General features: G+C 39.6%; 4 protein-coding genes across 4 annotated transcripts; 2 read left to right on the top strand and 2 right to left on the bottom strand.

Moving 5' to 3' along the window:
• Positions 1-21,729: 21,729 nt before the first annotated feature.
• On the top strand, positions 21,730-23,183 carry LOC139722661 (uncharacterized). Its single transcript, XM_071633954.1, has 2 exons — positions 21,730-22,098; positions 22,535-23,183. The coding sequence occupies exons 1-2, from the start codon at positions 21,785-21,787 to the stop codon at positions 23,181-23,183; spliced, it is 963 nt and encodes a 320-aa protein (XP_071490055.1). The 5' UTR covers positions 21,730-21,784.
• Positions 23,184-32,299: 9,116 nt separating this feature from the next.
• On the top strand, positions 32,300-34,147 carry LOC139722650 (protein O-linked-mannose beta-1,4-N-acetylglucosaminyltransferase 2-like). Its single transcript, XM_071633943.1, has one exon. It carries the CDS (start codon positions 32,300-32,302, stop codon positions 34,145-34,147), a length of 1,848 nt encoding a protein of 615 aa, XP_071490044.1.
• Positions 34,148-39,872: 5,725 nt separating this feature from the next.
• LOC139722660 (retinoblastoma-like protein 1) lies at positions 39,873-66,762 on the bottom strand. The gene is made up of 20 exons (XM_071633953.1): positions 66,499-66,762; positions 61,592-61,725; positions 59,938-60,131; positions 58,576-58,644; positions 54,785-54,910; positions 53,499-53,659; positions 52,535-52,599; positions 51,723-51,885; positions 50,997-51,245; positions 50,387-50,518; positions 48,974-49,056; positions 48,154-48,274; positions 47,193-47,436; positions 45,624-45,947; positions 45,162-45,352; positions 44,443-44,619; positions 43,706-43,871; positions 42,902-43,047; positions 41,392-41,622; positions 39,873-40,810 (listed from the first exon to the last, which is right to left on the bottom strand). The coding sequence occupies exons 1-20, from the start codon at positions 66,682-66,684 to the stop codon at positions 40,631-40,633; spliced, it is 3,342 nt and encodes a 1,113-aa protein (XP_071490054.1). The 5' UTR covers positions 66,685-66,762; the 3' UTR covers positions 39,873-40,630.
• Positions 66,763-72,646: 5,884 nt separating this feature from the next.
• On the bottom strand, positions 72,647-116,385 carry LOC139722649 (uncharacterized). The gene is made up of 41 exons (XM_071633942.1): positions 114,269-116,385; positions 113,811-113,932; positions 112,962-113,111; positions 111,983-112,155; positions 111,231-111,369; positions 110,510-110,767; positions 109,238-109,368; positions 108,556-108,673; positions 107,761-107,988; positions 104,580-104,707; positions 104,068-104,311; positions 103,210-103,386; positions 102,387-102,548; positions 101,695-101,775; positions 101,182-101,341; positions 98,967-99,204; positions 98,188-98,264; positions 97,692-97,810; positions 96,881-97,054; positions 96,157-96,336; positions 95,387-95,491; positions 94,789-95,033; positions 94,170-94,257; positions 93,549-93,660; positions 92,902-93,061; positions 92,254-92,343; positions 91,673-91,773; positions 90,683-90,806; positions 89,130-89,292; positions 88,058-88,145; positions 86,638-86,762; positions 86,065-86,141; positions 83,952-84,166; positions 82,516-82,732; positions 80,867-81,914; positions 80,143-80,343; positions 78,248-78,311; positions 76,913-77,241; positions 75,428-75,544; positions 73,896-74,168; positions 72,647-73,393 (listed from the first exon to the last, which is right to left on the bottom strand). Exons 1-41 carry the CDS (start codon positions 116,289-116,291, stop codon positions 72,647-72,649), a joined length of 9,771 nt encoding a protein of 3,256 aa, XP_071490043.1. The 5' UTR covers positions 116,292-116,385.
• Positions 116,386-139,465: the final 23,080 nt, after the last annotated feature.

The raw sequence follows: 139,465 nt of genomic DNA, 5'->3' as shown, positions 1-139,465 counted from the left end.
CGCGAATCTAAATACGATGGTTGTGGACGGTCTCAGCCCATCCGCATTAATTCTCTCTCTTTTTTAGATTCTTATTTTCTAGCATCAGAAGTATAATCAAAGCAGTTATGTTTGTACGAAAGTTATAAGATTCTGTGTTTCTTATGTTCACATGTAATTAAGACTATCAAAACTAATACAATCATGTATACTTTCATCATGTTACGGGTTTTCCCCGTCTGCACAAGATGGCTGAATAGTCCATATTCAGCTGTACTATACTCCGGTCGATCATCCATGGAGAGTCCAGTTTTATGTAGGCATACTTGGGACGGACCACGTCACCGGGTTAGCACCCTGCTCTTTACGATGAATGAATGAAGCGGGATCTTTTACGTGCATGAGATGTGACTCTCTCGCACACGGGACCTCCATTTAAAGGGACATTCCAGACGATTTTTCATAATTTCACATCATGTAGTACATAAATCGATAACTCCCTGTATAGATTTGTGGAACTTATTGTGGTTCTTGAGCAGAGAAACAATACTTTGAAAACCCTTAAACAAATTACACTGAACAAGGATGATGACATAGAAGGTTCATATATTTCAGAAATGATAGCAGTGTAATTCCATTACAATACCGCTTGCTTGCGAGTTCACCTGTCTATATAATCTATGCATGCCTTATTCTTTTGTTCTGCTTCCTTGAGCCCCAACTCATGCATTCTTATGGTGACTCTGCCATGTCATCATCCTTGTTCATTGCTATTTGTTCTATTTTTTGAAAATATTCTTATTCTTCATCCCAATTATTACAAATTCTGAAACTCTGTCCTCAGTATAACTAATTCATAGTTGTACAAATGTAAAAATCTGAGAATCACCCGGAGGTCTCCTTTAAGTTATGTCCTATCCGAGAGGCTTGAGTTTTCTTTCAATCATATCGCCTTCCAGGAAAATTTGTAAGTTACATATCATGAGAAGTGAATATCATGCATGCAGGCCTCACGGTTATTGTGCATTTATATTACAATGTATATATTTCTGTATTTATTATGTGATATTATGAATGTCACTTTTTGGAACGATATTTTTTCTAAACGTTACATGTTCATTATTGTTGAAAATGAAAATGAATAAATGAAATGGAATGAAGTAGTCATAACTTACTCCTCATTATCATGACTTTTCCTTCCAGGTATCATAAATTTCTGAACAGGATATTTTCAATAAATTCTGGTATCTCCCAATCATGACGTACATTATGTTGATTGTGTACATTAAGATTCTTCTTTGCAAGAAAAACAGGAATGCTTGTACCACGAGCTTCACATGCTGCCGGATTTCTGGATGTGTGCATTAGAGGTAGTCACTTGTAAGCCTTCGAGTCGTATTCCCGAGTATGAGAAAAAAAAATACACATCGCGAGGAAGCAATAAAAAGCATGTTCCCTGCTTGAATTGAAAAAGCAAGTATTTTACCACGTATAATAGTGTGCTTTGTTTCCGAGTCATATCAAAACGAAATAGCGCGTTTCAGTTTGGACTTTTTTTTTTGTCAAGAGATCCTAAGATCAGAAGATTAAACAATGAACCACACCATTAAAAAGAAGAAGAAGAAAAGGTATCGATAAAAAAAAATCGTATTCTGAGAATATTGTTGCATAGGCACAATGTGACAGACGCAATCCTTTTTGTTAGCGATTGCTGTAACATTATTATATCTTCATTTCCATCTCTGATATTCAAATGTACATCTGCTCAGCAAATTCATTGACTTTTCTCTCCCTGTCTCTCTCTTTCTCACCGACAGAATCTATAACGACTGTGTCAGCTTTTCTAATCTCACTCCCTCTCTCTTTCTGCTTTTGCCTTTCAATGTCTATTAGCTCAATCAAGAGAACACTGTATCTCGCTGTCGCTTTCTCTTTATCCGCCTTGCGTCGTTGTTCGGCGAGCAGCGGGGACGCGCGCACCCAAGTTGAACCGCGCGCAACAATGGGCCGGCGCGTGCCACACCTCGGAGTAACAATCCAACACTACCACCGACTCCCGCTCCGATTGATTCCTCCTCCTCTTCCTCCTCTTACTCCCAGCCAAGATTTCCACTGCGAATCACACAGCGATGGTATCCCCCAACATCATCAGTCTCTCTCCTCGCCTCTCTCACCGACGCCGTCGCATTCTTCCACACTCTTTTGTTCGCTCTGCCCGCAGTCATTTTGCCCGCTACAGGTGACAAGGCCGCCATGAGGACCTTTGGGCTCTCTCTGGCGCGTAATCATTCTTTCTTAGTTTTTTTTTTTTTAAACCTTTTTCCCCTATTTTACGGTGTCCCATTCATGACCACACTCTCCTCTCTTTTCCTCCTCCCATGTCAACGAAGACAACGAAACCCAGAAAATCTGTCAGAATACGGTTAGCTGGAGCCACGTGCCACGAACAATACGACCCAAATCGTGGCCCATTGACTCGGGGGTCAGTATGTTCCCCCGGCAGGTGGACGTGGTTTTTTTAATTATATATTTGATTCACAAGCTTTAGAATAACGAAACAAAACAAAACACAACAAACCCCCCCCCCCTTTTTTTTTTTACATCCCTGTCCCTTTTCGGGGGTTTTTCGTTAACCTCCCCCCCCCCCATTTCTTCTATTTTTTTTTTCTTTAGGAATGTAAAACTGCGCTAAGAAGTTTGTGGCGGCATTATCTGTCGGAGTGAAGAGCGGCGGGCGGGTGAGTGGCGAGAGCCTGAAGACATGCTCACGCCCTGAACAGAGGCAGCAGCATTCCTTCGGTCTGCGATGCGATGGATGCTGGCACGGGACGCCGGAGAGAGAAAGAGAGGGGGCAGGGAAGGACAGGGCGAGAGCAACCCCGTGCACCTGCTCGCCTCGCCCGCTTGCCAGTTCGGCGTGTTGACGGGGGTTGTTTGTTCGCGGCTTTTGTGCCTCCGTCCGCCCAATAGACACAATTCGTCCGACAACAATGGGCCACGGTTTCCTCGCCGCTGAGACGCAGTCTGCTGCATTGCCATACACTCCACGATGAATGGGACATCTATTATTCCATCATCGGGGCTTCGTTGTGTTGTCAAATTTGGCAGTTCGCGCGCAAGACAGCCATATAGTAGATTTCTTGATTTCGTGTTTTACCCCTTTTTTCTGAATGAGTCTCATTGAGATTCCCTGAGGCAGGTGCAGGAATCACACCGCTGGTTCCTCCCTCCAAGGTAATCTTCCATATGAGCTTAGTACAGTAATGTGGCTTACTTAGCGCAAAACAATGCATCAATTTTGTTCTGCAGCTACCCCCCCCCCCACACACACACACACGCACGCGTACAAATTCTATAAAAAAAGAGAAATGTATAATTTGCGCGAGCTTGAACAAGACACACTTTTTGTCCTCTCGTGCCCTTTCTTTGCCCATTCAAATTTGGCGGGAACCTTACAGGTGCTAGTTGTTTTTGTCATTGTGCCGATTTTTAATGACCAGTGGACCTTTTTTTTTTATTCGGCCGGGGTGGGGGAGGTTGGGGTTTTTATTCAATCAAAAGTTCAATACTGGAAAAAAAGCATGTTGTGCGGTGACCCATTCACAAATATCAGGGTTTTACTCTCCCTTGTTCGTTCCTCTCCCCCTGTTATGCGACTTTCGCGGTAAGCTCACAAAAAGTTAAAAGGGCGGGAAAGTGGCGGCTTTTGTTTCATGGGGAAACATGTTATGTCACAAAGAAACGATTTTTTATAGTCTGCGTTGGTTGTCATGATCATAGATTATCATGGGAGATGAATAATTTCATGTTGGGGTGTATCTTTCATGAGATTTCAGTCCTTGACGTTCATTTTCTGGTGCATCCCATCTTTGTTCTCGTACTACACGTTTAGAGAACCAAGCACTCCGCAAATATTAATACCAGAGCATGCGGGTTTAATATAATGAAAGAGAAATACATGTATGCAGTAAGGAAGGCATCTAGCAGCCAGTAAAACAAAATATCCATCGCGCTGGTCTGTTGCTCTTTGAATAGACTTAAAAGCTATAGCTTTACATGCATTTGTGCTGCATGGCTTGTTCTGTTGATTTACACGCAGCAAGGTTATTGAATTTTGATATGATGTACATTGTATATGTATGGTGATAATGCATGTTAGATAATTATGTAGTGTGACAGACTAGCATGTTTATGTAATTGTTACAGGTAATAATTTGAGAGTAAAGGATACGGGGTTGGATGTTCGCAGGTGGCTGATATTCACATATAATATATAAAGAAAGATTAATTAATCTATTTTTATTGGGGTTTTTTTCAGTTACAGGGGATAAAATATGAATGTGTATGTTTGAACATTTTCAATATTTATGTTAATTGAACCCCATGGTAAAAAAAAAAAAAAAAACTTTTTTGTCGGATTAACGAACCTTTCGAATAACGAGTCCTATTTAATTTTTGGTTAAACGAACCTTCGGAATAACGAACATCACCCCTGACAACCTACCTGCAGTATATGCTAAATGCAGTGAAGCCTGTTCTGAAGCCACAAATATCCAAAATGTCCAGACGTTGCTCTGGGAGATTTGGGCTTCCAAAATTTTCGACTCCATCTAGCGAAGTAGATCACTCAAGAATCCCTAAGCAGTGATGGTCTGCCCCACACGTGTTCAGAAATACGACATTCATTCAACCTGCTCCTCGGCAACTCTATTTCAACTAGGTCCTAAATAATGGAAATCGGGAACGGTGGTAAGGTGGGGAGAGGATTACGCCGTAACTTTTACGTATTTACATAAAGCTGACTAAGTTTGCTGTTAGCAGCAGATGGACTGCATTCCCATCTTTAACAGTAACATATATAAGAATAGATAACCAGCGATAGAGGGACACCAGATATCATAAGAAGCCATTGTGAGAAAACTCTAATTCATATAGTATACGGGTCCTTCTTGACTACAAGCCAGAATAAGCAGAAGGCGAATTCTTGACCTACTTACTAGTACACGACCCTCTAAAAAAGGGTGTTTCTGGCTTGAGAAACCATATCGCACTCGAGCATCCTCATCCCCTGCCAGTAAGATTGTTAGTCACCAGGGTGAAGAGAAGACCCACAATTTTACTCAATTTTCATGAAAAAACGAAAATAGCAGGCACAGTCAGACTGGCTGTTTGTTGTTTTAAAGAAAGAAGAGAAAGAAGAAAAATTGACTGACTAAAGATCGGCAGTGATCGGAAGTTTAAGATCGGCGATCTTAAACTTCTCGATCTTCTGCCAGTCTGACCGCGCCTAAATGACTCTCTATGTCTGAAGACTGCTATTCTTTGTGTTATCGTTATCCAGCAAATTTCAGGAACTCCATGTAGAATGGACAGCCTATAAAGTCATTGTGTACAAAATAAAAAATCCCTCATTGGCTTCTTTGAACCAAAAAAAAAAATGTAAACCATATTTGATTAATTCCTTATATATTATCTGCGTGTGCTGGATGTGTATGTAATTTTTGTATATGTATAACATCTTGCCAGTGTTACCTTTTAAGCAGTTGTTTCAAAATGTATAGGACTAGTGCCGATGGTAGGCCCACAAGCCTTTGTAGACCCCTACATCAATTACAATTCATATACCTTGTTGAAATAATGCTTTAGTTTATACAACGTCTATGTGTCATATCGGTTGTTATATATTGTACTTTATATGCAGTATTGAACGATTTGTGTTACTTAGATACACTCTTTATGAGTATGAATGAAATGGATATGAAATCTGAACTTGTGTGAATTGAAGGCTAGAAGAATAAGCATGAACAGAAGTCCGATCATTACTTCCATTCTATATAGTCATTTACTCTACTCTTTCTTAGCTCCAGTTGCCCGATTTGATGTGTGTACCGCGTTGTCATGCATGGTTCAGGGACGTATAACTCCTATGTTATTTATGATAACAAACAACTGATGCAGAATCAAACTTTTTGCGGTTATACGTTGACATCTGAAAGAAAACATTTACGCTTTTACAAATTTTAAGAGTTATGCCATTTTCACTACTTTTCCCAATGGAGTCGTAGTTTTTATTTGTTATTGTATGTATTATGATAATGGCGTGTGTAAGTCCACCGTGTGTGCTCAAATTACAGCATGTTGTTGTTGTTGTTGTTGTTCATTTTCCATCTGTGAAGATGGCTGGATAGCCCATATTCAGCTACACTAAGCTGGTCTTCCATGGGGTCCAGTTGGATGTGGGGTGGGACCACTGTCTTCACCGGGTTAGACACCCTGCTCTTTGCGATGAATGAATGAAGCGGGATCTTTTACGTGCATGAGCTGTGACTCTCTCATACACGGGACCTCCATTTTATGTCCTATCCGAGGGACAGAGTGTTTTGCCTCTTGCTAGAGGGGACGGTATGTTTACACACAACATTGCTCAGTCCAGACTCGGGTTCGAACCCGGGCCGCGTGATCGTGAGGCAGACGCGCTACCGACTGAGCCAACTCACCGCCCAGCATGAAAATAATGTTTCGAAGTTTCAAATATATTTCATATTTTATTTTGTTGGTTGCTATTGTTGGAACCACCAAAAAAAAAACCAACAACAACAAACAATTCAGGCCAATGAACATCGGTCTCAGAATAAATGATGTTCCACTCAGTAGACATGAATTTTCGAGAAACTTAGCAAAAAAGTGACTGGAGTTATAATATTCGGTATTTAAGAAATATCATATATCTTTCTGATCATTTTTATGTATATACTTTGTAAAATTATTACGTAAAGTTTTCTTTGATTCAAACGCTTTCTTATGATTTATATATTTATCTTAAATTACCGTTAAATGAGTTCCTAATTTTGAAAGATTTCAACAAATAACCCCGCTTCATAACTTATCTTTTTTTTAAAGAGTTTCGCTTTGTAAGCTGAATATATTTCTAGACATATCGTCTTCGCAGTTTTCGTATTTTTTTTTTCGTTTACAAAGAATATGCCCTGTTTCAGCTCGCCATTTTAGTCATTAACACTTTCTTTATCTTAATCTCTCGACCAGACCAGCATTCCATGCAATAAAGTACCAAACAAATTGAAAAAAAAAAGAGAAAAAAAAACACTTTGGAAGCGCCGTTTTGATAATGGAACAAAGTTAACATAAACTAATTCACAAGATTTGGAGACTGCATGTAATAATTCATAATCATACGTTGTGATCTTAAAATAGTATTCATGCCAATCAAAACAATGGATTTTCAAGGGTATGTTTTCGTGTTTGTATCATGAGTGTGTGTGTGAGAGAGGCGAAAGATTGAGAAATTAGAAAAGGAAATTGATGATTCGGAAAAACAATTATCAGTAGTTTCAACCCCAAATATATTTGATGATATTGAAAATACAGAGTTATATTAAGAAAGATGTATGATTATTTGAAACAAGGGCTGAGGGTTCGTTCGAGAGCAGAATGGGTGGAAGAAGGGGGAATATTACACAATATTTTGAGCAACTTCTCAAGTTTGATAAGAAGGAAAGTGTTATTAGAGAATTATACAATTGAGAGAGAGAGAGAGAGAGACAGATAGAGAGAGGGAGGAGACGAAGGGACAGACAAGAGGAAGGGAGGGAGAGAGTTTGTGTCTCAAACTTATGTTCAGATTATGCGTAAATACTTATAATTATTTGGTATGTTGTGTTATTGTATTATTATGTTATTTTCATTATCATGTTATTGTCATCAAATTATATGGTCATTTGGTGATTCTGTTGACTGACCTTAAAGTAAGTTATCCTACACCAGCGCCTCAGATGAGTGATTGTTTTAAGAACGTCGAGCATGCCAACTTCATAACCAAAGTGATTTTTTTTTCGGTGCTATTTTCACATTTGCTTCAAGGTCAAAATGGCTGTAAAAGAATTCTAAAATAATGTCCCTTCACTGATGGGCAGTGTCGCCTCCGTGCATTTTCCACGTTCCAAGAATACCCTCTCCTTGGCTGAAATATGCTCTCTATAATATAAGAACACCGAAACAACTATATTTGAACATGTGTTCTTTCCTCGACTAGTCCAGTTTGTATCTAGCAGTGGTTCAGGTTCGACTACAAAATGGATGATCTCAGTTCTCGTGGAAGAGCAATATTGTTGTAACGCTTTTGTTAGAGTGGAACCAACATTGATCAAGAGATTTCCTTTTAAGAAGTGGTCTCACTGTCATTATACTCTTTTTATGTAAACATAATTATGAAATGAATGTAAAATAAAGAAATGAAAATATACAAATAACTTCCGTGTAAACATACATCTTCAAGGAGTATAGATGGATTCACTTTAGTACAACAAGTAAACTATATTACTTAGTCTTGCATAGATTTACCAGTGATGTTGGCTTGTGGTCTCAGAAATCAAACAAGCCGTTACATAAACTTCTGTATACAATATCGTCATTTAGGGAAACAAAAATTGTACTTTGATGACCTCATCCCACGTGACAAGAACCGCAGCAGACACACAACAATATTACCAAACCCAGTCGCAAGCACTGAAAAGAAAATGGTAGACCGCTTGCTGCACATACACACACACACTCACACACACACACACACACACACACACACACACACACACACACACACACACACATAAAACTTTATCATTTAGTCATTTATTCCTTATTGCATCCACCTAAAAATCATTTAGTTGCTTTGGTCAGTATTCTGACCACCTTTGTAAAGGGATCAATAATATGGTATATGTTTGTTTTGAATAGAATTACTGAAGATACAAATAAAACGATTCTAAAAAGTAAAATGAGCACGTAGGAATGTTTAAGTATCAGACACACACGCACACACACACACACACACACACACACACACGAACACATCCATTTTACGAGAAAACTATTTTGAATATTAGCTTGACAAACATTTCCAGCGAGATTGATATATAGAGTATTACAAAGTGCCAGGTCCTGAATAATAGCAGATCAACTCAATGAGTATATGCCTACTCCTCAAAACGTCTGAAAGAAAGAAGCATAGTGAGTTAAAGATAAAGAACAATAACAACTTTAAGAAGGGAGGAAAATAGAGAAAAGCAGGCAGGTAGGAGAGAGAGAGAGAGAGAGATAAGAAAGACCGAAATATGACAGGATGAGTGATAAGAGGATAGGTGAAAAAGCAGACTTTGGCAAAGAACCCTTTAAAGGGGAAATCCAGTCCAAATATTAGTTAATTTGATAAGAAAGAGCAAAATATTAAGAGTTCAACAGTATACATTTTATCAAAATTGCACGAAAAATAATCAAAGTTTCCCTATATTGGGGGGAAACCGTTCTTGAACAGTCAATATGAATATGCAAATGGCAAAGTGAGCATGCCATTCCCGCACAACTTACCATATAGGCTGTACATAAAATTGTGAAATTTCTTGTTTTTCATTCAAACGCAATTATGCCCGAGGCTCAAATCCTCATCTAACTGATCCTTATTCTGAAGTTATTCAACCAGGAATAGCATCATGTTTCAGACTTCAACGAAAGAAACATTGAATTATTGTCATTTTTTTTTACACGATCAATGGAAAATTGTGCAGGTATGACATGGTTACCTCACTCAATTTCATATTCATACCAACTGTCCAGAACTGTTTTGGAGAAATTATCAAAACTTCAAAATTTCAAAACTTCCTTATTTCTCCTTCGATTTCAGTCAAATTTGTACCGTTGAACTCGTAAAATTTTACTCTTTATCAGACTAACTTATATTTGGACGGATTTCCTCTTTAGGGCTTGGTTGTGACTTACGTTTTACCGAAACAACACTATCACAAGGCAACGAGTCACCATCGCCCATCATCAAAATTTTAACATTAATGCGAGGTGCAGGTGGCATTCTTTGTTCAAATATCAAAATTTCCTTCCACTAGAATTTTGGTTTGGTTTGGTTTATTTCTGCAGTCAATCAAATACAAGTTCAACCTAAATTTTAAAGACGCAAAGCATAACAAAGGCAATGATCAAAATAATATCAAAACATATTACACAAATAGATACGCATAAGCAATAGCATTGTGCAATAGATATACAGTCATGTGCAAAACATGTTGATAAGATAAACATAACTATAGTAGGTATTTTTCAAGTTCAAGTTCAAGTATATTTCCATTTTTTTCAGTAAATATGACAGGTAAGTAAATGCAGGAGACAAAGTGGTACATTCTCACGACAGTGCTGTGCAAATACAGATTTGCATGAAGTTCTAAAAGATTTAGAAACAGAAAGCATTACAAAGGAAGCGCGCTCTACTTACATCGATATCCTTGGGAAACAGAAACAGCATGAAACGAACGAACCTATATATATATATATATATATATATATATATATATATATACATATATATATATATATATATGTATACATATATATATATATACATATATATATGTATACATATATATATATATATATATATATATATATATATATATATATATATACACATATATACCGTATATAATCACAACGTGCCTGAGTTGTTTGATTAGAAACCAACCACAACTGGCATACAAATACACAAAGGGATCTATGATTTTATTGTGTCCACTATACTAGGCCTATATATTCCTGGGAGATATTCTTGAACATTATTATATGCAGAACTCATTACATCAAAACTGATTGTATCAATAAATACAATATAATGGCCATGGTGATAATTACGATGATAATGATGCTTCAACGAAAATTGTGTAATACTACTTAAACTATTACATTAATTCATATCGACACGCTTAGAATGAAGGATATCCCGAGAGTTATGGTTACAACCCTGGCAGCAACCATCGTGATGATTGAGCCTAGCGTTTATTTTGTTTTATTCTATTCATTTTGTGTGTAGGTGGGGGGACATGACAAAATATCAGGCTCTCCAGGGCCATAAAGCATTGCTCTTCGTTCATTTATTTCACATCATATTTGGGATTTTCACATTAAAAGTCATCAAGCAAGATATCATGATCCCACCAGACGTTGCTGTATCATAGTAATCAATCACATGAATATCATTACTTTAAATGTGAATGAATTCTAAAACATTGACCTGGAAAAAAGAAAAGTAGAGAGCATTTCTCAGAACTCATTGGTTCTTTGACATTGAGTCGGTTAATCTTCCACCGCATTGGAAGCACCTTTGTTCTGAGAACACTGTTTCGTCAATACCTATCGTGACAGCCATTCCTGTTGTGGTTTTGTAGGTATTGGCCCTAGGGGAAGTCATCAATTTGTCAATATTTATACTGAGCAATCACATGGGAGGGCGATATATAGTATGTAGACTACATAGTCACCTGTGCCAAATCAACGCTTTCCTATAGATTGAGGTGGGGGGGGGGGACGGGGAGAGAGAGAGCGAGAGAAGAGATGGGGTGGGGGAGAAGGAGTCTATAGAGAAATAGAGTAATAAAGAAAGATTGAAAAACAAATCCACACATACACGCACAGAAAAAATAGGGGGCGCTACTCTCTATCAATCCGTTCACAATTATCCAACACGGCGATCAAATGACTTCCATTTGCCATTTCTGAGAACTTTGTTGGCTCAAAACACATTCATCTACGATGGGCCAAAGTATTGGAATTCACTTCACAACAATATTACAACAGCTCAATCTCTGAACTCCTTCAAGAATAAATCAAAATCATTTTTATTGAAATCTTACAACATCCAACCGAGTTAGTTTCCCTTTATCATGTCAGTCAAGTCATCATTCTTTTTTACATAAGTCCTCCTTCTATTTATGTTCCTGTCTGTGTTCTAAATATAACGATGTGTTTATTCTCTCTTTCTCCTGCATTCTTACCAACATAATTACGTATAAAAAGTGTTTTGCATTATATTCAATCCAGCTCGTATTTCATCACTTATTTTACATTATGGAATCTAGATTGCTTGCGTCCACGATGACACGTGCTGTAGTTTCCCCCCTTTCTTCCCCTTTTTTTCTCTTTTTTTTTCTCTCTTTTATTTCCTTTGCTTTCTTTTCCCCTTCCCAATCATCTTGATGTCAGTTGACATCGGTTCGTTTTATTTTGTTTTATATTGCTGTCTTGTGTATTTTCTGAGGGTCCCATATCGTACAAGCTCTGCTTCTTACTGGGACCCTCCGCTTCCATCCTCATCCTTAGTTGACTGGTATTTATATTTATTTATAATTAACAAAGATGTATATAATTGCATCTACTTCTCATTTTCATATGTACCTCGTCAAATTACGTTCTGCAAGTATTACAAATATCCTGTGCATATGCAATGTATCTAATTTCTTTGTTAATTTGATGGAAGTGAAAATAAAGTTGAATCTTGAATCTTGAATCTTGAATCTATATCTTAAAAGTCGGTCTGTTAACTGACTTTAAATGGGACATAAAACGGACGTCCCGTGTGTGAGTTTTCGTAAAAGGTCCCGCTTCACTCATTCATCGCAAAGAGCAGGATGCATATTAACTCGGTGAACTGGTCCGCCCAAAGTACTCACAACTTAATACTAGACCCCATGGAAGACCAATAGTGTATTTGAATATTGGCTATCCAGCCATCTTGTCAGATGGAAAAATGAAAACTATAGCATAAGGTTATTCGTGTTCAAAGAGAATCTACTCATTCGAAAAGAGCTATAATAATACCGAACAGTGAAGGCATGACTTAAAAGCTCTAGACACCAAGGGGAAATTGGACAAAAACTAGATGAAATTGTGATCAGTGGTGATTGTTAAACTAGGGGGGTGTGAGTTGAAGAATGTTATCTGGGCCCTTTACTACCACCTGCAGTTCGTGCAAAGCTAATAATCATTATTTGGTAGTAATTGTTTGACGCAATTTTTACTTGCAGAAGCATTCGTGACTTTTTCCCCCTTGGGAGTCTGTCCATCGCATCACGTAATGAATGATATGGCTATAATGGACAAAAAGAGTGACAATAAATGAAACCATTATCATTTCTATTATTACTTTGCTGTATGACTTACACTCGATTTCATGAACTGGCAACTTTATTTCAATTTCAATTTCAATCATTTATTTTCATTCTTCTGTTTTCCAACAAACATAGCACGAAATAAATTAGGATTATATCATAAACATTATACATTCGACTTTGCAAAGGATAAATGGTAGGCCTACAGATAAACATTTATTATGCATCCATGCAGGCAAAAATAAAAAAGTTATGCTGCAGCTGAGAAAAAGAAGAAGAAATGACAGGTCCACTAAAAAGCAAGCTTGTATATTGTGAACCACTCAAACTTATACGAACACATAAACAATATAAATACTACAATATCGGGAAAGAGAGGTATTTTTTTTTTTTAAACTTAGAGATTTTTTTGAAAGAAAAGTCTCTTTTTATTTTGTATTTTGCACTGGTTTTACCATACATTACACACTGCAATCCAGTGTGGGCATATTCTCCTGCTTTCTGTCATTGCAATGTCAGGAAATACACAATTCCCAAATCAATACATTTAAATCTCCCTTTTCTTTATTTTTCTTTTTGCTAAATTTTGGTTATTGTAACGACATAACATATTTTGAATGAGTAATCAATCATTATTTAGTTAATTTACAATAATTATTGTTATTTTCACAATTTCCTTCTGAATTTCTTTGTGATGTTTTATACGTCTTATAAACCGAATACTGTTATGTTCATAATGTATGTATTTTGGCTTAATTTTTAAGACAGTATGCTAAGCTTATACATGTAATGTTATTTTCAAAATGTATGTTCTCATGTAATGTGTGGTTGAAAAAATGGCAGAAATAAAACCAAGCAAACAAACAAACTTTCCTATCACTTTTTCTACAAGAGACTGACGCGTATAGGCAAAATGAGTGATACGGCATAGGAAAACTCATGGAATCTCAGGTTTTATGTGTTTTCACCAAGGCAGTGATATAAGTCGCAATCATTTATGCAAATTAGATAGAAGGGTGACGTCAAGGCCCCAAAAGGCTAACACTGATCGACTCTCATGTCTTACCTGACTTTCCACTTTTGATATAAAATCGAGTAGAAAACAAAACTATTCTTTGCCTAAAATATTCGATGAGCTGTTTGAGCAATTATGACTTCTATATAGGGAGAAAAGGTAAATATCATTTTATTCTATTTATCAACTTTTTTTTCATGACTATAATGTTGTTATACAAGTGAACAAGGGAACTTAATATACTTTGCACATTGTATGGTTACGACCAATATAACGATCTAATATCTGATATGAAAACAAATGACATTTCCAACGTCTCATGTTCGATTTTAATGGAATAATTTACAACCTTGAACTGATGTAGAATTTTATTTCGAAAGCCGCCAAAAAAATATCATGCTTTCATTCATTCATGATTGGTGTTCGTTGTTGAGTCCTCTGAACATGCATGATGTATATTGACTGTTTCATTAATATCACACATCATTTCCCCAACTTGCGACGTACGTTAGAAAAATAAAAAGAAAGAGTCATTTGCTCATTTGCTATACATGCATTCAGGAATAGGAGCGTATTGGTTTAAGTTTATAAGTAATAGCTACAGGAAATTACCCGGTAATGAAGAAATGAATAATTTAGTGACTTAGCTTATATTTTCCATCCATTGCGATGAAATTTGGCAGTGAAATCATCCTGGTACCGACCTAATGAGTGCCTCGGATTAAAGAAAAACAGGTGGCCGCGTGTTTTCTCAAAATTGTTATGTCGAGTACACCGTACTTGTCATGCGACATCTCTTTGACCATCAAGGCGATAGGTAAAAAATAATGTAAATGTCAAACCAAGAGCGTGATCTATTCTCCATGTAGATGGCGCTATTTTGCTTTTGCTAGTGGCACAAGTCTGTGGAGGAATCAGAACCGCGGGTCTGGTAGTGCCGTTCATTTACGCGCACAGTATGGTAAGACTTTTTGAGTTCTCATGAACGCTTTACAATTCATCCCATTGTTTGGAAGGGCCAGAACTTTCTGTATGGAGGTTACAATTAGGTTATAATTGGAAATAATTAGTCTCCTACTGACAGTACATTGTATTTTGTTGAGTAACCTTCACGAAAACGTTAAAGGTTCTGTTTACCTTTGGGAGCAGTAATTAAAAAAAATGTTCAAGATATCACATCAATTTGATGCATATATTGTGTAGGTCAGTAGTTGTATCACAAAACATCCTATCATATAAGAATTTTGCAATGAAACCTAATATATAAGGAGATATCACTATTTGTTTTCAAGAAACCGTAACTGTAGACGGTTTAGTCTGGAAACATTTCTATTATATTTGATTCCATGTACCTGTTTCTGTCTATGTATAATATACCCCAGTTTTTAAGCCTTTATCTGTAACCATTTATATTCATGTTTATTTAGTCATATGCGTTTACACTCAGTCAGTCAATATCAAGTCAATTGACTAAGTGCTCTTTTGTGTCATGATCTTATGTGACAGGTTTGCATGATAAACACTGCGATTGTATAATGCCGAGAAACTGCTGCTAACTCAGAGTTATTGCGCTAATGATTTTTATAAAATGGGTTCAAGAATGTAGCCAATAGGAAGCGCTGAAATGAGTCACCTGTGCTTTCGTTACTCAGTCCCATTCGAGTTCTGTGGTCCCATTGCACTGCGTGTTAAATCCTATTGCCGATCGTCTGTGCGCGCGGCGGCTCCTTTGAATTGCATGCATACGCGCTGTCAATCCTGTAAACAACTTCTAGTCCGGCCTTTCTTCCCTTGTGCATAACATGACGTGGCGTACGTATCCAACGTATCATACGTACAGTGAGTGTACGTTAGACCAAGCGTTGTGGGACCGGACGCATACATGGAGTCACTTTGAAGGGCAAATCCAACGATTTAGCAGGTTAATTCTCTCGCCGTTTTCAGAGTATGTTGTCTAGTAGGCCTATATGAGGAGTCTATATCAAGTCTTTAAGGTAAAGGGTGCATATTCTATGTAAAATAAGTTTAAAACAAGTTTTCATGCGGGAACTTAAGTGTCCGGAAACCCAATCCCCCATCATAAATACTGTAGGCCTATGTGCGGGATTTCCGAGTGCGACGTGCGTAAATGTTTGGGACGAACATCTTCGGACGTCTTGACCCACAAAGGTACGTGAAAAACGCTGAAAAATGCTGTTAGTTTTTGAATTTTCGGCCCATTTTATAAAACAAATGGGGCTATCCTGTGCATCATTTGTATATTATTGCACTCAAAGGAGATTTTGCTATTCCATAATATAGGTTTTCCCGACCAATTTCGCACTTTTGTTAGTCCATTTGATAGAAGGTTCATTCAATTTAGCAAAATCCCTCGTTATCGCACAGTCTGTCATTCACAACTTCAACATGTGCGTTCAATTTAGCATTTCGATCAACGAAATTTGCACATGTGGCTTTCGAATTCGTAAAAAGGGCATTCAAATTGGCTGGTACTCTACGTTCAGTCAAATTCGCCACCACTCGCCGAAAAGGGTATTTGAGTCATTGAAAGCAGTCAAATTCAAAACATTTTCATTCAAATTAACGTCATGTTATTTCTTTCTTGAAAAGGTGAGAACATTCAATCGTGTTACACGATTGTATTTCTAAGTGACTTTTTGTTTCAACCACACATTGTTAAGCAGTAAAAGTATCATATTTTTGAATCTATACACTGTATAACTCGAGTTTGTTGTTCTGTGAATCTATATAACTCGAGTTTGTTAGTAAATTCTGTAATGCCTCTTTTCTTTCATACATAGGCCTACATGTACCAATACTACAGATTAACTTCATCTTTTTAAAGTCACGACAGCACAAGTCAGATACAGACGTATATCTCAAGAAGACAGAGACAGAATTATAGGAACATTAATTTGATGATCATAACCTTGACTTCCTAGAACTGGCAGACACACTCGGAATAAAGCGCTCAACGGCCAGATAAGTTGTGGCCACTTGCACTATCTTCGGACTTGGAGACTCAATAAGCACATTAAAAAAAAAGAAATTGCCAAAATCTCTCAAATGAATACAAAAATATGAAATTTAATGATGCTTTCAAAACAATAACTATGTTGAAAAAAATATAAAAAAAGAACCAAAGCATAAACATGTGTGCTAAATTGACTGCAAAAGATGTTAAATTGGATTCCCAAAAATGATTTCGAATGAACGAGCGCAGCATAAACGTAATCACGTGGCTATATCATTCTAAATTGAATGAACGAAAAACGAAATAGTGCTTGTTTTACGAATTTCAATTGAAAAAGTGTTAATTAGAATTAGGTTAAAGGTAATTTGAATGCTCCAAAATGAATTTGAATGAAGAGATTATAAAATCAAAATACCGAACAAGTCATCTACGCTAAATTTTGCTTAATTGAATGCAGCAATAAGGATTTGGACTGACAATTTAAGTGCGAAATTAGCCGGGAAAACATAGTGGTTCGTGTTATGATTTAAGCACTATTCCGCTCCATGGAGGTAAGTTAAACAATAGTAAAAGAGTAAAATCAAACCAACTTGTTGATAGAAATAACATCAAAATACATTGTACAACATAAAAAGAAGAAACGTTTGGGCCATAAAGAGGCTGAGTAGGCCTAATCTTGTACCCATAGAAGAAACATTCTTTCGTTGGTATTGAATCAAACGATTTAAGAATGGCAAAAAAGAAGAAGAAGAAGAAGAAGAAGAAGATAATTCATTCATCCATATTTTACACCCTAAAGAACTCTTTTTAAAACTCCCGATTCAACCTGCCAGTTATCTATAGGTTCCTCATAATAAAGACTGACTTCATCTGACCCAAATACACAATATTCATGCGAATCCACTTACTTCCCTTGTATAAGTCTTACCAGTGGTTGTATCAGAATGCACTCATATTATTTTGGAGCTCTCTACAAGATATGAATGGTGAGGTTTCAATCAAGTCGACGCGACGCGATGCGATGCGACACGATGCTACCATTCTGTACAACCCAAGTACTTATTTAACACGACTGCTCCGAGGGTTTGTATGAATACAATACAATGTATCTCCATTTTATAGGCTCCACAGTCACGCCAGAATAAAAGTGCACCACATTTCACGCGTACTCAGATCGTGTGTACCAATTCTCTGGGCCTTGCTCATGCCTCTTATCAATATGATTCGCATGCATACATGAACTCGAATTGACTTATCACGCAAATAACATCCTCTATTCCATCGCAAAGGAACAAAAATGGGATGTTGGAATGTCAATTTTGACAAAGAGAACGTAGACACGCAAACAACGGATTCTGTTCCTCTTATACCCCTGCACCCTCTCTTAATTCAGGGAGGGAAATGTGTCGGTGGAAACTATTGTATTGACAAGTTACTGTCGGGCCTAAGGTTGCGGGTGATAATATTTTCAATTTCAATTTTCAATTTCAATTTATTTTCGTATTTCTCGATGGAAAATACATGGTATATAACAAAATATAATACAGAATGTCCAGCTTGGATATATACATGAAGAAATAGGAATACAAAAGTAATACATAACGGTCGATGTGTCATTTTCAATCAAAGTAAAAGATGCGAAGAGAAATACGATGGAACCTACTAAAAAGCAAAGCTTGTTGAGTGTAGGTCCCAACAAAAGCCTAGTAAGGGGAACAGGATGAGGAGCACGGGTACAATTAAGACCAAAAGTAATGATAAACAAAAGAGAATGACTATTACTCGGGGCTCAGAAGATTCTTCTCACATGCATTTATGTGTGTGATAAAATGAGAACAAGTAACCACATGCTGCACACTATAGCAGTTGCTCTCATAGCAATTTAGACATGGGAGTGATAATGACGTGAATACTTAAGTACTATTAGGGTTTAAACATTCCGGCTTCCATAGACACGGGGAAAGATTTAAAAAATGGAGAACATGAATCAATTGCAATTCCTATATGTGATATACCAGCCAGCTGCAATGATGCATAAAAGAAAGGAAAGAAAGAAAGGAGGGGAAACTATGCGACACGACCATGGTCTTACTAGAAGTGGAAGGAAAAACACCGATGGGAAGGAATTTGAGAGAGCATGCAACTAAAATGTATATGCATGAGTCTGTTCACATGGCAACAACCGAGTAGTATAACAGAGCAGCCATCAGCATAATAAAAAGGAATTTTAGTGCACTTGTGTGTTGTAGCTATTCAATACATGCTGTCTGAGTTTACGCTTAAAGGATGATAATGACAAGCAGCTTTTAACCTCTGTTGGGAGATCATTCCAATATTTAGGACCTGTATACATAATTGTGTTTTTAGCGAAAACTGTTCGAGTTCGTGGAAGGTGATAAGCGTCACTCTGGCGAGTTGGATAGTGGTGGACAGAATTGTTTCTTATGAACATCTGTAAAAAGACACAGGAAGATCTTTTGAGGAAAGTTTATACATGAAAATACCTAAATTATAACCAAACAAATCTATCAGTTTTAAAATCTTATTTTTCTGAAATAAGGCGTTAGTGTGAGATAAATACCCAGCATGGTTAATAATTCTGATCGCTCGCTTTTGAAGAAGAAAAAGTGAATCCAGTAAGTATTTAGTTGCGTTACCCCACGCAAGAATTCCATAATTAAGATATGGGGAAATCATGGTTGAATATACAATCTGCAAGATATGGTTGGGCAAAAAATGTTTCAGTTTGTTTAGGATTCCTGTATTTCGTGACAACATTTTGCTTAAAAAATTAAAGTGAGTTTTCCAGGAAAGGTCACTATCGATGTAAAGTCCTAAAAACTTTGTGGTGCATTATATCACTATAGTCCCTTGATAAACGGTGAAACAGCCACAGCTTGATAACGAACAAAGTCTAAATGAGTATAAAGGAAATTCAAAATCGACGCCGAGAGGCGGCCATCTTTATCTCTTGCAGAAGCAGTGAGAAAGTGACATGAGTTATATTTTGGGAATAGTACAGAGGAAAAGACATCCGATTTGTTTATTTCGATGCATTCTAAACAGAGTGGAATGACTTCTTCATGCACGTGCCTATATAACCATTTATCCTGATTAATGATTAGGTATAATCGTTCTTTCATGTAGTTTGTTTTGCACTTTGCATATAATATATCACGCAGAAATTTAGCTCTGCACACCATGGGTGCCTTGACACATCGATAAGAGCTCGATCCTTCTGCTCGATTTATTATTATTTTTTACCAGGCTGATTTATGTTTGTATGTTTGCTTGAGTGCAATGTTTGTTAAATAATTTGAGGTTTAGCACCAGCGTTGTTTCCACCCTCTATACATTGATCTTAATCTTCACCAGTGAGTTTCAAAGTAAAACTTGACCCGATGGGAGTATTTCCTTTACCTTTGTATCATACTTAACAATCAACCACCAACATCTCTTTTGTCGATGTTTTGGCTTTGTGTGTATGTGTGTGTGTGTGGGGGGGGGGGGTGTGCGTGTGTTTTCGAGTGCACAAGTTTGTTTGATTTTTTTTTTCGTGTGTATAGGTTGTTTTTGTTGGTGAATATAGCTATAGGTTTGATTCGTAATCTTTCTCTGTCTTTCTGTGCGAGTGTACTTGTGGGTATTTAGATGTGTGAGTGTGTTTATAATTATGAGTGTGTTTATTTCAAGCATCAGTCAACCACTAAGGCGCATCATTTGTGATAATAGGAAAATGGCAGATGTAGTTCCTGTCTTCAGGAAGGGAGAGAGATATAAGGCAGAAACTAAAGACCCATCTCACTGACATCCATCATAATATGTAAGATCTTGGAACACATATTGTTTGCAGCAGCATTCGTGACCATCTCGACCACCATCATAGCATCTTATGTGACGCCCAGCATAGCTTTCGTAAAAGAAGCGCTCATGCACATCTCAACTCCTACTTTCTGTGCAAGACCTTGCAAGAGGTCTTGAGGATGGTAAATAACTTGCTGTTATTCTTCTAGACCTGTTCGTTGTTATAGCCGTATACACAAGCAGCGTATAGCTGACGTGCTGAAGCACCTTCAGTGGACCAGTCTTCAGGAGAGAAGGGTCTTAGCAAAGAGTATATGCATGGTACAATCCATAATCCACCGACTGCACATCGACGGACATCCCGAACGTACACTTTGTACCAGCCACTGGACCGTCTACACGTGAGAATCCAAACAAATGTCAAATTCCGTATGCCAGAATCCACTGACATATCAGAAGATATTTTCCTGATGCATGCAATTAAACTGTGGAATTCTTTTCAACCAGGTATAATCAATAGAACCTCTCTAGAGATTTTCAAACAGGGGGTGCAACAAATTAGGCTTCGTTAAGCCTCTCCTGTCTTTTTTTTTTAAGCAACACATAGAATCTGTAGTGATCTATTTACTTTACTTTTCTTCTTGCAAGCACAAGAACGATGATACGCCATTTCAACGGTGGTCTGTACTTAACTGGAAGAAGAAGAAGAAGAAGAAGAAGAGTGTCATTGGACAAAACCATTCTATATTTCACGACAAACGTGTAGCTTATAACGGACCGCGCACACATTTCCAGAATAAACATGAGGAATATTATCCATAATCATAACACTCAGCCAATAACCGCACCGAGACAGATACAAAGTACAACCGAGAATGAAAAGATCTAAGTATGTATGATTGTACACTTTACAGAACAGTCATTGAAACATTCAACCAATCATCGCGTTTTGCCAAAACACCAACGAAATTGAGGCAGGTGCAGGTAAAGAAGGGTGACATTTGATCTGATGAATGTACGAAGTAGGGACGCTGCTCGAAGTGGCAAAGTACAATGGCGAAGAACGCTGGCGATACTGCAGGAAACAACTGCTCGTCGTCGATTGGGGAAGAAAATGGCACCCGTGTGTTCCTCTGGTGCAGCCCAAGAACGGTCTCAACCGCCTTGTCAAAGTGCCTCAGTTTCATCGAGGGCATGGAAGTCTGGTCCGAACCGTTCGTCTACTGTTTCCTCTCCTCGAAGGAGCTCCAGGCGGCGACGGGGCAAGAGATCCCGATGGAGCTAGAGGGAAACGAGGCCATCTTTGCCAAGACCACAGAGCTGATGCGGAAGATGACCAACTCCAATGTGATAACTGAGCGGATCGTGTAAGAAATCACACAGTGGTTAAAGTTTCTTCTCTTGGAATACTGCATCTATTTATTATGTTAGTTATGTTACGTTTACATTTTTCAAGATAATTACACTGCCAGAGTAAACTGGCATTGACCGTCAAAGTCCTTCTTGTGTCTCTTCAGGGGGGCATTTCATGAAGGAACTTGTCGGATAAAATGTCTGACAGGAAGTTACAAGTCAATTATATCCGACTTGTTCAGAGGAATCAGCCAATCAGAATAGAGAATTTCTCAAAACTTGTCGGATAAAAGAGACTTATCAGATATTTTTATCCGACAAGTTCCTTCATAAAATGCCCCCCAGATTACTCATTTACAATAGACATTGTAATCAAACACTTTAAATAGGCTATTTTCTATTTTGCATCAGGCTCAGTTTGTTTTCTGTTTCCTCCTTTCCTTGATCTAGATTCTCAAAACTGAAACCACGGTTAGAGTCATCAAAAAGCAAACATGTCTTCGTCAAAGACATGTGCTTCGCCTTGAACGAGAAGACGCTCCGTTACCTTCCCGACGGTTATCGGCATACGTTCCTCATCAGAACGCCTGAGAGAACCATCCAGTCCTTCCGCAAAGCATACTTCGACCACTTCATGTCTCAGGGTCTCCTGTCGGGCACGGCAGCGGACGAAAAGACCTTCGACCTCCTGGAAGACTGCAAACACATGGACTCCGGCTACTACATCAAAGACGTCTACGACTTTTGGAAGTACGTCCGCGAGGAGATCGAGCCGGACCCCATCGTGATCGACACCGACGACCTCCTGAACAACCCGCGGGAGATTCTGCAGAAGTATTGTGAGCTGGTGGGGCTGCCGTTCAGCGAGTCATTGATGCAATGGGACCCCTCGATCGACATCTGCAAGACGTGGAAACAGTGTGGCGATGACCAGATCATTCAGATGCAGCCCTTCTACGGGCGGGCCATGCGGAGTTCGTGCTTCATGCCGCCCACCAAGCAGGTGCCTCGCGACAAACTGACACCCGACGTCATCAAAGGAATCGACGAGACAATGAAATATTTCGAGGAAATGTATGAACATCGAATCACGGTGTAACATCCGATATACCTTTGTAATGTACTCCAAATTACGTGTTGTCCCCCTTTTATGATACAGCAAAGTGTTCGTGATAGAAATAAAACGTTTTTTGTTATACGAGGAAACTGAAAATAAGAAAAAAAAAATAAGATAAGAAGTGATAAATCAACACTTGCGTTTTTACTTTACTTAAAAAGACTATAGGTGTGAAGAAAAATATACACCAGCAAGGCACAACATGTTGGCCTCTACGTGTCACTATCGTCTCTGTTGTAATTTATTAGCTAAAAAGATAACCACTATAAATGATTTCGAAAGATTATATAGATTTACTCGATTAATGAAATCCCTCAAGACTGAGGTTGCTACTTTGTAACCAAAGAGGATCTGTTCGTTCTTCTCACCAACCCTTAAAGAATTCCCATTTTTGTTTGATCCATACCTAAGATTCTATTATCACTAGGTTCACGACGGGGTTATTTATAAAAAGATTAGATTCTGCCATCGTCTAAAATGGCGGCCAATTCAACCCCCCCATCAGTTGGGATGCAGCATTATGAATCAGACGGTTTTCCTCGTCTCATTCGGCTGACGTCCAAGCGTTTCTAAGGAATGATAAGATATCATTATCACTAAAGAATGATGATTTCAGCTCTTATTTTGCTATATGATACTCAGGAAACAGTTGAATGTCTACGAAAAACTGGGCAAAATGTCCACTCCATAATTCTTGCAAAGACATCTGCCATCCGTAGAAGAACACTTGGAAGTTCAGTATTTTTATGCATAAGTAGTACTCTCTCACGGTATCTATCTTTCACACAATATAAACACACTCTGAGGTCTTGTTCTCTGCCTTTTTTCTCTCTGTCTCTCCTTTTTTATACGTAAAACCCTCTATAGAATATGTAATCCTTTGTAGTATATTTTTTTCCTCAAATTTATTTCGTATCATCAACTATTCCTCTCATTTTGCGGACGCAGTACAGCGAATGACGACATCAATACTGTTAAATCTTTAAATTATTTTGATATTCTTTTTCCAACTGTTTGTCCGTTAGCACAAGGCATAGACGAATACACCCACGTACATTGTCTTTCTCGACCTTGCGGAATTCAGAAATTGTGTATCCAGATTTCTCTCTCCCTCTCTCCATCTCCTTTTCCCCCTTGTCATTCATACAGTCTCTGCTCTGAGGCATTTCATCTCCAAGGATTCAAGTCTACTTTTTTCCTCTCCTTAGAGTCCATGTTTCAGATCCACAAATCGCAATTGGTCTGTCGAGTCCATAAGTGTTTTTTTTTCGATATTTCTTTTTTTGCGGGTAACACAATGCGTTGCAGCAGGAGGAAGTGAATATGGAAACCCGAATAACTGAGGCTCAATTCCATCGATTCGTGTGCGTGCTACAGTGGGAGTAAGAAAGAGTGTTAAAATTGTATTCCGTTCCCCCCTTTTTTCTCTCTCTCTCTATTTTTCTATCGGCATGAATTAGCAACTTCTTTTGAATCTCAAAGTTGATGTCGAAGTCTTTTATAGTTTGTATAGGGTGGCGATAGTATACTGCAATGTGCGGCACGATTATGAAGTAGACAGTTAGCCTGGAGTCTGGTACGAAGCGGAATTCTCAGGGACCTGTTGGCAATGGTGCTGGACCTTTATGAATGTTCACGTTATCAAATTCCAAATTTTCATGTAGAATACTTCAAGCGAAAAAAAGAACGCAAGGACAAAATAAAACCAAACACTGTACAATTTGACTTCCAGGCACCCCCAAGCGGGCAAGAACAGCATATTAAATCTGCACTCACATTCCTTGCTTGAACTCTGCCACTGAAGGGTAAGGCATAAGATGTCGATAAGAATTTAAGTTAGTCATTATAGTGGGGGTCTGAAATTCGTGATTCCTGTCTCATTTTATATAATCGATATATCCTACACGCGACCCCCAACTTGATCGAGTTGAATGTCAAACAGGTGCATGACATGGGTTATAGTTCATGTTGTTTGGTTGCATCCACCGACTGCCGAACTCTCGTGACCGATTCGCGCCGTGTCGGCCGCACTTGGCAACCCCTCCGCACCCCGGCTGCGTTCACCTGTTTAGTGAGAGTGAGTCTGTATGAAGAGAGGGAAAGAGGTGGGTGAGAGGGTGGGAGGGAAAACAGCCTGTTTTCCCTCCCACCCTCTAACCCACCTCTCTCCCTCTCTTCATACAGACTCACTCTCACATCAGACATACGCATTCACACTCAGACACAGTATCATACACTCCAATATTGTGAAATTATACTCAGCACCAATCACAAGGTGTGCTTGCAACGATCAAATTCTTTCACAAAATTTTTGCTCATTTTCCACAAAATGTAAAATGAATATAAACGACACAATAATATAGATTGCTTCACTATATACACTGTATGATATTCGCTGGTACAATGTAATGCTTGCTATAGTGATATAATGTATTGCAGTGAGGCTTTGTGTGGTTAATTGGGATAATGTCATAATGTAATTACGTGAATGAAGTATGGGGCTATAAAATGGTGTTTAATCATTATTTCGTGTTAAATTTTTACAATATAGGCTCCAGTTAATATGATATTATGTAAAACCCACCATAACTGACTGGTTTTGTATTGAGACATTGATTTGTCTATATAACCCATGTTTTACTTTTTTCTTCGTGTATTAGGTGAATTACAAATCAGTGAAATCATTGTTGAGATAGCACGACAAGATAATAATATCCATGATACGTGCATGATGTGAATATACTTTAAAGAATATCTGGAGGTGGTTGATTATGGTGACATTATGTCGGAGATATGCATTCATGCTGAATACCACAAAAGATGTACTTTCCGCAGCACTTAATTTCCTTCACTCAGGATCCGGGTTGGGATTCTATATACAGATAGACACGTCTGTAAAAACAGAGATACTGGTATCAGTTAAACATGTGTATAATGATGCATGATACGTATTGATACGATGTGATGCGAGAGAGCTTGTAATCATACCCTCATCCATCATTCTTTAAGAAACTAGTCTCGTAACATATTAACAGATATTTGATAATTAAAACTTCAAAATTTCATTGTAAAAGGATAAATGAGTCACACTTACTATTATGTAGTCATCAAATGGGCCACATACTGTCAGATACACAAAAACGTGTTTATCCTGTTTTTACCTTCCATTATGTGTGGGTCGTCTCCACATATTTGTTATAAGGAATGCGATTATCTAATCTCTAATGAAATAAAATGAAAGAAAAATAACAATGCCTTTTTGATATTAAATAACCGATTACCACTGTTGTATCTCTTTATATCTCTCTGAGATGTTATGGCTGATTACGCTGACAAATTGAGTTTTGCAGCTGCATGTTTCTGTTTGATGTGATCAGTAATTGTTTCAAAATAATTTGAGGAGAACTTCGATGTTGATGCTGTGCGTGCCACATTTTTTTTTTCTCGCTCAAACAGAATTCAACCAGGCCTAACTGAGAGAGAGAGAGAGAGAGAAAACAAAAAAACAAAAAAAAAAACCTGAACTACATACGCTGACGTAGGATTGCGAGGGAACGCAATAATCATTGCGAGGGAACGCAATAATCCATTGAGATTTTTTTCCTCATGTCACCTGGCGGGCTTCGTTCGAAGGAGACCGTTTGGTTTAAGACAATCTTCTGCTATCAAATCCAGCCCTCATTATCGACTAGCTCGATCAACAGCTGGCCTCCATGAATGTCCTTTGCTAGGGTGTGTCTTTATGTGGGCGTACTGATATAGACTGATTACATTTCTTTCATCATATTGCCCCAATCCGATTTAAAAAAAATCATTTGTGATGTCTATATTCTCGGCCTTTCCACTTTTTTGTTATGATAATAAATAAGATGATGATGATGATGATAATAATAATGATAATAATCATTATAATAACAATAATAATAATAATAATAATAACTATTATTATTATTATTATCATCATCATCATCATCATCATCATCATTATCATTATCATTGTTGCATTTAAATGGCTTTTATACCGGTGTTTCTAAGCGCACTGGTGCTATTTGTACAAAAGAAAAGAACTAGTAAACGCAATAACCTAAGGACAATGCAAAACCAAAATAACAGTAACAAAAAGAAAAAAACTACATAGTGTGATACAATTAATAACTTGTGTGTGAATCAAGAAAAAAAAACGTTCATACAACCATTCAATTTTCTCTTTTGCTCCCTCTTCATCGCCCCTTTCCTTTCACCCCCTTTCCTTATTTCTTAATTTGATTAATCGTCTATACAGTGAAAATGTGTCTTCTCTTCTCACCGCAACTCAACTCTCAGCTCAGAGAGGAGTAGTAACGGTGTAAGAAAGAACTAACCGCCACTGCTGCCCACTTCCACCTACATCGCGATTCTTCTTCTTCTTCTTCTTCTTCTTCTTCTTCTTCTTCTTCTTCTTCTTCTTCTTCTTCTTCTTCTTCTTTGTCGTCGTCGTCGTCTGGTTAAGTCTGCCTCCTTCAATAAGCTGTAAAAGATTCTCAGACCGATTACGTATAGGCCTTCATCTTCTCATTTCCAACACTTAAATCAACACTGTGTAAGTCTTATAGATTCAATAATCATTATGAACGCGGGTATTACAAAAGTAATCAAACTTCAGTCATACACAATCACAAACAAATTTACTCTCCGACAAAATGTACCACTTTTAGACTATTAAAGGCATCATGGTCACAACTGCATTACTCCGAAACAAACAAAACATAACATACAAACATGACAAATCGAAACAATCGACAATGATAGAAGACAATATTGACCTTACACCTGTAAATTATTCTAGCAATAATACTCAACAAGACAACCAACGAGTAATTAAAAAGCTATTGCTTTCACGGTTACAGCTCGTTATTCCGAAGGTTCGTTATTCCGAAGGCTCTTTATTCCTAAGATTCGTTATTCCGAAGGTTCATTGTTCCGAATTTCATTTAACCAATCTTCGGAATAATGAACCTTCGGAATAACGCCACAAATTTTCGGATTAACGAACCCTTTTTCATTTTCGGATTAACGAACCTCTAGGTATAGGGAATTTGCGTGTTTCGGATTATTGACCCTTCGGAATAACGAACCTTCGGAATATCGAACCTTCGGAATAACGAACAGCACCCGCTTTCACACCTGTAAATTCATATATGCGGCCCGACCAAAAATGCTTAAATGAATCTGTGGAGAAAAAAATCCGAGGAAAGAATAAGGCACATGATTAGCCTGTTAAGAACTAATCAGGGGGGCATTTCATGAAGCATTTTGTCAGTTATTTCGTCTGACAAAATGTTAAAAGCTACTGAAATCCTTGCATCTGATTGGTTGAGAGCAAATTTGTCCGCCAAGTTGTCGGACAAAATGCTTCATGAAATACCGGGAGATCAGTGTGAAATATCAGCAGGTCTGGTTGATGAAGGTGAATCTCTATAAAAGATACGCTTTCTTTAAAATGCAGGGTAACGATAAAGGCCTATATTATCATATATGATAATAAATTATAGGCCCTACGTTAGGATTTTGTAGGTGTTAAAGGAGTTGGTTTTGACCTCTGTTAGGTGTCTGTTGGAGATGGGCTGAAGCTCTCCCCTCCTCCCCCCTCCCCCCCCCCCCCCCCATTCCTTGCAATATATTGTCAAAACTGGGTTGTTGTAGCAAAGCAAGTTGGTCTATTCAACGCGTTATGAAAAACGAAATGCACTGCATCTTTCGTGTACTACGTATTTCACGTAACCTTGAAACTTGATTATTGTACTCTTCTGTTGTGAGATCTACAACGTACAAGGTTGAACGACGGGCAGTGCACCCCCATTCTACCACAGAACTCATGATATGAGCTCTGTGCATTCTACCGGTGCATTGTACAGATTGTAGTTGCATGGCCTATGGTTAGACGTAACATGACCGAGAGATGGCGTTCTACATCACACTTTACCAGTGCACTTTACTCATCAAACCGGGAAGGGAACGTCAAAGACAAAACGAGTTCTGCACTATTTCTTCGTAAAGTGTGAGCTGTTAGATTTCTTATTTTTCCAAAGTAGACATCACTATGTGATTTTTTTGGCAATGTAATATTTTAACGCTAGTGGTATAGCATCTAGCAGTTGCGATTAAGGTAAAAGATCATTCCGGCATGTAGCAGAAAGCTGTTGAAAGATATATACCGCTAGTCCCATATACTGAAATATGTGTTTGTGTACAAAACGTGATCATATTTTCCCCTCATAAATATTCTGGCATACTCGCGTGTATTCTTGCTACCAACGAACCCTGGGGCACTGTTACCAGTTGTTGGGGTCGCTGGTGCGGTTAGCTAGCAACATACCTATGATGATGAATACTAAAGACAGAGCCGAGCCTAGGGTTTGCGCTTGTTAGGCTTTTTAATATAGAAAATAGTCTACAGTTTTGATCACGGCCTTGACCCATGTGAGTGAGATGGCAAAAGGCGAAATAATCATATCGATGTGAATAAATGTACAGACGACAGACACTGCCCTGGCCTAGCTTCTGAGGATGGGCTGGCCTTGACCGAAAGATCGGTCTGTATCTGTCCGTCGGGGAATGTTCCGCGGAGACTGCGTCTGGCTTCACGGATCCCCTCCGTATACAGACCGAAGTCAATGATTGCGGCTCCTGTGTGGAGCAGTCGCGCACAGATCAAACGTTACGATAAACCAAATTTCAGACAGCTTTTTTACATTCAAACAAGTATGACATGACATGACACATTATGCAGCAATATTTGGGATAAATTTCTCACATTGTGCAATCGAAATACATAACCTCGGTTATAATGCAGAAATTTTATCGATATCGCAACATCGCCGTTCGCGAGCAGTAAGTCGCCATTTTGAATCTGTAACAATTGCTAAGCCAATCACATGCGAGGTACGTGTTTTAGTAAAACAAACACGTAGAAACTACCTCGCATGTGATTGGCTAATAGATTCATAGTGTATGTTTCTGCAGTTTGAATGTGACGACGCGACAGGCTGTGTTTTACGTTGAAAATTCTCCTAAAATGTTGGATTATTCATTAATCTGGTGAGTGTAACGTATTCTTTAAAAAATAATTTCACCATACAAGCTTAAATTTGCCAACCTAGGGCCGTGATTTAGACGCAATCGAGAAGGGTGAGGTACCTCACCCAATTTTCCATAGAGACAGTGGTTAAGAACATCCACACAGCAATGGGTACTGCAACCTTCCGTCTGTCTACGGAGGACAGCGTTAATGGCAAAATATAAAAGAGTCCTCCGGACAGACGGATCTTTCTGTCTAGGGCTGGCCTAGACCAATAAATCTGCCTCTTGTTCGTTCGGTGGCCTGTTAACTGTATGGTTTGATATGATTGGCCTCTCACACAACAGATACATATGAGATAGACCCTCTTGAGAGCAAGCGAGCTATCTTCCACCATCATGTGGACTGTGTGATCTATTTGCGCACAAAAGAAGTCAGCAGTTTGAACGCAGCTACGGCAAGCAGAATCTGAAAGCCATATTACCCGATAAAGCATGCAGAATGGTGTGTAAGACACTTAAGAGGAATAAATCATGAAATTGGTGAGCTTGACTAATTTCTTTAGTGTAAAAGATATGCATGCCATTTTTTTTTTAAATCCATAAACAAAAATTCATGGGAAATTCTTCTACCATGTTTCTTTCTTGCTGCTGTGATTGCTGCCATCTCTGAATAGATTGTAGATCTGTTGTAATGACATTATTTTCCTCAACTTCCTTGCACTTGTTTTTTTGTCAGTTTCAATTTGACAATGCCACGAGTATCAAAATACAATGTACAGTTTAAACATAACCACATCCAATGCATAAAATCGCATCAACACATACATAAATGAAATATCTAGTCATTAAAAAAGCAAATCATTGTCGATTTTACTCCTCTATATCCCTACTTTGATTCTGCCAAGACACAAAAAAGGTGAAGAAGAAATTTACAATCGAAGATGCTGCTTCAGAGAAAAAAAAAAGATGAAGAAAAATGCAGGAAATCCATGACAGAGTACAATTGTACATGCTAGCAAAACTAAAAAATCACTATGTTTACAAAATGGCACTGCTTCTTTGCTTGTGGCTGCCCCTTTATTCTTCAACTTGACTAATGGTAGAATCCTTTCCCTTCTGCTTTCAGATAGTGGATGATGTGAAAAATGAAACAAAGGTACAGTGCACTCCCGTTATAACGAAATGCTCGGGACCGGCAGTTTTCTTTCGTTATAACGAAATTTCGTTATAACCGAACAAATACAATATATAACAAAAACAAGGAAACCACGAATATATATCATATTCTGTTTGCTGAATACTCATCATACACTGGAAAGCTATGTAAAATGTGATGGGATAACTGTATTACAATAATAAACGCAAGTTCCCCTCAGAAACTGTGCGTGACACAAGGAGCGAACACACAGTGGTGAGAAGCGTTCACCCATGCAGAGACGCTATCCTTGTTCCGCTACGTATTTTCGAAAGCAATTCGCATTTCGTTATAACGGAGCACATTTCTTTTGTTTTTCTTTGTCTGTGGCGCTCGGAAAAGGCTTCGTTGTATCGAAAATTTCGCTATAACCGTGTTCGTTATAAGCGAATTTTGTACCATAGACTTTAATGGTGATAATTTTGGGACCAGAAGATTTACTTCGTTATAACGAAATTTCGTTATAACCGTGTTCGTTGTAACGGGAGTGCACTGTAGTACTGATCCTGAGCTCTCCTTTCTTTAGGATATCCCAAATAGCATAACATGTTATCACAATATGAAACATAAGAAAATACAATATTCACAAATAACATAAACATATTATGAACATTCAAAAGAGATACAATTATTTATTATTTATATGTTATGCTTCAAATACCAATAATCATCTATATTTTACATGTTGCAATTCAGGTAGCACTGATGATGTTGTCAACCTGGTGACTTTCAAGCAGATGTTGGAACTGTCAAACCTGCAACGACGGACTCCAGGGGATCTCTTACATCCTCCCGTGACTGTGACCGTGTAACTCTTTCCTCTGACTTTTGGCGCTGACTTATGATGGAGCTCGCACCCATCATTCTAACTATTCTTATCCCAGCTTGTGCCTACTGTGTATATTACTGTCACCACCTTCACCTGCAGCTAACTGACTGCAAAGCAAACGTGTTGAGCTCCCATCATCCCACTAGTTCCGAGCAAGATTCTCGCATTGTGCCGGTGAGGAGAGAACAATTTGTGGAGCAGGGTACCAGTGTGTGGTGTCAGGGACAGAGCAATGTAGAGAGACAGTGCACTTTTCGCAATCTCTGCTACAGCCCAGGATTTGGTGACTTTGTATTTCTCCACGCCCCACTTTCTCTTTACGCTGGATTGCCGAAAAATCGTCACCAGCCTGCCCTTGCAGATCTGTCGTCAGTTGCAGACCACAACACGCAGTACTTCCACTACGTTGATGTACCCAGTTCGTTTGCCTCTACATCCAGTGACGTGAAATACTACGAGGGAAAGTTCTTATTGTTCAATCGCTTCAATCCGGGCAACCTCATGCACATATTTCACGATGATCTCTTACCCATCTTTCAAACCATGCAACACTTGGGACTGATGGATGTGAAAGACAATCTACCCAAAGCCACCCTCCTGATGAATGATGGCCTAGAATCAGGAGAATACTTCCAAATATATGAACATTTTTCCCAGCAAAGCCCCGTTTTGACTTCCCAGCTGCGTCACAACCGCTCATCAGCTCTCACTTGTTTTGAAGAGATCCATGTGGGACTAAGCAAGTGGACCACGTGGTATCAGTATGGATTTGTATCACCCCAGGGTCCTCTCAAGAATGCCACAGTCACCTCGAGAGAAATTCACTCTTTTACATCCTACGTCAAATCAAAACTTGGAGTTGGTGCCTGTCGTGCTTCAAAGGCAGATGGCAATGATGTGTTTGTAATCTTATCGCGGAGGAGCAATAGACTGATTCTTAACGAGGTGGAAATTACCACGGCAATTGCTCAACACTTTAATGCCCATGTTGTGGTTGCAAGCTTAGAGACACATTCCCTAGTGGAGCTAGTGCGGTTAATCTCCTGTGCCAAAGGGCTTGTCGGCATGCATGGCTCTCTCTTGGCCCTCTCAATTTTTCTCCCAAGCTTTTCTGTTCTGGTGGAAATGTTTCCCTATGCCGTGAATCCGGACAATTACACCCCCTACAAAACTTTGGCAGGTCTTCAAGGGATGCAGATCAGCTACAGAGCATGGAGAAATTGTAATATTCATGACACTGTCACTCACCCTGACGCTCAGCCAGAATTTGGAGGGATATCTCATTTAGACGTAGAGAGTCAGAAGCGTATTCTCGCCAGTGCAGAAGTGCCTTTACACCTGTGCTGCAATGACCCAGAGTGGCTCTTTAGAATATACCAAGACACGATGGTCGATGTTTCTAGTATACTGAACCTCATAGAGAATGCCAGTCTTGAAGCCCAGAAACGTATGTCAAGTACCCCTCCAAACAAAGTTGCCATGCTCCCAGGATCAGTCAGAAACATCTCATGTTTTTCAGTTCCTGTAAGTTCAACAGATAACGGTGATAGTGATGATTTTGATGATGGAACTGTTGGTCTCTTGTTGTCATGGCAACCCCCATGGAATCTTGCAAGCATTCAGAAGAGTGCTTGCAAAGGTGTCAATCTTAATTGTGAGCCGGACGTTAGATACGAAGTGTTGATCCAAGAACAGGGTGAAGGGAAAGTGTATGCAGGATTATTTGTCCTGTCGATGACTAGCCATACATTTACAGAAGGATTCAAAAGAGGCAAAGTTTACTTTGCGTGGATACGATGCAGAATGGACTCTAAAACTGGTCCATACACAACCATAACTTCCTGTCCTCCAAGGATTACATGAAGGCATGTGAGATTCTAGTTTGGAATCTTTGATGTGCAATTAAAGAAATTGTTTTTGAAGATATCTTCAGTATGAAATTGTACTTGAAAATACATGTAGTGCACTCCCGTTATAACGAGCACGGTTATAACGAAACTACAGTTACAACAAAATTAAAATTCAGGCCGCAACATTATCCTCTCTATGCTTTTTTATTGTTTATTTGTTTGGTTATAATGAAATTTCGATCTAATGAAAGAAAATTGCCAATCCCGAGGACTTTGTTAGAACGGGAGTCCACTGTAATAATATATGTGTGCATGGGGGAGGGGGATATATAGATGTGAGAAACCTGTAAAGGAAAAGCGGATGTTTTTGCGTAAATTCTCCATGATGCAAACTGAAATACACCCTGAACTATTATGTCACTGTTGAGTAATTGTTCAGACAGTTTGGTGTACAGTTCAATGGCAATGCCAACTTGAGTTCTGTGATTCATATCAGTAATTTATGCAAATATTATAAACTTAAGAATTCTATAGCTTTCTTATTTTAAGTCCAGTGTTGATGACACCCATATCAGAATCATACTGTATATCTGATTTTACTCTGTTTACTGAAGCCAGGCTGGAGATGGCATGGAGTTGAACTTTAATGACTTGATTTTCAGGCTCTGTTGGTGGTTTTTGCTCTTTACACAGGACTGGGCATTAAATGTTATGATGTGAAACATACAGTGTGGCTACCTCACTTTGCGCTTTTGACAATGAATATTTTGGAGTCTTTTTATCAAAACAACTCCAAGTGAAGTTCATTCAGCACAACAGGATTCTGTTAATGATGTGATTAATCATCTTCATCTATTTGGTATAAATGTCTCATAATATGCAACTGATGTAGATTTTACATACTAATATAATCTGACTTCAGAACATTGCAAGTTATGGCTGCCATAACTGGGGGGCTTCCAAAGAAGAACAAAAGCACTTTCAATGGGTTATGCAATGAGCCAGGTGTCTTGCTGTGTCAGTGCATAAATTGTCTTTTGTTAGGCATACTTGAAGCCCCCAGTTAGAAATTACTGTACAACAAAAAACAGTACCCATACCAAATTGGTCTATAGACAAATTCGCTGTGTGGACGTGTTGTGCAGATAACTTACAGCAGTTGGAGGCTTTGAATTTCTTGGCAACAAAGCTTGACTGTAACTGGAATTTACCTTTTGCCTATATACATGTACACTGTGTTACCAACTTCTGTTCCTGAAACTTTTAATTAGACTGAGGTCCTTGGCCCAATTGCTGACTGATGTGTATACCAGGGGATATATCAGTCAGCAATTGGGCAAAAGTAACTTTGACAGTGTGACTCATATGCACTTGAAGCAGAAATTTTCATGAAGTCATTTTGTGTGCTTGGTCGTGAAAGATGAATTTCACGTTTTTAATTCTGTGTAGTCAAAATATAAAATACACTGTACTAGTAGTATACATACAACCAGCGGAAAAAAAAATGTGTTGTTTTCATAGTAGTGAACACTCCCACAAGGCAAAAATTATGTGTACAGCACTTGGACTAAGGTTGCTACTTGTTTTCACTATGTAGAATGGAATTTCTGGAACTGTAGAAATGTCCAGCAGTGTAGCAGTGATTCTTGGAGGGGCTATTTGAATTTACATATTTCCTTTCTTTTACGTCAAATTTCACAAATGTATCTTACGAGAGTATTGATTATTGGTAACTAACTGTTACAACCCATAATCAATGGACTTTCTGACTGCATTCCTTTGCAGTGACACATACAAATTCAAAAATAAATGAGAAGTTGTAGACATCTGAGCACAAATGTAATATCAATGATTTCATCAATATTATTATCACATCATCTCAAGATCCCTGTGTAGTTGTTGTAAATGGAAATTCTAGCATTTGAAGGAAATCGGCTCAAATGTGTTTTCAGTGAATGTGTGATATTGGATATGCTCTTGAATGTTTGGATGGGCAAAATATGTGTGTGTACTTTATTTCTAAAGTGATGATAAATCTAAAAATTGTATGGAGACATTGGACAATTACTTCTCTCTGTTCAGTAATAAAGTTCTATGAATTATTTGAAAGCCATCACATTTTCTAAATGTAAGTCTTAGAAGTGAATTTCTTGTCTATACCTCAGTTATGCACACCTAGCATCAGTGCATCATGCCCACTGACTTATGCCATTAGAGGTAACAATGCAAAATTTGTGAAAATCGTGATACCAAGTATATGTACACGTATTTATCAAAACTGTATCCTGGCAATGATTGAATCCTACTTCTCTTTCCAGTATCCTGTGCTGTGATGCTATGGAAGTGAAACTCGAGTCCTTGTAGATTACCCCACAGAAGGAGCGCTACCCTTCTACTTCTTGTGTGTGACGAGTGCGTAATGTGCGCCATATTTGTGGGTGTGCAATTTGTACAAAATGTACACCTAGCTGTGAATCAGTGTTTGTGGCAAGTTGATTCCGCCCCCAACATTCTGCTTATAGTGCAGCCATCCCTTACCAATAAAAATCTTGAATCTATGCTGATTGAGATAGGAGGTAGTCTGGCTTCCAGACCATCTGCCTGTACCACTTGACTTCCTGGAATATTAACACCCTCCAACGACGAAAGAAGTACGGTGTAGCAGGTTGAGCTGGTTGGTCTTGTCACCCTAGGGAGCAAACGCTGCTGCGTAGATATACGTGATACATGTATTACATGTACGCAAATTGTTTTAAAAGGAAACCACAACCCAGAGAGAAATGTGGATTGAGTGAAGGCAGCAACATCAGTAGAGGCGCAGCAACATCAGTAGAGGCACATCAGTGAAAGTTTGAGGAAAATCGGACAATCACTGCAAAAGTTATGAATGTTAATAGTTGTAGTTTCAGTGTTGGAACCTGGATTAGGAGACTCCTTGAGTTTATGACATCATGTGTCGACAATATACATTTGTAAAGAAAATATAAAGAAAATTCAACATGCTTTCACTTTTCTAGCGTAATTAAATGAAAGAGCACTTCACTAACCGCTTTCAGAAAGCAGGCACAATAATGACTACCATTAACATATGTCAGTACAGTATCAAGTTAATGGTATGTGTAATTTTCATGAAAAATGAATTTTTGTGTAATTCTCTTTATATTGTTGTCCACACACAACATCATAAACTCTAGTAGTCTCCTTATCCAGTCATTACAACACTAAAACTTTAAAAATTAATAACTTTTGCATCTACAATGTATTGTCCGATTTTCCTCAAACTTTCACTGATGTGTTCTACTAATGTTGCTGCTTTCACTCAATCCTAATCCTTTAAAAACCAGGGAAAAAATTCTCAGGGCAGTAATTTTCATCCATGTTCCGTGTGATGTTTGGCCTGGATGGTCAAGCTCTGTGCATGCCAACTCTGCCAAGCACTGATAAATGTATTGAGGCTCGGACAAAAAGCACTCATGAATTCTTCGTCTCCTCACACCTCAGTGGGCACAAACAATGAAACAAAATGAGCGAGGCACGCTGTTACATTCTGAACTTTGTATTTGTAATACTTTCATACAAATGCAAATTCACAAAATTTTCACACACACATGATTACTGAATGGTGGTAGACGCAAATCTACACTTTGAAGTCACATGGAATCTGTACAAATGAATCTTGGTCAGTTGGAAATCATGTTCCATCAAATACTATGTAGCTTGTAAAATCTCCAAGAGCGAAGGCAAGGATTTTATTAAAAATGCTTTAAAAAAAGTGCACTGCTGTCCTGTAGGAGCCTGTTAAAATTTCTTCATGTTCCCGATTGTCATGGAATCTACTCTTTAAAAAAGCACAGTATAAAATAGCTCTTAAAATTCATGATTCATTCTTTGAAGCACTCCTTGGGAGGAATTATTCAACTCCAATTAATTCCTTGAAAGGAACACGGTGATTACACAAGACATGAGGAATGTGAACATATTGCCGACTGTTTTACCTGAAAAAAAAAAAAAAAAATTGGGGGTAAACCTGGGTAGTAACACTGTATCTACTGCTGTGTTCAAACATTAAACTGCATGATGCAATAACTTCAGGTCCTTTTTTAATTTTTGATTTGTACCTGGGAATGGGCATTGTAATCAAAAAGTGCACCTTCTAAGCTAAACATCTTTGTTTTCATAAGAACAAGTGCAAGTGTTGTAAAAAGTTTTCAAACCTTACCCCTTGTTCATAGACTGCCTCTGATCTGACCCATGATTACAAAATCGGTTGTTTGATCATGATTGCTGCAGACTAGTGAACTCAATGTCTACCTTCTAATGTCGCCCTTTGCATGATTGGTGTAGCAACAAACTTCCAACAGATGCACTTGTATGAAGTGCTTTGGCAATAATTATAAGATGTCAAAAAGCATGTGTATAAGATCAAAACCATTGGTTAGACAAGATTGCTACCCATACCTTTAAAACGACTGTCAAAAGAGGCATTTGTGTTTGTTCAAAAACTTACATACCCTACATAAAATTGACCAGAAATACACATTAAATGTTATGAATACCCACTGCAATTTAAAAAAAAAAATGAAATAGCACAAATGGCAAATTTCAGATCTGGACAGTTGTCACTAATATAACTTTGTTAGCAGTTTTGACGAGCATATTAAACCAAGCTACATTTGGGCTAAAGACCCTTTGGACTCTCTACACGAAGTGCACAGACAAACCTTCTTCAACAAATATCCATTAAATGACCGTTTTTCTTTTTGTTTGTCTTTTTTTTTTTGAAAGAGGTGAAATTTTGACCACAATATCATCTAGGAATAAATTTCAACTACATACAAGACCCTAGCTCCAGGCCACCAAAAGATATATACATGCAAACGATATCTACATATTTACAATTATTGCATATTCATTATCTGTTTTGCTTTAAAAATTGAATTTCACCAATAAAAGGGACAAACAGTAACATGGCTGCTAAACTAAGTTGATGACTGAATGAAATGGTTGCAATTTGATCTTACGTAAAAATGTACTCTCTTTAAAAAACACATTGAGAGAATGATGATCAGTGGGTATTTCACGAACCAAATTTGATCAGCAATTACAACAAAACCTTGACAGCAAAATATATTTCAGTAACTTTGCTAATGCCCAAAGCGCTTACTCATACAGTACACTGTACCTTGCAAAATTAATATAGAAAAGGATCATGAATAGAATGCTGCAAATTTGAATTCTGCAAAGAAAAGTGTACAGAAAGGCTAATGAACAGATCGCTGCAAATGTGAATTATGCAAAGCCAAATACGGAAAACCTCTTCTTCTTTCTCCCTAGTCTATTTCAATCTGCATTACTAAAATGCCATAAGCTTATTTGATTTGATGTGAAAATGGACTGCTCTCTATATTCACAAGATATTTCGTGCAATTGTTGGCACTGCCCTACCCTTGGTGGGGTTTGCAGCTACATTTGCCACAGACTCAGTGATTAATGATTTCTTGAACATGATGTCTTTCACTTAGAACAAGTGAAGAAATTGTTTAGATTGGAGATTCAAAATATTGTCTTCTTCTTTGCTCCTTTTTTTTTTTCTTTGTCTTGCTTGACAGACGAGGACAGGGCATTTCATTATTTTCCAAATGACATGAGATTCTTAAAGGTACAAATTGTTATTTAAAACTGGACCAAAGCGTTGAGAGTGGAGTGCATGTAATTTGGTGAAGCTAATTCTCACCATCTCCATTGCATATGTGTCTTGGAATGACATCTAAAAGTTTATGAATGAAAGGAACTTATTAGCACTAACATGATTCTTTATCACACTTTGTACTTTTGAGGATATTTTTACAACAATTTAATTATAATCATGACATGATTACCTACAACCACAGCTAATGACTTATTTCCTGCTTATTGTTTCTGACAATAACTGAAAAAAAAAAAATGTGGCGCTTCCATTTTTAATGAAATAGACTTCCGATATTTGACTTGCAATAATGTTGCCTTTGAAAAATCATAGCTGTCGGGTGAGAAGAATGGTGCTGACTGTGTAGACATGTAATATGGGCTTTCATGAACACCAGTCAATCTCAAAAAGAAGGTTATAAGAAATTATACTGTATGTTACACAAGAGAGTTCATGCACTGATCTTCTCAAAAAGTACTGGCCAAAAGTTCAACCAGCAACCACGCAGCCGTTCAGCTTCCTCCGCAATGGCTTTTGCACACCGCACGGTGTTCGGCTCGGAACAGGTTTGGTGTGACGCATCTGTGACGAGACGGAGCCGGCGTCTCTGCTGCATTCTCCACTTTTTTTCTATGGCTACTGATTCTTTCTACAATTCCAATCTATGTGTGTCCAATTCCACCACCATTCAAGATTGTAGTCCCCTACCATCAGTGAGTCAGTGACGGGGGGAACAGATCCCACCGATATGTCACAAGGTAACCATAATCCATGGCAGGGATGGTGCACGGGTAAGGAAGCGGCACTTATCTAGGAGCTTGCAGATTGTCTGTCGGACTGGACGGTTGCTAGGCGTGTCTGCAGTGACGGATTGGTGCTGCCGACGCAGAGTTTCTTCGCGACAGGACTATCTGTGGAATCGCCGAGAATTTGGCGCTTTATGGCACCCTTTCCTCCTGCCTTGACCATGTTATTCATGCTCTTCAAGACCTGGCATAGACAAAGAATTGATTTAAAATTGTTTTATTTTTGAAAATTATATCACTTTTACTAATTCCTCATCGTAATGTAGGTATACATATACACATCCTGAATTGCATACAGTGGACTGTCGTTTTAACAAAGTTCTCGGGACCGACAGTTCTCCTTCGTCATATAGAAATTTCATAATAACCGAACAAATAAACAATAAAGAATACAGAGTAGATAATGTTGCGGCCTGAACTTAAACTTTGTTGTAACCAGAATTTCGTTATAACCGTGTTTGTTACAATGGGAATAATGCTGATTAAAGTATGATGGAAACACATTTTTAATGAAGAAGAACAGGACCAATTTCAGTGTCTTGTGACCTATAAATTAATAATAATAAATGGCAGTCTACCCACAAAATTTAACCTTTAACAGGTTTCTTACTAAATAGGTGTACAAAAACAAATAGATGTGAAGAGTTTCAACCAAGAGAATCTCCTTTACTATAAGAGGTTTTTGTTATATCCAACCTGCAAATACCAAAAGTGCATTTGCTGAAATGTTACGTAGATGAAGAGAAGCTAGAAATGGGATCTCACCTTTTTGGGACTTCTCTCAAACACGTAGGTCATGGTTTTCTTTGGGCTCCCGACGGGCTTCTTGTGGGGCGACACGTACACCTGGTGTCTGCTCGACACCTTCCTGGGCGACAACATGTGGGGGCGTGGCACGGGGAGAGGAGATAGAGGAGGGGCCTCCAGCTTGTCTGATGAGCCATTGGCCGAGGTTTCAAACTTGAGGGCGAACTTCTGCATCTTAGACAGGAAGACCTGCAAGAAGATGGGAGAGTGCCAGAAAGTTAACACGGGGCTGCACACTAACCTATTTTCCCTACTGGTCCAAACCTCAAATTTACTGGTCCTGTACTATTTTCAACTGGCCCCGACAATGTAATTTTTGTTATTTTACCTGTCATGTCGGACCAGTAAATCTAACAATCCCTGAAAAGTTGCTGGTCCGACAGTGATTTTTACCAGTCTGGGACTGTCGGACCAGTGCAAGTGGGCAGTGTTGGTTAATACTGATTTTTATCAGCATCATACATGACAGTCTCACAAAATGATGACAGAATGTTTCCGCATACATACTCCCTGTCAGAATCATTCTAACACCAGCAACTGGGGAAGGTGACAGAATATCCTAGCATGATCTGCAGAATGCACATGACACTTCCACTGTTGCCATCTACAGCAAAATTATCTTAGGTTGTGATATATACAGTGGACTCCGTTATAACGAAGTCCTCGCGACCGGCAGTTTTCTTTCGTTATATCCAAATTTTGTTATAACCGAAAAAATAAACAATAAAGAACAAAGAGCGGATAATAATTTTTCGGCCTGAATTTTTACTTCGTTGTAAAAGGAATTTCGTTATAACCGTGTCTGTTATAACAGGAGTGCACTGTACAGGAAAACAGAGACAAAACTCCTTCAAGGAATGCATATCAAGCAGTGTTATCGTTCTACCAACTTAAAAATTGCATACATGGGTCTTTCAGAAGAAAGGCTACACACAAGAAGACGTTGGTATACCCATTATGCCGGGGCTGCCAACCCTGAGTGAGAGTTTGGAGTGAGGCACTGTGAGGGAGCTAGTGACCCTACCCAATCGATGTTGGTGGGGGAGAGAGGATGGTGTGGAAGGGGAGTGTTTTCCTTCCCTTCCACTGGAGGGAGCTTTGACAATTTTACATTTTAAATGGTGCACTCTGCTCGTCTGGTGCATACTTCATTAAAGTTTTCAACACATGCATAGAGAGAGCGTGCCTGTGGGAAAATTTCAAAAGTTTGGGCATGGGCATATTAAAAGTTTGGATTATCAGGGATTTGGGGGACATTTCTGGTTTTACTCCTGTTTTGGAGGTTCAGCTTGAGAATTCTTTCATCGTAGTGACACAGTTAAAATTTGTTGAACTGCGTGAGTCTCACGCTAGTTGAGTGAGAGTTGGCAGACCTGCATTATGTTGTTACAAAACAAAGTGAGACAGGAACTATGTTCTTCTGCACTGTCAGTGTACATCTTAAAGCATGAAATACTTTGTTACTCACAGAGTTGTAGAACTTGATGAGATCTCCGCGATGCTCATCATCGAAGGTGGATGCCGTGCCGGCCATTTTGGTGGGTGTGGGAGGGGCACTGCTCGGATGGGGGACAGGCAAGGTGCTAGCTGACCGTACCAGGGATGGAGTTCCAGCTGGAAAAAAAAGAAAAGACGGAGTGTTAGATGTAGAATATGAGTATACCAGGATGTTTATCAGTGTGGTCATAGTATAATTAATATTTACAGAGGAATAGCACAATAATAATGATGACAGCGGTAAGAAGATCACGGAAATTGTCACATGAAGTGACACCCTATTACGAGTCATTTCCCACTAAAGAATTGCAGATCTGAACATTGGCAACAGAAATGTATACTGCAACTTCACTTCATTAAAGGTTCCCTGAATACAAATGCATGTTGATTTGTGTTGATTTATGATACCCTCAACATCACTTTTGCAGTTAAATGAATATCTACAAACATTCCAAATATTTTGAACTAATTTTTCTTCCACTTTTCTTCAGATTAGTTGGATAATATGCCCACAAAAAAAAATCCCTCCAAAACAATATTCCTGATGTGACCTCATTTGTCGATCATTACTAAAGTACTGATATGTTTAACAAAAGAATGTAAACGCCTGCAAAATTGTCAGGAAGTCCCAACTAAAGAAAAAAAATTAGACTCGCTAAGTATATGGCGTCTACAGAACTCTTGCACAATACTGAGCAAGTTCTTATGAATCGTGAATACTATCTTTTTTAAACATAGATTATCCTCCAAATCCTGGATAGCTGGAAGGACTTACTCCTGCTTCCCTCGGGGGACCCTTGGCTCCCATTGGTGGAGCTGCCGCTGCTAGATTCCTTCTGATTGGAGCTGATCAGCACACTGCGGTAGACATGGCTCGCGGCCTGGGGCTGGCAGCGGTAGTTCTTCATGATCTCCTGGAACTGGCGCTCGTTGCTTGTTACCTGGAGGGGATGGGTGTAACAAGGTAATTAACCCCTGAGAAATACTGCTATCTCACATGTTTTTCTTGGCAAAGAATCTCTCATTCCCTGCCCATGATACAAGCTATTGTCATTAGGATTGCAGAAGTATTTTCCATATTTCTCTGTGAACTAAACGCAGTAAACATGATTTAGTAATAAGCATTTTGTAGTTGTTTGGGGGGATTTACTTGAGAGAACATGACAAAACTGCACCAGGTTCAGTTCAAACTTCTTAGTGTATAGTAAAATGTATGACTATCTGTTTAGCAAGAGCGACTGTACACAGGCGACTCGCTTCTACAATATTTTCTTATATGAATGAAAGAAGGATGCAGGGGACATTGCCTGAAAATTGGAAGCAATTTCCACACAATGCAGTCTGGAAACACAACAGGCAAGGACAATGACTATGTGCCGATTGTGAATGTAAATATTTGTAGCACTCTGCCATACACTGCAGAACATGAACACAATGCTCCGTCAATAGCCAGTATACATGACCATGTCACACTACAGGTTAAAGGTTACTGGCTGTGGGTGTGACGCTCACCTTGCAGAGTATGTAAATGGAGCACATGATGAGCTGGTCCAGATGCCGATCCTTCATGATATCCGTCCGGTTGACGAGGGCGTACTCCAGGATCGTCCAGATCTTCCGCCGCAGCTCGTCATTGATGTTCAGTCTCTTGCACATGTCAAACAGGCGCACATTCATCAAGTGGTAAACCTAAATGCACAAAAACAAAACAATTTATTATCATCTCTTGTACATTGATGGAAACAAAAGAATGTCCTTTTTTATGTAAGTGTAAAATGTTAGAGGTAAGGATTTCCCCAACAACACTGCTTGACTATAGTATTCAAATATGTTCTTAATAGCTGCATATATTCTCAATGTACATATTTATATATCCATACACATACATGTATATATGCCAATGTTCTAAAAATGAACATGATTCATTGTAATGTTCACAAACAGATAACTCATTATAACCAAGTCGGCAGGAACAACAGTTTTCTTCTGTTACATCAAAATGTTTGTTATAACCAAATAGAATTTTGGGACCTTAATTTTCACTTTGCTGTATAAAAAAAAATCATTATGACTGTGTTTGTTGAAATGGGAGCGCCCTAGAGTAACTCAACTCACTCTATTTCACGTCACAAAGCACTCATTTTCCCAAAAGACTCAATGACGCTGTTACAGCTCAATACCAACAAGAAGCAAGCAAAATAAGTGGAAGGCATTCATGGGGAACAAAGTACCTTTCTGAAGAAGATGCCGAGCGAGCCGCTCCTTCTTGGTTTAGCAGCTGGAGCCGAGGATGATGCAGCGCTGGTCCCCGCCTCCCCCTCAGCAGTCTTAGCCTTAGCTGGAGATGGGACCTGGGATGTGACGCTGATGGCTTGGACAAGCTTGACTGGACTCACAATGTACTTGGAAGTACCTTGGATACCTGGACAAAGGTAAAGTGCAAAAAATCTAATTTGATTAATGTTGTCCCTAATGTTGGAGGTATTATGAAAACAAAGGGAAGATGCTCGCAAAACATTCGCACAAAATATCATGGAATTTCTGAGGAGATTTCATGTTTGGCAGTGTCAGTGAAGTTAATTACCTATTAGAAGACAATCCTTTTTTTAAACAAATAATTTCTAATATTTTTTGCTTTTACTTCAAGTCTTTCACAAAGGATTCGAGATGTTCTCCATGGAGAATTTTTGTACCTTGCAGCACCACATATTGCTTCTTTGGAGACAACGCCGCAGCAACGTTGGTTGTGGTGGTGACAGCACCAGTCACCACTTGCGACACAGCTTGTATTTGAGCAACTTTCCCCACGACCATGCTATCCTTGGGCTTCGAGTTTGTTGAACTCGCCTCTGTGGCCGAGGGGGCAGCGGTGCTCGACGCCATGGCTGATGTCGACGAGTCGGTGGTTGATGAGGAAGATGCTGCATCATTCGTAAAGAGGCGACGCCGTGCAGTCCCAGGAGAAGGGGAGCTGAATCTATCGTGTGCTGATGTTGGGGACTGCAATATTGAGTCAGCTGAAAGGAAGGAAGAAAATTTGAAGAAAAAGTGCGTGATTACAGTGAAAACTTGAGTAATTGAATAATTGATGTGCTGATGATTCTGGCTGTAAAGATTCCTAAGAAATATTTTCATTTCCCCATCTATCATCCTACATATGTGGATAGAAAATTGAGATGTTAAAAGAAATTGAACATTGCATGGGGTGCTGAGGCAAAGTGGATAAGACTCCTGACTCCTAACTAGAGTACCCGAGTTCGATTCCCACCCAGTGGGAAAGATCTTTTACCTGTCAAGTCCCTCTTGACCCAGGTGTACATATGGGTTCCTCACAACACGAGGGTAATAATTATGGCAGGGCTCTTGAGTAGTGCAGTGGTAACACTAAAGAGGTTACCCTGGATAAAGAAAACCTTATCATTACATATAAATTAAGTAAATCAAAAAAAAACTTAACATAACTGACGACATTGAAGGTTTAATCATTCATCAGTTTTTATTTGTTTGCTTGAATATGGTTAAGAATACTGAAATTCAATCTAATACCATGTACTAATCAGGCTGATTAACTTGCTTGTGAATGGTTTGGCACTTACACATTGTGAAGCACACCAAAATAAATCAACAGATTTGAATCTGGTAAATTGGTATGAGCTCAGTCACACAAACATGTTTATCAAATTACAAAGCAGGTGACAAACACAAACAAGCCCCCCCCCCCCCCCCCCCCACCCCCAACCAAAATCACCATGCACACATACAGATACCAAAAAGCATAATATGAACAACTTCCACACTTCACTGAAGAGTCATTCAAACTCCACTGGTACTTCTCTTAATTAAAGGGGTGGTATAGTATTGGTTGAGGGGAGGTTTCAGCCTTTATGTTTTTTGCAAGATTCTTATAAACCTCTTTATGAAATGTCAAAGAGCATACAATTCTAAGAGGAATTCAAATTTCATTTGATGAAATTCATTTTGGAAATGGCTGAGATATCAAAAAATAAAGCAAAACAAAGTGATCCTCATAAAAGGTGGGTCTCACCTTTTATTAGGATTGCTTTGTTTTGGATTCCTCAGCTATTTCAAAACCAATTTTCATCTCTCAGAATTGTACGCTCTTACATATTTTATAAGATGTTTCTCATTATCTCAAAAAATTATCATAGATAAACACTGAAAACCTGAAGCCCCATCTCAACCGAAACAAAACTATACCATCCCTTTAAAGTGTATTTCACATGAGAAAGCTCCGCTCTTACTTCTGCCCCCCAGCTGGATAATCCTCTTGTGCTGAATGGGTGAGAGCAGGCTCTGGCCCTGGGAGGAGCAGGTGGTGGTGGTGGTTGAGGACACGCCCCCTTGGGCGGAGCTTTTGCCTGCATCCGTCTGGCCGGGGATGGTGGCATCCTCGCAGGTCGGCACCCCGAGTTCCGTATCCCTCAGGAGATCCCAGAGGGGCGAGTTACTCCGCCACGCCCTGTCTTGCAGAATGTCCTCTTCGATCTGTCATTCCAAACAAGGGAAAAAAAATTGTCGACTTCAGTCAGACAGAATACAGGTGACTCCCATTATAGCAAAGTCTTTGGGACTGGCAGGGTTTGTACATTATACTGAAATTTCATTACAACAAAACAGTAGGGTATATAAAAGATATATAGATGATAATACTGGGGCCTAATTTTTTACTCCTTTGTTACAAGACTTTTGTTATAACCATACTAGTTTGATGGTAGTACACTGTAATTTATCATGCTTATCACACTGCATTTTTTTCACAATTTCAATCAGTTTGCTAGAGGTGTGTCAACACTTGTTCTGGGTTTCCTTTCTCTTTGTTTTGTTTTTGCTTTGTTATATACATGCTTGCAATATCAACTGACACTCTTCTTGCAATCATACTCTGGTGTGAAGTATATTCATAAATAACATGTGATTTAATGTGGAAATTGTGAAAATCATGAAATTGTCATGAAGGGGAATGAAAACCCAAATACATGTGAACTGAGTGAATGCAGCAATATTAACGAAACATATTTAATTTCACAACTTTTGAACAGGTTGTCTGATTTTCCTTAAACCTTCACTAACGTGTTCTACTCATTGCTGCATTCAATCAACATGCATGTTTGTGTTTCATTCCATTTTCTTGTTCAAAATGAATGAGAAGTCATAACAGGATCTGATCAGACCCTCTTCTCAAGTTTTTCATAAGATACTTACATAATTGAGATGTTTCACGACATCTCTTGAAAGACCGTCCTCTGCCCGAAGTATCAGTTCTATGACTTTGTAGTAGTGGAATGGTGGAATCGAGAAAGCTTCCATTACCCATGGGAAAGTCCTACATGGGAAATGAGAGGAATCATGACGTTGTAAATCAAAACATTCGTACTTGTAGCATGGTACCTTGTAACAGTAAAGCAATGAACAACAACACAAGCACAAAAATAACTGACCCTGACCCTGATAACTTATACATACATTCAAGTATGGGATATATGATATATATATGAATGAATAACAAACTAACAAACATGAAAAGTGTGATTGTAATATGGTTCCTCTCACTCTATGCTAATTCACTCATCCGGGGAAATTTAATTTCTGGCACTAACACGGCTGTACAATGCCCCATGGCGATATAGGTGTTTGTCCAATATCTAAACTTTGACATTAGAAGATGCACAAGACTCTACACTCTAGACTCTAGTCATGAAAGGCCTTTTTTTTTTTCCAGTTCAGAAAATGATTGCGAAAATAAACACAAGGGGACAGATTACTTGCATGCCTTTATAGCATTAACATCATTGCATTAACTGAAGCCAAAGTCTGTCACATTGCAGGGTGTCTGCTGGTACTCCTGTTTGGTCACTGTGACTTTGCATGCCAGCTGGGCTTTAAAGATAAAACTACACTGATTTTTTTTTTTTCCATTCTGACTTGAGTAACTTTGATCTACTCTGAAATGAAAGAAATATACATGAATAATGCCTCCAGTCACACTTCGTGGTGGAGGCATGAATAAAAAGATGTTACTTGCCTTTGTGAGTTGTAGGCATAAATGACAACTTCAAGGCAGCATGCAAAGAGTGACCTGTGAAACAGGTCGTGTTCCAGAAGGTGCTGTAAAGAAATTGGAAATTATATTAAGAAGGGAAAGAATAACACAAACTGTGGGTGAGCTTCACACAAGAATTGCACATGCTCTTCCCAACAAGTAAGAATCAGAGAACACAACTGAAATAATCACATTGTCAATGTTGCATTGGTTACATCCCTCGCTGCCCTAATAATTACAATGCATCTGAAAGGGGAACTGCTTAACCTTGTAGTTCTCAAATTTATGGGCACATATCACAATATCAAATGTTTTGCTCCATAGCCTCTAAGTTGTTCCTTCAACAAACCTGTCCAATATGAATAAAACTACTGACATATTAGACAATCAATCAAAAAATTAGAATCTCATGGCCCAATAACAGGCATTTTCACAATGAAAAGCAATAAAAAGCAAACTTAACATGCATGCATGCTTTACAAATGGATGTATCTGATCCTGTGATAGTATCAATACTAATCCATTGAGGATGGGCTGAGTTTGCTACAACACGCATTTCCCATAGACACTTGTCCGTGTATACTCGGGACTCGTCCTCAACAGGTTAATCACAATAACTGAAGTTAGTTGAAGCATGTATCAAAATGGTCATCCGTACCTTGCCAGCACAGAACCCCCCCGGCATTTCACAGAGTACAGTCATCTGCTGTGATTCTAAAAATTTTGATTCATAGATAATGCCTCCAAACTGAAGGATCACAACAAAAACTAGAAAAGCACTCTGAGAGCGCAGACCTCCGCCAAGCATGCAGCTCACTTCCACCACTGATCTTGTTCTTCCATAGAGATATCAGTGATTTCCACCCATAAGTACTTATAGCATTGTGTGCTGAAAGTCGCCCGATTTCCCAATATAGAAGCCTTTGTTACGTCATAAACCCTCAGCTGCATGGCGCACCTCGACCTAGCAGAAACTAGAGCACGCACTATAGTGCGCGCAAGCAAACCTCAAATACGCGCAGCCTGAACTCCCAAGTTCAATGACCCTACCTACCAAAATATCAAAAATCCTTCATAAATTCCCCCAAAATTGTCGGATCACTACCAAAAGTTAATCATTTGTTACTTGTGTCATTCTCAACCTTTTCTGCAAGTTTCATCCCAATCCGTTCACTACTTTTTGAGTTATTTTGCACACGGACAAACTAACGAACTAACTAACGAACTAACTAACTAACTAACTAACTAACAAACAAACCAACGGTAACGAAAACATAACCTCCTCCCTTGGCGGAGGTAATAAACATAGAAATCCACTTAGCAACTGAAAGCACACAAGAAATGAGAAAATGAGAAAGGAAAGTTTGAGGGAGGGAGAGAAAGAGAGAGACTCACTGTGAGGTTGGACAGTCTTTTCCTCTCTGCCAGCATGATGCTTTCCAGAGCCTTGTAGTAGAGACTCTCTGCTAGCTTCAGCCTCCTCTTGGCAAAGTCCAGTGGAGATCCAGCATTCCCCTCATCCACTGGCTGCTCCAGAAGGGTGAGAGAATTCATTATTCATTATTCATACCAGCAAAAAATACATAGCGAACAAACTAAATATATACTCCATTTCTCTTCATTGACATTTTTCAAATAAAGAGTTGCAGTAGCAGCAATAGAAGTAGCAGGAGTAAAAGTAGTAGTGTGGTAGTATTAAAAGTAGTAGTAGTACTAGAAGTAGTGGGTATTTTGTTTGTTTGTTTCTTCATACTGTTGACAAGCCAATCAGCACATCTGTTAACAAAGCCACAAGAAAAGAAAAATATATCTCTTCTGAAAGGTTAATACTAACAACTCTATACCTAAATACAAACACCTCTTATGTTAACTGCGTGCCTCTTGCATCATACCATACATTCTCCCAGAGTATGCTTGGGGTTGCAATAGTGAGGACAACACTTATTTATATTTATGAAACACCCCCACCCCCTCGAATAGATAGATGATGTAAGAGACAATTTACCTGTGTGTATTTCTGGCAAAAGATTTGCCCCATCTCCTTTACCCTCTCGGCGATGCCCTCGGAGGGGTCCTCCGAGCACTCCTTGAAGATGCTCTCCAGGGTGTCGCTGGGTTCCAGCTTGTGCCCCGTCAGCAGGGCTTGTAGCTTGCTGACCGCCTGGGTCGCCGTGGAGACAGGGGTGTTCCTGGGGTCCTTCTCCTTCAGGTAGCGCCTGTTGGTCAGCGGTGTGGCTGGACACAGGTCATTGGTCTGCAAGATACGATAAAAGTGATGCATGGTAAACTCATCTGATATCAGGCAAATAGCAGACGAAAAAGAACAATACATATATAAATAAATAACGGCAACTGTATTAATTATGACTGAACATCTAAAAAGCAAGCAAAAAGTCAAAGCTTTCTTCATTACCTTGGCACTTCAGAAAGCCTGAAAAGCCAAAATAATGTATATATCTCTCATTTTAAACTTAGTTGGTAACTTTTTAGATACAGAAAGCATGGCCTTATCCAGGTGGCATATATACAGTTGTGACATATGACAATGTTACATGACAACATGAAGAGTAACCTTGTTATTCCATATTTTCCCCCACATTTTTCAGGTTTCAATGCAACTTTCACCGCGTTTCTTTGTTTGACTCTTCTCATGTTATCTATTGGGAGTTCCCCCTCTTAAGTCACCCCTATCTTCGTGGCCGGGTCACTACATGGACAATGGCATCCTCACCCTCTGGTTGTTTGGTCTCTTCATGGCCTCCTCTGTCTCCCTGTAGGCAAGCGACTTGGATGGCGTGCCAATCTCCTCGTCCGCATCCTTGTCCAGGAAGATCCGTTCGTCGAAGTCTCCGATCGTCAAGACGTACTCCTCGTATTTCTTGCAGATGTTCTTGCTGTTTCAACACAAGAACAAAAAAAAAAAAACAACATAGTTGTTGCAGTTGGTAACAAACAGAACTTTGAGGAGATTGATCCCACAAATGCTTCCAAGAAAAACTTCAACTGTTGTAAACATAATTTGGCACATTCATGAACACTTTCACAGCTTTACTAGCAAAACATGATGTTTAAAAAGAAATAAGAAAGGCTTTTCCAAGACTGACTGCCATTAAAAGATGACAATTTCTTCTAAGAAAGGGCCTGCTAAACCGCGCTAATGCAATATATCCAAAATGTATAAACATTGATGCTTGTCAGGTTAATTTCTTCTGGAACAGCTAATTTGTTACCTCTGTGGCCTCATAATCTCAGTTTGCTTGTCTGTCTGTCTGTCTGAATGTCTCCGACTATGCATTAATTCATGTACACGTATGCTGTCCAATATGTAATTCGTTGTCTCTTGCATCCTTTAAAACTCTGGTCAGTGAGTTGTGATTATACATAAGGTTGATTTTCAGACTCTTTTAACGAGCATCATGCAGAAAAAGGCATGTATATTGCTTGTCTTGGGTAATCCTATACTGCATAGAATTCAGGCCAGGTTTTAATGCTAAACCTTGATCTCTAAATCTATGCTTTATCCATTCATAGATGAATACTCACTTGTTCGACTCAAAGTTGGGTGTATCCAAAATGTTGGACAGTTTCTCTACATTTCCTTCCAGATCCTATAGTGTGAAGATGAGACAGAACAGTGATGATTGGTTTTTGCTTTGTCTGTTTGTTTGTCTTTTATTCACAGTAAACATCCACAGAAAATACGACAGAGAGAACAAAACAATGAAACAAATATACATCAAATCTGTCTCTGAAAACTATCCAGATTGAACTCAGTACTGGTAGTTAAAGGGACTGTACAGTACTAGCTGAGTTGGGGATTCAGGTTTATAACATTCCTAAGTGAGATAATGAGAAACCTCTCATGAAATATGATAAAGTATGTAATTTTACGAAGGATTCAACGTTTATTTGATGAAAATTGGTTTTCAAATGGCTGGGATATCAAAATAGTGATGATAATAAAAGGTGAAAGGCCATGCCTTTTATTAGGATCTCTTTGTTTCACCTTGATTTTGGATATCTCAGCCATTTCAAACCCGATTTTTATCAAATAAACTTTTCATACCCCTTAGAATTGCATGCTCTTTGACATCTCATAGAGTGGCTTCTGAATATCTCGCAAAACGTTAAAAGCTAAATCCTCACCTTAACCAGAACTGTACACACCCTTTAAAGTGGTGTAAATATCATAATGTTTAGAACAAATACTGACAGCTCAGAAAGACATGTTTGCCATTTTACAAAGCTAATAGGGCAGATGAAAACTTAGCATTGTTATTTTCCCTTAAAGTACTGAAACACAATCTTACCATAGCTTGCATAACCTGCAATAAAACAAATGTGTAGCAAAAATGCAGCTAGATTGATTTCCTCATAATGTGTCCTTTCAATTGATGTTAACTATAGGGCCTAACACAATTCTATTCTGTTCTAATTTTAGACATATTTTTCAATAAAACTACTGGGAATGAGACTGGCTACAGGCTAAGTTTACATGCATTCATACCTCATCTTCTATCAGTTTCTGTATGTGTGGCTTCCACCAGTGCTCGTTGATAGACTTGGCTTCCAGGACCAATCCATCGTACACCTCGCAGAGCTTGTCGATAATGCAGGGAGCCTCCTGTGGAACGCGATACTCCTTACTGTTATATCCCTGGGGCAGACCTGAAGAGAAACACATACAACCACAATGTTGAGGGTATATTGAGCTTCTATACAGACATCTAAATGGAGTATCACAGATCATAAAGATGTCAGCTGATACTACAAGCGCTGTCACATGCATTTACACAACAGTGAGCTTCTTTCTTTAGTGCATACCCTCCTGTCAAACAGCCGAAAGTCATAACAGACAGGAGGGACAAGTTCTTGCCAAAATTTGCAAAAACAGTTGCAACAGTCAAAACGTATTGTGACAGAAAAGCACAGTTATTGTTTGAATATTTTGAATTCTGTAGGTTGTTTTTTTCATTGCATGTGTTGTTATTGAAACATACAATGAACACAAAATACATGTATTGCATATTCCAATGCAATGTGAGTAATCCTTTGCAATTACACAATATAGGATATTGGTTCATAGAGTTTTTTCCCCCCTTGTCATGAATGGTAATATTATAACGAGAATACTAAGAGTTAAAGTAAAATATGACAATATTTGTCTCATTAGAAATGTATGGTCATTGTATCATATGAGCTTTCTGAATCTGCAGCAGCAATACCTGATCACATCAGGGACACATCAGGATGCTAAAGACAGCAATGGATCGAATACATCGTGCCCAATGTGGTATTACCTACAAAACACATATCAGATCACAGTGATTGATGTTTTTAATTAGAGGTATGGGTCACAAGATAAGTACATCCAGAGATCAAGAAGAATCCCTTACCATTTAAAGGGAACTACAGGAAATGCATCAAATTCTTGTTGTGGGCGGAGCCTGAAATTACAACATGTGCCCTGACACAACATTTTTTTTTTCTAACCAGGATAGAAACACTAGGTAGAAACATTATTTCCCATGCATGGCTGTGGCTACAATTCATGCAGTAATTCATGGCTGGTTTTAAATACATTGTGTGTTCGAGCAAAACATTCAAAGAATATCTGAAAAGATCTGTTTTTCAGTCAATTACTCTCCTCCCACCCCCTCCCCACCCCATCTCATATAATGAAGTAGAACTGTAGTCCCTAATCTTGGCATGTGCATGGCACACTCAGAAACAAATTTTGATCCATTCCTCAGCACTGCCCTGGATGGAGCTCAGGTGACTGGCTCGGCTTACCTTGGAAGTCAGAGTTCAAGAGGTCACGCCGGTTCGCCAGCACTGCATTGGCGAAGACCAGATCCAAGCTGCAGAGAAGGAGATGGTAGGAGTTCACGAGGTCATCACTTATGGCTGGAAAGTTACCTGTAAAAGACCAGAACAAATGGCTTACTATAAGAGCTTGCAACATAGGAATTCACACACACTCTCTCTTTCTCTTTCTTTATTTCCTGTATTGGTTTGTGAGACAAGGATAAGTTGTGAGTGCACACATTGCGGGCTGAAATTTCATCACAGTTTTGCAGTCAGACTTTGCAGCATATATGAATGTCAAATGAGACATAATGTGACAAGAATGATAATTCATTGAAATTATACAGCCTGCTGAGCATGTAAAGAAAAGACGTTTGAGAAAATAAACACTGCTGCTCACACTAGTCCCTGCAGAAACTGTCAAATAATATCCAATGTAGGCCTACTCATCAGTCAATTACTGGTATCATGGTTCAAAACTAGCTGATGCTGTCCTGTCATTAGTTTGAAAAGAAAGAGAGATGACGATAAAAAAATAGGGAAATACCCAAAAATGTTACACTCAGATTACAGAAGGAAATGTAGAATGTTGTTTTCTTTCCTTCTTAGCTATTTCCTGTGCATAGTACTCATGAAGAGAAAAAAAAAATTGGCACAAACGGAGCCAAACGTAATTGTGGAATTGCAATTAATCAATAAAGCCATATAGACTAGAGCTAATCACATACCGGTATATTGCAAGTATACAAAGAAAACATGCCAACATGCAGGCACCATAGTATCACTTTCACTAACTACTACACATACATTGTAGTACAGTGTGCCAAATCTACAAATAACTGCACAGGCCAACATTTGGCAAGAGACAGCCATGACAAAATATTATGTACAACTGCAAAATAGAGGAACCGACTTTGCTGCGTATGCATTTAAAATGTTCAACTGTCATTACTGTACCAATCATTAAATTTAGTAATAAGATGAGGATCACTTATTTCAAGTAAATTTAAGGACTTTGTAGGAATCCAAAGACAAAACACAATCTTACGTGATTAGACATGAATAAACCCTGTCCCAACAGCAGTGTCGCCCGTGGATGAATGATTAAGTCATAGTTTCTACCTGATTGCCTTTCATACAGATAACTTCCATTTTGCTGGTGCTACAAACGAGCTCATGCCCACGTGTACTTCTTGGGAGTAAAAAAGTTTTGGCAAGTCCAAACTTGTAAGAAGAGTGCAGGTACATACAGATTTGTCAACCCTGGACGGCTCAGATAGGGCACATTTACATGATAAAGGGGTAAATAATAAAAGCCTTCTGGGCGTGCCTACTCAGGTGTACAAGTCACTAGTAGGACCAATCACAATTGTGGATCCTTTATCAGGGTCACAATACAGTTGAGTTCACTCTGTGGTCACCTTAGTCTATGTTCTAGACCTCTCTCACAACTTTCAGACTGAAGAGAGCATGGGAGGGTAAGCAGACACTCTCACATCTTGAATCACCAAGAAAGCATTGCACTGAAGCACAGCCTACTATCAGGGCGTTACGGAGGTAACATGACCTCTAAACTGACCTTGAGAGAAATGAAAACATGGGTCTGAAACCAAAACTAGGAATAAGGCAATAAGGTAGTAAGCAGCAGTGCATGGGGCAATATCCAGTCACCGCAATATTCCACAACAGGGGAAGGATATCAATGCCGTACTATTGATTTCAAGGGGGGGGGGGGGGGGGGAGGGGGCAATGTCACAGAAAGGTATTGAGGAAGCACACTACTTACTGCTTTGTATTTGCCATAAAGCTACTGAGCTGTAGACTAATTGGTGGACTGTGAACGCACTTTGCGATAAGATGAAACTGTCATGTCAGTGAACATTACACCCGACACTTTGCATCTTGACTGATACTGTCAATGTTCAGTACACTAAAACAGTTAACTCTCTGAGGCTCAATACTTCCCAAAGGCATACAAACATGTTGTCAAAAGCAATGACAGGGTTAACGTGATGGACTGATAAATAAGAATAGAATCACATACCTGGTAAACATAGACATTACAACAACACCAACAGATGTTTGCCATATAGTACATTCCAATGTATGAAGAAAACAACACTCTTGAGTTTGGTGGGGATTCAAACCACACAGAAGTCATACATTAAACTGTTTACAATAATGGATATTTTGATGGAAAGTCTTTAAGCATAAAGGCAATTACAGACTAAAAATAACAACATGATGTTAGTAATCCATGCATGCAAGAAACAAAGGTGTCACAGTCAGGCACTTTGCAATACACACATGCATGACAGCAGGAATTCACAACCCACCGATTTCTGTTTAATTTCATCACCTTCCCTCCCCCCCCCCCCCCCAATAATTTCTTTCTTTCTTTTTCTTATCATCAACCCGAAACTGCATGGCCCTATTATATGCTTTGAGAAGCTTTGTTGTGTGACAGGCATAACAGCAGTGCTTCTGAAACATTAACATACAAAACCTGGCACCACAGAGTTGTGAAACAAAGCAGTGAATTGGACTGGTTAACTGGCACTGTACATCTCCTGTTTGGTACATTTGTGTGTATTTGCCAGTCAATCAGTCATAGATGATAAGATGGTAGAAGTGGTAAACTCAAAGTTTCAATTTCTCTGTTTTTGTGTTTTGTTTGTGCACAGCATACATAGACAAGTAAATACTGAGTAAATAGAATAGCATAGACAAGTAAAAAAAGCATGTGCCTATATACAGGATTTGCAATCATATGCACACATCCAGAATGCAAACATGGAAATTGTTCTGGAGTCTAGAATACTATCATATATATGCAATCTTGAGGACCCCAGAGTGCCAATCAATGCACTATAAGTTAAAAGCACAGCATGGTTTTATCTTGCTACAATCCTGAAAATTAGGATACAAAAATTTTTTCATGGAATCTGAATTTCCTACACAAGTCCATCCCCTATACATGTACTATCAATAATGCAATATAAACTATTCCATCGAATCAACATGAGCTGGCCGACAAGAGAATATCGCATCAGGACATTCACAATCAGTTGAAGGTCCTGTTTACCTTTGGGAGCAGTGATTTAAAAAAATGTTCAAGATATCACTTTTGATGCATATGTGTTGATCAGTTGTATCACAAAATATCCTAACATACAAACTTTTTGCAATAAAGTGTAAAATATAAGGAGGTATCATTATTTTCTCATTAAAGCATAACTGTAGACAGTGGAGTCTGGAAACATTTTGATTAGACTTTTGTTCACATTTTGTATATTTAACAACACTTAACATTGGTTATACTGGTTCCAATTTTTACATTGGTTGTTTCTATCCCTAACTCACATTTAGAACTATTTTGAAGCACTAATGCTGAATTTTGTTTCACTGTGCAAATGGTAAATTATGCCTTTCATTACTTTATAACATAATGTTGCATGCAGTTACTACTTATATGCATAGTAACCATGACATAATACCCCAAAAACTTCCCCATAATATATTGTAAAATATGATATATTCGCGGCAACGAAAATTTCGCGAATTGGAGCAAATGGCCATTTTTATGGCATGAAATTTTTTGCGTATTGCCACTGGCATTCAATATACATGTTGTACAATACTGTATGCAAGAACGTTCACATGCATTTTAATTTTGTGAATGTTGGCTCCTGCGAAATCTGTGAAATTAAAATGCATGCGAGCGTTCCTTGTTTTACAGTGATAGTCCTCATGGATAAATATGCACATTAACTCACCTTTTACGAGTACAAAGAGAGTCCAGCAGAACGAAAAAACATCTTGACTCGTGCAGGGTAATCGCCTACAATGAAAAAGAGCACAATGTATTCAGAGTCAGCCTGAGAATGTTGTGCTCTGATACACAATGCAAAAATGTGTGGCACAGCAAACACATTTACTACATCCAAGGCATTTCAAAATGGACATTGAACTTTCTTTCATTGTCAAACTTAGACAATTACTGTAGTACAGATCACGTCGACACCGCATAAAGACACTGCACATGTCATGATGGAAATTGACACAGGACATAAAATGTGTAGGCCTACACAAGACAACTCCATATGAAGTTTCAAACACAGCAGCAAGCCATTACCCATATCTCATTTCCTGTCATGGAATCATATGTGTTAGTGTGTTTCAAATGATTCGCTCAATTGGTCTAATTAATTTCAAATCTTGAAGCAAACATACTACAATTGTAGGCCTTTAGATAACTTAAAGGGATGTTTCAGCATTGGTCGAGGTGAGAATTCAGCTTTTATCTGTTTGCAAGATACTTCAAAACCACTTTATGAATTGTTAAAAAGCATACAATTCTATGAGGAATTCAAAGTTTCTTTGATGAAAACAGTTTTGAAATGGGTGAGATATCAAACAAGGCAAAACATAGTGATCTTATAAAAGGCGGGTCCTATCTTTTATTACGATTGCTAATTGTTTTGGATATCTCAGCCGTTTCAAAACCAATTTTCATGAAACAGACTTTGAATTCCTATTCATATAGAATCATAAATATGCTCTTCATATTTCAAGAGATTTGTCATTATCCCATCTCAACTGAAACTGTACCACCCCTTCAACATGGCGCATGATTTCGTTTTAAAGAGCCAGGGGCATGGGGAGAGGGGGGCCTGATTGAATCAATAGACCATTCACTGCCCACGGGATACATTAAAAAAAAGACAAAACACACACACACACACACACACACACACACACACACACACACACAAATAGCGCGAGCCTGCTAAAAACAGAATTCCCATCAGCAAATGTGTACATTGAATGGTAAACACTTCATCATCTAGACATGATAGATCATACTGTTCATTGTCAGCACAAATTTTTTCTAGACATGACTGGAAATGTTAACAGATGACGACAATTAGAAAAAGAAAACACTCAATAAACAATCTGAGGCTAGACAAATCAACAGATTTTAGATGTTTTCACTTTTACCTGCAAAAAAAAAAAACTAGCAGTTTTACAGCTGTAACCAAAATTTGGAAAGTTGTTTTCTGACACTGTAATTAGAATGTGTTGATACTGGGTGCAATGTGTACAACAGGGCCATGTGAATTCATGTTCCTTACTTGTGTTCCTGCCCCTGTGGGTCCGTGGCACTGACTCCCCTTCCTTAAAGAGATCGTAGAAGATGGGCTGGTACTTCTTGAAGATCACTGTGGAGACAGCAAAGTTTCTCTCCAGCCGGTCCACTTTGTCGCGGAACTGTTGGGGAAGGTTGGCCATGTCTGCCCATTTCTTCATCTTGCTGAAGAACTGTATAACACTGATAGTAGAGCAGAAGAAGATGCAATGATGATAAAAGAAATTTTGAAGAGCTTGGGGGGGGGGGGGGGACCTAGACTGGGGCTTATATACTGTGGATGATAATTGTACTTTAAAGGAGAATACATCACTCATTCCCATGGAAGATATTGATATCGAGTGGGAGTTAGGCTACTGATGGTACCGTACATAACATTCTTACCGGAAAAAAAACAACACAATAGTGCTGAATAAATCAAAAAATTTAACAGGCTTATCAAACTTTGGGAAGACTGCAAAGTAGATAATACGCTTTATTCTACTATCTGGTCAACAAAGACAATTACTTCCTGCACATATCAAATAAACCCCCAAATAATAATAAAACACCAAAAAGGAGACCCTTTCATAGCCATGTTGTATCATCTTTCTTATGATGTAATCACAGCATAGTGTATACAGGAGTCGACTACAAAAATCATGTCAGGCCATGAAATTTCCGAAAAAATTTTTGTAGACCGATCGAGAAGGTAAAATTTTTCACATTTCTTTGTATGTTGAGCCACCAAAATGTCCAATCCCAAGATTTTTGCGGCCGAAATGGGCCAACAGAGAAAAATGTTAGCATTGAACCTTGCTTTTGTACACAGAACACATGTACTTCACAAAGTGACAAGAGGAATGTGAGATTAGATGTCTCTTGGAGGCATTGATTACAGCAAGATACACTTGTAACATGATATGCGACAAAGTGACATGAATTAATGCTCATAGGGCCGGCGGAACCAGGGGCTAAGAGGGCTCAGGCCTCCCACTTCTTTTTTGCACAACTAATACATGTAGGAAAACATGTAGGGTGTAACCACTTTGGGCAACCCACTATTTTTACCCCGAAAGTGGCACCAGAAAAAAATAAAATGTGGTTAAGCTTGTGCCGATTGCAATCTGTACCAGAGTAATTTTTTGTTGTTGGTAAGGTCTTTTTTTTTTTTTTTTTTTTTGCTTGTCAGCTGAAGAAACCTGGAAGTGAAATCAGAAAGTTGCGCTGAAGGCCTTTTATCTTATTTTGTGTTTATTTTTTTATTTTTTTGCTTCTTAGCTGATGAAAACCGGAAGGGGTACCAGAAATATAAACTGCCCCCCCCCCCCCCCTTAAATTAAAAACATGCGCCTCTTGTGGCTCTCACCTCAATTTTGTATCGCCCCAATGAAAACTAGTAAATATTGTCATGCACACTGCAACCTATAGGTTGTCATTGCAGGGGCCACACAGAAAAGGGGGAGGGGAGGGGTCTGTGGAAGAGACCCTTGACCACATTTTGGGCCTTATATTGCATGTAAACTTTATAATTATACACAATCTATCATGTTCCACACCAGTTTAAACACATGCAGTTGCCACTTGGATTAACTTTCACATTGACACTCTCTATCTAAATGAAATAATCTCCATAAATAACTGTCATGATGCTGAGGGTTTACCTGAGTTTGGCTGATCGCAGGAGCTGTGTGAGTGACACACCATTGCCAACCACTATCCCATTGCTAACAGTGGGAACAACACTCCTTCTGCAGGCCACATACAGGGCACAGGCAAGCCACTGTATGTCATCTCCCTGTGAGGTGAAAACAGAATGAAACCGCAAAACTTAGATAATGGTTCTTGCACATCATACTCTTTTGCATCTTTCTTTTTACGCGATGGTACATGTATTCCTCATTTAGTTGTGAACTCAACATCGATCTGAGCCGACAAAAGAGCCTTCAGTTGACTAATAATCCTGAGTGCATTTACTACATGTACAATGTACATTGTACAGTCTGTAATATATAAGTCACATGGACTTGCATTGTTCAAAACTGGTGCGCAAAAGTCTCGAGGATGCATCTTCATCATCTGTATCCAGGACACTGGGAGGGTGGTTACTAAAGACACAGTTGCCTGGTGAGACGTGGCCTGATTGAATCAATTTTCATTCGCTGCTCACCAGGGTAGCACCCTATATTGTTCAATATATCAAGTATATTTTTAAAACCACGAATAGTGAACCGCAACATATGCTCATCAGTAACACTCAACTCCAGTCAAGATTAATGACAACAACTAGTAACTATTCTGAATACTCATTCAATGTGAACACTTGTACTATCCGCACCTAAGTATTCCGACTACTAATCAGGTAACTGAAAAACAACGTAACTTTGTTCCCAATAAAATTCCTTAGACAAAATTCAGCTTTCAAAAGCAGAAAATGGCTTAAATAACGAAGTATTTACTGCCTTAGACTGAACATCAACGCGCAAGTTATGGGTGTACATGTACATGTAGGCCTACATTGTACAGAAATAATTTGCAAATCGTAGTTAGGAAAGATGTGCCAAACATTGTATCATAGTGTACAACTGAAGCTTCCATGTCTCACTCCTCCAATCACAAAGTAACTTAACATGTGCACCATGTGCACCTCCGGTTTGACCAAGTTGTAAGATGGAGAAAGTTCCAATGGATATCTAACTACAAACTGTAGACATTACAAGTTGTAGCAAGGATGTACACAAAGCAAACTTTTTATATCAACCATCTTTCTCATCATTTGGTTTATTTACAATAAAATACTTCAAACAAAAATATTCCTATCAAAATTTTGCAAGAGTAGGAGAAAACTAGATTAATACACAAATCCAATAACATTGAAAATGCTCTATTCCTGGACTGATTGCTTTCTGTTTATTACTGGTTATATCTATTTTTCAAATCTTTCGTTGATCATTACAATAATTGCATCTCACTCTTGGTTATTACTGTCCAGACACTGGTTCATGGTTGAGCCTATACCAACATAATTTCTTCATGATCTCTGTTCTATAATAGAACAGATATATATATGTATTCAATCAGATGAGGAAATGATGTGCAGTACATGTATACTGTACAGTAGGACAATATGACCACACACAAAAAGAAGGTGTATACTACTACTAAATACTACTACTACTGTTACAGGTGTAATAACTAGTCATCAGTGTTAGTACAAAACTGTAGTAGTAGTAGTAGTAGTAGTAGTAGTAGTAGTAGTAGTAGTAGCAGTAGTAGTAGTAGTACATGTAGTAGTAGCATAGCATATCAAGGTAATATTATTCCCTCATCTTGAATCAGTTACATACTGTATCTTTCGCTATGCTAGAAAAATGAAAATAGAATACTACCTTCTGTATGCTGAATGAGTATCAGTTCCCTAAACTGTTTTTCCTAAATTCAAAGAAAATTGATCACTCTAAATTTACTTGATAACATTAGGCAAAACTGAAGATTACTTCACTCGAACACTATCTATTATGTAATGTTAGGATGTATAATTGCTAACTTAAACAGTAACACACAGAGCATGCTGAGGCTCCATAATTGTACTCTGAAACTGGGTGTACACTGTGTTTAGGGTTTGTATTAACATGGGGCATTTGATTTTTTTTTTTTTAATTATGTAGACTTTGCAGAACTCTCATAGTAGGCCTACACTGGTACGGAGGAGATAAATCTAGGGTCTAACCCATGTCCTGATGACGACGCCTTTTTTAGGTGCAATTGCAGGTTTTAAGATGCGTACTCAGAAAAAAAATGAGAGAAAAAAAAAAAGGTTTAGACCCTATACTTTGGAAAAACAAGTTAACAAGTAAAGTTCAAGTACATGATCTTCTTCTCTAATTTCACAAAGGTACGGTAGATGTCTATCTCTAGTCTAAAAGAAAAACATGACTTATAGAATAGAAATGAGAGAAGGTGATATTAAAATCTAGGCTATTTGTCGTCACACTTTTCCCACATATCGATTGTAAACAAACAATAATAGTTTGAAATATGTATAGTCTAACATTACAATCAACATAACAATGCTGCACACTCGTACTGGTCCGACTTAACTGAAAGATTATGTATCTGTACTGGTCATCAGGGATATTTCCCATGGAGACTGCATAGACTGGCTTCATGAATCCCTTCCTACTACGGAGAGCCGATAAAGTAAAAAAATGATAAAATATATATGTCTAGAACCCCTATGGTCCAACAGTCCCTGACCAGTAAAAATCACTGTCGGACCAGTAACTTTTTTCAGGAAATTACCAGTAAAAAATGTAAAAACTTGGCAATCTACAATGTACATACTGGTCCGACTGACAGACAGGTCGGACCAGCAGGAAAAAAAAATTGCTTCGTGTGCAACCCTGAACAAAAGAACTTTTGTTCTATTTATAAAGACATTAATTAGTCTACGATCTAAACTTTAAATATCAGTGGAGGAGACCAAAGAATTCCCCCAAATCTTGCAAGACTTTCACCATAAAACGGGGTGAACAGGGATAGCGAGGTGAATAGGGACAAAACAGAGGAAAGATTTTTGAATCTGCATGTTTCATGTTTGCTTGAATTGTTTTCTTATTTTTATCACAGGATGGAAGGACCATCCAACAGTGTCCAGAAAGTGGTCCACCTGATATAACAAAAATTCTTTAAGTTTCCAAAAATATCACAAAAAAATCAGGGTGGTCAAAACTTTTTCTGCTCCTGTGGCCATTAACAAAATTTGCTGAAAGTACATGAACCTAGCCTGTTAGGTCCTACACCACACCTTAAGTTAGAATTTGGAATAATCATTCCAACAGAAATTTATGACAACACATTTTTTCTTCTCTTGGGCAAAAAAAAAAAATCAGTTAGACTGGGGTGAATAGGGACACCATGGTGTAGTTTGATTGGCCCTTTAAACTTTCTGGATGATCAATTGTTATGCAACTGTAATGTCATAAATTGCTGAGAAATGTTTATTTCCAGGTATTTCCAAAAGTGTGAAATTTTATTTCAAATACCATCAGTATCATACCATACCACTTCACTTCTGTATTCGTAGATGAGAGTGAACTTTGCTATCTTTAAAACCTTACTAGTGCAGGAAGGGTCTGGGAACTCCACCCCCACCCACCCTCTCAGAAATTTTTCACTGCCTAAGACTGGCTAGGATTTTTGCACTTGTATTTCATGACCTTTTTCTCCGTCTTCTGCATGTTTTAATGCCAACACATCTATTTGAGTCAGACCCATACTTCAGGGGCCAGATAATTTACTGTAAGAACTCCCAAAATACCCCCGACATTGTTAGAGTTAAGTATCACTGAATCTAGAGTGTATGAATACTGAATAGCATTGTACATCATTATTTACCACTTGAAGAAGAAAATATTTGAGTGCAATTCAATGGATTAGTTAAGTTTTGACTTCGCTTTCCACTCCTAACCTTTGACCTGACGGGTCACATTTTTGTATGTCAGGTCGTTTTGTTGGGCTGTTGTCTTTTTTAAAAGATTGATTTAATAATGGAATAAATTGCTCTGAAATGTTTGTATATCAATTTTATCATTTCAAAACTCTCTAACGGTTAGGTGTTCCCTTAATCCAATCTATTCACAATTGGATGGATTGGAAAAACTGCCTCGAAACAGCTTTTTTAAAATCAAAACTAGTGATGTCCCTATTGACCCCAAATTTGGGGTCAACAGGGACAGTGACCGTCAGTGTCATTTTACTTTAGAAATTTTATTAGCCCCCTTATAAAATATATATTTTTTCATAATACCAAATTAAAGGTATTTTAGGTGGACATAAAATCCCCACATAGAATACTATAAGATTGAGTCTTTATTTTGGGCCGCGTGAAAAAAAAAAAATACAATCATTGAGAACATTAAAATTGTCCCTATTCACCCCGTTTTACGGTAGATATTGTATGAATTGAAAGGTTTTCAAGGCAAAAGCAGTCTATGAAAAGCCAAGGCCCAAGCCTCAGTCAAAAGGTTCAATTTCTCCACTACTCTAGCGAGTTAGGCCTAGCAATAGCATTAAGGCAGTTTACTTTTTTAACCGTTACACTGACAGTTAGACGTCTAAAACTAAAGTAAAGTTCAAAAGACATGAAATAAAAAAATTCATGACTTGAATAGCTGACATTTTCACGTTGATGTTAATAAAGCAGGCAGAATCTAAATCATTCCAGCAGCTGTCTTCGCAGTGCTATGGCAATGCTATGTGGAGTGGGGGTCCCTACTTCAATTCACTGCAGAACCTAGCGCTAGCTAAGCCAAGACAGAAACAGGGCCTACGAATGAAATGTTGCACATGTAGAACGTATCTAGATTCTTCTTTTGAGTTAGTCGAAATGAACAAAAAGGAGCAGAAAGAAAGAGAAAAAGACAAGAGTCAAGCTTTTGAAGCCCACGAATAACAACCACAGTTCCCAGTACATGGGACCACTCTAACAATGGCAGGTTTCCCCATTATTTTCGTCCGTCGAAACTTGAGTACTGGAAGACTACATGATTTTTGTAAGTGTTATACTGACCTCTAGCGTATAGTTTACGCAAATCCTCTCGTACGATTCCCAAGCAGTTGTCTTCGTCGAATCATCCAAATTCAAGCTCATACATAACTCTTCAAAACGATCCTTTGTGCTAGGTACGTCTTCTTCTGAAGGATCCGCCATCTTGCTAATATTTGTCACAGACTTTGAGACAAAATGCTGAAACATAAATCGAAAAACAACAAAAATATCCGATACCACGTCACGGCATAGCTTCCCAAACAGCGCTAGAGATATGCATGTGGGACTAAGGATCGCGTCTTCGCGGTCGATCCGAGACGCGAAATGATCACAAGCTGAAAAGGGCGGGAAAACATATCGTCACTAATGTTCATCCGCGCAGTGACATGCAGTTTCCCACTTTTTAAGACCAGAAGATCTTCATGTCTTCCACTTTGCACTGATACAGTCTAATTTTTTCAAAGATTTTATTTGATTCAATAAAATGATGAAATAAACATAATTGTTGGTGCATAAATCAGGAAAACTTTGTAAACGAGTTTGTCAACCGTGAGCCCGCGGAAGGATAATTTCATTATCAGCGTGAAAATTCTAGTTAGTATGCACATGCGGGAGCTTTAACGCCAACTAACCAATCAAAGAAAAGAAAGCTTATGAATATGCATTAGAGTGGGGGGGGGGGGCAAGGGTGTGGAAAGCTGAGCGCTAAACACCTTACTACTGTAAATGAAACAGCGCAGCGTGCGTGTTCCCACTCGTGTTCACATGAGTTACAATATCGTATGATCCACTTCATGCAGTCAGCAAAAATGAATGTTTCTCAGGAATCTGACAAAGATGTGAAAGTTAGTGGATTTTTGTAGTGTCAGTTTGTTTATGAGACTGTGATATTTCCCGTAAGAATTGCTTTCAAATTGTCGGTGATCAGGTTGTCATAGCTGAAGTTATTTGATCTGTCCCCAAGATCTTCAGTAAATTTATTTTGTTTGTTTGTTTGTTTGTTTGTTAGGGGTTTTTTTTCGAGGGCAGGGGAGGCATCAAAACAGGGAGAAAATGGATTATCCCAATTCACTGTTTTGTAATACAGTGTACATGTACCTGTAACTAAATGATGGTTGTTGATGTTGTTCATGTTGAAAGAAAAATGAATGCAGGCCTATAGGTGCAGAACTTTATTCATATCGTCCAAAAATTGATTCTTTGGGGTTTGTGTGTTCTACTTAAATTAACCAACAGGAACCACTTCAGATTATTTCATATCCAATTTTATGTGTAAATTCTACCACGCTGTGTGTTTGATTTTACTTGAGATGGTAAAATCATATTATCAGCATGGAATGCCAGAAGATGAGCTTTTACACATAACTGGCAACATATGAAATTGAGGGGTGGGAGCACATCTCTCTGCTAATGCAGATACTTTGTATTAAACGTGTTGATATATATGCTTTTCAAGAAAATTATATTCTTATCTTCTGCAAATTGACATTACAGATGGCCATACCATAATACACTTCTCAGAAAGCGAGATTATTGGTGTGTGAGGAAGCTTTGTTTCTGTGATTCTCTTGATTGCAGATCGTATGTAGTTGTTTATAGGGCCTATATATTCAAAGTGAATTATGCTGTATTATCATTGAAATCAACCAAAGATTAGGCTACAAAAAAAAATTGAAAGTATGTGAATTGAAAGTGTGTAAATATAGCCAATTTCTTTCATTTCTTCACTCTTTTTTTCCTTTTGACATTTTTGCTATCCATCCAATAGAAATCAGCTATACATTATTCTATTCTCAAGGTTTTGGAAGAGAAAAATATGGATTTGTTTACGCATCTGTATGTGTGAATGTACAGTGTATTACGCATGAGGCTGTGTACAGTCATTGTGCAGGGATACAAAATAAGAAAGGTATGATCTGCATGAACTGTCAGTATAAAATATAAAGAGTCTATTTATTCCCTTGCATGATCATTCTCATGTCCTGCTAGCTTGTCTGCTTTATAATTTTCTTCTTTTTCTTCGTTTTCACTTGTTTGGAGGGACTACATGAATTTGAAAACAAACATCTACAGCAGTTGCACAGAGGATAAAAACTAGCCTTAGCTCAAGAGTTGCCTCGCACAATGCTGGAATACACGTATGATGTCCAATGCAGTGTGTAGTCTAGACTCCTATACTGGAATTTGTAGTCTTGTCATTCCACTGTAGTAAAATGCTTGGGGTGCAAAAGACACTTAGTACCTTGAAAAAAAGTAAAAACACAGTTTAAAAAAAAGGTTGGTATCCTGTATAGTGGATATCATAGTTAATATATGTATACGTATATGAATGAATGTACATATTGCAGGGCTCCACACTAACTTCTTTTTTTCTCTCTGCTGACCCATTCAGGAACTAAAATCTCTGAATTTAAAATTTTGGTGGCCTGAAAAAGAATTAATGTAGTGGCTGAACATAACAGGAAATGTAAAAATTCACTTTGAAGTTTAGCTGCCTAATAGGGCCTCCAGACGAGAAATTTGGTGACCCAGGATCAATTTCTAGTGGCTCCCGGTCACCACTAATGTCGAGTCCTACATATGTATAGAATGAACCATGTTGTTAATTGTTATTTGACAGTTTCCATGAATTGAGAGCTGAGCCTTAACCCTAAAGGGGCCGGGCTTTTTTGCCTATGCTCAGACTGGGGGGGATTCCGCCCCACCAATTGTACATCACAAAAACTTCCAAAACTCATTTCAATTCTTATGTATTTTATTGTTTTCAGAATTTCTTATGTATTTCTTTGTTTTTCAACTTTTGTTTTCTTCTGTTTTTTCATTGGAAATTGTCACTGACCACTTTTCTACCATAATTAGCACAAAATTAATCAATGAAAGTGATTAATTGTAAAAATAATCAGGGTTTTATGACTTTCATGACAGAGCACTGTTTTCCATAGGAAATGTACACAAAATCACAAAATTGTGCCCGTTTTGGGGCGACATTCCGTTACAAAAATGGGCGTGGCTTCACAAAAGTATGCGCGGACGTTGCAAATTTGGTCTCAAAAGTTGCGCGAGACTTGAATGAAGAAAGTCAAGAAGTCTCATGACGAGGCCTTCTCGCTTTACAGAATTATAGCGCGAAATGTCGAGGGGGGGGGGGGGCAGAATCCCCCCCCCCCCCCCCCCCGGCCCTTTTAGGGTTAAATAAAGATAAACAGACATTTTGCAATCCACACATCAACACAAACATGCATATATTATTCACTTAACATGAACACACCTTTTTTTTCCACACACTTTAGTTTCCACATGAAATTGTGTTACACTGGACAATCCATATTTTCCTATTGGATGATTTTCATTCTTTTGTTTTAAACCCCACTAGAAACACACAGCTCTACTTGGAGTGACCTCATGAACTCAGTTTGTTTCCATTAAATGTGAATGAAGCCTATGGTGATCTCAAGGCTTTGGTCATTTCTGGTCACCTAAACCCGACAACCGACTTCCTAGCTAGGGGTGTGCAATATGCGGCTATTTGCCCCCCATACTAACAGACATGCATGCCATACAAACATATACTGACCACCACAATATACAACCTCTGAAGACTCCCTGGCCACCAAAGACATAAATCACAGTGCCCCTTTTTACATGTAAATGTTGCATAGAAATTGCACTTAACCCATTCCTTATGGGAACCTGGTGGCCTGCGTATTCAAGTCTATGGGGATTTCAAAATTCAATATGGAACAGGTGAACATGCATGCACAGTTCTCCCCCAAAGTCGACCCTCACATGAAGAGAATCAATGTTTGCCATCTCTCTGCATTGCTAGAGGTTCAGGCACTCCGTTCCCAGATAATCGCTATCAGTTTCATATAAATCAACACAAAAGAATGACACATTTCAGATGATGGAGTTCAGATATTCAAATAAAGGGAATACTTCCTGTATTTCATATAATCCTCACATGACTTATCATATTCTGCACGCAGGTGATAACAAAGAATTTATTTGTATGTACACATATATATTCAAAATTCACAATTGTTAGCAAAATTGAAAAACTTGTTTGTACTTCAGTTCTGCTTCTCAATGACAAGAGCCATGATTGGTACATTTTAACAGAATACATGGAGCAATGTATTTCCAACACTTGTAAAGTGAACAATTAAAAAAACTAGCCCGTCCCCCCCCCCCCCCAAAAAAAAAAAAAAAAAAAAAATGAGACTTCAAAGTGCAGCAGTGCTCCCTAGTCTATTCATTATTAAAATGAAAATACTGTGTTTGCTGAAGACTTTCTGCAAAGCCCTTTCAAGATTCCAATTCAGAACACCTCTCAAAGCTTAAAGCAAAGAGGCAAACTAGCTTACACATGATACTAATAATAAAAACCTTACAGATATTTCTGTAGCATTTCAGAGTGTAATAGAGAAATGGTACCCCAGGTACACAATGGATATTTGTTATAACCAGGACAGACATAGCCAGATTCCTGATTTAACAGATAATTCTGCAGGTCCCATTCCATTTATTATACTATTCTATATCTATCCCTGAAATAACAAGATGCTCAATATACCAAGGAAATTCATAGGTCCTGTGTAGCTTGTTATATCAAGGTTCTCCTGTACTACACTTTGAAGGGGACTAGGAAATATTGTAGATGTTGATCAGAAACAGTATACACTGATAGAAGGTGTAAGCTCAGGCTGTCTTCCTATCTATGCGCTTTTGTGTTCAATGACGGCCTTACACTGCAAGGGGAAAAAATTCCCTTTACTATAGATATGACGATTAACCAAATGCTAAAACAGGTTTGCCTGCTAAATCAAGATATTAAGCAACAAAGACTACAACTGAGATAAAAAAAACCCTTACCAGAGTTTAGTTTCAATGTGAATGAACAGGAAATACTGTCTAATGCATATTTCCTGAGCGTAATATTTCGCAAATCCACGACTTGAGACAATTCAGTATCATCACTTTTCACACTGAAAACACCATACTTTGTATATCACCTGTCACGAGAGGATATCTTTTTGTGAATTGTTGATGTCACAAATATCAGCGGACTTGGGAGAAATTTGTGAAAATGAAACCCCCGCAAAAATCATGGCGTGTGCAGTGCCCATAATATATCCAAGATTATTCCTGTCCACCCACATGCAGCTGTAGAAGTTTATAACAGGACTCTTGGATCCTGAATATTCACTAAGCCTGGCATTTATCATTGACATTGGAGATGTGACGCCATTGTGACAAATGGGTGTGATACCATACATTGAAATTAAAGCTTAAAAAGTATTGTACGCTTATAAATAACAGTCACAGCATATCTTCACAGCAAAGCGGTTACAGTTGTGGGATATCAAATACACACTGTGAGTTTTATCATTATACATTGTATGATGGATATTGTAAAGATTGAAACTTTGGACAAGCACAGCCGAGAGTGCACTGAAATCACCCTGCTTACTGCACACAACACAACACCACACAAATCTCTTTTTGCTCTGATCGTCAAAGACTTGCTGGAACACCAGTCAGTATTTTGTTGCTAAAAGGTTGTGAGAGAGGGGGATCATGAAGGAGGGTGGATGATCAGAAGGCCGACAGTTCCAGCACCAGGGCCTCGTGGGAAGTGCCAGGCTTACACCAAGGCCATGTCATTACATTTTTCTACCCTTTGTAAGAACATTTCATCAAGATATCTTCCAGTTCATTATTCTATTCAGGTGCTACTCATAATTGTTATCCAAGGTAACTGTGTGAGAGTATGTGGACTGGAGCAGAACATGTTCAAAGTTGTGTGCAGATGACAGACACTGGTGGAAAAAAAAAAAAGTATTTTGAAATGCAATAAAAAAAAACAACAACAACAAACCAAAAACCCTTTGAGACTATATACTCATAACTTAATGACAGGGTTGTATATCATCCTCTGCAAGCACTACATATATGATAGACGGATCACACACCAAATTTTGTCTACCTAGGGATGTAAACAGCCTTTTGGAGTACTTAATGTGCCATAAGTCCTAGTACACATCAAAAGAATTTTTTTTTTCTTCTAAATCTTATTGTTCCATTTGTACACAAATTAACCTGTCCAAATTGCAAGAGAATTGATTTCAAACTAATGTTGGATGTGCAACAGGACAGGGAGAGACTGTCATCATACACCAACTGCTCCATCGTAAGTCAACTGTCCCTCATCACCATCATCACTTGAATCGTCATCACTGTCCATTCCCTGTGCAGCTTCACTCTTCTGCTGGGCTCCATCCACGGTCTCCGAATGCGTCCTCTTCCTGCCAGTTTTGTCCGCAGCACCCACCACCTGTATGGTGGGGACGACGAGGCCCGTCGTCGCTGCCCCGGGAGACGAATCTCCGGTGCTGGCCAGTTTCACCGTCTTGCCCGGCGTCTGCAGCACGCCCTGCTGGGCCAGGAACGGGGAGAAGAACACGTTGCCCGTGTTGGGCAGGAGGAACGGGGAGATTCCGGCCAGGCGGCTGGCTGCCGACGCATCCACTGTTATCGTCCGTGGTAGAATGTTCTTTTTTACGGTGGCGACCTGTGGAGAGGAGCTTGCCGTCTTCTTCTTTTTCTTCTTGGGTGAAACTTCCTGACCTGGCACGATGCCTGGGGCAGAGACACTGATTCCCGGAGAAGACATATCGACCCCTGGGGAGGACACCACCTGCCCCATCCCAACACCAGAGAAAGTAGCTGGAAAGGTGATACCTCCTAGGGTGTTCTGTCCAATTTGCATAGTGACCTTTGACCCAGGTAGTCTGCCTATTGTCAGTTGGGTTGGGGAGGGAGTGATGCCACTGGCCATTGTCAGGGCAGGTTTGATGGGAATGTGGCGAGACTTGCTGGTTGCTACACGATCCCTCAGCTCCTCACGCAAGTAGCCCTTGGAGAGAAGTGAAAACAACATCAAAACACTTAAATTCACACCATTAACTTAAAATTAACTGAAGATGATTTTATGGTGCACAATTTCCAAGATATTCTTTATAGTTAGTTAATTTATGAATTTCTGGACCGCTAACACTGTGTCAGATGCCAAATCAAAGAAACATTTTGACTCTAGTTAGCTTCAGAAAAAAGAAAGTAAATACAAGCATATATCACTGAATGTTGCCTGGAATCAACAAGAAATACATGATAAACTTGCATATAGGAACTAAATGAAGGAATGTACAAAGGACACAAAATACAGCATAGCAATGCACTGGGCACGTATTCTAAATGCATCGGTTCCGTGTTCACTACTGAAAGCAGGTACTGTGTATGGACTTGAAATACAAGCATTCATCACTGAACGATAGGCCTTAAAAGTGTCAATAAATCCCTTTCAGACACTGTTGCTTTTCTAATTAATAATATTTTTAAAAAAACTCTTCACAACTCACCTTCGTCTTGACAATGTTCCCCCATTCCATGGCCACATTGTACGAGGGGTGTTTGACCAGCCAATCTGACAGGGCATTGAGGGAGGGGCAGTGCTTGCCTGCTAGCCTCTTTCCAGACTCGCGGGAGATCATGCCCACTTTCTCCTCCCCCGTGATCTGGTTCTCGTCCAGTCGGATGGGGTTCTTCAGCCGCTTGCGTTTCTTGACCGGGGGTGAGCCCAGGGTTGGTGCTGGGACCACGCCTCTCCCAGCGTCCTCCTGGGATTCCTGAGACTGTTAAGATTTGAAGGAAAATAAGGTAATAATTCCCCCTCTAATTTCAAACATTTAAACATTAAAGGGATCGTATAGTTTTGGTTGAGACCTAATTTCAGGTTTCTAAAATTTTTTTGTAAGATAATGAGAAACCTCTTGAAATATGAAAGAGCATGATATTCTATGAGGAATTCAATGTTTATTTGATGAAAATTGGTTTTGAAATGGCTGAGATATCCAAAAAAGAGCAAATCTAATAAAGTGTGGGACCCACACTTTATTACGATTGCTTTGTTTTACTTTGTTTTTGGATGTTTCAGTCATTCCAAACCCGATTTTCATCAAATAAACTTCGAATTCCTTTTAAAATGGTATACTCTGTACTATATCATAACTGGTTTCTTGGTATCTCACAAAAAGTTAAAAGCCCAATTCTCATCTCCACCAATACTGTACTATCCCTTTAAGGAAACTATAATGGAATTGAAGGAAGTCTGTAACTGAAAAGTGAAGCAGCCTCACATAGTTTAAAATTTAACTTAACAGATGCCACTCCAATGTGACATTATCCATAATGGTAAAAAAAAAAAAATCATATAACATTGGAAAATGGATATGGAAATATGTGAATAAGAGAGATTACATTAATTATGCATGCTGACATCCTACAAAGCTACTTTTAGATGGGGGTTCAGTCAGACCTCTCCTATCCAGCCTCCCTTTATCTGGATCTTTCTACTATCCGGATGCGATCTCGGTATCCGGGTATGATTCTTTTTTTCCTTCCAATTTCATAATTATAGGAGAAAAGGGGATTTCAAACTCAAACAAAATTCTTACACAAACTCACATGAATTACATACTAACCCCAACATAATTAACACACATTCAAATCTAATTTTCATCTATAAATAACATGCATTCAGACATCCAGTACCCCCAAATCGCCACAAGAATTTGGACAGAAAACTTTTCAAAAAATCAGGGCACGGTACAGGCGATCGTTCACTGAGCAAATTATCAGAGAATTCTGAACGCAGACCAGCTGACCCACCCCGGGGCAGCTGATGATGAGGATGTGACATATTCACACAAAATTGATACATTTGTACATGTAGCTACCACTGAGTAGGCAGCTGGGTGTATTAAACATCGAGTTTCCCATATCCTGCCAAATCCCTTATCCGGATGAGCGCCAGTCCCGACATGTCCGGATGGGAGAGGTTGGATTGTATAATAACATTCAAGTTGAGGAGTGAGTGGCATCACATGCTTACTTCTGAAGCTGCTGTGGAAGTGGCAGGGTCAGTTGACTGACCAGTCCCTGAGCCAGGTTTGTGCTTGTGCTTCTTCTTTTTCTTCTTTAATTGTTTGGCCAGTGGGTTGGAGGCATCCTGACAAGAAATGCACAAAATAACAAAGAGATGCTGACAATTTTTTTTTCTTTTTGCTTAATTGACATTTCTGTAAAAACAGAAACATTTGCAGTATGAAACTTCCGAGAATTGGAGGTAACAGCATTTTTGCAGCAGAAAATTTTTGCAGAATTTTATGGGCATCCAATCCATTGTGTAAAAAAAACAACAACAAAAAAAAAAACATTTAAAACTTTTGTGTGCATTTTAAGTCTTGGCTCCTTGCAAAACTGGTTAAAATTTCACACACACAAAAATAAGCGTACACACACATTCCACACCAAGTGCTATCTGCATTGTCTTATTTTGTGAGTAAATTGTAAGTTCACGAACTGCAGCTCGAATGTGTGAGTAATCCAGGATTACATCTTGCACTGCTGTGCAGAGATATTATACAGTTAATCAACCCATCTTTTTCTCAATACAACTATGAATCTCTCCTCAGAATATGACATGCTAGTCGAGAAAATCAGATTTATAAGCTTTACTCTGATTTGTGTGTGTGTGTGGGGGGGGGGGGGGAGGAGCATACTGTCTGAGTGTACAATCACTACAAAAGTAGTGCTGGGGCAGGCTGCTGCTTGAGATTACAATGCCCCTTCTATTATACACTCTCTCCAATGTGGTTCCCGAGACACTTAATGTAAGTGCTTCCTGCCTTTAAGAGCAGCATTCTTGGGGAAGCTTTGTGTGGCCCACTGCGGTCTCTTTTGCAGTACAAAGGGACCATTCCACTGGGGGAGAGGGGGGTCACTGGGTCCTCTTCCTTTGTACTCCAAGACAACTAATTACCACGGCTCTGGACATTCAAAGACTACTCCCATTGTTGCTGGGGATAATATAGAAACTTCCTGGCCTGGACTTCCCTGAAGCTGGGCAGATTAGCAGTGATTGCTTGTAATGCCTGAGATGTCTGGTCGTCCTTGAAAACTCAAGAACTCGAGCATCAGCACCAGCACAAGTTCATTGTCAAGCATGCAAGAAAATGCTGCAACTGAAGGGAAACAGCTATCAAGCACATTATTGTACTAGTTTTGAATCACTATTATGCAAAATGCCTTTACATCTCAGATGACATTAGTCCTCACAATTGTTCTCAGACGATGAAACATGATCAATTTTGACAGCTATTTTTTTATTTTTGGGGGGGCATGTCTTCTCTCTCAACAGTCCCATGGTTTTTCTCACTTTCAAACAACACTACGCAACAGCCCACATAAAATGGAATGAGAGAGGGGTCACATTCAAAGTGCAATCTATGTACAACTGTAAGGTAGAGTGTATGTGGACCAAAACTTGAGTCAAAGTCCCTCTATATTTGAACTCTGCAAACTCGAGACAACTTACCACTGGCTTCTTGAGTTTGACTATCCTTCCGTCAACCTTCACAGTTTGCACCTTGACCTTCTTCTTCTTCTTGACCATTCCCTTGCGACTGAGGTCCAGCACGCCGACCACCTTGCCCTCGGCCGGGCCCCGCCCTTCCCTGACAAAATCCGGCACTGCCTTGAACTCAGTGTCGTGGATGTGGTAGTTGGACGTAGGCGGAGGAGCAGGGGGTGCCGGAGTCGCTGCTGGGATGGCCACGGGACTTTCACTCATTGCAGGAAGGGCACCGCCAGTAAATGCCGCCATCATGGCCTGGTTTTGACGCATGAGGGCAGCAAACTGGGCAGCTACATAAAGATATAGAAATGCCAGAGGAGATTTTATTAGTGTATACAGGGACTATCTTATGGTGTTTTTATCCTTGTGAGTTGACCAATATTTGTGAAATTAACAACTTGAGAAAATACTGCCTCCAATGACATAATTGCTTCTTACTTTATATTGAAAGTGGGGATATTGATAGCTTTTTGTTCTTGAAAAGAGATTGTCTCAAAACGTTACTTTTTTTGGTGGTTGGAAATCCATTTTGTGTGTGTGTGTGTGGTTTGGGTGTTGGTGGTTTTTGTTTTTTTTTTTAGGCAAGAGAAAAGCTTGACAGGTGTGTGAGTGTATCAAGAAAGACCCCTGAGTCATCAGACTTGGAAGGAGAGTGCTAGTTATACCACAACAGTCCAATAAAAGGTTACTAATCAAGCCAATAGAACTGTTTTGTGCTTGTCTAACACTTGAATTTAGTTCCACTAACTGCATGCTTTAAGTAATGAGAGGGGAAAAATCAAACACATTGGTTCTCTTAACAAATAGCTTCTCTTTACAAAAAGTAGTGGTGTTTCCTTCAATATTTCCGGTGCCATATATAGAGAGTCTGGCCATGGAAACTATAGGCACCATATTGTTCTCCACACAGAGGTCGTTCCCAAGCACAGAGTGTGTTCAAGAGAGTGTGTTCACATTTAGTGTGTTTGTTTGTCAACAATAGCCCGTGTGGCGCATACAGGTTAGGGTGACGACATGGCATCTGGTAAGTATGTTATGAGCTATTAACCAATCACAACTCATTAGCCAAAAACCCGAGTTGGTCAGACTCTATCTACGCCACTGAATGTTTCTTATGCATGGCTCCCTCTCTCAACAGCTGTTGGAGCTTCTTGGTACATTGTTGTGCCCGAGGAAGGAGATACGAGCAGTCTCGACTTCCACTACAGTATCCCAGAATGCAGCATACAAGACATTTCATAAAAGGCATCCAGAGTGCTGCACACAATGCAACAATCAATGAAACAAAAGGCTCACCTCTTTGTGCATCCAACATCAGTTTCTTCTTCTTTTTCTTCTTTTTGACTGTACCATCAGGATTCTGTCCACACAGATTCAAACAAAGAAACATAAATCAGATTAAAACTAGATGTATCGCTATGGCGACTGATATGCCTCCGCCATAATGCATGGTTCTCCTAATAGGTCTATAGTACAATGTCTTGACAATGTGTGATGACAGTTTCACACAATTGGCAAAATATTAAAATGACAGGTTTGACACAAATGTGCTGAATGTTCACTTTCCTAGAACTAGGTTCAATTGGATGAATGATTAAAATGTCAGAGTGCAGGTATTTGGGGAACTGATGATTTTAACTTGACTTTTGACCCTTTTATAAGTTTATGCATTGAGTAATTTTCAAGGTATTGAGAAAAAGTATAATTTCAGTATCAAATGGGAAAATAGCATTATCTAAACCTGGCCTTTGACCTTTGACCTCACAGTTCCAAAGAGAATCACTGTTAGGTTGAACATGCATAAATATGTAAGTTTCAAGATGATACCTTGAGTTACTTTAGAGATATGGAGGAAAAAGTGCAATTTAGCACTTTCACTTGACCTTTTACCTTTTGACCTTTGACCTTTTGGCAAGAAACTTCCCCAAAAATATATATTGGGTAATACATGCCATACATCAAGTTAAAAAAAAAAAAACCTTCAGGCATATTGCATTTTAAGGAAAGTAGTGATATTTTGAAGAGTTGACCTTGACCTTTGACCCCCTGACCTTTGACCCATGACCCCCAACTTCCCTAGATAATCACTGCCCATCGGTACAAGCATATATACTAAGTTCCATGAAGATACCTTGAACCATTTGCGAGATATGGAGAAAAACATGAAATTTCAATTTTTTTTTCACAAAATAACCTGTGACCTTTGACCTTTGACCCTGTGACCCTAAAATCCACACAAAGTATTATCCCCCAAGGATATACCCTCATACCAAGTTTGATGTAAAACCACCACACGGTTCTTGAGATATCGACAAAAACAAAACGGGACGGACGGACGTACGGACGTACGGACGGACGGACGGACGGACGACCCGAAAACATAATGCCTCCGGCCACTTCGTTGCGGAGGCATAAAAAGATCAATTATATCAAATTGTGACACTTATTTTTGTGATCGCCAACTAACTAATGCCAAACTAGGCAGATCTTTCGAGCTTCCTGATCAGTTACTTTTAAGTTGTCAATCACAAGGATTATTCAGATTTCAAATGTCTGCATTTCTCTCAAAGAGAGTTAACATCCTATCAGGAAGTCACACTTATCCTTAATGAGTTTAGCACAAGAGAATGATTTGAGTGTTCACACACTTTGTGCAGATTAATTTGCACTAATAGCTCTCTATCCACATACACACAGAATGGTATCTGTGCTGTCTCAATACCAGTAGTAGCCATAATCCCCAACTTGAAAATCAGTCAGTGTTAGCAGGCTGACTCCACAATCATGAAATAGTTACAGTAGCTCGTGTTAGGCTAGATGTCAAATGTCACCTGTTAAGTGAGCCCTACTATTTGTGTCGGCAATTCCATGCCTATCTCCACTGGCTATCGCCAGCCCTATAGGGATTCTGATCAATATGATCATTGTGCCAAGGAAAAACACATCACTTTTTTTTTGTAACTCAAATGATGAAAATACAAAAGGGGTGGTGCAAGTTTGTCCATTTCAAGTCCATACGAAAATAAAGTAAATAAGATTCTTCACTTGCTTACTTATGTAATGCAGATACCATCTTATTTTGAAACTATTGCAAAGCGGGTACACGGTCAGGTTATGAGCACCCCAAAATATTTTCACACATTCCTTCTAATGATAAGCTCCTTCAGAGACACTAATCCCTGAGCACTAACCAGCTGTGGGGCAGCCCTTTTCCGTCCCGCACTCATGCCGCCCGCATAGTTGTGCTCCAGTCCTCCCCTGGGGCCCGGCGCATCCGTGTCGTCGTAGACAGGCTCTACTACAGGAGACTGGTGGTGGTGCCTGCGCCCGGGCCACTCGTTGTTCAGCACAAGATGGCTAAGCTGCTCCAGTCTGTGGACAATCACTCGGTCCTGGTGGACAAAAAATACCAAACAACATTTCTGAGTCTTGTGGGGCTCTACACACTTCCAATCTAAGTAAAAAGACATGTTTGTATTTTTGTCTGATTTATCATTTGACACGCATTGTCAGCTAAACTTCTAATGGGTACAACTCTGCAACCATTCCTCTGTGTTAGTCACTAAAAGAAGAAAACTAAAATAAGCCAGCACAATGTTGGAAAGTTTGACAGTTTTCCTCACAAACTACAGCGGAACTATTCCTCATAAACCAATGAATGGAATTTAGAAGGAAAGCATCATGTGCTAGCTAATGCTTTCATCCACGACATATTGCAGACATACTAGCATGTTGGCCTACATTTCAAATGTTCACATACATTTTATTTCAGGAAGCATGTTACCCTACATGTATAAACTAACTGAAACATTCCTTCACTAAGATGGAAGTGACTCATGGAAATATCTTTTCCCTTTCATTATAACTCGTTTATCTTTCTGTACAGAAACAAGAATTCAGTATTCCATTCCTTACCTTTGGCCACCTGAATGTCGGAACAACCACCTTTGGTGCCGTCTCCTTTTTCTTAGTACTGCTCGGTTTGTTTCCGTCTCCCCCAGCGATAAATGCGCCATCTTCCCTCTTCAAGCCTGGAATGTTGTTTGTTCTGTCTCCCTGCATCAAAACCTGCTGCAGAACTGACATGGCTGGTTTCTCTTCCCTCGTCTCATTCCCCATACCAGCGTGGTCACTGTCCATGGCATGCTCTGCATGGAAGTTTGCAGCACCAACTCCATCTTTTGTCTCATCGTCGAGGTAGTAGTTACTCGCAATGTTTTCACTTTTGAGTGCGAACGAGCTGGACGCCTCGTCATCTTCATTTCCCGAGACTTTGCTTGAGCCGTCCATGCTATCGTCGGCAAGTTCAAGTTTCTCTGCTTTGAGCAACCCTTCCTGATCTTGTTTCGGTTCATTGTCGTCGTCGTCATCGTCATCATCGTCGCGGCCCGATCCCAAGCCCTCGTCCATATCCTCATCGATGCTGTTACCCCCCTGGCTTAACCTATCTGAACTGTTTGGCCCCGAGTCCAGAGGTAGCTTGGAGTCTAGTCCTGCTAAGCCCAGCCTATCTCTCTGCTCCCCATTTTCTTCCCCTTCTATTACCATAGGCTCTCCCTCTCTAGTCCTTTCACCCCCTTCTCCATTCCCAAGCACCACATTGCCATTATTCTCCCCTGTCCTTTCGCTTTTCACATCACGTGCAACCTCTCCGTTACCCAGCGATGCGTTTTCCGGTCCAGCTGCTGGGGCGGCGACTCCTCCGTCCTGGCCCGTTGGGGCAGCCCCAGGAGGAGGCTGCTTCTTCTTGCGAGGCACGCCCTTTTTGGGGCCCGGTTTCTTCAGGCCCGGCCTCCGCTGAAAGGGGCCGAACCGCATGCCAGGTGCCCCTGGCTGTCTAATGGCTGTGGGTGGGGGAGGCATGGCAGCAGCCGCTTCAGGGAACTTCTCCTTCAGCTCCTTGAAGCACAGCTCCTCATCGTTGATCATGGCATGCTGACTTTCCTGTCGATTTATTCCATACCTGGAAGCCATTGGGGAAGGGGGCAAAAAATAATCATATACAGTGTAATATCACTAAGATGGTTGGGACATTTTTAGCAATTAGCAATGTTTTGCCGATCTCAAGATAGCATACATCCCTCAGAACTAAGTTGCATTTTCCTCCACTTCTATGGTGCGCTCAGGACAGACAGCAAAAACTCTGATTGACACATAAGGAAGGAAGATCAAAATGTCTAGTCATTCACATTTCTCATACTGTGTGCATCTACAAGAATCCTAACAGGAAATTATCAACACAACTACGTACATAAATGGGTGTGTTTCAACAGAGAAGAATTCACCAGCATTACACCTCTTATGAGACAAAACCCACTACCTTTCTAACTTGGCATCTGCATCATCATCTAATTGGTAAGTAAACAACACATTCAATTTATGTGCCATGATATCACTTTGTGGCAATTGTCTTTTAACCCGTTGAGGACGGACTGATTTTGCTACAACACTCATTTCCCATAGACACCTGCCCGAGTATACTCGGGACTCAGTCTCAACGGGTTAAGTGTTGACAAAGAAAAATGATGCAGGGAGTACAGAAAGGTGATGATGCGGCCACCCACCTGCAGACACCGATGATGAGGTCTTTGTCGTGGCGACCCAGCTCCCACCAGTCGGGCAGCTCCATGCTGGGCCGGCACTTCTTCAGCCGCTCGTCGAGTTCGGGGTGGGGCAGGATCTGCGTGCGGATCTTGTTGAGGAGCTCGATGCGGGAGAGACACTTGCTAGCCCTCTCCTCTGTGATCTCCTCGATGGTGAAGTCTTGCAAGGGTGTCGCAGCTGTCAGGGAGGCAAGCATACACATTCTAAGGCAGTTTGTCCAATGGGTGAATCTCAAGCAGTTTTTATCCTGCCACTGTCATGGACAAACCTTTCACACTAGCAAATATTTGAATAGGGGGGGGGGGGGTGGGGCTAAATCACAGCCACGAGGATACCTGCCAACTCTAAAATTCTGTACATGGGCATAACTGGGACAGAAAATAGTGCAAAAATTGATTTTTTTTTTTTGGCCCTCTCCCATACATCACTAATACCAGGTGTTCATAAGCGGAGGATCACAGTTGAATGAAGAAGCTTCTTTTCTAAGAAATAAGTTCCAGTTAAATGGAAACAGTCAGAAGGTATGCACGAGGCAAAACCATCGGTTCATCAACAGGGCCACTTCATCAGTATAACAAAGTCACTCTTGATCAGCATTGCAGAACACCATCATTGAGTCAGTGAAAATGATATTCTGTCATCATTTCAAGAGTACAGCAAAATCACACCAGCTCATCTCGCTTGGATTATAATTGACTTTTATTTGATGCACGCTATATTAAAGGGTGTGTACAGTTCTGGTTGAGGTGAGGATTTAGCTTTTAACGTTTTGCGAGATATTAAGAAACCAATCTATGAGATGTCAAAGAGCATGCAATTCTAAGGGGTATCAAAAGTTTATTTGATGAAAATTGGTTTTGAAATGGCTGAGATATCCAAAAACAAGGTGAAACAAAGAGATCCTAATAAAAGGCGTGGCCTGTCGCCTTTTATTATTATCACTTTTTGGATATTTCAGCCATTTGAAAACCAATTTTCATCAAATAAATGTTGAATCCTTCCTAAAATAACATGCTCTTTCATATTTCATAGGAGGTTTCTCATTATCTCACTTAGCAATGTTCAAAACATGAATCCCCACCTCAACCAGTACTGTACAGTCCCTTTAAAATATGTCAGCTAATGGATGAGCATAAACTGAAATACATGATGCCTACGCATCACAACCCAACATCCTTCAAGTTGTATGCAAGTTTGAACTTAAAAATGAACGTTTACTTTACATTCAATTCACTAATGAACAAAGAGATAAAAACTTCCCATCTCCTTCTGCATAGATAGATTGGATGCAATAAATAAGAGAAGAGGAAAGATAGTTGGCCAAGCATACCACATCCTAACTGATCGACAAATTACAAAACCACTTGACGCAAGAATCGTGAATTTGAATACATACCGTATCCCTCTGGTATTTCGTCTGCCCTCTTGCACACTCGCAGGCACATGGAGTAGTAATGCTCGTAGAACTCCGTCATCTTCTCCTCATACTTCCTGTCCAGCTTGGCAAGCCGTTTGAAGCGCTCCCAGCGGTACTTGCCCGTGTTGGGATCCTTGTCCACGCCAAATGCTGTCAGAATGCGGTAGAAATCTGCCTCTTCTCGCCGTGACCACCTGTGGGAAAATTACCCAAAAAAATAAATAAAAAGTTAAAGACTTGTAAAATGAGATAAGTACCTTCCTTCCAGTTCTGTAGGTTCCCGTAAGTATCACTTTTTTCTTGTTAGTTTAGCACCTTGTAAATTGAAGAGATTACTCGCTTATATACAAAGTTTATGTAAGATCTTTGATATTTGTAATGACCCTAGATGATTTGTAAGAGAAAAGTTACGTGAATTCCAGTTTCCCATGCAATGTGGAACACTCCATGTACAAAGAAACTTGACTTTTAAATAGTCAAAATGCATCAATAACAACACAGATTGTTCTTCCAGACACTAACATATCCTGATTATCAGCAACTTATGCAGAATATGGTGAAATGACATGTAGCAACTACTAAGACTGTTGATAGTTCACATCATCTACATCATTGTCACAATGCTCATCTTTTACAACTCTACTACATTAAGATTTTCTGAGATGTTACCATCTTCTCTCTGAGGAATTCAGCGGCTATGTTTTGGATATCACAGATACAAAAGCAGACCTCCAAACAATTCTGACTGTAAAATAGGGATAATGGTTCAAAAGTAGAGAAAAAAAAGAAAAGTAGAAATTACGCGGTGCGTAACATATGTCCCCGCCGGAAGTAGCATTTTGTAACAAAATGTGCAATATGGGTAAAAAATCAAGGTCAAAGGTCAAAGAAGTCAAAGGTCAAAATTCTGTGTAGAAGTTTTGAAGCCCTCACCTAGTGCCATCACATAAAGCAAATGGAATCGAAATTGGGTTAGAAATGGCGAAGGAGTAGCATTTTGTAGCCAATGTACAATATAGGTCAAAAATCAAGGTCAAAGGTCAAAGAAGACAAAGGTCAAAATTCTGTGCAGAAGTTTTGAAGCCCTCACCTAGTGCTATCACATAAAGCAAACGGAATCGAAATCGGGTTAGAAATGGCGAAGGAGTAGCATTCTGTAGCAAAATGCACAATATAGGTCGAAAATCAAGGTCAAAGGTCAAAGAGGTCAAAGGTCAAAATTCTGTGTAGAAGTTTTGAAGCCCTCAACTAGTGCCATCATATAAAGCAAACGGAATCGAAATCGGGTTAAAAATGGCGAAGGAGTAGCATTTCGTAGCAAAATGTACAATATGGGTCAAAAATCAAGGTCAAAGGTCAAAGAAGTCAAAGGTCAAAATTCTGTGTAGAAGTTTTGAAGCCCTCACATAGTGCCATCACATAAAGCAAACGGAATCGAAATCGGGTTAGAAATGGCGAAGGAGTAGCATTTTGTAGCAAAATGTACAATATAGGTCAAAAAATCAAGGTCAAAGGTCAAAGAAGTCAAAGGTCAAAATTCTGTGTAGAAGTTTTGAAGCCCTCACCTAGTGCCATCACATAAAGCAAACGGAATCGAAATCGGGTTAGAAATGGCGAAGGAGTAGCATTTTGTAGCAAAATGTACAATATAGGTCAAAGGTCAAGGTCAAAGGTCACGACTGAAATTCTGTGTAGAAGTTTCAAAGCTCCCATGTAGTGCTATCATATAAAGCAAACAGAATCAAAATTGGCTCATAAATGACAGAGAAGTAGCAAATTGAAGATTTTGATCACACACGGACGCACACACGGACACACGGACGGACGGACGGACGGACGGACGGACGGACACACGGACGGACACACGGACACACACACGTACGGAGCCCGTTTCATAGTCCCCTGCTCGAACTCGTTCGGCGGGGACAAAAAAGCAGTTCCAACAGGAGTGTGTAGTAAAATTATCAAGAAAAATAAGAAACCCCTCTTGAAACAAGAACTGGAAACGGTCAAAATTCAGATTTTTTCCTCCAAATTCAGAATGGTTTAGAGGTCTGCAAAAGACCTATGATCAGTCTCTTGCACAACTTACTTCTGAGCATTTTCAATCTTGCGCAACTCCCTCAGGCGCAGCTGCTCCTGCATCCTCAGCATCTTCACTTGCTCTTTCTGAAAGATTAGAGGTACACAATATAGCGTTATGGATAATCAATCCCCTCTCGGTCACTTACTTCCACACCGACACCTATTGACAAACTCACTAACCATCAATACCTGTTTCTGTGACACATTTATAGCTTTTACTCAACCAAGAGAAAAATAGTACACAAAAAGTACATTATTTTCTACACTCTTCCCCCCCCCCCCAAAAAAAAAAAGAAAAGAAAAAGAAATACAGACTGAAAAGCCATATTCAATTTGATGACTACATCTTTATACAATGCAACCTTACAGGGTTATCTTTGAGTCTTCCTTTCCTGGGATTGCGATGTACAATTTTATCCTGTCTAAAAGAATGTTCCAAATGCAAAACCTGAAAAGCCTATTGCCAAGTGATTCACAAGGATTAAATAATAACTAGGGGAAGAGAAAACAGCATACAGTTTCTATCCACAAATGTGTACTTCATTCGATGGGAACACTGTTCTTAGACATTGCTCCATACCTTTTCTCTCTTTTGCGCCTTCAGCTGTCTCTTTTTGTTGTCTCTCTGGTAAGCGGCTACCAGTCGCCTCAGCCTGGTGTTAAGGTCAGGGGCTGTTGGGAAGAGCAGTTTGCCAGGTACAGCAGCTGTAAAAGGAAGCAAACAATATCCATTAACACGTTCAATATATCACATATACGCCATATCTTTTGCGGACTCATTTTGCACAGGAAACACATGAAAGCGTGCAGATGATTGTGTGCAAGCTCATTACCGGATAATAGAAAGATCCAGAAAAGTGATGGCTGGATAACTTGAGGTCGAACTGGATATGATTTTGCCTGATGCCACATAATGCCAGCATCACATCATGGTTACATTTACCAGAACCAGAGGACTACAACGACCAAGTCGCTCTGACTTTAAAGGGATCGTATACTTTTGGTTGAGACCTAATTTCAGGTTTCTAACATTTCTTGGTGAGATGAGAAACCTCTTATGAAATACGAAAGAACATGTAATTCCATGAGGAATTCAACATTTATTTGATGAAAATTGGTTTTGAAATGGCCGAGATATCCAAAACAGAGCGATTCTAATAAAGTATGGGACCCATCTTTTACTACGATCCCTTTGTTATACTTTGTTTTTGGATGTTTCAGTCATTCCAAATGCGATTTTCATCAAATAAACTTTTAATTCCTCTTAAAATGGTATGCTCTGTACTATTTCATAAGTGTTTTCTTGGTATCTCACAAAAAGTTAAAAGCCAAATTCTCATCTCCACCAATACTGTACCATCCCTTTAACACTGAAGCATGATGAAAAGCTAGAGCATGGGATGAAAAATTCTGACTGACTGGGTTCACCAAACTCTTGATCAGCATTGCAGAACACCATCACAAAATCAGCGAGAAAATGGATGAATTCTTTCATCACTTCAAGAGAATGGTTAAACCCAACCTGCCATTGCAACAAACCATGCCGATAGCATCTTCAAAGTATCTCAGTTTCACACATACAAAACTATACATGCAGCAATGAGCACGCTTTACCTCTTCTACACATTCAAGACTTAAAATGAATTGAAAACCAATTTCCAAAGCAAAGAAAGTGCCTGTTTCAAAGAAACAGTAAAGTAGATGATTAAAGTGCTGCTGTTTTGTTTTGTTTTGTTTGTTTTTTTTTTTTGTGTCTATGTCATCTAATTCTAGCTTTATTCTCTTGTTTCAAATTCAAACTTTCACAAAGTGCTGATGCAACTGTTAATGAAAGTAGACACTGGTACACTTGACGAATAAAATATACTGCAATCATATATGATTATATCATTCAAATGTCCTGATATGAATTATCTTTCTATGGTCATATACATGCCCAAACACACACACATACGAACACATCTCATCAAGTATTCAACATAATTTATGAATGTCCTTACTTGGCACAATGACCGTAGAGGAGGGTTGCTTTGGTTTGGGTGGTGCAGGAGATGAGGGCCTGGTGCTAGCCGGTGAGACAGACTCATCCTGGGCGGGGATAACAATGCAAACGTTAATACATTACAAACTTTTTATCAACACTCTCTACTGCTGCACACAATTGAGGTTTCAACAGTTGCAGCTTCAAGGTATGTTCATCACCACTACCTATCATGCTTTCAAAATCTTACCCTGTCCCACCATACTTATGTATATGATTGTTGGTGTAATTTGGGATTACATTTTTATATGTATCTACAAGGTGTGGCTTTAGCAGCCAATCTGTGATCAGAGGGTTGGGGACCACCGCCCCCTTAGTTTGAAGTTGGTGTAACTCATGGGCCACCACGTCCACAGACAGGGGACTCTCAGTATTAGCATGGCAACTCATCACATCACAGACGGGAATGCTAGTAATCCACTTTCAGCATGTTGGAACAGCTTATGCTTAATATCGCTTCAGTCGAATTGTTTGGACTTTGAGTATCAGACTGCTGGAGTCTCTGCAAGGTGCGGGTTTCATAGACTTGTGACATTGCTCAAAAAATGTTTCCACACATTGTCACCCACACATGACTATCGTGATGTACTGTAAAAGCTGATATATTTACACACGAGGTCACAGACATTTCTTAACAAGATGTTGTTTTGACAGCGAGGCTATCTTAAGTGCAGTAATGAATGTCTGTTCACTCTACCACTTTACTGCATTCCCAGCAACCAAGATCACTGCTCTCTCTCGCAATGGAGGTTTGTCGATTAACGAGGGATGCGCGTAAAGGTAGACACACTAGCACGCATGTATCAGGCCAGCTGTAGCTATGGTTATGGTTGAACCCCATATTGGAAGGTGCCAAATGCAGCGAAATGAACATGGTGATATTTTTGCATCACAAATTGAATGCAATCAATATCAAGTGACGATAATATCCTATGCTGTTAAATTTGCAGCCCCAACGAGTGATTCAGGTAAAATTTAACCAATGCAAAATTAACAGCTTTTACAGTAACTTGTGTAGGAACATTACTTACGGCGCTGGCATCCTGGTCCTCCTTGAGGTGCTTGGGTATAGCCGAGGCAGGAATCTCCTTGCCTGACATAGCACCTTGTTGACTCAGCTCTCCTCCGAGCCCATCGCCATCTCCATCATCAGCCTCCATCCCTTCTCCCTCTCCGCCTTCCACGTCCAGTTGGCTGCACAGAGGGCAGAGCAAAATACACTTTGAAAAGTTTATCTATTTTTTTTAGCCATTTCAGGACTGCAAAAAGTTCATCCCTTTTCTTAAACCATCTAATCTTGGCTTTTCATAAGCCATGTGACCTTTTTCAATGACTGATCTTCTCATGCAAACAATATCCCTTCCTTTGCTATCTACCATCTATATTGTTAGCATATTTAGCACAAAATGGAACGTATTGTAGTTAAAACTCTACTTCAAAGCAACTTTGAATAAGAGTCAGTCAGCAATGACAAGGGCGTTTACAGTGCACCTTGAGACAAAAGAACAATGATTCTGCTGTTATGAACCCTTGAGTTCAAGGATAATTACCCCCTGGACAATTACCCCTGACCCCAACTATAATCCTAATCCTTAACCTAATCCTAACCCCTTACCCAAATACTAATCTTACCTAAACCTAATCCTAATCTTTACTTTCACCCTATCACTGACTGGTATCCAGCTGGAGGTAATTGTCCTTGGGGAGTAACTGTCCTGATACAAAACCATCCCAAACTCACTTCATTCACAGCAGCAATTATCAAGACATCTTTGTCAAGAAGAGTACTGTAAAAGTGGATATTTTCGCGTGACTAATATTTCGCGCTTGACCGGGTCGGAAGAGTTTCGCGTGTTTTTAATTCCGCGGAATCAAGACATCACGCACAGGCACATATGGCAAGCAAAAATATTCGCGTGCTTTTATTTTCGCGCTAGTTTCTGGTTGCGCGAAATGCGCGAAAATTTGAACACCGCGAAAATTTCCACATTTACAGTAGTTCATCTGTGATCAGAGGGTCGGGGACCACCGCCCCCTTAGTTTGAGGTTGGTGTAACTCATGGATCACTGTGTCCAAAGACCAGAGACTTTCAGTATTAGCATGGCAACTCATCATGTCACAGATTTTTAAAATATGGTGTCTTTCAATCACATTCATCCATACCAATACAAGACATTCCTTCCATTATAATGACTTTTAATAAAGCACTGAGAGTATATTGCCTCTTTCATCACAGAAATTCAAGCCCCATAGATTTAACAATGGCTTTGTCAATACCAGGCTATGTGAAAGGCATTCATACCTTGGCACTGAACATACGCAGAATCTCATTAAAAAATTCATCAAACGAGTATGTGCTGCTTCACACAAACTGAGCGTATCACCCTACGCAAAATTCAGAATGGTCTACACAAACTCGCGCTACATAGAGATTAAGATGTACCACAAGGGAAAACAGTTTTATCTCCTTCACAAGGACATGGAGCCCAGGGAGTCCCGATGAGGAAACTGAGACGAAACACAAGTTTGTTATAAAGTCAATCTTACAACTCTTAGAGACGACTTCTAAAAGATCAAAGCTACCTCTCGTTGAAGTCCTCGTTCTCCTGAGCCTGGGCAGCCATGATCTCTCTGTGATCCGGAACACCACACCTCTCTCTGAAACAAAGGCATGGGTCCAGACGGATACCTGCGTACTTCTCATACCCTGTAACATTGAAAGACACATTCAAGGTGACCTCACCATGATGAATCACGTCACACAAAATCTTTTCAATGTAGACAAAAATAGGGGTAATAGGTGATGACAAGCACACTTACAAGTATTTGTCAATGAAACTAGAGCTCACTTTTATATCGATCAACCTTCAAATCTGTCCTTGGAATGTGTCAATTAACGATCATCATTCTCAATTTGAAATGTGTTTGTAACTTTTTATACTTACGCTATTCCAAGACATTTCCCTATGAGTATTAACATGATGATGCATGTGATGCATGTGAGTTTTTCCTTTAAATGTGATATTTTTACTATACGTTCCTACCTGATAGACACATAATAAAAACAACTATCTTGCCTAAGAGTCAAACACTACCTAATCAAAAAGTTCTCCTGGTAATGTCAACTGGAGGAGAGAAATTCTGATGCATCAAGAACGTAACACTGATACATGTACAAGGTACTCTTAAAATGGCAAAGATTTTGTTTTGTTTGTTTGTTTTGTTCTTCTTCTGTTTTATGTACAATGCACTAGATCCTGAATGGGTGGAATGACACAGGTGGGTGTGACAATTGGATATTGGCAGCTAAGACTTTTTAGATATTAGAGAGACTAAACCTGTGTCCTCCATACCAAGTCATTTCCCACACAGCTTGTCAGACACCTTTATCAAATAAATGCAAGTGTATTGTTCACAGAACCGATTTGTTTGGAATGATAATCAATAAGTATGTTACACAAGCTTTTTGCGATACCTGAACAATCTCAGTCAATTTGAAATTATACACATGGGAATGGAGTGTGAAATCTACTCAGTACACCAGACTTGTGACCGCGTCCAACTCTGGCTTACCGTGTTTGAATACACCAATGAGGAGTGAGTGGTCAGCCTCACTGTCCCACCAGCCGACCGGTGGCTCACCCTCAGGGACGGGGACATCAAGGGGCATTAATCTGGACAAGTAAAAGAGGAAAGGAACATTGCAAGCTTTCACTCCTAATTCAAATGCTGCCAAAGAGGCATTATGGATTACTGGTAAATACATAACAGTGTTTAAGCTTCACTGTTTACAGCATACACCTACAAAATATGCAATCGATATTTGCTCCAAATGCCTGCATGTAAGATATTTCAGACTAACAGTGGTCATGATGCAGCATTGATTTCCCCACAATATATTGCACATCTCATAACATTGGTTATATCACGATAAACACCACATCATGCACATTCCATGCTTTCAATAATATCTCAGCAAAATACGAGGGGGTAGGGCTTTAAAAATGAGACTAATACGCCCTCTGTTCTGGCATAGTATATCCAAGATTTCTTCACATTTCTGTAATTGCAATGTCATCACTGAATGTGCACTATGCCTTGCATCCTACATAGTTGATTACTATCAACATGCACATGATGGTTAGTGAACTCACTTTGCCCTGACATCATTCTCAATTTGCTCGGCTAGGTCTCCAATGACCTCCTGCTTGAGGTAATACAGTAGACGCACACGCAGCAGCACCCTGACGGCAAGAAGGAAGAAAAAGAAGGTGCATGAACATGAAGATAGACGAATTACACTATCATAACATAGATATAAACAACTGGATAGGATGCAATGAGTCAAGTTACTCACAATCAATATTCTACATTTGTGCATAAATATGTGAATGCTAACAATTTCAGGGATGTTTTGAAGCTCCATGAAGACTTATTTTCTCAGCAAGACTTCACAAAAATATTTCATTTACGCTTCAAAACTGTAATGTCCTCGTACATCGTAAGGAGTGCACTGATCATGTATTTTGATTGTGAATCAAATGCACGAGGGGAAATCCAGGTTCCACTTCATTAAAGATGTTAGGATAGCAACTCTCTGCTTGAATAGTAACTTCTTGTAGCAGCATCCAACCAGGAAGCAGGATTCTCATTGTTGCCATGACACCTACTATTCCAGCAAGAGTTGCTACCATGGCAACTTATTATGACATGGGGCCCAGGAGACACTTGTGGTTGTCCACCAGTGTATATCTGTGGGAAGCAATCCTTCCTTACAGCTAGTCTAGCCCTAGAAAACCTACTTGTTGCAGTGCCTCTTTAGATGGTTCTTGTAGCCCTGGTCTGTGAGGAGTAGGTCTGGGTTCTGGTCCTTGGCGCTGAAGTCATAACTGATGTGAGCTGGCTGCGGCTCCTTCTTGGGCTTCTTTCCCTTCCGGCCCCTCGGCACTGGGGCGGACAAACCTAAAAATGTGGCGACATTCGATGTTACAGTTTTGCAGGTACCGTCACGTGCTTCTTGTATAAAGGAGATAATCATTCTGAGTGTACTGGTATGAACACACACTGTCTGGGTGTAAATGTTGAACACTTGGCTACAACTAAAACATATCTTGCTTGAATGTCTGAGCTCAGCATCCAACTGTTCACCTGTACTAGCAAATTTTGTTTGAATGTCTATACGGTGAGACTTCTGATACCTAGCTTTTTAATGCACTCCATATGGGTAGTGCTTTTGACATACAGAACAGTCTACTTGTTTGAAAGGCTCAGCCTGACAAAAAAACAAGTGTGCCGACAAACATCAATCATTAGATAACATGCACACTTGTATAGTCTAAGAACTTACAAAACATTTGTCTTCTCTGCATATTTGTACATGGATGGCAGATTATCAATGTGTGTCAGGATATACATATGTTAGGGTTCAATACATAAGTCCTTCAAGTACCTTTATGGTTCCGACAGTCCTTGACTGTTCCATCAGGTGCTGGGGTCACGAGGTCCCAAATGAAACTTTTAATGTTCTCATCTCCCTTGTAGTGCTGAAGGCAGTACATCAACTGGAAATGGAGGAGAAATTCTGTGATATGTATCCACACACTTCTTACAAATGCAAACATACATTACCTTTCTTTACCATCTGTGTACATTTCAATTGGACATTTACATATTAGAATTTGACTTCACATATCTTGCATTCAAATTGTTCAGAGTCTCATTATAGTCTCAATGATTTTCCAGGAAGACTGTGTACACTTTGAACATGCGCATCTCACAGGAGTGGCGGGGGATGGGACCGTAACATTTGTATGTCTGATTGATGCATGTGGCATGTGATGACTTTGAATGCTAACGTACCGTGTCATTGCAAAATGATGATTACAAAAAATTGAATGAAACTCACTAGCATCATAAATTTAGTCTTGTTTTTCATAGGATAGATGTCAATTCTGCTTGATGTCAGATATCAAAATTTTGATATGTCTATTTGATTTGATATAATTTGATATGTCTATTTGATTTGATATGTCTTAAAAACTTTCTGACACAAGAGGTGCATTCCTCTTACCATTGTTCTCGCAACAGATTCCACATCCTTTTCTCCCAGCCTCCTTTTGAATCTTGTTGTAGCTAGGATGTCATCCCATCTTCCCCATCTGAAGATGGAAAGAGAGAGAGAAAAACATATTGCAACCTACTTCACTGCTGAAGTACAAACAGATGAGCCTAATGACAACAACGAGATGCATTGGATTCAGGAAAAAGATTTAATAGAGGAAAGGGATATAGTTGTGTGTTATTGTTGTTGTTGTGTTGTTGTTGTCTTTTTTTTTATGGGGAAGGGGGCAACTTGCTGCTTGAAGCTCTAGACAGATTTTACATTCCTTTAGACAAAAAGAAATCCATTCAGGGTCTTAAATGGAAAAATTTAAAATAAGCTTCTCAGACCTGCTACAGTATATAGGGAAAAGAAAAGGAGTTGCATCTGGCTAAACCCCCAGAGTGTCATCCACTAGCGGTCAGGGTCAAAGAAATCAGAGAAATTGTGATAGAACAGAATTTCATCAAGGCCAATCATCAAGACTCACAGGGTTTCTGGTTACAGAGAAAATGTCATGATCTTCAATATCAAATATTCATAGGACACAACTAGTTTGAAGCAGATTGTAATTGCTCAAGGCACTGACCCAAAGGTTAGGAGACCCTTCTCCACCCGGAAGCACTCCAGCCTCGTCCAGCCGGCTTGCAGCTGCTTCTTGGGTGGCCGCTGGGAGGGCTCCCTCTTCTCCTTAGTCTTCTTGCCGCTGGATGGTGGGGGGTGCGGCTTGCGGTCATCATCGCTCTCGTCCGACGTCAGGTCGAGCATCTCGTCCATGTCACCAAAGCGTTTGGTCTTGGTGCGCTGCCGAGGAACGTGGATGAGGAATTCGTCCTGGGAAGGCAGAGAGAACCTTGTCACTGACTGCATGTTTTCAATATGACTCATTAAAGAAAATGTCATATACACCTGTACTACTACTTTAGAATAGATTTCTTCATGGAAAATTTAAAATATGCTCAATGAGTATATGAGGAATGTCGACAACACATCACAAGAAAAATGGTAAAATTCTGTTTCATGGCCGAATATCAACTTAGTCTACATGAAGAATTTCCCAGAGGTGATCACAAAGAATCACGGGTATGGTCAAGTCTAGGATTTCATCCAAATCATTGGATGATGAAGGCATATGTTCTTTTTTCTACCATGGAAGAGATGCACCATCTGAACACAAACAAACCCACCTTTCCTGTTGTGGTGTCAATGTCGGCTCGCTTGGCCCATTTGTGCCAGAAATCAGGGTCATTGATGTTGATGTCTGTATGGTCAGAGTTCACAGTGAAGCTGGCCTGTATGGGAGGAATTAGGATGATTGCATGTGTCATTCAAAGCAGTTCAACATCCCTTACTATTTCACCCCTTACATATTAATTATCACCAGATGCGACAACATTACATCATCAATCACAAAACATACCACAGCGGCATATTGGGACGTACGTTTCCTCAAACTGAGGTCATGTATTTGCTATCCAACAAAAATTGATGCAATTACAACTCTTCCTAAATGAACACGACGCAGAGGCATGACCCAGAGGCACGAATGCACAGCAAACTTGGCACTGCTTACCAGGACAGAATATGTTTGGTATCCATAAAAATCAGTATGATATTGCAACTTCAAACATACATCATGGAGCCTACTAATCTGTTGTGTGCCGCTTTAGGTTCCATGGCATTTGCTCTGTTGACAACTGCTCCAATGAAATATCTGCACGCTAAGCCAAACATAAATTCCACCCACAAACATAGCCCTAAACCTAATCCTAATCTTCACATCAAATTAAGCCTAAAACCCCAGGTCCTTAGAGAAAATAAGACTGGGGCAATTGTCGCAGGAGCAAATGTTGTGTCACTGCTGCTATAATATGTAAATTGTGCTATTTAAGCATTACCTGTCACAAAGTTTGAAATGGGCTGAAAATGAGAACAAGTGATGAGGAATGACTCTCACCTTGGCAAAGGAGGAACCCTTCATCCCAGGCTTGTGTTGGATGACCTGTGTGCGTCTCTGCAGGATCATGTCGATGTCCTCTGCGCAGAACTTGGAGGACTGGTCTTCGTCGTCCATGATGGCGCCGTACGCCCCCCTCCGCAGCAGGTCCTCAATCTCTTTCTTCGACAGAGCTTGCTGCTGGAGAGAAGCGTGAGCAGATTGTGTTTGGATACACAATCCATACGGATTTCAACCAAAGGCCAGTATTTCATCTCATTGATGCTTACAATGCTATTGCATATCATGTCTACCAACATCTTCTCTAAATCTAAGACACCTTTTTGTCACATCTATGGGGCTCTTCAGCAAATAATTTTTTCAACTTTTCCTTTTTTGTTATCATTCAGCCTTTGGGCTGCTATGTACCATTTTTGTTTAACAGAATAAAACAATCTCTATCTATCTCAAAATGTTATGATGAAGAAGCATGACGAGCATGTTCACATTATATCATATACATGTATAGCACTTTCCCCCTTCATGTTATTGCCGAGGTTGCTACCTCAATCATATAAAGACTTTTCTATACTTGTTCACCAGACTGAAGAGGGGAAGATCAGAACTGCACACATCACTTTGTTTCTATTCAAAGATCTGGTTCCTCATCCAAGGCTACTGCCCAAGAGGGGATGGAAGGTAGGGCAAGGGGACACTACTTGAAAATAAAAGGGACTCCATTTACAGGGTTGTAGGAGCTGGATTCTTTGTCTGCCCGCATCGACTGCAACACGGCCTTGTCCAGTCCAAGCTTCATGCTGGCCTTGTCGAACATCTCCCTCTCGTAGGAGTTTCTGGTGATGAGGCGGTACACCTTCACTGCCTTCTCCTGACCAATGCGATGGCATCGAGCCTGAGCCTGTGGGAGCAAGACACACCATGATAGAGTGCATCAGTGAACAGGGAAAGCCAACTGTGAACACCATAAATTATGTGGCATAGGTTACATCTCCCAACATTGTAAATGAAATTTTCCCATAATACACCTTAGGATTTTTCAAAAAGAAATGAAAATAACCCTGTCACTTAAGAAAACACTCCCCCTTTGTGCTGCGAATAGCAATTGGAATATTTGGGGGGTTGGAAGAAAGTCATTGAAAATCTATAGTCTTGTTTTATCATTCTGAGGAAAGGTCTTAAAGTAATCTAATTTTCAGGGTTGCAAAAGGGACACGCGAACTCTACGGAATGTCACTTACATTATCCAAGATAAATACTAACTCAACTGTTGGTAACTTCGAGAAATATAAATATCTTTATATCTGGATGGAAGGACGGGTTTACATACCTCCTAATGCACAAAGGAAGATCAGTCATAATGATGTAAGTGTAGCTATTCAGACTATACCATTCAGGAATGACAAGTATACAAGCACTAGCCTTGCTTCATGTTTTGGAGGAGACCACCGTGTCAAGGCTGGTCTTGAACAAACCACTGAGTGGTTCTGCCTAAATGTGCCTAGACTAAATGTGACATGTAAGGTGCGTTGTCTCACCTGAATATCATTCTGCGGATTCCAGTCAGAGTCAAAGATGATGCAGGTGTCAGCAGCTGTGAGATTGATACCGAGGCCTCCAGCCCTGGTGCACAGCAGGAACACAAAGCGGTCTGAATCTGGAAGGGGAACACAGGAAAAGTTGCCAATTCTACCATTACTTCTCCAATCTGATGTTCTTCATCACCAAAGCTGAAGTCAAAAGCACTTCTCTGCCCTTAATATTTCTTGAAATAAACCTTGTTTCATATCCTCACTTAAGTTAAGTTCATGAAACTTTATTTGGAGTGGTCACTTCATTCAGAATGGTAGCTTCCAAAAATGTCCCTGCATTGTATGGTCAAGTATACCAAAAAACAACTAAACTTTCACAGACAGAATGCTGAAGAAAACAATACTACATAGTGTCACAACTGATACCCATACAGTGGACGAAATCATTTTTCATATATGAAAATATGAAAATTGTTTAAATTTAGGATCAAGGCTTGCTTACCTGGTTTGCTGAAGCGATCAATTGCAGCCTGCCTCATGTTGCCTCTCACCCGCCCATCAATCCTCTCAAACAGATACCTACAGATGGAAATAGTCACGTGATAATCACAAGGTGGATGCACTCACATTTAAGTATCAACTACATGAAAGTTTGTCGATTGGCATTGCTCCAAAACGGTCTCAACTGTTCATATGCTAAATATAGATGGCAATCACTTCATGAGTTCAATGTCACTTGATTCCTCAGTTCACTATACTACCGTCTTGATGTTATTACCTTGGCCCAAGCATGTGCTGCACTGTCAAACCATATTATGATGGATGTGAACATGAGGTCATACTGGGGTTGTCTGACTTCTTGGTTCTTGATCAGATTTGGTGGAGAGTCACCAGAATGGAAGGTAAGACCCAAATATTCATCATCACCTCAAGAACACAGCGTTTCAATTGGACTTTTTTCCAATACAATCACTTGCCATCAAATGAGAAAACACAAGCCCATTTCTCCCCCAGCTCATATGGCAAGTATCCTAAACTGAAAAGCCAATCACAGCACAAGACATCGTTATCTGTATGATGAGTGCTGCTCTGTTTCCATTCACTGTCCTTTTATTACGAGATATGAAGGGAAATGAGCACTGTGTTAGGAGTTGTCTCTCAACAGATTAACACTTTGAATGCAAAAAAAGCATACTACCATGAATTTCAAACTCTTTAAATGAGCCAAGTGCAAACAATAAGAGTTGCAGAGCCACCACGCCCTCAGTCGGAAGTCCTCACCTCTTCTGGATGAGGTAGTCCTCTAGGATGTCCAGGCATCGGATCATCTGGGAGAAGATGAGGACCTTGTGGCCGCCGTCCTTCAGCTTGGGCAGGAGCTTGTCCAGCAGCACCATCTTGCCAGCCGACTGGATCAACACCTTGAGGTGGAGGAGCGGGTTCTCCTGGACACTGATGACCGTCCCCGTCGCCAGACCCTCATCGGCAATGAACTCCTTGGCAATCTGCTCCTCTCCACCTGCGACAGACAATGGAGTGGAAACGAATCAACTTGGATTGATGCTAGGAGAGAATCATGGTGAAAATGACTGAATTAAATGACACAAAGTTAAATTCTCACTTTGTTATCTCTCGATGACTGGATGACCTTTCAAAGAACACAAGTGAAATTCTACTGACATTCTCTGAATAAAATGGCATAATCATGCTCGAACTCCCTGCATTTTCTTCAGCACTAATTCTACTGCTTGACCATCATGCATGAAATATAGATGTGTGGAATGAACAATACTGACATCTTAAAGAGTTAAACCACATTTTGAGGAACTGGGCCCTGTCTTATAAAGACTTGTGATAGAAATCAATCACAAGTTTATTGAGAGCTGCAATGCAAGTTGTGATTGATTTGGGGACTTGTAATTGATTTGAAGTCTTTAAAAGACGGGGCCCAGAAATATAAAGCCTCAAAAAATATATATATATCTGATGCAATAAGTTTATATTACCAGGGGAGGTTGTACACAGGAGCCTGATCTCTTATACACTCTGCTCCCATTCCATAATATTTCATTTCATCAAAATCACGAGTTAAATCTGATACCCGACTACCTCTAAATTTTGAAAAGAGCAATTACAATGTTTGGTGGATTTTGTCTTTTTCCGTATCAGGGCGATTACCCGATAAGGTTAGAATATAGATTAGGGGTAGGGTTAGATTAAAGGTTAGAGTTTGGGTTTGGGTTAACCCTATAAAGCCCAAGGGGGGGCACATTGTGCCCCCCCCCCCCCTACCAGATTTTCGTTTGCCACTCCTTCACCCTTAATCAGATTTCAACCAAATTTGGTGACTTTTCCTAAAATCTTATTGCGAACATTTTGATATATAATTTAGCTATATTTGATGTTGCTGGTTGCCATGGCAACCATAAACTGACAACCATGTCAGTCAGATTTTGCATATTTTTTCTGTTCCCATTTCATTTAACAGCATTACAGTGTATGAAATGGGTGTTTCTTGGCTGAAATTTGTTGAAGAAGCAAAATTTGAAGTAATCATGGTCCTGGAAAGTTTTTCTTATTATTTCCTTTGTTTTTAAATGATAAAGGCATAAAACAATAGATATAATAGAGATAATTAAAAACAATAATATTTTCTACAGATTGCCCTTATATTTTGAGTTATTTTGATTCCTTCACCCAAGTTATGCCTCTAATATCATTAGTTTATTATATTTTCAATTTGCAATCTCAAAATTCAACTATTATGCAAATATGAAATGTCATAACTATACATGTACCCATCCCAAACATTTCATCTCAGGTCTCATAATGTATCACTATGTTGATATGAATAGCGCCCCTACGTGGTGACCTTGGGAAATTTCAAACATAGCAAATAATAAAATTCCACTTGCTTATCATTTGTGACAAATATGAAAATGATTGGTCTATAAGACATATATAATGGGGATAAAGAAATTATACCGAAAAATCATGTTTTTAGCATATTTCCTATGTATTTCTTTATATTTTTGTAAATAGTGCCCTCCATGGGTGACCTTGTGAAAATTCAAATGTACGGTCATGTAGAGTATGAGTTACTCTACCCACATGCCAAATATGACAATGATACATCAAATAATAAAAAATTATATAGGGGGGGCACAATGTGCCCCCCCCCCCCCCCCCCCCCCCCCCCCTTGGGCCTGCGAGGGGTCAAAATAGCTTGGGCTTAATAGGGTTAAGATTAGGTTCAGGATTACGATTAGGGTTAGGGTTAGAGTCTTGGGTGATTGTCCAGGGGGTAATTGCCCTAGAACCATCATTTTGTACTGCTCAAGACATCCTTTACTTGCCTTCATGTCACACACCACATTTCATGTACACTCTGTTATGACCTTTTTTTTGCATTCCAAGAAGAACTTTTTCATATGCTTGTAAGATGGCTGTGACCTTTCTACAGGAGTGACTAGCTGAGTGGATATTGCCAACTGACCATTGATGAGGAAGGGGTGGTTGCAGCACTTCCTCAGTTCCATCATGGTGTTCATCAGGTTGGGCAGGTTGGAGGTGGAGCCCGCCCCCTTTGTCAGGAAGCTGAAGTTCTTCTCCAGGATGGCGCGGTAGTAGCGCTTCTGAATGCTGGTCATCTCAACCTGTTCCGAGAGTAAAAATACAGATACTGCATATCTTGCCCCGTATATTGTTATGCAACACATTTGATAAGGTGCTTGGATAAACATCTGTATATCAATACGCCTGCCCAACTGAAAATAAACCAGGCATTTCCTCCATCAAAACACAGAAGTTAATCCCATGAAAGATAGGCCCTTACAGTTCTAAATTGACAATTATCCAATTATCAGTTTCAAAATAAACCTGTATGTCTCCTTTGACTTCATCTCCCCACACACACACAAGAAAAACAACCAAACAAACCCAACAAAAACACAAATTTGAAAGAAGGAAATTATCACCCAGAATCTTTACCAGACCAATTTTCTCATACCTCGATGATGGTTTCCTCCTTGGGAGCCAAATTCTTTTCTACATCCTCCTTCAGACGTCTCAGCATCATTGGTCTCAGAAGCTAGAGGCAGGCAAAGGAAGAAACATAATGCTCACATTATACTACTAAGTGGGATGAAAATGACAAGCATCAGTGTAAATGGGACAAACACCTCTTGCACAAACAGAAAATAAAATTAAAAGACAGACTTACTTTAATGACACTTTGAGACAGCTATCTTCCTTAAGACAAAAATTCATATCCAATACAGCGAGTGTCATATGCCACCTTGCTAATGTGCACTTTGTGGAGTCACTTACCAATGTGGGATATTTTTTCTCGAGAAGATAGGTCTCTACGCAATCATATTAAGTAATCTTTTTTGCCACTTACTCTGTGAAAAGTGTTATCATTCGTTTATGGATATAGTCTTGAAATATGAATTTGTGACGTAATCAATGGCAAAGCTGTAATACCAGAAAGTTATATAAGCCAAAATCAGAAGGTATCTGAGAATTTGAGCTTTCATCCTCTATGTAAATACTTCTTGGTAACTAATACAACCACTGATATCTATATAAGAAATGCTGAATGTCACAAATCCTAGTACGACTTTGTAATAACATACACAAGCATTCACATCCATATGAAAACTGCAGCCGTGTCAAATCTACACCATTATTTCCACACACCTGCTGCAACTTCTCAACTTGGCCCTCCGTCTTGAGGTCCCCAAAGTCCTCCATGAACTGGTTGCTGGAGCGGAACCTGCCTGGCTCCAGGAAGTTGAGGAGACTGAACAGCTCCTCCACGTTGTTTTGAAGGGGCGTGCCTGTCAGGAGGACTCTATGCTCCTGCAGGGGAAAGAGAGAGAGAGAGAGCGAGCGTGGGAGATGGGTTAGATGATGCCACCTGCCTCAACATGCCTCATGAGAAAATCTTACACAGAGCAAGCCTAGCTTGAGCCAGTTCTATGGCATGAAAAAGCACTTGAGAGTCTCTTTGATGGCACATTACTACAAGAGACTCTATAGATGCAGAAAAGTGATCTCAATCTAGCCGAGTACATTAAGCTCAATATGACATGAACCCTTCCATGCCCACAATCTCAGAATGCCACTCAAAGTATTCAAACAAAATATAACTGCTACTGACAGAGATAAAGCAGAGACAATTCAATTCAAGCAATTTATTTTTATTTAATTGAATCCACAATTCAAAATTTATTCTTTTTTTTTTTCAAACTTGTCTGCTTGAGCTTTGCTTTTCTTCCTCCTTCTAACATGTGGATCCTATAAAAGCTTTAAATACTTTCTAAGTATTTTTCATTACCAACATTTAATTGGAGACTGCCTAAAACAAAATTTTTGATTCTCAGAATTTTACACCTCCAATACACAATATAAGGTGAAGTTATTTAACAATGTCTTCGATGCTGGGTTCCTGTCAGCCGGATATCAATCTATGTGCGGTATGCCACAGGGCTTCCATCTAAGAAGTGAAAGCATCTCATACCATGTCCAGGATTTTCAGTCCTTCCAGGAGCTTGCAGTTCCGATTCTTGAGCCGGTGGGCCTCGTCGATGACCACCACCCTCCACTCGATCTCGCTCAGTTCCTGGCAGTCTGCCAGCAGGATCTCGTATGTTGTGATCAAGATCTGGAACTTGTACAGGTCTGGGATCCTCATGCCCTGCTCAAGAGAATACAAATAGCCCCATCAGGAGACTTACTTACAATGGTTTACAGCTCAGTCATGATAAATACATAGCTATGGCAGTATACTATGTTCACGTGCCTAGGATACACTTCCAACAAAGGTGATGCCATTCATGCACTACAAAAATGTTAAGAAACAAAAAATATTCTGCATGGTCCATTAGGAATGAGTCAACAGAACTAGAAATTATCCCTGCATATAAATGCACTTCCTCAGGGTTTTGTTCTAGCAGATAGCAAAGATGTGACAATCTTGATAGTCTTGACAAGGATGTGCACAAATCTTTAGTTGTTGGTGAGACAACCTTTTTCATCATGGAGAAAGACCTCCAATTTCTGCAGTTAGTGACATGCATGTGATATGAATTTTCTGCTGATAATTTCAACAATGATTCCTGGAATACCAAAAGATGGGAACAATTATGCCTGCCCACTGGAGATAAGTATGACAAAGTGTTGCCTAGTTGTGAACACCTATAGGTGCCAAGAAGGCTCTAGTGCCACATGTCTGCATTTAAACAAATTGCACAGACAGGTTTTGCGAGGAGCGCAGGCTACGAGATGAGGTACATAGGTGAAAAAAAAGAAAAAAGTTCTGTGATATGTTGGAGAAAAGTAATTAATTGCCTTGAAGCACACTGCATCACTTCTTTACCTTGTCGTCCTTGAAGAACATCTCATACTCGGCAATCATGTGTCGACTCTGGGACCCGCCGTGGTAGACCACGCTGTTCATGTCGGTCCAGGACTCCACCTCACGCTGCCAGTTAGCGATGGTGGAGAGCGGGGCGAGGACCAGGAATGGGCCCCGAATGCCGTGTTTCTCCACCTCCTTCAGGAAGCCAATGGTCTGGATTGTCTTGCCAAGGCCCATCTCGTCCGCAAGAATGCAACTTTGTCTGCGGGCAGGAACAAATTATTTTGATGAGTGTGAGGACCATATACTTTTCATATATTGGTACTTATCAATCTGTTTTGGCATTAACATATACATTTTTTTTTCTACAAATTCCTATTTAAGGCCAAGCATACTCAAAAAAGTGAAAACAGAGGACAAGAAACAAAAGTACAGGTAGGCAAAAATTTTTTTTTTTAGGTTTGTAATAGTATGGAACAGTAGGTATGTAATGGTATGGAATAGTACTACGGCTCTTCAAAGCTACTTACGAATTTGCCCAGCTAAAGGTCAGCCAGTTGACCCCTTCCAGCTGGTATTCCCGCAGGACATTGGCATCCTTGTATTTGGGTGATTTGTCCAGTTTCTTCCAATCGCTAGCCTTAGGTCTGGGTTTCCGCTAAACATATCAATGGAAGAAAAAGAAACACCACATAAGAATTAGCAAACCAACAAATCTACAAACCAAACCAACAAATCTACTAGAATATATGCTTAAAGGACAAGTCCACCTTCATATACATTAGGATTGAGAGAATGCAGTAATATTAGTAGAACACATCAGTGAAAGTTTGAGGAAAATCGGACAATCCGTTCAAAAGTTATGAATATTTTAAGTATCTGCGCAGTCACTGCTGGATGAGAAGACTACTACAGTGTATGATGTCACATGCGTACAACGATATAAGGAAAATAAAAAGAGAATTTCACAAAACTTTACTTTTTGAATAAAGTGCACATTTCTTCGACTTGGTACTGACGTTTGTTAACCCTAAAAAGACTGGGCTATTTTGGTAGCTCGAAAGACTGGGGGGGGCCTAAAGGGCCCCCCCTTAAGATCTCGGCCGTGGATCGCGCGATCGCCGCGGAAATTTGCACAATGGTAGTGTGCGATGTAATCTACAAGATCGTATATTCAAATTTTCCAAAATAGTCTTCTTTTATTTTATTTTGATTGATTATGCTAATCTATGCGAGAAATCAGACTTTTTTTATCTAAATCAGTAAATAAAGCTCCAAAAGTGCTCATTTTTGGTCTAGATATTCTTTGTAGCATTCTTAGCAAATGTACTTGAAAAAAAATTCGGTACCAAAATTAATTTCTTATTTATTTTATTGTTTTATGAATTTCTTATGTATTTCTTTGTTTTTTTCGACCTTTTGTTTTTGTTGTTTTTTTCAGCAAAATTTGTGGCAGACCCTTTTTGAAGCATAATACTACTAAAACAAATTGATTTTAGCCATTGAGAGTAAAAATAAGCATATTTATATGAACCATGTGATAAAACTTGATTTGTATTGACTTTGTACACAAAATCACATTTTTGAGCCATTTTCGGTCTCACGTGCATGTACAAAAAGTTATGTAACTTCAGAACCGTACCCCCGGGCGTCACAAATTTGGTGTCAAAATGTGCGGGAAACTCGAAAGAAAAAAGTCATAGAGCATCGCGGCGAGAGCATTGCGTGTTGCTGAGTAATCGCGCGAAATGTCGAGGGGGGGGCCTTTTAGGCCCCCCCCCAGTCTTTTTAGGGTTAAGGGTAACATTATTCCCCCTGCCTTCTGAAAGAGAGAAGTCGAGTTCTTTTGTTATGCGAGAAAAATGGAAATATGTTGAATTTTCTTTATTCTTTCTTTATGTCGTTGTACTCATGTGACATCACAAGCTTACTCAGTCTTTTCATTCAGCCGTGACTGAGCAGAAACTTCTAAAATTCATAACTTTTGAACGGATTGTCCGATTTTCCTGAAACTGTCACTGATGTGTTCTAATACTGCTGCATTCACTCAACCCACATGTCTATGAAGGTGAACTTGTCCTTTAACAGTACATACACTCACATACATATACATTTAGATGCAAACTTTGACCTGATCATTCACATAAATGCCTCTTTTTTCACCATTTTCTCATCACATTTAGACTCCACTTTGCAAAAGCTTCTGCTTGCATATAAGCAGTGTACTTATACCATCATATGTGAAGCCCAGTAAACATTTAAACTTAATACTGCAATTCAAACATGCTTTGTGCTCGCTTATTTTTATCTAATAAGATTTTTGTCTCTGTAACTGTAGACTGAAGAAGACTAATGCTTTGCACATGATGGCACAGGGTGGATTCGACAGCACTTGGTTTCTTGATCAGATTTGGTGGAGAGTCACCAGTATGGTTTGTAAGAATACGAAATGTCATCATCATATCAAGAAAATAGCTTCAGACATCCATCCAAGAAGTTCCTAACATGTGTTGTGCCTGCAAACGTTGTTACTTTCAGGTCATCTCCAAAATTGCATACATTAGACCATAAACTAAAACACTAGAATAACTCACTTTTATACAAGTGGAAAATCTGTGGTTATTGAATAATTCTATGTTATTTGTGAAAAAAAAACAACTACTTGTAATTCTATAGTAATGTAATGACACACTTTCTGTATCATACTTCAACCCTTGTAAAGATCCTCAAACATCAATCTATGACACTACCTCACATCAGACGAACAGGGTGTACACACATTCACAATACAAAAATAGAATAAGGTTTGGTATTTAATGGGCATACAATGCCAGAGACCATAAGCAAGCCTGTACACCACTGGAAATAGCTGTGCTAACACAAAACTTAGTGATGCCCAGTGCTGCAAACATCCATTCACCAAAATCAGGGGGGCGTTTCATCAACGAGTTCGTCGGGGGTTTTCACCGACGAATTTGCTATCAGCCAATCAGACGCGAGGATTTACACTGACAACTGTTAAAAGCTAATGAAATCCTTGGTCAGGGGGGCGTTTCATCAACGAGTTCGTCGGAGTTTTCACCGACGAATTTGCTATCAGCCAATCAGACCAAGGATTTCATTAGCTTTTAACAGTTGTCAGTGTAAATCCTTGCGTCTGATTGGCTGATAGCAAATTCGTCGGTGAAAACCCCCGACGAACTCGTTGATGAAACGCCCCCCTGATTGGCTGATAGCAAATTCGTCGGTGAAAACTCCGACGAACTCGTTGATGAAACGCCCCCCAGGTGTTAAGATACTTGCTTGTCACATGCATCTCAATAAGCAAAACCAATTCCCAACACGGGATTCTTTTGTATACTGTAAAACCAGAAATGTATGCGACATGATATTTTTGTGAATTGCCACTGGCATTCAATGCATCCATGTAAACAAGAACTTTTGTGTGCATTTCAATTTTGCAAATCTTGGCTCCTCATATTTGTGAATAAGATCTCAAAGTTTTGCCAGTGTGACCACAAACTCACTGCAAAACTTTCGGTGAAACTTCCCACTCCAACTAGGTATATTTCCCAATGTGCCACCCACACCAAACTTCTAGATCTTTTGTCAGTGTGACCGCAGGAAAAAAGATCGCGAAGACTTTGCGATCTTAAACTTCTCAATCTCTTGCCAGCGTGACAGCGCCCTGTGTGCCGGACTATATCTAACCTGTCTCTCTGACTTGGAGGGCATCTTGTTGTACTTCTCGTAGAGTTTGATCTTGGTCTTATCTACATCTTCCTCCAGCTCCCAGGTGCTCTCCTCGTGGGGGAGGCTGCACCACTTCACCAGGTAGTGGGTCACCATCTCGTCCGACTCCTCGTCCTTGGTGATGGCCTTGTCCAGGATGCGGTCCACCGTGATGAAGTCTGGGTTGAAGTACTCGCCCTCGTCAAACTATCACCGGGGAATTTGGGAGAGGAGAGCGAGGCCATAGGATGAATGAGTGAATGAGTGAATCACAATAATGCATCCGTTGCAGTGACATGTAAGCTTGTGCTAGGTTAAATCCGCACAAAGCATCAGCAGAAGGCTACAGATCTGGGACCCGAGTGGAGCTCATAAAGAGCCTTGTCTCTTTTCAATGTAGCTTTTCCTTCTTGGAAAGTACAGCCTAATTTGTATGAAATCCTACTGCTCTCAGAAACTGAAAAACTAAGTCAATACACTTCGGCACTTCCTTAAAATTATGTCACTTACAGCTCGCAAAAACCAAAATGAAATTTATCTAGAAAGGAGTCTATCTGGAACAAAGTCCAAAAAATAATGTCTATATATTCTGCTGTTAAAATTAACCTGAAAGGAGTTGGTATGTCTTTGAAAATAATCACTTCCTCTGAGCGCCTAAATGCACACATTTGACTTCAAATATTGTAAAACTATGGAACCAGTACTGCAATATTGCAGCAAAAAAAAAAAAAAATGTTATGATAACAAACAGAGCCATATGCACTCTCCTCTCACCTCTGATGCCATCCCATACTGCGCAAGCTGCTTGAGTCTGAACCGCTTGATCTTCTGGAAGATCCTGGGGTCTGCCGACAGCTTCTCAATTGTGGACCACTCACAGTGCAGGTATGAGCTACAGGATGTGCAGAACAAAAGCGTGTAGAGTTCACCAATATGCATCTCTCAGCCTGGTGCTTAGCACACTGTCATGGTAACAGTTTTCAAGCGACTACTGCTTTAACAACTCACATGGACACATGGAATGTGAAATGACTTATGAGAGTGAATTCATATACAGAAATGAAATTCCACAATTGCACAAGAAAAAAAAAACACCTCATGAATGCAGAATCTGAAGTATTGATGTTTAGTCTCTTGTAAACTGAATCCCTTTTACATGTTCACATATATTTTAGATAATTTTTTTAGTGGTCACATATTTGAGCCATTTAAAGAAATCACATTTTCTATTTCTTTCAAGGTCTTGGCAGGTAGGTAGTATACAAAGACCGCACAGAGATTGTAGCGACTCGTCTCCCAGATAGATTATCGTTATACACCACAATTTGCCTGTTTCCATTAGCAACTCTTTCCCCATCCAAACAAACTGTATAACAAGGTAATAAAATTCCTGCAAATATCACCAAAGTACCTCTCCCAACATCGCCGTACTACAGATGAAGGCATGAACACTTACAAGTTCCTGTACTTGACGTAGAACTCCTCAATCTCTCCCACTTGGGCTTCACCAGGAATCTGAGGCTTCTTGGTAATCCTGCTGGCCAGAATCTTCTCCACAACATTGGCCTGTGATTCATCTGGGTTATCCTGCAACACATCAAAAATATTTATGATTATGAGGAGGTACTGCGCACACCCGTAATCAAGGTCACACTGTGAGATTGGTCTTCACAATCCAGAGTACATCAAGTCATTGACAAACATTATATAGATGATGACTAGCGGGGGAGGGAACATACCGAATGTTCCACCCGAAGGGTTTGAAATGCTATTGAGGGAGGTTATAAGTCCCCAGACAAAGTAGAGGGACTTATAGCCTCCCAAAATAGCATTTCAAACCCTGAGGGTGGAGCATTTGGTACATGTTCCTGACAACAAAAGTCATCATCTGTTATATCACATGTTTTAGTAAAATACAACCACCAGCACAACGCACTCGATCACTTGCGCAGAGCCAAATTCACTGTGCGCGGGTCCTTCAAATCACACTTTCGTACGCATTACAATAATCGGTCATCTGCTTTTTCACACTGCATGGAATAGGCAAATCTATCTTATCGATTGCATGAAAAATATGATCGTTCAATCGTTGGGTATCGTTTGTCATTTGTTACGTGAAAATGTGTTCCCATGGGAGAACGTTACAAAAATGTTCTGCCCATGGGCAAACATAACCAATGTGCCTCCATCACGTGATTGTGTTTAGCCAATCACTAACCAGTATTTGACTAACCCATTCAATATATAGCACTATGGACCAAGAGGATATTTTGTGTTTCAAATTGAAAGAAAGCGACAATAATTTGATCACTCAGCTACTTCCTTGTCACAAAGACTTCCTGTTTTGCAGTGCCCAAACCTTGCTGACCTTAATTGCCGACAAAAATATTAGACTTCACTACATTTAAAGTTTACATTCTCCGCAATGAAGGATAAAACCACCATTATCTTCATAATTGCTTCCTCCCTGTCTGTGCTTCACTTAATGCCATGCTGTAATTCCTGTAAGGAGCAATTTTTAACATAACTGAGAGTGACAAACATGGAAGCTGGTAGGCCATCGCTTCATTCACCAACTCAATGGGGTTGGGCCAGGTCTTCTGTTAGTCAACAATACATTTTTTGGCAATAATTCTTTACACTTTACAAGCAAAACTACAGAGACTAAAGTGCTATATCTGTGCGAAGGATGAGAATCCACCCTATCTCCTTTAAGTAAACGTCTTACCACAAAGAACTTTGTAGACTCTGATGGTTCGAGAGAAACTACATCGATCTCGGAGACACCCTCAACATCCACGTCTTCGTCCTGCTTCTCCGTCTTGACCTTCAGCTTGATGGTCTTGGGAACAGGGATCTTGGGGTCAATCTTCTTCTTCTTTTTCTTCTTCTTGTCGTCGTCATCTGACGAGTCGTCAGAGGTGATGTTGAAGTCGTAGTCCTCAGTATAACGCTTCCGGTTCGTGTTGCGGGCGGACCGTCGTTTCTGCTCAATGAATAGTATAGAAGGATGAATCACTGGCTGTAGCGGCAGTGAGCTATTCATAACTATGAATTCTATTGACATGACAAAAAGTCATCAGTAGGATTCTTCAGTGGTGGGTAAATTGATGATAGCCCAAAACAATGATGTCAATGATATATGACCTTGTCCACACAGAATTATAACCTCTTCAGCAACAAACTGCTTGATCAATTATCAGGGACATCAAATTTTGTCAGACCTCTGTGACCATGTGAACATGGAAGCAAGCAAGAATGCCTTTTGAGTGCATGGTATTGAGGTAATAGAAATATGTGGCATCATGCAAAAATATACTCAATGTTTACATTGGCAGAACAAATGCAAAACTAAATCACTATGGCCTTGCTTGAACACAGACATAGCTCCAACATAATCTCCATTGAAACTAGGTGCGTATTTGTGGACAGCGTCAGAATTTGCATACCTCTATGCCGGGTCCATTCATCTCGTCTATTGGAGGGGACGGTGGTGGGGTCTCGTCCAGGTCCGAGCTTTCTCCGCTGAATTCACCATGCTTTCTTTTCTGTCGCTTCAGTTTGTTGATTGCTGCTGCAGGAAGTTTCCTGAGATTAAAAAAAAAGTGGCATAGATGAAAACCCAACTTTAACTGAATTGAAACTTCACTGGACTATATTGTCAATACATAGTAATGAAAGAACTTATTTCAACTATTTCATGCATTCATAAATTATGTTCCTGTCATCACTAGAGACAGCAATTTCATATCTAGAAGCTATGATCAACATAATCCTTCACATTTACCATTAATGGTTTTATAAAACTTATTTTTACATAGCGAAACAAAAATAAAAGGGGCAGACATGGCACAGTATTCAAATTCTTGTTCTCACTTTGAAATAACACACTCTCTTGTTTTTTGTTTTTTCTTCTTCTGATTTTCAGGTAAAGCAACCAGAAAACCCACTAGCACTGACAAGCTGTGACAGGAATGTCCAAAATTACTATGATTTCCCACTGCAAAACGTAAAGGCAATTAGTGAAAAGTTTACCATGGCACCGATACACACTTCACGTGACATTCTGAGGGACACTGTAAGGACTTGCGAGAGTGAGTTTCCACAATTCAGTTTGATTGGTAAAGTCCTCAAATATCTCCACAATGCTGAGCTTCAAATATGAATGAATGAAATTAGGCAAAAAATCAGTAATGCTTACTTGGGCTTCTTCTTCACAATCACCACCTTCTTCTCCTTAATCTTCTTCTCCTTGGGCTGCTTGGACTCCTTGGACTTCTTCTTGGACTTCTTCTTTTTCTTGGCCTCGGCCTCCAGTTCTTCTATCTCTCCCAGGAGCTCGGGGGGAATTTCGTCATTATCTCTCAGCACCTGCTTAGGGAGGAGGAGACGAGCGAAACGGTCATTCGTTCACGTCAAATTAGGGCGAAAGCACGAGTGTACACCTCTATACAGGAACAATTTGTACCGTGCTGGAATCAATCATGTGAAATCATCTAACTATAGTGTCATCAAAAAACACCACAGCCCATGATGATTTTTTTTCCCCTTTGTTTCATTCTGTCTATATAATTTCTGGGTGATTGCATTAGAAACAAATCAGGAGCAAAGAGTAGTTCCCTCGTTGCTTGTGGTCCCCTCCATTACTTGTGGCACTATCTTAACAACCGTCCTGTCTGATTTGGAACAGAATGTGTAATGGACCTCTGCAATGAGGCACCCATTTCCAGGTTAATTACCCACATTTTAACCCGTTGAGGACGAGTCCCGAGTATACTCGGGCAGGTGTCTATGGGAAATGTGTGTCGTAGCAAAATCAAACCGTCCTTAACAGGTTAAACTTGCAATGCATTAAACACATTTGAATGGTAGTAAGCCACCATCTTTCAACCCTCCTTAATCCTATCAAATCAGAATAGTTTCAAAAAAATTTGGAGCAGGGATAATCTACATGGATTGGACTTTGGTAATTAATGGCTGAGAAACACATTTGAGATTGCAGCAATGAGAGTCTTATTCTTTATATGGGTTAAGTGCTTACAAAACCACATCTATCATTTCTTGACAGAATGATTAGTGGTGCAACATTTTTTTTTTATATTTTTAACTTTTTAAGAGCACTCTGGCAGAGGAAATGTTCATCATACAGCTAGCAAGGGCCTACTCTTTAGTCTGTATACCTTTGGAATGTTTGATTTTCCTGCAGCTTTGGCTTTCGCAACAGCCTCTGCGATGATGCGATTCGCCTTCTCCTGCAACTTGCGCTGCTTGATCATTTTCTTGCGCTCCTTCTCATTAGTAGGAAGGGGTTCCTCCACTGAATCTTGTCCCTGTGAAAAAATTGGGGGAAGTATGCGCACCAGCGAAGGCAGCAATAGAATCAGTTATTATACTTTTCAAAGAATCCAAACATTGGTTCAAAGTGAACAAGGAGGAAAGAAGTGGTAACATGGCAAAATTTGACATGATATAAGGCTTGCCTCTCAGAGGGACAAGAACGAGATTCTTGTATCACATACATTGTCTGATACAAAGTTCTCCCAATGCTTTGTTGTTCATAACGTGCTATCGGCTCTCAGTCTGGACAACATAATACTAAAGAGAAACAAATACACCTTGCCTGATTACCATCTTGTGTATGCCCTGTTTCTACCCTACTTTTAAGTAAAATTTGTTCATTTTGATTGTCAACATTGCAATCATATTAAATCTAATGAATTATGCAGCAAGGCAAGAGCAAAATAACAATCATTATTAGTGATTGGCATCTATTATCTTCATGTCACAGGTTAAAGTTTTTACAGTGAAAAAAAGTCAAACTAACAGAAGAGAATACAGTCATTGCTCTGTGGAGTCAAAAGATCTGAATCGAACAGAACCTATCTGTGTTCCATGTTTCAAACACAAAAACTTGGCAAGTATAAAACAGAATTCACGCAAGACTATTTTTCACAATTCTACATTTAAATCATCCTAATTTTTCCACACGTGCATATACACTCTTGGTCCTGGTAACTTGGAACACAAACCTTTGCCTTGGCTGACAACTGGGCAGCAACTTGCAAATTTTGAAGACGAGCTTGCAACTGTTTCAGCTTATCCACTGTTTCCTGGGTTTTGGGCTGGTTTTGCAGTTTATTCAATTCTTCTCCTACAAAAATAGGATATGAAAGGTACATACAGAACTTCATTTCAAATGAAAATATTCAGTAAACAGCTTCACATTTTTGTGAACATGCATTCTACTATTACCATTCAAATAACTGAAACATACTAAAACAATAATTAATACCAAACATTTACAAAATAGGCAAAAAAAAAGGGTTCTCAGACAAATTTTAGACACTGTTTATGATGACCTCTTGTTATCTTTATAATCCAATTAATAATCAGTTACCTTATGGGAAAAAAACAACTGTAACTCATCAATCATGCCAAAAAGAAGAAAAATTAAGAAATAATAATAACATTATAAATGCTACATTACCTATCTCCTTCACTTCCTCTCCAATATTAGCTGCTGTCTGGTTGACGAGGATGACTAGCTGAGTGGGTTTCTGGCCTGGCTTGGTTGGCAGTATGCGAACCATCTTGTGTGGTTGTGAGCTGCTACCAGAAGCTGACACAGTGGAGGCTACACCAGGAACAGCTTTGATTGGGGATGTGACAACAATCGACGAGCCAGTTTCTGTGGTAGCACCAGCTTTTGGCAGCACCGAGGTAAAACTTACAATTTTCTTGTTGACAACTTGCTTCTGTTGGACACTAGTGGACACTGTAGTGAGAGATTGGGTCGTAATAGTTGGCACAACTGAAATGGTTTTGCCAGCAACGTTTGAACTGGTGCTAGTGACGTATCTGATGCTGGAGCCGGTGGCTGTACTGGTGGTGGTGATGATGGACAATGGAGTAACAGACACGCCTGTTCTCTGACCACCTTTTGGAGACAGAGAGATCGCCTTATTTGGAGACACCACCTGCACAGTTTGAACTCCTGGCTTAGGTTGTGCTGAACTTGTGAGGGTGTTGGCTGTTGTAGTCAATACAGTAGCAATCTGCTGCCCACCAGCCCCCGATACGATACGGACAACTGTACTTCCAGCTCTCGCGGGGGAAACTTTGCTTGTTGGTACAACAGTCGTGGTGCACGTGGCTTGAGGTTTAGTTGCAATAGTAATTGATTTGCCTATACTACCACCAACTGATGATGGGACAATAATGCATGTCTGGCCCTGTGATGTTCCAACATTGCCCCCAACACTACTTGGTATAAGCTTCACTTTACCCTGAGTTAGTGTGTTCACATTGCTTACCCTGGGAATTTGTACTTTGTTGTTGGCCAATATTTGGTAAATGTTTGTAGCATCTGTCACCTTGGAGCCATCAGCAGCCTGAGACTGAGGGAGTACAATTCTTATACTTCCAGGTTGTGCCACTAACTGCGACTTTGCAACAGGACTGGTCGGAGTGGCAGACACAGTGCCAGCAGCACTAGATGGCTGTGAAACCACCACTAGACATGTTCCTGTACTACCTGCAGCAGACTGGGGTACGACTGTGAATTGAACTGGTGACTTGCTCTGTGGCTGGGTGAGCTGTACTGCTGGCTGTTGTGGCTGCGTGAGCTGTACTGCTGGCTGTTGCTGTGGTTGTGATTGTTGTTGGGGCTGCTGCAATGTGATTACCTTCTGTAAACCTTGCTGAGTTTGCACCAGCTGAATCTGTCCTGCACCTGTTGTGCCAGCTGAGGTTCCAGGCAGCACAAAACGAATAGGTTGTTTGGTTTCCCCTTGACCTCCTTGCCCACCCAAAGTCACTACTTGGCCTGCCTGCTGCAGTTTCTGTAAAATGGTAGCATCCTTGACTTGTAGCTGAAGTTTGACCGGTTGTGGAGATTTATTCTGCTGAACAGGACTCGTTTTAGTGATGATCTTATACTGTCCTGGACTTTGCTGGGAAACCATTATGGGTTTTCCTGTGGCTTGTACAGTGGAAGTTGTTGGGATGGATGTCAAAATGGTGGCGCCAACATTTGATGTCGCTTGCTGTATACTGCCACCAGTCAAGATCACCTTTTGTCCTGGCTGCGCTGTCTGTAACGCCGAAACCAAACCACCAGCGGTCTGGATCAAGAATGGTTTGCTTGCGCCTGGCGATTTAAGTTGCACCGTCTTTCCCGTGACATTACCAGTGCCTGCTGACTTGGTGATATAGTAGGTCTGCTGACCACTTTGCTTCAGTGTCTTATCTTGTAGCATGGTTGACACCTGCTGGACACCAATTGTAACCTTGTTCTGCCCTTTTGGGCTGACTGCCCCACTTGAAGCACTCGCGGTCGCACCAGCACTTGAGGGTGTGGCTGCAGGAGCAACATCCGGGACGTGGGATTGCGGAGATGGAGAAGCAAGGCCTGCTAGAAGTTGGAGACCGAGAGTGTTTGGTACCGAATCCTCTTTCTCATCTGCACCAGGATTTGCAGGAGTCCCAGAGGACTCCGGATCAGCGTCCATCTTTGATACCTCCTTAAATGTCTGTCACTGCTTGATGAAGCAGCCGGATGTTTGCAGAGAATCTGTAAGAATCGGCTGCACCTGTCACTGATGGTACACCTGCCAAATTGAAGCAGAATATTCATATCAATTGCAAATCAGTTCAATTCTTGCTAGAAGATTATACAACTCAATAAGCTACATTCTGGATGCACCAAAGTAAAAGAAAAAAAGAAAGTTCATAACTGGAGACAATGTAAAGAGCACCTGTGACAGTGTTATGAGAGGCAACAGTCATTACATAGAGGAGATCGGGTAGAAATTTGCGATATTCTAAATCAGTCACACATACTGGATTGTTTTACTTATGAATACTATTGTTTAAACATAAAACACAAAAAGTAATTTGTCACCAATTTAGCTACACAAATTGCTCTATAAAAGATGTTGCAGCAGCAGGAAGAAAAAAGATTCCTTTATAGCCTGTGAAGACCATTTAGTATTCATGCAGAATTGCAAATTCACAATGTCTTCTAGGGAATAATTTTCCTTCTCGAAATCGAATAGCAATTTTAGTCGATGGAGATACATTTTGAACAGAACAGTATATACAAGTCTATGTAATGGAATTGTTATGCAAACTATTTTACATAGCAGTCATACCAAAAAGCGTAGCCAGGAAAATTATTCCCTGTCTTCAGAAATTTTCATTAAAACTTCCCATGGCTTTCAAACAATGCAAATACCAAGCATGTCAAAGCATTTCAGAGAATCTGAAAGTACAAAATTGACACCAAAAGGTAAATCATACACACGCACACAAAAAAAAGGTCACTTGTTGAATAATTTAATTTGTATGCAATAGATTGCTAAAAAATGACACTTCATGATGACATTGAAAATAGTCTTTAAACCAGCCATCTGATTGAATTTCATTAAACTGGACATTACCTACAGCTGGAATAACTTATGCACTCTTTCATGTTAACTCCAATTCCACATCATGTTCAAGTTAACTTTTATAGCATGAATATCCAATGGAAAAAAAAAATGATGGAAATTTCAACAAGAATGAACTCAAACAAGAAAAATTAAGGAACTTTCACAGTTTACTATGTTTTTACCCATAGTATGCAAACTGCAGGGGCAACAATGACATCACCTCACAACTCTCATATTGGTTTGTACACATACAAACAAAAAATTCTAAAATCCATGCTTTGGTCCATGATTAAGCAAGTGCAGCCTCACTCCCCCAGATGTCATCATTGCTAGGTTTTTACAAGACCACAATAATTTTAGGCAAACAAATATTTTTGTTTTCATTGATTTCACATCAACAAAAATATTCAGTAGAGATTTGTGTACAGTAAGTGGTAGACCAAGGCATGGTATTACTGTCTTCAAGGCAGAAAATGCAAACTTTTCTCTTTTGTATCTTGAGAAGTGAAAATACTTCATCTCATTCTGTCAACATGGTTCTCAGTCACGAATTTAACCACTTGCAAAATTGTGTTGCAAGGCCCAAATTGCAAAATATCATAATCCTGAAATATGGCAAATGCAGCAGTGAATGTGCTTACTGCTGGTTGTGGCTTGTTCGTATCAATGACCACTGGCAAAATGACTTATTACGATACATACAGGGTGAGGTGAGGGAAACTGGAACTTTCGCAAATTATGCTTACAAACCAAAAGAAAATTAAAATTCTTGAAGAAAATGCCTGCAAAATCGTTTCCGTATTCATGGATGTGCGTCTAAATTCTGACTCTGGTGTGCATCACTTTTAATTACCAAGGATGTCCGTCATATTTCTGACCAAGGTGTGCATCACTTTTAATGTTTTGTCCGTCATATTTGTGACTGAGGGGTGCATCAAAAACCATGTATGGTTGTCCAAAAAACGACCATGACGGAACAATGTCCAGGGGTAAGTGGAGTGGGACTTCACATTCACAAGTCAAGTGCATTATTGTTATCCTACTGTCTACAGGTTGCGGTATTGCAAAGTGTGGTATGCATCTCTGGCTGGCCTTGGCGGGGCCTGGCAGTTCTCCAGTTTGACTTCACTTTCAACGCAACACCACATCTCACTACGGTTTGACTCCCGTATGCCATGTACACAGTTTAAGCAGCGCCTCAGTCAACACAGTGCAAGCGTAGATCCCCGACATGCATAATTCATGTCGCCCCAGAACCCACCGAGAATGCCTGCCGCTCCACCGCTCAACTCCCGATTGCCTACAGAATATCGTTATCTCGACTATCGGCTGTGCGATCGCAGCAAGGAGAGAGCTAAAAATATCTTGGCCTCTTCTCTCTCGGGCTCTCTCCGCTCCGCGATGCGCTTGCAGGGTCTTACCTCATTGCTGATTGGCTGAGCCACGACTGCATTGGCCGTGTGTATTGTGTGCATCGTGTCTCGCTTGCTGCATCGCTAGCATACACAGTGCGTGTAGTCACTGCACACTATCCCGCTCTCGTAACCCATTTGTATGTACTCTTACAGCCTCGCAGCGCACCGCTGGTATCGGGTAGGTCGCTCGCTACGGAAATCTAACATTCTCAACATTGATCTATGCACTTCAAACATCCTCGCACATACATTGCACATACTCGCACATGGTAAAAGTAGTATCAAAACTCAGATAAATCGCTCGAGAATAAAAAAAAAATATCACGAGGATGAAAAAAAATTGCATGTATGACCAAAACTACTCCTTTGATGACATATTCCTGTCAATGGAAAAGTGGAAGGATATTAGTTTTCACTTTGTGTGAACAGGCATTTTTCGGTACGTATCGAAAATACAGGATTTTCACTTACCAGCGAAGGTGACAGTTGCCTTCGGAAAGCCGGAATTTCAGCGCAAATTGCGATGATTCGTGACGTATCATACCAAATTTGCAGTAAAAGTTTGTTAAGTTTTGACTTTGTCTATTTACCTATATTAAATGCAAACTTCATTATTTTGTTTGACATTTGTGGAAAGCTTAGGTGATGGAACGATTTCTTCAAAGCACAACCTAAGCTGCGCCAGCCAGCGCAACGGGTGTGTGGCAGCTGGAAGTAGGGCACTGCAAGACAATTTTCAGTCGATCTCGAGTCAAAGTTTGCGTGTGGTTGCATTTTCTCCGCGCGCGCGGGAACAAACCCGTGCGTGCGTCTATAGTTGTATACGTTGAAGTTTGCATACAAACGTACAAATGCCATGCAACAAACTTGCCCCCTTTTCATCGTCATTAATTTAAATTTGTTGAATTCCACAAAAAAAAAACCTAACTTAGTCTAACGTTAGTTATTCAGAAATTCCTTCCACCTCCGTGGGTAGCCGTTGACACATGCACGCATATCGGTAATGAGCGATTTGACTTTGACATACGCATCGCATGACGCCGAATGCCGCGCCGCTAGGCCACCCTGCAAATAAACGAGTACAGCATAGTCTGCCAGCCGGTACTTCGGGCGATGCCTTGTGCGAAACGGGACTCCCTGATGCCGTGGATGCGCACCTGTCACTAGCGGGCGCTGAGCGGTGACGTAGCAGACGACGTAGATTTCAGAGCGCACATTTAAAAATACGGATACGCACAAGGTTCGATCACAGCTATCGCGCGATATCGGCAGTGGTTTGTGGTCAAAAAATCAACACGTAATTTCTTGCAAACTGTAATCAAATTTCAGGGTCAGTTTTTACTGATTAAAATCACATTTTTGAAGTTCCAAGGCACAATGTACGATTTTGTGGTTTTTTACTTTTTTTAATGAGCGTTCTTTTGAAGAACGTAGAACATTTTTTTATTTCTATTGAATGAGCCTATATTGCCCATGATCATAGATTGAGAAAATAGTAGCTGTGGTTGCTGTCTGTGCACCCTTGTGGCTACCCCAGTGGCAGTAGCCCACCATTATTGTGGCATTGCCATTATTACCAGCCTAATTAAATCACCTCTCTGGTCTGGTCCTACACACCACCACCATGCACCATAGCACCAACCACAGTATGTCAGTCAGTATGCACAGAGCCTCATCAGCGGGTGCAGATAGCATACATAGAAAGAGCAGCCGGTCGCGGCTTAGGCCTTAGCAGGCTCGCTTGCGCACAGCTCCAGCAACACGAACCTTACGTATAGCATAGATTTCTACATACTGTACTGTACACGCGTGCTCGTAGATTTGTCCACTGCATTTGCACTGCACACAATACAACCAAGGCATCATTGCAGCCAAGCAGTAGCCCATTCACTTTGTACGGCACCGCATACGGCATTATCATTGATAAACCCTGACAAAATCTACCGAAAATTTCACAAAACGCGATATTTTTCCATGATATCCATACATCATATACTTGAAATTCAGTTCAAACATATGTAATCATTAATGTTTACATGCTATACTACTACTTATATTGATACTTTACCGCTGAAAGTAGAATTTTGAGCCGAAAACAGCAGGCTGACAACTTCAATGTGCTGGCATGAACGACACACAAAGTGACTGTAAGCTGGTGCGGCAGGTGCATATTGAGAGAGGCGTTCTTATTGGTATACGGAAACTAGGAACAATCATCATACATTGCACTACAAATAATAGCAAATTTGATTAAAATGCATTCATTTCTATTTAGAATATACAACTTGATTAAATAAATCCTGAACATTATATGTAAATCAATACAAGCATTATTTTTCATTTGATTGAACGAAATATAAAGATAAGCCTAGATTAAATGACCAATCAATGAGCTTGTTATGTCGTAGCATTAGTGGCCATATGGCATGGCTGGAAACATGTTCACCAATGGAAATGCTCCGCTTGAATGACGTCATTGATCGCGACCGATGTTTCCCGAAGTTGGTACGATCATTGTACTGCGGAGTTCGATTTCTTTCTCCCGTCTTTATTGTCCGACTTCACCCGTCGGCAAGGGATCTCAGTAAAAACGCAATTCCACACCATTTTCAGGCTGACCTTCATGATAAATGTAGAATAACAGGCCCCGTAGCCAGGATTTTCGGGGGGGGGGGGGGGGGGGGGGCGTACAGGTCAAGAAATCGGACCTTTGCAGGGGCCGCGGAACCGGGAAGGGGGGGGGGGGGGGCTGCAGCCCCCCCCCCCCCCCCCCAAACACGTAACACTTTTGATTCGTGAAAAAAAAGGAAAAATCGGGGGAAAAATCACACCGCCCACTTAAAGGGATGGTACAGTATTGGTGGAGATGAGAATTTGGCTTTTAACTTTTTGCGAGATACATATACCAAGAAAATAGTACAGAGCATTCCATTTTAACTTAAAGAGGAATTCAAAGTTTATTTGATGAAAATCGGGTTTGGAATGACTGAAGCATCAAAAAACATAGTAAAACAAAGCGATCGTACTAAAGTGTGGGTCCCACACTTTATTAGAATCGCTCTTTTTTGGATATCTCAGACATTTCAAAACGAATTTTCATCAAATAAACGTTGAATTCCTCATAATGAATTATATGCTGTTTCATATTTCATAAGAGGTTTTTCATAATCTCACCAAAAAATGTTAGAAATCTGAAATTAGGTCTCAACCAAAACTATACGATCCCTTTGAATTTGAATTTCCTAAGATTCCGCCCTTACATGTTCCCGTCTAAGCACCACTTACATTCCGAAATATCAATAGTTCTCTCATGTACTGCAAAAAATATCCCCTTTTAAAGGGATTGTATAGTTTTGGTGGAGAACTAATTTCAAGTTTCTAACTTTTTTGGTGAGATAATGAGAAACCTCTTTTGAAATATGAAAGAGCATGTAATTCCATAAAGATTCCAACATTTATTTGACGAAAATTGGTTTTGAAAGAGCTGATATATCCAAACCAGAGCGATTCTAATAAGTGTGGGACCCACACTTTATTACGATCGCTTTCTTTTACTTTGTTTTTGGATGTTTCAGTCCTTCCAAACCCGATTTTCATCAAATAAACTTTGAATTCCTCTTAAAATGGCTAGCTTTGTACTGTTTCATATGTGCTTTCTTGGTATCTCGCAAAAAGTTAAAAGCCCAATTCTTATCTCCACCAATACTGTACCATCCCTTGAACCCTATAAAGCCCAAGAGGGGGGGGGGGGGCACATTGTGCCCCCCTACCAGATTTTCGTTTGCCACTCCTTCGCCCTTAATCCGATTTCAACCAAATTTGGTGACTTTTCCTACAATCTTATTGTGAACATTTTGATATATAATTTAGCTATATTTGATGTTGCTGGTTGCCATGGCAACCATAAACTGACAACCATGTCAGTCAGATTTTGCATCTTTTTTCTGTTCCCATTATATTTAACAGCATTACAGTGTATGAAATGGGTGTTTCTTGGCTGAAATTTGTTGAAGGAGCAAAATTCCAAGTAATTATGGTCCTGGAAAGTTTTTCTTATTATTTCCTTTGTTTTTATGTGACAAAGGCATAAAACAATAGATATAATAGAGATAATTGAAAACAATAATATTTTCTAAAGATTGCCCTTATATTTTGAGTTATTTTGATTCCTTCACCCAAATTATGCTTCTAATACCATTAGTTTATCATATTATCAATTTGCAATCTCAAAATACCAGTATTATGCAACACATATACATGCATCCATCCCAAACATTTCATCTCAGGTCTCATAATGTATCACTATGTTGATGCGAATAGCGCCCCCATGTGGTGACCTTGAGAAATTTCAACCATAACGCTTAATAAAATTCCACTTGCTTATCATTTGTGGCAAATATGAAAATGATTGGTCTATAATAGGACATATGGGGATAAAGAAATTATACAGAAAAATCATGTTTTTTTGCATATTTCCTATGTATTTCTTTATATTTTGGTAAATAGCGCCCTCCATGGGTGACCTTGTGAAAATTCAAATGTACGGTTATGTAGAGTATGAGTTACTCTACCCACGTGCCAAATATGACCATGATACATAAAATAATAAAAAAAATTATATAGGGGGGCACAATGTGCCCCCCCCCCCCCTTGGGCCTGCGAGGGGAGAAAATAGCTGGGGCTTAATAGAGTTAAACAAACCCTCAGTCCTCTCTCAGTTCCCCGATCATTTTTTTTTAATAATTTCCCGAATATTCCATCATATATGCGTATACGAGGTATCTCAATTTCGTACGGGAAGGGTGGGGAAAGCACTCTCCCACGCTTTCTCCCTGTCTGTTTGCCCCCCCCCCCCCCCCACCACCCCGCCCAGGGCATTAATACAAGTATGGAGACTATGGTTACACTTTGAGTTCTCCAAAACTAATATATGCCACAAAATGTGTGCACCAAAACGTTTAACTGCATCAGAAAAAAAAAACAGAATCTCCTTCATGTAGGAACAGGGAATAGCCCTGGTATGGGTTATCCCCTCCCACATCCTCCTGATTGTCTCCTTCCATGCACAGACTTGCACTTCTCTACTTGACAAATTTCCAGATATTTCAACAGAAAAGTGCCCATGTTGAATTTCAGTTCTAAAATAAAAAAAAAGCTCCGTCGAATATGGGAGGGGTATCTTGCAACCCTCCCATTGATTGGTCCCCTCTGTAGACTTTGTATACTTTGGGGAATGGCACCTTTTCGAACTTCCCACACACACAAAAATGTGCTTCACATCGCTTTATTTCAATTTTAAAAACGCAAAAGCATCGTCTATAGGGAGGGGCATACTCCTCCCACACCCTCCCTCAAGCTCGACCTCACTACACTTTGTACATACACAGATATCATGATGCACACTCAGAATGAGAGCTAAATTCTGTGATTTTGTTTTTTACACTTTCCTGAAAAAAAAGAAGCCCGAATTATTTCAATTTTTCGGGGGGGGGGGGGGGGGGGCTACAAAAAATTCGGAGTGCTGCACCAAAAGTTTGTACCAGATCGCTGATATTTCAGGTCTGAAAATGTAAAATCACCCTGTGGGAGGAGAAATATCCCTTATGTACACTCTCGTGTGCATGCCTTTTCTGTCTGATTGCTTAACCGACAGCGTTCATGAAATTCATTGTAAGAATTAATACAAGAAGTTTATTTTAATGTCCCCACTTTATAGGCAATCATTGTTCAATAATAATCCACATCAAACATCCTGCTACCTTAAACATGTGGGGCCGTTTCAAGTCGATAAAACACGCAAAAACATGCATCAAATTGCAACATTTACAACATCAACATGCAAAAAGTTCTCCACCGTGGGAGGGGTGTACCCCATCCCACCACCTCCCACACCTTGCTCTCCCCCTCTCGATCCCTCCGCTCGGGCTCGGTCGCTTCGCTCCCTCGCATAGTAACCTCCCCCAAGATCATATCCTGGCTCGCTGGTGCGTCTGGGGGGGGGGGGGGGGGGGGGGGTCTTGACCATGACACCCCCCCCCCCACACACACACACACACTGAAAAACGTTCCGCGGCCCCTGTTTTGATCACTGCGACTGATGCATGGAGGGGTGTCAAGGGTCGATGGTAATCTTCACTTTTTGCGAACTTTACGAATGAATATTCAGGGACATTGTGAAAAAAAATGGTGGTGGTGGTGGGGGGGGGGGGGAGAGCGGGGTGTCACCATTTGATTGGCGTGTGCGTCTTCACTGTGTATTACAGACCTGAAGATACATTATTAAAGTTTATGGAGGTGGACCAAAGGGGAACTCGGGGTAGGGGGTGCCCCCTCACAAACGAGGGAGCTTTTGCATTTCTAGAACTGAAATTGAGCGAGCTGGTGCACACTTTGGTGGAATATCTGCAAGTTTTTCAATCACAAAGCGGTAAGAAAAAATAGTATTCAGAGACACTGCGAATGTCTAAATCATGCAGGCATTTCACCCCTAGATCCGGGGATACCAGGTGGACCGAAGGGGAAGGGTGCGATCGACCGCGGGAGGGGTGTCCCTCTCCACACACGGGAAGCCTTTGCATTTGTAGAATTGAAATTGAGCAGTCTGGTGCACATTTTGAACATTTTTCAATCCCGAAAGAAGGAAGATCAAATATCAAAGGTCCTGTTCACCCTTGGGAGCAGTGATTTAATAAATGTTCAAGATATCACTTTTGATGCATATACATGTATGTGTATATGTCAGTTGCATCACAAAAAACATCCTATACCATATAAAATTTTTGCAATAAAGCCTAAAATATATGGAAATATTACTATTTTTCTCATTAAACCATAACTGTAGATGGTTTAGTCTGGAAACATTTTTATCATAACTATTGTTCACATTTTGTATATTTAACAACATTTAACATCGATTATACTGGTTCAAATTTTTACATTGGTTGTTTCTATCCCTAACTCACATTTTCGAACTATTTTGAAGCACTAATGCTGGGTTTTTGTTTCATCTGCAAAATGGTAAATTATATCTTTAAGGGACAATTGAAATGGCTAAAAAACACAAACAAACAAACAAAAAAGGTGTTTATATAATACGGCACTTCAGTCCGTCACCTCTCGACTTGATCCGCCGTTTATATGCGTTTTACGGTATATATACCTTTTGCTATTAGTCCATCAATGTCTATGATGGAGGTAGACCAAAGGGGAAGGGAACACCCCTCCGCACGACGGGAGCTTATTCTTAGAACTGAAATTCAGCGAGTCTGTGCATATAGGGGAACTCAGGGGGGGGGGGGGGGACTATACCCCGGTCATTTGCGGAGGTGGAAAGAAGGAGGAGGGTGCACTCCTCCCACACGACAGAGAGCTTTTCCATTTTCAAAATTGAAAGTGGAATATATGGAAAATTTTCAATCATTGTTGTTGTTGGTATGCTTTATATTCTTTTGCGCAGGTTCGCTTATAGAAAATATAATTAAAAAATGCTCAAAAAGGGGAATTGTGCAAAATGATCAAAATTGGATAATAAATAAGGAAGTTATAATGACATTCTGAAATTTCAACATTTTTCAGAAAACACCTCTCGACCAGCCTGTATGAATATTCAAATCAGCAAGTCGATGATGTCATGCTCTCGCAATTTCTTTTTCAGTTCATAATTACAGAAATGACAAAAATCTCATATTTGTCAGCTGTATGAGGCCTATAGCTATAAGTACAATAAACTTACCTTAAAACCACAATATATATATATATATATATATATATATATATATATATATATATATATATTACCGTTGATGTATTTTGGTATGGGAATAGGGCCTATGCTTTTTGTTTGAACATAAAGATTATATTTGAAAAACTATGAGGGCAGGACATCATCAAATCGCTAATTTGAATATTCATAAGGACTGGTCATGAAATGTGAAATTTCAAGATGTAATATCTTCCTTCTATTGCATGTGCCCCTCCCCCCCCCCATAAGTTGCAACTTTAATTCTACATCTGTACGAAGCAAGGAAGAATTACATCATGTTAGTAGACTGTGTTAGTAGAGAGAGTTATATGCATGTACTTTTTATAAAAGATGGCATTTTGTGGAACTTCTCCTTCTTCATATCGTTTTTGATACGTCACTTGCACATGTCTTCTCATATACAGTATAGATGAAATTCATAACTTTTCAACGAGGCTCACGTCTTCGATTTTCTTCAAACACGTCAAATACGCCGATGTAAATCAGTATATGCCATTTCAATACTGATATTATATTCACTCAGTCCACATGTATATGGGTCAGGTCCGTAACTAGGCCATTAGGGGAGTTCAGAATTAGAAAAAGTGGACCTTTTTAGTTGAAGTTTATGTTCAGTTCTGTTATTTTACACATATCGAGCAATACCAAGGAGCAAAAAAAAAGGGGGGGGGGGAGTCCGCGGAACCCTCTGAACCCTCCCCCCCCCCCCCTTCACGGGACTGCGGTTGAACAGTCCCTTTATAGTTTAAATTCTCACTTATGGTCGGACACCATTGGATCACCAATGAGTCTCACAAAAAATTCTTTGTATAATGGTGTGATGGTCGGATCCCTATAAGCAAAAGTGTTTTACAACTATGAGTTCTAATAAAAGTTCTAGTGAAGTCCTCTACCTCTACAGTTTCGTATCTTTTTTTTAAGATGTCAAAATTGATGAAAAGTAAGTCATAAAGTTTTGCTGTTGATTCTATAAATTTATTAAATCATCATATCATTACTATCATATCATATCAAATCATATCATATCATATCATATCATATCATGATTATTATACACACAAAACAAAAATAACATTGGGAGACCAATAAGCATTTGCTTTTGCACCTCCCAAACTGTGGAATGACCTACCATTAGAAGTCAGGAAATCCCCAACTGTAGCAGTTTTCAAATCATGACTCAAAACACCATCTTTTCATTTATCATCAAGTACATCAGAAGCTTTTAACGTAGAAGAATATACATTGCATGCCTATTCAGGTTTTGCTTTTATGAAGTTATATACATAATCATCATGTTTTTACAACTTTAGTACTTAAACTAAAATGAGTATTCTGTCGACTATGCACAATAGACTCTAGATACTGGTACAAATGATTCTTCTTCTTCTTCTTCTTCTTCTTCTTCTTCTGATTAAGTCTGCCTCCTAATCAGAAGAAGAAGAAGAAGAAGAAGAAGAAGAAGAATTTGTATCTACATAGAGTCTATGTAGATACAAAGAATCAACATGTTGCCATTACGGATTTATCTATAGCCTACTTCTTATTTCAATCGATTCAACCCTTACCCGCAACCTTTACCCTCAACCTTTACCATATGATTTATATGTGACATAGGGCCTATTGTATTGTATCATTCTGAAAACTGAATTTTACGTTTACATCAACATTGCTCTACAACAAATCTTTCGAGTGCAAAAGTGCAATTAACTGCAAAATGCGTACTGCAAGCAAATGCGCTTACGCGCTTTCACGTCCCTGGTCGCGGAATGGTTGAAATCTACGCGTGAACCATTGACATTGCGCCTCATTTGCGCGATACCATTGTGACTTTAACGCATTGCATTGTTAATGTTTTACCTGTACTGTTAAATGTTGTGTATGTAGGAAGTTTCATCAATTTCATCTAAGTTAGGGGGTCTAAGTTAGATAGGCCTTATCGTCGTTTCACCAATTAGATACTGCTTGCCAAAAGGGAATCGATGCATCATTGTCAGCCTGATTCTGGCCTTCAGATCATTTCACATTGAAATCATGTCTCTCAGTCTTCCAAAGGTGAATTGCGTTGATAAATGTCCCGTGAACGGAAACACCTTCCCAGGGAAACTCTGGAAACTCGTGAATGACGTGCACTATCCGTCAATACGATGGAGCAGCTGTGGGACTACGGTTATCATCGATTCTTACGAATTTAAGGAGGAGGTGCTCCGAACAGGAGAATACAGTGTCTTTAAAACGCAGAATTTCTCAAGTTTTGTTCGACAGTTAAATCTGTACGGATTCCGCAAACTAGCGACAACCGCGAACACAAAGTTTTCGGACATGAAAAGTGGAAGCTACTCTCGCTCTCATGCCCTGCACTGCTTTGCTCACCAATATTTCGTGCAGCATCGCCCCGACATTCTGTCGAAAGTTCGAAGAACAGCTACCTCTGCAGCTAAGCGTCGTTCTTCATTTGGTAGCGACAACACTTACTATTACAGGCAGTATGGCAACACATTTAGAATCTTGAGTAGATATGGACAGAGTGCATCGACTCCATACTACACTCAACCGTCCACGCAATCGCCGGTGGCGACCCCATCTTACTTTTGCCCACCGATATCCTTTGATTCACAAACGCCCTCCTCCTCCCAGACGGCCGTGTTCAGGGATTCGAAAACTGGCTCTGCATCTCCGTCGCCTTCACCTACTAGGTCTACCTACTTGTCAGATGACACTGACAGTGACACGGCACACCTTGACGCCCTGGTAAAACCATCAAGTGCCGATATTTTGTGGGGATCAGCATTTGTTGAGTCACCATCAAGCGAAGAAGAAAGTCCTCCGTCCTCTCCTCAACTCACCCTCATCGCAAAGGCAGACAAGGGTTCAGTGAAAGCAACAAGAATCAATGACGAGGTGGTTGCATTTCCCTCCTGTCTCTACGACACGCAGGGACGCCTCCAGAAGTTCGTCGTCATTCAGCAGAGCCCAAAACCAGAAGACAGTCTCCCAACTCTAAATCATGTGGCTGGTAAAGTTATATTATATTTATTTTAATAGAACCTAACATTAGAAATATTCTAGATTGCTCTACTCTGTGCAAAGGCTTTTAAACTGAGGGTAGGATTTTGACCTTTAATGTTTTCAGATGTGTGTTTTGTTTGTGTGTTTGTATGTTTGTTTGTTTTTAGTGCATGACATTTGTTGAAGTATTTATAACCAGGAAAAAGGAAATTGATTTTGAATACAGGTAACTCAACTGATACTGATAGCACACAGTTAGTTAATTGGACTAACTTTGAGCCACAAACAATGAGGGACTGTAGACTTGTGCATTCTATTAAACTCTAACTCAAGGGTCAAATCAGTGAGTGAGTGCTTTCAAAATCTTGCTGACTCTACAAAACAAACAAACTGTAAGACCTATTTCCATCCATGATATATGATAGGCTTGAATGTTAGCTCTTGAGTCAAGTCTGTTTCATATTTCCTGATCATTGCTGATTTATATTTCAGATCACATGAATGCTGGTTCTGCAATCACCTCTGCCGTCTGGCCTGCTTCCAAGTCTTCAAGCCTCTCTGTTGCTCCTAGTGTCGGTGCTGATTCATATGGATACCAGTTGCTGGATTTCTCTCATGCTCAGTACCCCTGCACAGCTTTTGGCTACCCTGCTTCATATCTGCAAGATTGTGTATACCTCCCATCCATTTACCCTGAGAGCTCTTCACATGGTAATGACAAAATCCAATAGAAACAGCTTTAAAAAAAAACACACACACACACGTTAGAAGAAGATGTAAACCCTTTGAAATGTTAAGTGATTTATGTCTGACATATCACCTATGTGACCTTTTCATAGATTAGCAGAGGTTAATTTTCATTATTAGAGTCTGAAATGTCACTGTTTCAGTGTTAAGTAGTCTGAAGGGAACCAACATTGATTGCATTAAACCTGGTACTCGCACGTGAATGTGACATTATGTTGCAGTGGACTGTTCATGATGGTTGAGATGAGTACACCAAAAGTGTTTGGGTCAGATCTGCATGGAGCAGGTATACCTGTTGATTGTTGTGATGGCTCTTAATTGTGCAGTGTGTACTATCTGCATCATCCTATTCCGCGGTTTGATCTCCATAAATTTACTGTTTAGTTCAGTGGGTTGAGGTACTTAAGATTGCAAGAACCTTGTATAGGTGCATTTGTGTTATATCAGTGTCTCATGGAGAAAGCTACTTTTCAAGAACGTGGTTTTATAACAACAGGCTCCTAGTGTATACAGTTTGAAATAGCTTCACAAACTCAAATAAAAGTCTTCTCATGTGGATCATTTCTTGTCTCACCATGTTGCTTTCGGACGCAGGTGCATACTATGCCTCAGATGCTGCATGCACAGATTCAAACTTGCTGCCCGTAGCATCCGCCACAGGTGGACTGGACTTTCAGGATCTTCACGACAGCAGTCCTTGCCAGCCGTGTTCTCATGATGAGGGAGCCGAGACTGAGGAGGACAGCCTCTCAGAAGCTGAGCCCTCTTCACCATTCAAGAAAGTTGTTGTGGAGCATAAGGTGGGGAACAGCTCTGTAGTGCTTTCTGCTGTCAGTCATGGCAGAGAAGATGGTTGCCACAGCCCATACCCTGTCAAGATTTCCACCAACAATGAGCTGTACACCATGGCGGACGATCTGGAGTGACCGACGGGGGTGAGACATGGCAGCATATCATTACACTGACTGCCAGCGTTCACCGCCACATGTCCCACGCAATCCATCGCAGTCGGGTTGCTGCACTTATTTCGGCATTCTTCATTGGAATATTATAAAGTAGCCAAAGTTTCCCAGAGGAGTAACTGTGGGTATACATGTAGCAATCATCCTGTACACCTCTGATAATAATAATAATGAGAATGTGGGAAAGGGTGAGTTGCTGATCATATCCAAACCTAAAAAATAGTTCCACTTTCCCCTTACCCTGCATCTCAGGAAGAAAACTGTTAACTTCCATGGCAGTTCTGAGATTTCCAGTCTACTTGGTATGAAATATAAAATCCTTTGTGCTGAGGGTAATATACACATACTAGTGTATGCTGAAATTGTTCACTTTCTGAAATTACATTCACATTGATATGAACTTGGTTCAAACCCAACAGTTTGTGCTGAAGTGGTGTAATCAGCCTCCCTTTTTTTTTCTCAAGCAAGTCAAGTGATCACAACAATGGCGTGAAGGAGATTTACAACACTGTTAATTACCTTTCCATGAAGTAATCCTATACTGCAAGCTGTTGTTGGAGCCCCACTAAGAAAACTGGAATCTCTTAAATTGCTTAAATCCGATTGCATATTTTGTTGTGATTGTCATATGAAAATGATATCTGACTAGCACTGGGAAGTAAGATGAAAAAGCAGTTCTGCTTGTAGAGCTTCTCAGTTTGCAGTCATTTTAAAGTTGTCATGGAAAAGATGTTTTAACATAAAGCAGTTTTGAGATCTGTGATGAATTAATGTTCATACATAAATGTGCATGGATATGAGCACTTGTAATAGGTAATGAATTAAGTCACTTCTAAGATATCCAGTGTCTAAATCCATTATGATGGTAGAAGTATGCACTCAGGTAGTGTTACAATGCAGTATTCAGAGTACTGTAAGAGTGGATATTTTCGTGCGACTAATTTTTCGCGCTTGGCCGGGTCACAAGAGTTTTGTGTGTTTTTAATTCCGCTGAAGCAAAACATCATGCACAGGAACGTATGGCAAGCAAAAATATTCGCGTGCTTTTATTTTTGCGCTAGTTTCTGGTTGCGCGAAATGCGCAAAAATTTCAACACCACGAAATTTTCCACTTTTACAGTATACTACAGATAATTATTGTACATTCTACCTATTCATATATGAGGCAATAAAGGCAAATATTTATTTATTCTTTTTAGCACAGGATATATTGCTTAGCTATTTGTAATATGCCTGTAAAACAATGCATTGGATAGTATATCCAGGTATACTAGACAATTTAACAAGAAGTTCATGTCACTTGGAGCAAAAATCAGTTGATTTGTGACTTGTTCTTGAATGAAAAGAACATAATGATTTTTCTGAATCTCTGAAATATGTCTGTTAACAATATTCTCTTGGTCTGAATGTTAATTGTAGTGTTAAAGATATATCGAATGTTAAACTGAAGCATATAGCCCTATGCAATAAAGATTTTTTCATTGTTAGAAAAAAGGTGGAGAAATATACAGGGGACCAAAAAAAGATGATATTTTTATTAAGATTATCAAGCTGTACATAGGTATTTCACAGAATTAATATTGAACACTGGTATATTTTCTCTTTAAAGTATATTTCTTTGAACAATATTTATGATTACAGTATATAACTAAAAAGAAATAAATGTCATTATTTTTCAAACACTGTTCATATACATTTGTACTTCCTCGAATGTGCTGTACATGATTGCATCTATGCTGGTCAAATAAATGTTGATGTTGTCTGTACATGGATACAAGTTTTACAGTTTGTTATATCTTGTTTGCTGTGGCAGAGAAGGAAAATGGAAAATTGTATACACAAATATGAACAAGAGACCCGCGGGTCTAGCGCTCACCTGAGTATCGCAAGTTCACCTTTCACGCAGTCACTAATCTAAATTATTCACAGCTCTACCAAAATTTGACCAGGCATTCTGAAGTAGAAGATGAAAATGTACAATAAGGGCCCAAATTTTTAAAGATTCCTTAATTTGGGGAATTGGGGGCCCCCTGGGGCCCTCTGGGTGGGGCATGGTGCCCATTTTGATAAATTGAGATCCTGACCCCCTAAGGATGCTACCTGCCAAGTTTGACGAAAATCCATCATGAGGTTTTCAGGAAGGAGATGAAAATGTACAATTCAGGCCCCCATTTGGACCTTCCTAACCACCCCCCCCCCCACCCCTGCCCCCAAGAGGGGCACCCCTGGATCTCCTATGAACAAACTCGAAACTACAGTCATTAATGTACTCACTCATAGTATTATCTTAGCTGTATAACTTCTGATTCTAGAGAAAATTTTTAACGATTCCTTCATTTGGGGGTTTGGGCCCCCCTGGGGGCCCCCTGGGTGGGACATGGTGCCCATTTTAACAAATTGAGATCCTAACCCCTTAGGGATGCTACCTGCCAAGTTTGGTGAAAATGGGTCATGGGGTTCTAAAAAAGAAGATAAAAATGTACAATTTAGGCCCCATTAGGACCCCTCCTCACCTCCCTCCCCTGGGTCCCAAGGGGGGCACCCCTGATTCTGCCATGAACAAACTTGAAACTGCAGTCATCAATGTACTAACTCATAGTATTAACTTAGCTCCATCACTTCTGGTTCTAGAGAAGAAGATTTTTAAAGATTCCTTAATTTGGGGGGATTTGGGCCCCCTGGGGGTCCCCTGGGGGCCCCCTGGGTGGGGCATGGTGCCCATTTTAACAAATTGAGTTCCTAACCCCCTAGGGATGCTACCTGCCAAGTTTGGTGAAAATGGGTCATGGGGTTCTCAAGAAGAAGATGAAAATGTACAATTTAGGCCCCATTAGAACCCCTCCCCACCCCCCTCCCCTGGGTCCCAAGGGGGGCATCCCTGATTCTGCCATGAACAAACTTGAAACTACAGTCATCAATGAACTAACTCATAGTATTAACTTAGCTCTATCACTTCTGATTCTAGAGAAGAAGATTTTTAAAGATTCCTTAATTTTGGGGGGTTTGGGCCCCCCTGGGGGCCCCCTGGGTGGGTCATGGTGCCCATTTTAACAAATTGAGTTCCTAACCCCCTAGGGATGCTACCTGCCAAGTTTGATGAAAATCGGTCTTGGGGTTTTCAAGAAGAAGATGAAAATGTAAAAAGTTTACGCACGACGCACGACGGACGACGCACGACGGACGACGGACGACGGACGACGGACGACGCACGACGCACGACGCACGACGGACGCCGGACGAAGGGCGATCGCAATAGCTCACTTGAGCCTTTTAGTGGGGTGGCTTAGTGAAATTATCGTGACACGGCGGACAAAAGCATGATTTTTTCACCAAAGGTACTTCATGATGTACCTTCTCAAAAAATAGGGTGCTCCAAGAAAATTGATGCTTGGAAGGAGGTCAGAGGTCAAAGGTCAATGACCTTTATTTGTGAAATAGGTTTTTGGCTATTTCTCAGGTCAGGAATATCCAATCCGGATGAAACTTGGCAGGAAGAATATTGAGAACAAGTAAAATATTTTGATTGAATTTGGAGTGAATTTTCCAAAGGTCAAAGGTCAAAGGTCAATGAACTTTTTTTCTAAAAATCATGTTTTTGTTTATTTCTCCAGGTAGGAAGATTCAATTTTCACAAAATTTGATATGAACGTTGTATAGAAGGTACCAAGAGTATAAACCAGGGGTCAAATATAATTGTTGATTTGTGCGTTGCCATGGCAACCCAAAACTAGGGTTTTTAATTGAAGTAAGTTACAGGAGGCTATTTTCCAGTTTGGAAGAGATTCCATTTGAATAGGTACAACTGATCGACGGGATGTATAGAGGTTTGAAATACTTTTCATTAGTGTTAAGTGGTATGTTGCCATGGCAACTACATATGTAGATTTTGGTTAAACATAAAGGAGACTTCAGAACTTATGAATTTGAAGAGATTTCCATCAGGGTTGGTATAATTGATCAACAAAAAAGTCGCCAGACAAAGATTTGTCACCTTTACAGCATGTGGGTTGAGTGAATGCAGCAACAATAGTAGAACACATCAGTGAGAGTTTGAGGAAAATTGGACAATCCGTTCTAAAGTTATGAATTTTTGAAGTTTCTGCTCATGCAGTCGAGGCTGGATGAGAAGACTACTATACCTTGTAATGTCACATGTGTACAACGATATAAAGAATGAATAAAGAAAATTCAACATAAATTATTTTCGCTTACAAAAGGATACTCGACTTCTCTTTCAGAAGGTAGGGGGAATAATTTTACCCTTGACATACGTCCGTAGCAAGTCAAAGAAAATATGTGAACTTTATTCAAAAAGTATGGTTTTGTGAAATTCTCATTTTATTTTCCTTAGAATGTGCGCATGTGACATCATACACTGTGGTAGTCTTTTCATCCAGCCGCGACTGTGCAGATACCTTAAAAAATCATAACTTTTGAACGGATTGTACGATTTTTTCCAAGCTTTCTGTGATGTGTCCTACTAATATTGTTGTATTCACTGAATCCATGTGTGCATGAAGGTGGACTTGTCCTTTAAGGACAGATTCTGAAAGAGCAGACTGTAAGCTTTGAAATAATGTATCACACAATTCAAAGGGATTCCCCTAACCTATCTAAATGATAATACCGGTACTGGAAAGAAAGCACACACTCTGCATGGATAAGTATGAACTGAGAAAAGAGGCTGCATTGTCTATTTTAGCGTTTAATCTTTACCAAGCTGTCTCATGTCAATATGTTCGTCTTTTCTTCCCCCCTCCAATTTTCATTTGAGTTTGTCATTATCAATTTTTGATGATAAGAACGATGCCACAAGGCATTGTTTCTTAAAAATGCTTCAACTGCTCCTTCAGGTCCAAAATCTACATCAATATATATAATTTTCCTGATCTCCTCAACATTTTCCAAAAATAAAGCATACACCTTTTATGCATTGAGTCCTCCTTTTTGTGGATAAGTTAAAGGCAAAAACCCAAAATTAGTGCTTGAAAATTATTCTTAAGTGTGAGTTACGGATAGAAGGAACCTCTGTAAAAATGAATCTGTATAATCAATGTTAAGTATTGTTAATAACACAAAATGTGAACAATATTTCTATGATAACATGTTTCCAGACTAAACCGTCCGCATTTATGCTTTAATGAGAAAAATACTGATATCTCTTTATATGTTTGCTTTGATTGCAAAAACTGTATATGGTATGATGTCTTGTGATACAACAGGGGGGGGGGGCATTTCATGAAGCAGTTTGGTCAGATATTTTTCTGACAAACTGTTACAAACTACAGAAATCCTTGCATCTGATTGGCAGAGAGCAAATCTGTCCGACAACTTGTCGGACAAAATGCTTCATGAAATGCCCCCAGACCTACACATATTATGCATAAAATGTGATATCCTGAACATTTTTTTCAAGTCACTCTCCCAAAAGTGTATATATATAGGACCTTTAAGTTTTTCTTGTGTTTGTTCCTGGCAGATTACTAGTACACAAATGCTCCAATCCATGATGACCTAACGGAAATTAAGGAAATTAAAATGAATATACTGAAAACCAAAACTACAGATTATACTAATAACTTACTTCATTCTTCTCTCCCCACCCCATCCCACCCTTCTTTTTGGTTTCTTGATATACTAGTAGATCTAGCTGACTTTGATAATTGTAACATCATCTTCAATTGACAAGGCGATAAAACTTAACAATCACCATGCTGCTGGACTAATGGGGTTAGTTGAACTATATTGTTTTTAATGTCCTATACTTTTCCCTCCTATCAATCACATGTATTTTGGGTGGAATGTATTTTCACATAAAGCATCATATATAGAATCAACCGCCTTTGGGGTCGGGAATTTCGTCATATCATATTGTGATTTAGATTCTGCTCTATGCCGATTTTGTTTTATTTCTATCAACTTTTTAAACTCCCCCATAGACTTTGTTCACCAGCCAACTACATCCCACCCTCTTTGGATAATGTGAACCAATCAAACATTGCTTTTACTTTTTAATAACATGTCTATACATAGCTATCAGACCAAAAATATTCAAACCGCTTTAAGTCTTTATGATTGAAATTACAAATATCAATATATTTTCAAAAATATTCAAATTGTCTAAATTCAACTTCATCTATGAAAACAAACTTTTAACCTTTTTAAACATTTGAATAACCCCCATAAGAAATAAGAAACATATAAAGAGGGGAAGTGCGGACTATAAAAATTGCTTACGGGAACCAGGTAATCCCTGCGCTAAACCTATGGAATTCACACAATCTTGGAGGAAACGGGTTAAATTTGTTAGGAAATATGTAGGGCAATACCCCAAACCTTGAGTTCTCAATGGAATATGCAGCTCTTCTACTGGTAAACTAGTAGTTCTGGGAGAAAAAATGAGCTGTGACATAGTCCTACACCTGGCTAAGTCATTGCCCAAGATTTAAAGTATCTGAGCCAGAGTCACATGTCACTCTTTGCCATTTCTCTACAGGAGGTAGACAGTACTAAAAAAATCCTTTACTAGAAATTATATCAAATTATTTAATGAAAAGGTGCTTAAGAAAACTGGACTATTCCAACACACCTCCCTCAGGTCTTCAACACAGACTAACCACCTGTTACCATAGGAAAACCAGTAAAAATGGTGTATTACTGTAAACATGCACATAATATGTCGTATTGTGGGTCTGAATTTTAAGACTAGCAACAATGTACATTGCATTGCATTGTACAGAAACCTGGCGAATGCCCTGTGTATAGTCTTTGAATTCAGACATTATTGTTATGCACAAATTAGGGGCATTTTCTCATTTTTTCTGTTAGCGGATTTCTTGGAGCACCCCCTAATTTTGATCCTCATATATATACAAATGTATGAGGAAAAAATGACACTTTTGTCCGGCGTGTCACAATTATCAGTACATTTGTCACTAAGCCACCCCACTATTTGGCTCAGGTGAGCTAATAAGGGTACAGTTAAATTCGTGAAATTCTTCCGTTGAGCTGTTTTTAGTGCAACTGATTAGCAAAATTGCCTTACATCAACATAGATGTTGGCCAGTTTGTTAGTCAGTTGCAATAAGGATACAGTTACATTTAGGCCTACAGATATGTGCAATAGAAGATGTTGCTCACCCCCCCCCCCCCCCATTATGCATGTGTGTGTTTACATATACATTCATGTATACAAATCTTAATCTGAATAACCTTTTCTTCCCTACCCACTTTAAATCTCATTAGTTCTTCATGTAACACACCTTTTCATAATTTTCAGTAGAATAACTTCTAGTCATATCACCAGACTGGGAGTGTGCACCAGCATCAGCCTCCAGGAATAGTGATTGCTTAGGCAATGTAATCATTACACCAGCAGCCTCATGGGTTAAACACAATTTTATAGTTGCGTGCTGTTAGATGTACACAATTTCATAGTTAGGTGCTGTTTGGTATGCATAATGTAACTTCACAGTTAACTTGTGCACATAATTCCTACTGACACACTCGGACCTGCACATTATCTGTATAATGTTACAAGGGTTGGGCAGCAGCTATGACAGTCCCCACAAGCACATCGTGTTTGCATCACTGCTAGTCAGCCTATTACTCTCGCAATACACACCAGTCCAACCAGCTGGCAGCATATGCATACAAACAGTATTTGCGAAGCTTTGTGTGGAAGTAACGATATCCTCTCTGAATATTTTGGCACAAAGTATATCTCTGCACAACACATCACAGATTCATAAATGCCATTGACATGTTGTAAGAAAATGCATGTTATGGTATCTGGTGGCTGTGTTGTACAAATTACATTTATCGTAATGCAATTACGATCTAAGTGATAAGAGTTTCATAGAATCCCGCACATCAAATAACTTGTAATTTTGAGACAAGAAAAGCAATGCTGAACATGCCCTGAATTTGCCAAACACCTGCATGATAGATGGTTTTGCCCCTCCCCCTTCAATGATATTAAAAAATTAAATGAACTAGAAAAGCACTTTGAGAGTGCAGACCTCCGCCAAGCAGCTACTTTCCACTGATGATCTTGCTCTTCCATAAAATCTTCAAATTACCGAAGGAACCAAAAGAAGAAGAGGAGATCAGTGATTACTACCCATACGTATGCATGCTGAAAAATCACCCGATTTCCCAATCTATATAGAAGCCTTTGTTACGTCATAAACCCTCAGATGCGCGGCGCATCTCGCCCTAGCAGAAACTAGAGCACGCACTTTAGTGCGCTTATGAAAACCTCAAAATGCGCAGCTTGAACTCCCAAGTTCATTGACCCTACCAGCCAAAATATCGAAAATCCTTCAAAAAATCCATAAAAATTTTCGGATCACTACCAAA

Source organism: Diadema antillarum, unplaced genomic scaffold, assembly GCF_040938485.1.
Source record: "Diadema antillarum isolate AM-2024a unplaced genomic scaffold, OU_Dant_1.0 scf00000169, whole genome shotgun sequence".
Taxonomy (NCBI): domain Eukaryota; kingdom Metazoa; phylum Echinodermata; class Echinoidea; order Diadematoida; family Diadematidae; genus Diadema; species Diadema antillarum.
Note: the sequence above shows the minus strand (reverse complement) of the source record. Positions and strands in the feature narration are given on the sequence as shown.

Bases quoted from the DNA above. Each gene is read 5' to 3' on its own strand.
- LOC139722661 (XM_071633954.1), top strand. From the start codon at position 21,785: ATGGCGAAGAACGCTGGCGATACTGCAGGAAACAACTGCTCGTCGTCG. The intron at 22,099-22,534 runs GTAAGAAATCAC...TCCTTGATCTAG, and splicing joins GTGATAACTGAGCGGATCGT to ATTCTCAAAACTGAAACCAC.
- LOC139722660 (XM_071633953.1), bottom strand. From the start codon at position 66,684: ATGTTTCAGCATTTTGTCTCAAAGTCTGTGACAAATATTAGCAAGATG. The intron at 49,057-50,386 runs GTGAGTCTCTCT...ATTTCTTTACAG, and splicing joins AAAGACTGTCCAACCTCACA to CACCTTCTGGAACACGACCT. The intron at 43,048-43,705 runs GTAAGTCCTTCC...TTTTTTTTCCAG, and splicing joins GTCCCCCGAGGGAAGCAGGA to CTGGAACTCCATCCCTGGTA.
- LOC139722650 (XM_071633943.1), top strand. From the start codon at position 32,300: ATGGAGCTCGCACCCATCATTCTAACTATTCTTATCCCAGCTTGTGCC.
- LOC139722649 (XM_071633942.1), bottom strand. From the start codon at position 116,291: ATGGACGCTGATCCGGAGTCCTCTGGGACTCCTGCAAATCCTGGTGCA. The intron at 108,674-109,237 runs GTAAGTGTTCAT...CACATCCTGTAG, and splicing joins TACGTCAAGTACAGGAACTT to CTCATACCTGCACTGTGAGT. The intron at 93,661-94,169 runs GTAAGAGGAATG...CTCCATTTCCAG, and splicing joins AATCTGTTGCGAGAACAATG to TTGATGTACTGCCTTCAGCA.